At 51.3% G+C, this 139,851-nt stretch overlaps 3 protein-coding genes and 4 long non-coding RNA genes across 17 annotated transcripts; 2 read left to right on the top strand and 5 right to left on the bottom strand.

Annotated features, from left to right (window-relative positions):
• Positions 1-21,510: 21,510 nt before the first annotated feature.
• Positions 21,511-57,751, top strand: Csnk1e (casein kinase 1 epsilon). Of its 5 annotated transcripts, none has more exons than XM_076911629.1 (12): positions 21,511-21,616; positions 36,905-36,992; positions 45,824-45,934; positions 46,078-46,226; positions 49,319-49,547; positions 50,137-50,307; positions 50,835-50,983; positions 54,051-54,111; positions 54,835-55,027; positions 55,121-55,260; positions 55,770-55,833; positions 56,482-57,751. In XM_076911629.1, exons 2-11 carry the CDS (start codon positions 36,917-36,919, stop codon positions 55,784-55,786), a joined length of 1,296 nt encoding a protein of 431 aa, XP_076767744.1. In that variant the 5' UTR covers positions 21,511-21,616; positions 36,905-36,916; the 3' UTR covers positions 55,787-55,833; positions 56,482-57,751. The 5 variants fall into 5 exon arrangements, with proteins under 5 accessions (XP_076767744.1, XP_076767743.1, XP_034372330.1 ...); XM_076911628.1 differs by lacking the exon at positions 21,511-21,616 and adding an exon at positions 34,031-34,181; XM_076911630.1 differs by lacking the exon at positions 21,511-21,616 and adding an exon at positions 34,498-34,522.
• A 3,877-nt stretch (positions 57,752-61,628) lies between these two features.
• LOC143434117 (uncharacterized) lies at positions 61,629-66,599 on the bottom strand. Its single transcript, XR_013103370.1, has 3 exons — positions 66,496-66,599; positions 65,587-65,638; positions 61,629-63,089 (listed from the first exon to the last, which is right to left on the bottom strand). It is a non-coding gene; the product is annotated as an uncharacterized LOC143434117 (long non-coding RNA).
• Positions 66,600-71,789: 5,190 nt separating this feature from the next.
• Tmem184b (transmembrane protein 184B) lies at positions 71,790-116,033 on the top strand. Of its 6 annotated transcripts, none has more exons than XM_076911626.1 (10): positions 71,790-71,810; positions 97,633-97,885; positions 99,580-99,745; positions 106,422-106,512; positions 106,775-106,850; positions 109,868-109,959; positions 110,724-110,893; positions 111,228-111,422; positions 113,028-113,048; positions 113,844-116,033. In XM_076911626.1, the coding sequence occupies exons 2-10, from the start codon at positions 97,694-97,696 to the stop codon at positions 114,083-114,085; spliced, it is 1,245 nt and encodes a 414-aa protein (XP_076767741.1). In that variant the 5' UTR covers positions 71,790-71,810; positions 97,633-97,693; the 3' UTR covers positions 114,086-116,033. The 6 variants fall into 6 exon arrangements, with proteins under 6 accessions (XP_076767741.1, XP_034372565.2, XP_034372564.1 ...); XM_034516674.2 differs by lacking the exon at positions 71,790-71,810 and adding an exon at positions 72,309-72,426; XM_034516675.2 differs by lacking the exon at positions 71,790-71,810 and adding an exon at positions 79,081-79,242.
• On the bottom strand, positions 83,610-84,235 carry LOC143434115 (uncharacterized). The gene is made up of 2 exons (XR_013103368.1): positions 84,103-84,235; positions 83,610-83,911 (listed from the first exon to the last, which is right to left on the bottom strand). It is a non-coding gene; the product is annotated as an uncharacterized LOC143434115 (long non-coding RNA).
• On the bottom strand, positions 84,292-85,522 carry LOC143434114 (uncharacterized). Its single transcript, XR_013103367.1, has 2 exons — positions 85,386-85,522; positions 84,292-84,711 (listed from the first exon to the last, which is right to left on the bottom strand). It is a non-coding gene; the product is annotated as an uncharacterized LOC143434114 (long non-coding RNA).
• Positions 86,191-87,164, bottom strand: LOC143434116 (uncharacterized). The gene is made up of 3 exons (XR_013103369.1): positions 87,045-87,164; positions 86,691-86,855; positions 86,191-86,322 (listed from the first exon to the last, which is right to left on the bottom strand). It is a non-coding gene; the product is annotated as an uncharacterized LOC143434116 (long non-coding RNA).
• A 1,360-nt stretch (positions 116,034-117,393) lies between the features above and the next one.
• Positions 117,394-128,263, bottom strand: Maff (MAF bZIP transcription factor F). 2 transcript variants are annotated; one of them, XM_034515940.2, is made up of 3 exons: positions 128,011-128,263; positions 119,464-119,530; positions 117,394-119,080 (listed from the first exon to the last, which is right to left on the bottom strand). In XM_034515940.2, exons 2-3 carry the CDS (start codon positions 119,497-119,499, stop codon positions 118,646-118,648), a joined length of 471 nt encoding a protein of 156 aa, XP_034371831.1. In that variant the 5' UTR covers positions 119,500-119,530; positions 128,011-128,263; the 3' UTR covers positions 117,394-118,645. The 2 variants fall into 2 exon arrangements, with proteins under 2 accessions (XP_034371831.1, XP_034371834.1); XM_034515943.2 differs by lacking the exon at positions 128,011-128,263 and adding an exon at positions 127,522-127,724.
• Between the last annotated feature and the right edge of the window lie 11,588 nt (positions 128,264-139,851).

The following is a 139,851-nucleotide window of genomic DNA, read 5'->3' as shown; positions in this document are numbered from 1 at the left end:
ACAGGCAGTCAAGGACCGAGGTCTTATGTGATAGATGAAGACAAAACAAGCCTGGGAACTAAGTACTGGATTTCACTATATGCTGATTCAGAGGCCTGCTTCTCCTTTCCCATGCTCTGAGGCCAGAGCTGGACAGGGGACGATGCCTGCCATGCTTCCCCGCCCTGGGATCCCAAGTGTACCGTAACCTTGAGCAGCCTCCAAGGGCTGGAGGTGAGGATGAGAGGTAGCACTCAGCAAAAGAAAAGTCTCGATTGCCTAGCCACCCATGCTCACCCCAGACCCAGGTAGCTTCTCAGGGATGCCCTACCGTCCAGCCCCAGAAGGACACCGGGGAGACCCTCCTCTCCTGCTCGCCTCAAGTGATGGGAAGCAACTGATTCAGCTCGGGTCTCCTGCTGGGCCCAGAATGTGGAACAGGTATCAAGCTGTCCACTCCAGTGAGAGGCCGAGCTTAGAGGGCCACCTGGGGACAAGCCTTTCAGGCCCCTCTGGAAACCTTGTTACCAGTTAGCCACTTGCTCAGACTCTCGGGGTTGGGGGGGGGCAACTGTGCCTTTTCAGATAACCCTATTCAGTTCTCAGGAACCACCACCACCACCACCAACCACCACCACCACCACCACCACCACCACCACCACCACCACCACCACCACCACGCCAGACCCAGGGTGCAAGAGAGCTCAACTGCACGGCTCCAGGCAGGCTGCAAGCTGGGCTGCTGGCTCAGCTCTGCTGACTCACCTTCTCTCTCCCACCTGTTCCCCTTTCGCAGCCCTCCCACCCGCTTCCCAGCTCCGTGTGCAGCTCCTCTGATCTCTCTCTCCTTCCCTGCTCTCCTGGTGGCTGCATCTGGGGGCGGCAAGCAGCTTAGATACCTTGGTGCTCAGTCATGCAAACCGGTTAGCAGCTGCAAGGACCTTTGGAGGTGCCACCACGCCCTTTTCTGCTCAGCCCAGGGAAGACGGGCCAGCCTTGTCTAGCCTAGCGCCTGCTCTTGAGTCTGGAAGAGAGGTCGAGAAGGACTTGAAGGGAGCATAGGTGTGGGAGGGGACAGGACGGCAGGAGGGTGTGGTCTTGCTGAGGCTCCGCCCCCGCACCTGCCGGCTGCCTGGAAAAACCACCATTCAAGAGTAATCTTGGCTCACCGTGGCTTCCCCAGAGATGGCTTCTGGAGTTTTCCTTAGGAACTTAAAACAGCTTAGAGAGATCTAGAGAGGAGCCCAGGTGTCTTTCGGCTACGAATTGTCGCTATAAGGCCTTTCTTGGATCACGCAGGATTCTTTCTGCGCTCAGCTTCTCTCATCTTTTCTGAATATGGGCTGTTCTGGGCAGTATTGTATGTTTTGCTAGTTTTGTTTGTTTGTTTTAAAGACTAGGTCTCATGTAGCCCAGGCTGGCCTCAAACTCAATACGTTGCTGAAGATGAGCGTGGCTAATGTTAAAGGTGTGTACCACCGCTCCCAGGCAAATCTTCCATCTTTGAAGTTTGACAGAAGCAGATGGATCTCTGTGAGTTCCAGGACAGCCTGGTCTACCTGGCAAGTTCCAGGACAGCCTGGACAGCCACATAAGAAGACTTTATCTCAAAAAGCAAACAAACCAACCCCAAAGATGGAAAACCAAGCACCCACATCCTTCCATGAAAACAAACTACACCTTTTAAGGATTGGGAAGGTTTCAACACCCCGGCTTCCTTCCTGGTGTGAGGAGGAAGGATAGCTACCAAGGAGCAGTGAAGTCAAGACCCTTGGCACCCCATATCCCCCACTGAGAGGGAAGGTCATGGATGTGAGAGGCAAAGTCGCCTAGGTTGGAATTTTGCCCTTGGGACTGAGCAGCTGTGTGACCATGGCCAGGTAAATTTGTCTCTGAGTCTGTGTGTGTGTGTGTGTGTGTGTGTGTGTGTGTGTGTGTGTGTGAGTGATTCATGAATCTATCCTACATTTTGTATGGATTACATGAGATCCTGTGTGAGACTGGGTATGGTGGGAATGGGGTCTGGTGTTAATTAATGATCTAAATAATGGTCTAAATAAATGTGAGTGGCCTTTGGAAAAGGTGTGATCAACTTAACAATAAATGGCACAGTTAGTCTGAGAGCAGACCTGGAGTTTCCTGGCAACGGTGGGGAAAAGAGAAACCAGACTCGTTGCTTTAGCACCAGGCGTATACAATCCCTGAGGCAGGAGTGAGGGAGCATTTGTTTCTGAACCACTGTGCAGCCCTGGGCCATCTCATCCCTTCTCTGGGCTCCATTCCCTCATCTTCAAGGTTAGGAGTTGGATTTCATGGCTCCTGGGGTTCTGCTGTGTTGCACAAGCGTGGGTTCTATTCCTGGCTCTTTCTGAAGATGGTGGGAAGCCTTGGGAAGAGAGCAGGTCAGGACAGAACGGGTACTTGATAAAGTCAGCCAAGCCTCTTTGCAACCTCCCTCAGGCCCTGGGGACCTGCAGGGCCTATGCTCTCACTGTCTACTGACTCCCTCAAGTCTGGCATAAAATCATGGATCAGGCAGGAACCCGCCAGTCCAAAGCGCTGCCTAGGTCCCTGTGGTGAGCACAGGCACCGACACCAGGTACCCCACATTCTACCCTTGACCTCAGCACATGGCCCAGAAGTGACCATGAGTGACTCTAAAGAACTCATTCACCTAACAAATAATTTATGAGCCCCTGCCTTAAGCCGTGGAGGCCCTGTCTCAGCCAACAACGCTGTGGCACTAAATCAACAACGCTGTGCCTGGAACCTGGCACACTGCCCTTCAACACTGGGGTGTAGTGTTCAAAAAGACCTCGAGCCAGTCTCTAGCCTGGGACCACAAATTCCTACCCTGCTGGATGGGAGTGGATGTCAGATTTTCCAGTGGCATGATGGGAGGAAAGATACTGTGGGACCCTATGTATGAGGAGGGGCCGAGTCTGGGACAGTGGGCTGACAAACACCTGGCCTTTCTTCAGCCAAAGCCAGAGCCAGCATAGGGGTGATTAAACCACCCTGTGTGGTATAGGGACAACAGGACTGGAGGCTTGAATGTCAGACGGAAGAACTGGTGCCTTTTCTTGCAGGCAGCAGGAGCTGGGCAGGCTGTCTGGGAGCTGCAGAGAGGAGGGTGGAATCCAGGAAGCTTTGCTCTGCCTGGCGGCTGAGTGGGCTGAAGTGGGGTGGGCGATGAGAGCTTACAGACCCTTGTCAATCCTCAAGTCTCAAAGCCCCTGAAGGAAGCTGGAGGAGACATCGAGAAAGGGAGGAGGCAGCCTGGGGCTCAGGACCTGCCAAGCCTGTGATACGTCTCTGGGTGGGCAGTGGGGAGGCGCAGACAGGTTAATGACAGGGAGTGGAAGGGATGGACGGCTTCCAGTTCCTTCTGACAGGAGAGGGGAGACAGGGCATAAGCAACAGAGCTCACAGAGGAGAAAAGGAAAGAGGTTATTTATGGCCTGGCCCCTGTGGGGAAGGCATGGGGAAGGAGGCTTTCCCTTCCTCAGTGGGCTTTGCCACACACTACTGGCTGGTAGAGAATTCAGGCTGAGGGACAAAAATGCTAGGCCTCCTGAGGGACACTGGGAGAAGGGGGTGGGGTGGGCAGTGAGTGACAGGGCAGGTGGGGAAGTAGAGAGATGGAGATGAAGCAGGACTATTGTCATAGCTCCAAGCTCTGGGCTCACAGCATCTCAGCCTATGGGCGCGACATGATTTGCAGCCAGAACATTCCTCCAAAGGGCGCTTTTGTTAAAGGCTTTGTTACCAGTATGTGACAGCGTTGAGAGAGGCGGTGGGACCTTCGGGAGGTGGGTCATCCAGAGGTCCTCGGGGGTGTGGCCTTGAAAGCCGCCCCGAGGTAGCACATTTGCTGAGTATGTACATATCCTCTGATGTCCAGAGACCTAACAGGAATCCACTACCAGGGAAAACCAAGAGCCACAATACATCTTTCAGGCCGAGGCTGTGGCTTAGTTGGCAGAGTGCTTGCCTGAGACACAAAGGTCTTGGGGTCCATTCCTAGTGCCACACTGGGTGGGGTGGTACCCACCTGTAATCCCAGCACTTGAGAGGTGGAGGCAGGAGGACCAAGAGTTCAAGGTTATTTTTAACTACAGAAGTCGTTTGGGGATGACTTGAACTGCATGAAGCCCTGTTTCCAGCCCCCTCTCCCCCCAAAAAAACCCACCTCAAAATACACCTCTCCCCCTATTTGGTTGATTTTAAAAGGAATTCTGTCACAGAGATAGAACACTGAAGGCCATTTCAGACCCAGACATATTGCCAAGCATGAGTTGACCATCTTTGGGGCCGTTCTGAATAGTGGCGTGAGCCACAGGCAGGAAGAACCACCAGTTTGATTCAGAGTCCTGAAGGGTCTAGCTGAGGACTGTAGCAACCTGGGGAAATGGGGGGAGCAGAGAGACAGTAAACTCGGGAGGGGGCCAAGGAAGGGAGAGTTCAAGGGGACACACAAAGGTCCATTCTGTGTGACCTTGCCAGAGGTCTCATAGAACCTGGAAGCTGGGGACAGCTCTGCTGGGCTGTGTGGAGTCAGGCAAACCTCTCCACAGCTGGCCAAGGCACTGCTTGCTCGTATGCAGGAGGAGGACATGAGGACCGCCACCTTGGGGCTGCTCTGAGTGGCCAGATGAAGCACTCAGCCCAGCTAATAGCTGTTATTTTTAACCCCGGCCTTCAAAACTCACCTCTCAATTGAGGTACAGGGTCGACTCTGGCAGACTACCAGACAACCGCAAAGGCCCTTTCTAGTCCTTTGCTGCAGTGGCTGGCTCCTGCCCGGAGAGTCTGGTACTCAGGCTTCTGGGTGAAGAGCAGCCCCAGCCACCTCAGGGGCATCTGGAGACCCTCAGCTGCCAGACCTCCACACCGAAGCCACAACAGCTCAACTTCAGGGGTGGTTTGCCTCAGTTTCCTCTCCTGCCTCAGAGGGCCACAGAATGATACCTTGTTCTCCTTCCAGGGAAATTTCACCCACCAAAGTGTTTAGTAATCAGAATAGTACGGCAGGCTGAGGGTGGGTAGGAAGGGAGAAGGAAAATATTGGGGGTATCCCTTCCCATAGCCTAGCTCAGTGGTGGTCTCTGGGACTTGGGGCTGCCTGCCTACTCTCTGAGAAGGTAGAGAAGGGGCTTGGGCAGCAAAGAGGCTGGATTTTAGCAAAGCTGTGATTATGTCCCTCTTGGGAATGCCTGCGTTTGCAAATTGCATTCGTCCCTGCATTGATCCCATGCTGCCTCATGAGAGGTGAGGTCCCGAAACCACAACCCTAACCCAGTTCATAGCTGTTCTCACTGGGAGGTGCCATGCATGGAAGATACCTACTGATTTTAAAGATTTAGCATTAAAAACAAATGTAAAACACACACACACACACACACACACACACACACACGAGCTGGGGATATATCTCAATGGTGGAATGCTTGCAGGATATTGGTGAAGTCTTGTGTTCTCATTTGCTTCCTGTCACTGTGATAAATTGCTCTGACCAAGCTGGGCAGTGGTGGTGAATGCCTTTAATCCCCGAAGAGGCAGGTGCATCTCTGTGAGTTCAAGGCCAGCCTAGTCTACAGAGCAAGCTCCAGGACAGCCAAAGTTACACGAGGAAACCCTATCTCAAAAAACAAAACAAAGCAAGCAAACAAGCAAGCAAAAACAATACTTTCACTAACAACAAGTAGGAGAGGAAAGGCTCTATTTCACCTTACCATTCTGGCAGGAACCTAAGCACAGGAACTGAAGCAGAGACTGGAAGATGCTGCTTACTGCTGGCCCCTCGGCTCACTCAGCCATAAGCTGCCTAGGAATAATACCACCCACAGTGGACTGGACCTTCCCATGGCAACCACTAATCAAGAAAATGCCCCCACAGACCAAGCTGATGAAGTTTTCTGTTTCTGAGGGACTCCAGTTTGTGTCAAGTTGACTCGACAAAACTAACCAGCACACCTGGGTTTGATTCCCAATGCCCTTCCCCACCCCCATAAGATCCTATCTGCTCCTAAAGATGGCCAGGTGTCCGATTTCCTTAAAGGACACATTTTCATATATAAAGCACAAAGAACAAAGAACGTAGTTTCAACAAACAAATCACAAGGAAAAAAAGAGGTGGAGTGGGGCGCCGTGGGGCTGGAAGGGATTTGGTCATCTTCGCCACTGTCCTCTCTCATTGCCATCCTCCTGTGGAGGCCCTTCCTCCTACAAATAGGTCCCCATTCTACCTTAATGTCTGTGTGTGCTCCACCACATTTAACCAGACTGCTTGCTTGGTGCAGTTTATTTACCTGAGAAAGGCAGTGGTTTCACCACCCAGGGATACAGTGTAGTCAGTAGGACATGATAATAACCAGCCACAGTCTCTGGGCTTCTTCTACATTCCAAAGTGAACAGTGCTTACTAAAAGATGACATCCGATGTCGCTAGGGGACTCTTCTAGATGGCAGTGGTGGAGTTTGGGTTTGTTTGTTTGTTTGTTTTTACAGAAGCATCCTGCTGAGCATGGTTAGCACGCCAGGAGGCAGAGGCAGGCAGATTTTTATGAGTTCGGAGCCAGCCTGGTCTACAGAGTGAGTTCCTGGCCAGCCACAGCTAATAGTGTGACCCTCATCTTCAAAAATAAATAATAATCTACTTCTTGAGGTTAATACTCAAAAATTTAGAGTTGGTCTACATGACATGAGATTTTCTTGAAGTCCACATGGGAGCTAGAGGTGTCGGGTCTAAGTTGCAGAGTTACTTAGGGTCTCCATCCACACTATTCTCTTTTGTATATGCTTGAAATTTTCTAAGCTAAAAAATATTTTTAAATAAGAAACTGAGTCACCTCTTAGTAAGGCCACCTGGCAACTTGGAAGAGATTTGACTCAGACGAGAAGGGGAGGCGGCGATGAATTGCCCTTCTTTGTTTGGAGAAAGATCAAAAGAATTGTCATTATCATGATGTCAGATGAACTAGACTTCAAGGCAAAGACATTTTTAGAATACATAAAGGAAGACCACGCCAGGAAGATGTAACAATTCTAAACTCTTACACACTTCCTAACATTAGCATGGGGCTGGAGAGACGGCCCAGGGCTGAAGAGTGTGCACCCTCCTTTTCAGAAGACTGGTATGCAGTTTCCAGCATTCATGCTGGACAACTCACAATTACCTTTAACTCTAGTGACACGGGACCTGACATCCCCTTTTGGCCTCTACAGGAACTGCATACATAACATGAAAAGTAAAATCTGTTTTTAAGTGGAGGAGACAAGGCGACATAAACAAACCCAGCACAAATTACAGACTTTCGTTACAGCCTTTCAGTGACTGACAGATGAAAAATATGAAAAAAAAAATCACTAAGGATATAGAAGATATCAACAAACCAGAAACTCAGTATCATTAGTAATCAGGGAAATGCAAATCAGGGCCACAACGAGTTAGAATCTTACTCCCACCAGCTTGGCAGAACTCATGAAGTTAAAGAGTGCCAGATTTGGTGAGGACGGAGAGCCTCAGGGGTGCTCATCCACTCTGAGTGGGAGTGTAGGCTGCTTCATCCTCCCTTGGAAAATAGTTCAGTCTTGCCTAATAAAGTTGAACATGTTGCATGCATGCTAATTTAGCAATTCTCATCTCAAATTTATTATTTAGGGAAATATATTCTATGGTCCATCTGTAAGGAAAAACTAACAGGAGAAGGGAGGAGGCACTTCTGTAGCGCCTCAGGGCTGTGCTTCCAAGATCAGAATTTCAAGAACCACAAGCACATAGGTGAGTATCTTTATTCTTTTTCCTTAAAAAAATTTTTTTTAATCATATATATTTTTTTAATGTATATGGAGGTGGATAATGTGCACATGAGTGCAGTACCCAAATAGGCCAGAAGAGGGCATCAGATACCCCCTGAGCTGAGGTTACAGGCAGTTGTGGGCTGCCTGACATGGGTGCTGGGAACTGAGCCTGGGTTCTCTGAAAAAGACACATGGTCTTAGTGCTAAGTTGTCTCTCCAGCCCCTGTATTGTCTTCATATGTCTTTTGCATGTATATCCTATTATAAAATGCTATGTTTACATACCCTTGCATGCATCACATCTCTATAGAAATTCAAATGTGGTGTGGTAGGAGACCCAAGACTGTTCATCCTAGAGAGTGTGGCTGGGGGAGAATGGGGAAGAGAAGGGAGTCTATTTTCCCCCCAGCTATTTCAGGGTTGGAATATTTTTACTTAAGTGTGAATGACTTGGTAATTTTAGACCTAATTAAATCAAGTAGAGCAAAACAAATCCAAATGACATTGACTCGGGGCTAGAAATGCAGCTTGCTTCACACACACAGAGCCTCAGGTTCAAGCCCAGCACTCCAAAACACACAAGCCAAATGAGGAAAATGGGGTGGGGGTGGGGCGCTGGGCGGTGGCTCAGTCAGCAAAGTACCTGCCAGGCAAGCGAAGGACCCGAGTTCAGATCCTACATATAAAAACCTGGGCGAGCCTGTAACCCCAAAGCTGGGGTGAAGCAGAAACAGTCCCTGCAGCTTAGATTGAGAGACCCTGTCTTAACAAATACATCAAAAATAAAGCAAGAAGGCAATTGAGAGAAACACACACACACACACACACACACACATGCATACACACACATACATACAAACACATACACTGTACACCCCATGGATAAATAAAAATAATAGTTAAAACAAGATGACTCAGCAGGTAAAAACACGTGATGCCAAGCCTGACCCTGTGAGTTTGATCCTGAGTACTCTGTATGGAAGAAGGAAAGAACTGATCCCCGAAGATTGTTTTCTGACTTGTGACCCCCCCACACACCATGCACTGTCACACACGTGAGCACCCCAAAAGGAAATAGGTTGATTCCAAAAAGAGAAGAATGCAGGGGTGCTGTGAGAGCCCCGTTTATGGAGATGGCTTAGGTGACCTCACCAAACTGTTTCCAGTTCTTCAGAATGAGTCTAAGGGACACATTGGTCCCTGCCAGCCTAAGTGGATGAAGTGTGCAAACATAGCAAGGTGGGAGGAGCGAGCATTCAGGCAGATCATGGGAAGGCTAAATACACTTGGCAGAGGGTCCGAGAGGCTTCAGAGGAGGTGACATCTGTGCTGGGCCTTAGGGAACCAGGACATAGAGTGTAGATGACATCTTGCACTGGGATCTCTAGGGTAAGGAGAGTTGGTCCAGGTCAGCCAGGTCTTAGGGAGGAAAAAGGAGGGAAGTGTTTCTTAGGCTGGCAAAAGTAAGGATAAAGGATAATAAAGGCTTTATTTGGAACTAGGGAAGTCATGCAAATATATGCAAAAACCATGCAAATGAGCCTGGCTGAGTGGCCAGCAGGAAGAGGACCCAGCTGGTGATTTTGTTCCTCAAGTGTAGTCCAGGGCCACCTGTGACAAGCATCACCTGGAGCGCTCATCCTGATTGCCTGCCACCCCCAGACCTGCTGGGGCTGCAGCCAGTGTTTAGGGAGCTCGCCAGGTGAGTGTTTATTTCTGCATCCATTTATTAAACATGCACATGGAAATGCATTATAATTATAACACATTAGGATCTACGCACATTACAATATATAATATAAACATTCAAACAGAAAAGCAAGCCTTCCTCCTCTGCGTTCTCCTCCCCCGGGCCCCAGAGGCAACAACCAGTACCAGTTCCAGAAGGTGTATCCTTCTGGAAGCTTCTCTGCAGGCTCCCACGTAATCCAGCCTCTGGTCTCTGAAACCCACAGCTTCTCAGGAGTGTTAGAGCGAAGTCTCTGTGTCACTCTGAAGCCAAACTGTTACTCATTTGTATCTTTGGCCATTCATTCAGAATTCCCCAGGGGCTTGCGGAATGCCACATTTTTGCTGGGCAAGAGAGAATGCTGGAGTCCTTTTCCCAGGGAGTCCAGTTGGAGAAGGAGCCAAGTAGACACTTGCACGGGCAATGCCTTCTGACGGTTATAGCCCTGCAGCCCAGATGCTCGGCTCCGGCTGTCACTCCACCTCAGGGAGTGCTGTGCTTTGGGTGAGATCTCCCTTGTGGCCTCCAGCATCTGATACTTGGTTTCCAGTCAGTGCTGCTGCTGCTAGGGGGAGGCCTAGGAGGCGTGGCCATGTCAGAGGAGGTGCTCACTCTCTGACTTTGAGAGTTTAAAAGGCAGCTACCACTCTCAGTGTAAGCCCAGATACACCCTTCCTTCTCCAAGGTGTCTTGGTCATGCTGTTTTACCAGAGCGATAAAAACAATAAGATGGCTAATATCCCTGTCTCCCAGGTCGGCTAGGCTGCGGGTCAAGATCTCCTGCAGTCCACTACTGCAGAGTAGGTTCTCCTGTCAGTCAATGCTCAATTCCTTCTCCAAGAGAAGCAAGCCTTGGCTTAGGGCAGTGGCCATGGATGTGGGGGAGGGGAGTATAGATGGAAGGAGGGAGGGACGCTTCCTGACTGTAAGCCACTGAGCCTGGTATCTCCCTGCTTTAAAAAGTCTAACCTGGGTTGGAGCAATGGCTCCGCATTTAAGAACGTGTACCTGTTCATGCTGAGGACAGCTCTGTCCCCAGGACCCACTTCAGGCCACTCACAACCACCTGTAACTCCTATCCGATGCCCTCTTCTGATCTCCAACAGCACTTGCTCTCATGCACACAAGAACATGCACATATATACGGTTAAAAATAAAACCAACCTTTTAGTGATATGGCGTGGTTTATAGACTTTGCTCAGCACACCCAAAGCCCTGTTCTTTCCCCAAGACCACATAAGCCAGATGAAATCCTGCATATCTATAGTTATGTTGCTCAGAAGGGGGATCTGGAGGAATCAAAGTTCAAGGTCATTCTCTACTATATAAAAAGTTGGTGATCAGCCTTCAATTCATGAAATCCTGCCTTGAAAAACAGGATGTGGGGAGGAGGCTGGAGAGGTGGCTCAGCTTGCTGTTCTTGCACAGAACAGGAGTGGAGTTTGATTCTGAGTGCTGGTGTTAGGCAGTTCACAACTGACAGTAACTGCAGCTCTAGGACATCTGAGGCCATCTTCTGGCCTTTGGGTACCCGCACACACGTGTGCATAATGCATGCATACACATAGACATAGACATAAATAAAATAAATCTTTAAAAAAAAAAAAAAAAAAAAAAAAAAAAAAAAAAAAAACCGGCCGGGCAGTGGTGGCACACGCCTTTAATCCCAGCACTTGGGAGCCAGAGGCAGGTGGATTTCTGAGTTCGAGGCCAGCCTGGTCTACAGAGTGAGTTCCAGGACAGCCAGGGCTACACAGAGAAACCCTGTCTCGAAAAAACAAAACAAACAAACAAACAAATAAATAAAAATAAAAATCTACTGCCAGATGTAATGGTGTACGTCTTTAATCCCAGGATTCAGGAGGCAGAGACAGAGGATGGCAGATCTCTGTGAGTTTGAGGCCATCCTGGTCTACATGGTGAGTTCTGGGATATCCTGGGCTATATACAGAGAGACCCTGTCTCAAAAAAATGGAAGTTAAGTAATTAGTTAATTATTTAAAACACCACCATAAATAATTCTAAGTCTCCCAACCCAACGATTGGGAGCATGGTTCAGCACTGACTCGTATGCAAAAGGTCCCAGCATAGCACAGACAAACTTAGATTCTCCCCCAGTCTCTTTAGAGAGAGGCATTTCTTTAAAAAACAACTTTTTATTGGTTCTTTGTGAATTTCACACCATGCACCGCAATCCCACTCATCTCCCTGTCCCCTCACACCCGCTCTCTACCCTTGCAACCCCCCCAAAAAAGAAAAAAACTCAACGAAGAATCTGTAGTGTGTCACAGTGTGTCCCACAGTGTACCCTTTTGTCCACACTTCTTTGCTTGCAAAAGTTCACTCAGAAATCTCACTGGGACGCCTCTTAGACATCCTGCTGTTGCCTTGTGTCATGGAGATCCTATAGTTTTATATCTGCAGGGCTGCTCCTTCTTCACTCCAGTAGTTCATTGGTGGGGCTGACATTGGGGTGGGCCAACTCCAAGCCCTGGATCTGGGCCTGGGAGGTATCTGAGCTGCTCTGCTTGCCAGCTCTCCAGAACCCACACCATCAGGGTGAGCTTTTCAGCTCTGCCCCGGCTAGCTCACCCAATGCCAAAGCCAGCAAGAGGGAGAGCCACCTCTCCCACTGTCATGTCCTCAGGGCTGGCTCACCTGTGCCCATGCCATGAGGGCCAAATCCACTGTGTTGCCCAGGTAAGGTGCAGGGTCTGTTTTCCTGAGTGCTGCAGCAGGTGAGGGGCTGGGCCAGCTTTCCCGCTGAGAGGGACATTTCTTATCATTTTAGAACTGAGCCTTCAAGAGGTGAGGTAACAACATGACCACCAATGGAATTGTCTCTGGGTACTCTGAATCTTCCCTGTCCGCTCCATGGGTTCCTGCCTCAGTGCTGGGCGTCCCCAGCAGCTATGCCATAGGGCGAGACCTTGGGTGTCACTGGTGGCCTCGGGTGCCTGGCCTGGCTCGCTCTCCCCTAGAGTTGTGGACCTTGATCTCATGCCAGTGGAACATGGCCAGGCCTAGGGTTATAAGGATACCAATACCTCTTACCCTTCCTCTGGGCTCACCTCTTCCCCTCAGGGCCAGTCCCACAGTCCTGAACACACTCTTGGAGCTATCTTCTCCTGGTCTCATTCCCAGACCCCAAATGCTGGAGTTTCTCCCAGAAAAAGTCCCAGGTTGTCCTCTGTCTCACTGCTGCCTGGTCCCTGCATGGACTGGTTCAGTTCCAAGCATAGCAACTCTGTAAAAGGAAGACTGGAGGCGATTGTGGATGGTGGGGTGTGTGTGGCATCTTCATAACAGATGCAGGCTCTCCTGGTTAGCGCTGGCTGGGATACCAAGGTGACGCTTTGCACATCAGGATTCTGGAGGAGCAGGGTGTGCTGGCTTCAGGCCTTTCTATCCGGCACCGCTTGACCACCTCTCGGACAACTTAATTTCTGTCACACTCATCCAGAATGGACACATTTAGCTGCAACCTGCATGGACTGGGGCTTTCCTTTCCGCAAAAAGAGATAGCAGTGGGTGTTTCTCCATCATATAACTGGCTCAGAATACATCTGCCAGCATGAAAACGAACTTGCTCAGACCAGGATCAACTGGCTTCGTGACTTGCCTGTAGTTCCCAAGGTGACCACACGGGGGCAGCAGCCGAGCGCAGCCTGAATGCTCCAGCTTGGGCCGGCCATAAAGGGCATACAATATGGGGAGCAAAGGACATCTTGGCGCTAAAACCTTTGAGTGGTCTCACCGCAAGAGCCTCAGTTTCCCTATGTATCAAATGAACTATGCTGTGTGCGAGGTTGTTTTGGATCTGTCGATCCCCGAGGATTTGATCTAGTGTCTGCTCACAAAGCAAGATTCTCACAAACTTGACACTCCCTATTGCTGGGCCTGTCCACATTGAGCTTCACACAGAAAAAAAACTAAGGGGTTCTAAACTAAGGTACTCTGGGTACCTCAGCTCCACCCACGGAGGGGAGTGGCCATCTTGAATCCTATTTATAGTTGAGGCTTAGCCACTACCTGGAAAGAAGACTGACTGACTGACTGGTCTAGTCTCTGCTTAGCTTTCGGTAGCATCACCTTGTTCAGGGACCCTACCGATTGCTTCCGTATGTGTCTCCTGAGCCCAGAGCCTGTCAAGGAGAGTGAATTTATCAAAGCTGACCTAGAGCTCACTCTGCTCCGTGCCTCAGTGTTCCTAGCCCTCCCCAGTGGCCCAGGTATCAGGTGATGATTACAGGCTGGGTCAGTTGGGGCTTCAGGAAAGGCTGTCTGTGAGCAGCTTCCTCTGCTATGTGACCAAGTCAAGTCTGTGAAGGCCCTTCAGCCACAGGAACTCAGAGCCAGAAAGGGGGAGGGGCAGCTGGGAGCATCCGATGATTCCAGGGCCTCCAGGTGGAGATGAGAAGACAGAGAGAGAGAGAGAGAGCGAGAGAGAGAGAGAGAGAGAGAGAGCGCGAGCGAGGCAGGGACCACAGGGTGTCTGTGGGTGGGGTGGGGGGCAGAGATGAGCTGGTATCTTTGAACTGAGGCCTGCATCTCCCACCACTTCACATCCAACTTGGGTGGGCTCAGTCTTGCCAGAGGGTGGGAAAGACACAATGCTGGTTTCTGGAGCCCACCCTGGCCAAGAAGGATGTCAGTTCCAGAGGGGGTGTCAATGAAAGCCTGAGATTCCTCCTGTTCTTTGTCATCATCAACAGCAGCAGTGTCACCACCACCACCACCATCATCATCACCACCACCATCATCATCATCATGGAATTCAAAACAATGGGAGGAATTTTCATCTGCAAGCAGAGAGTTGAGGGTCAAAGGCCTGAGCCAGAGTTGAGGTCGGTACAGGGTTGGGTGAGACCTAACACTTCTTGCTTGAACACCTGGTCTTATTCCTAGAGGAGGCACCTGTCCCAGAGTTTAAGAAACGAATAGGTTCCAGCTGGTTGTGTAGCTCAGTGGCAAAGCCTTAGGATCGAACCCCAACCCAGTCCCCTCACTCCCCCGCCCCAACAAAACAAAGAAAGGGAGAGGTTGTGTATCTGGGCCCATTTGTTGATGGACCTAGAGTGGAGATGCTCACAGAGACAGAGAGAGGAAGGGTGGGTTCTGGGGGTTGGGAGTGGCTGTGGCACTGGCATTTTAAGGGTGCAGTCTCAGTTTTCGGTGATGGAAAGTTCCAGAGACAGATGGTGGTGATGCTCACACGGCATCGTGAGAGTGCGTGGCATCGTTAGACCTTGGAAATAGCAAGCCTCACGTGGCATCTGCTTCACCACTATTTTAATAGTTACTTTCATTAAAAAAAACTAACAAGAAGTAAACAGAAGCCATTTGTGATGGCTCATACCCATGAACTCAGCACATAGGAGGTGGAGGCAGGAGGATCGGGAGTTCAAGGCCAGCCTGGGCTACAGGAGATCCTGTCTCAGAAGAAAAGTTGAGCTTCGTGTGGTAGCACATGCCTTCAATTACAGCACTTGGGTGACAGAAGCAGCTGGATTTCTGTGAGTTCCAGCCTAACCCCCTCTATGGGTCTACATAGTGACCTTGCTTTCTTTCTGAGTGCTGCCCACCCACATGGACACCTGGTGCTTTCCAGCCCCAAATCCAGATCCTACCCAGCATGCACTAAATATACAGGCAGGGTCAGGAGAATCCTCTGTGTCCCAGCCCTGTCCCACATTTACTGTGTGACCTCAGGTAAGTGTCTCCCCTTCTCTGGGCTCCAATTACAATCTTCTGAAAAAAATGTGACCTACCAAGCAGTCATTCCCATAGAATGTGCTTAGTCAGCTGGAGAAGATGTCATCCAGACTCAAAGCCTGTGGGTGGGGCATGCCAGGGGACAGTGCCAAGGTCATCATCCCTGCAGCAGTTGGCTGGGCACTTAGGACTCACTGAGCCAGTCCCAGCTTCTGGAATGTCAAGGCGTGGCCAGAGCTGTGACATTACCACCTCCATCCTCATCCCATTCCTAAGAAGTTCAGAGAATTTCCTTCTTTGGAGAGCAACGCCAGTCGGGCATCTGCAGGTCCATCTCTGGACAGGGCAGGCTAAATGGACCTAGATTTCTCAGACTGCTCTGGCCCTCCTCAGGTGGGAGGGAGAGGGTCCTGCTGGATGCCTGCACTGGGCCTCACGTCTGAGAAGTCCTCAAGGTGGGATTCTTAACCCCAATTTACAGGTGGGAAAACTGAGACCTGGAACCCTGGTGGGGAGGGTAGGTCTTACTTTTAACCTGCCCTGCAGCCTGCACTTTCCTCAACCTCTCTAGGCAGGAAGTAACCAAGGACAGGCGTGCGGAGGGGCAGGCAGCTGATGAGACAGAAGTCCGCCTTTCCTGTAAACAAAAGTCATAGTCCTGTTTCGGGAGAGCCAGAAAACACCCTGGGAAAAGACTAGACCCTACCCAAGGTCTGAAGCCTGGGTCACTGCTATTTTATCATAAAGTATCTGTATATTAAAGGAAATAGGAAACACTTGCTTTATGTCCTGAGCATGCTACTTCAGAAACAGAGGAACACACTGTTTGTTTTTTTGTTTTTTTTTTTTTTTTTTTCGAGACAGGGTTTCTCTGAGTAGCCCTGGCTGTCCTGGAACTCACTCTGTAAACCAGGCTGGCCTCGAACTCAGAAATCCGCCTGCCTCTACCTCCCAAGTGCTGGGATTAAAGGCGTGCGCCACCACTGCCTGGCAAGGAACACACTCTGAAGAAGAATAAATTCACAAAGCTTAGAGGTTTGAATGACAGCATCTTGTCATATATTCTGCCCACCTTGGTACTCTGGCAGGAGGCAGGTATATATTCTTTTATTTCAATTTTTAAAAATAATTTACTTATCTTTATTTGATGTGCATTGGTGTGAGGCTGGCATCGGAGGTACAGACAGTTGGGAGCTGCCGTGTAGGTGCTGGGAATTGAACCTGGGTCCTTTGGAAGAGCAGATGGTGCTCTTAACCACTGAGCCATCTCTCCAGCCCCCTTTTATTCCAATCTTAATGACCAATATTAACTCTCATGTCATACAGCACACGATAAATACACCCATGTGTCTCCATGCATGTATGTGGGTTACAGAATGACTCCGAGCTGAAGAGTCCTAGAGACTTCACACTGGCCTCAGAGTCTGGGAGGGAGCCACTGCTGCTGCTGGAGACTGCCCAAGAACAAGCTGCAGGAGTCAGATGCAAGGTAAAAGGCTGAATGGTTCAGAGCAGGAAGGAGAAGACTGGAGTCCAGGTCTAGCCTAGGATACAGTTACAAAGACATCACCAACAGTAGGGATCAAGTCCTCTGTATTCAACACACACCCCAGGTATCAGACGGTTGGTGTGGGGCCGTGCCATACATCACTGTATGTGGTCCAGGTGAGTCCAGACCACTCTATCCATGGTCTGGATTCCCAGTCCTGGTTTCCCTAATATGAATTTAATAGGTCCATGTAACCCCATAGTTTCAATTTTTCTCAATAAAGTTGTAGGGAGGCCCCCCTCTCTGTTCCCAGAAGCAGGCCATTTGTCAGTCTGTGCTGGGTGGGTGGTGCCTCACAGAGGCTGCTGTTTCTGGGTCTACCAGGGGCTGCCACCTTCCTTCCACCCCAAAAGCTGCTTTCGGCCGGCTGGTGGCACACACCTTTGGGCCCCAGTACTCAGGGGCCAGAGGTAGATAGTTCCAGGCATAAGAAATTGTTTTGCCCAGGAAGGAATCATATTTCTGGAGCCTTCTTGTGCCAATCATGGCAGATTGTGATGTTGAGCTTCTGCCTGGGGAGGAAACTGATCGGCCACCTAAGTTAGAGATAAAAGGCAGAAGCCATGTTGGTCTTGGTGTGCTGCTAGCCCCACGGGAGTTCTGGAAGCCACGTTTTGCGAATTGCCGTGTGGAGCTTCTGCTTTGTTTGTGTGTTCCTTTGTGGGACACTGAGATTATTCGTCCTTCGAATGTTTGTAACACGGGCCAGCCTGGTCTACACAGAGAGTTCTAGAACAGCTAAGGCTACCCAGCTAGGACCTTGTCTAAAGAAAAAAGAAAGGCTGCTTATAAAATGGCATCGCCTAGGGCAATTCACAGCCTGAAACATCAGCGGTTTTATACATTAGGGAGTGACTTGGAGCAGGGGACAGCCTGGTCTCCCTGGGTGGACTCCTGTCCCTCACGAACCCCAGGGCTTTCCTTGACTTTCTAGACCTCAGTGCTGGGGAAGAGACAAGATGCCAGGTGGGGCAGCTCAGGGAGGTCATCGGGGCTTGACTTCTGTAGGGATAGCCTCCAGAACCAACCAAGGAAATGTTGGGAACTCCTCGGAAAGATCTAGAAAGGTTCCAGAGAAGGGAAAAACCCAAACCTTGAGAGGAGGAGGCTATGATCCAATCAAAATAGCAATCCTGATGATTTCCTTAAGAAAAAATTAGTTAATTATATTTCCTGGTAAATCTTGTCTTATGCAGAAAGCTGGAACAGGCTGACTTGATCTGATGTAAACTCTAGATCACTGCCACTGGATGAAGTTCCTGGTGAGCCAGGGCCAGCCAGCCATGCCAGCCCTGTTGACAGTCTGTTTAGCCCTTCAAACATGCAGTGTGAATTAGGCAAATGATGACCCACTTGGGGCGAATGGCCAGAAACCTAGGTTGAACTTCTGATCCTCTTGTCTTTGCCGGGGCTCAATAGGATGCCCAGGCCAGCTCTTACTCCTGGCTCTGGGAGACTCCCATGCTACCCCAGCGGATAAGCTGGCTTGGTCATCTTCATGGCTGGTGCCTGTTTTCTTCAGTCTGAATTCCTCTCCTTCCATCATTTGGGTCTAGGTATCAAATTCATGTGGCCAGGCTCACCAGCGAGGGCCTTTACCTGCTGAGCCATCTCAGAAGGGGCAGAAAGAAGCAGAAGCAGGCCATGCTCTTTAAACCAGTTCCCAACAGGGAGGGAAGCTTTGTTGCTCCCCACTTGGGGCTGGGTGCCTAACACAAACTGACTTATTGGTCAAATTTACTTCACAGCTCTGGTGGCTGGCTTTGTACCAGGATAGCCCTTTTCAAATGAGGAAATCGAGGCCTGGAGCACAAAGGTTGGGGGTTGGGGGGCTTGATGAGTCATTTGGTAATTCACCTTAGGAGTTATTGCTTCGGTGTGTCCAGAGATGGAGGGGCTCCCCCCCTCTGTCAGAGATCAAAGAGGAAGACAGCAAAGTCTTCCCAGAGGAAGGAGAACCCCAGCTGGCCTTCAAGATATGTGTAGGAGTTTTCGGAGATGGAGTAGAGGCAGAGGAATTGGCCTGCCACCTGAGTAAGGCCTGAGGTGTGCTTTGAGCTGTGGCCAAGGACAACTTACAGCAGATGTCTGCCCTTGGGCAGAGGAAGCAGGAGAGACAGGACCTTGGCATGCTTACGGTGAGTACACATTGTTATGGGGTGAGCAGCACACATGGTCCCGGCCAGGTGTCAGAGGATGGATGAGGGTGATGTCTGAGTGTTCTCCCAGTGTGGGCTGTCTATGTGATGGGTACCGAACAGCCACAGGGAGATAACCACAGTGCTCGGGGCTGAGACGGCCCAGCCTGGCCTCCTGTCTAAAACCAAACCAAACCAAACCAAACCAAACCAAACCAAACCAAACCAAACCAAGAAGCACTGGGAATAGAGCTGGGAGCATCGGTAGCTCTACCCCAGATAAGGAAAAGGCCCAAAGCCAGAACCTCAACCATGACTCAAAACCCAGATCCCTGCACAACTGATCTGAAAAGAAGCCCGCAATTCCAATGGGAACACCCACTGCCAAAATCTTTTCAGCAGTCCCGAAGAAAACAGAAGGGGACACGTCATACTTTCTTTAATATGTAAAGAATCCCTAGGGGGAAAAAATAAGAAAAACAATGTAATATAAGTATGACTAAGAATAGTAGCCAGTCACAAGAAAAATAAGAAAAAAAAATGCAGACTGGAGCTGGGGACTGTTTATGTAGGGGTGGGGGGGGGCTGAGCCTGGGGATGATACCCCAACTCTTTGATACATTTTATAAAGTCATTACTGACAAAACATGGTCACTTCCTGCAGGAGAGTACAGGTGGTGGGAGTCAGGGAGGGAGGAGTGTTATTTATTTTATTTTTAATGTAAAAATTATTAAAATTATTTTGTTGTAGTTGTTTCGGTTCTTTGACTGTATGTACACATGCATGCCGTGTCCACGGAAGTCAGAAAAGGGTGTCAGATCCCCTGGGTCTGGAGTTATAGATGGTTGTGAGCCATGTGGGTGCTGGGAATTGAACCTGGGGCTCTGCATGGGCAGCCAGTACTATTAACTGCTGAGCCACTTCTCCTGCCCCTAAGGGGCACTTGGTGGTGGTGATGGTGATGATGGTGGTGATGGTGATGATGGTGGTGATGGTGATGATGGTGATGGTGACGGTGACGGTGACGGTGACGGTGACGGTGGAGGGGTGTGGATATTAAAGAGACACATCAGTGGTACTTGATGTGGAGCATGGAATGATGGGATATGATCTCAGAGTTGGGGTCATAGAGAACCAGCTGTTTGTCAAAGATATTCACCAAAGCGTGTCTAAAATGTCCCCCTTTCCTTCTGGATGTCCCCAAACTCAATCCTCCTGCCTCTGCCCCTCCAAGTGTTGAGCTTACTACCACACCTAGTCAGAAAGCCTATGGAAGCTATTAAATGAGCCGGGAGCAGTCCTCTACAGGAGCTTCAGGCCATACCTTCCCCCGGGAGCTTCTAGTGGTCACCTCAGGGTCTCCTGGGTCCTGAGAGGCTTGCCTGTCTGCTACAGGAGGGCAGGCTGGACTGCCTCACACGAGGTGGTTCCCCAAGAATCATGGACCTCCTTTGAGGCTACTGCAGAGGGCGACCACCTCCCAATTCCTTTAGCCCAACTGAGGCCGGTGGCACTCTTGGCCTGGGGACTTTTTAAAAGTTGGTTTAAGCGGTGCGGTTGGCCTTGGGACAGAGTGGCCCTTCTCTGACCCCTTCTAGTCATGTGACTGGAGAAGAGGCCTCTCAGGCCTTCATTTCCTCCTCTGACCTCAGGGAAGTGTAGTTCTTCCTCCCCCTGGCCTGTGCCAGGGCAGTGAGGGGCTGTGGGGACAGAGCTAAGGGGACTTTTCAGGAAGTGAAGGCTTGGTGGAAGAGCGCTTGCCTAAGGTCCACAAAGTCCCCAGCACAAAAGCAAAGTAAAAGAACTCCATGCAGTGGAACAAGCCTCATCATGCCTCCACCCACCGAGGGCACAGCGAGCATTTTCTTCCCTGTGCACAAATTGTGTTTTGTTTTCAACTGTGACTGTGTCTACATCCTGCTTTTAATTCTCTTAATATTATAACATTTCCTCATATTAGCGTAAGCTGTTTGTAAACATACCTTTTGATGCTTGCATGACATTCCATTGTGTATCAATACCCCACTTTGTTGAACATTTAGATTCACACACACACCCCACACACACACATTTACACGCACTTACACGTATCGCAGATAACTTTGTTAGGACAGAATTTGAAAAACTGACTTGCTAGTCCAAGGCAAACACATCTTTTGAAGCTTTGGGGTAGCTAACACCTTTCCAAAGAGAGCTCTACCTGAGCTACCTGTGTAGTGATGTGACTGGAGAAGCATCCTCAACCAGGCGACCTTTACCTAACCCACAGGGTCCCATCAGCCTGTCTCTCAGAACCCTTAGCAGGGGGAGGCGGGATAGGGGTAAGTTGGGGGGTAGGGAGCTTGCACAAAGAGAAGAACACACGCTGGGAATCAGATCCCTGCTCCCTGTCCCAGCTAGCTTCAACCTAGAACCGGGGAGTGGGTGGAGGGAGGAGGCAGGGCAGACGGCCAGGAGCCCAGGCACGCAGGGCGTGAGTGTGGACAGAAGTGTCCAGCACCTCACCCAACAAGCATGAGAACCATGAACCCCCAGGGCTGGGAAGCAGGGGCGGGACAGGGAAGTTGGGGCGGAGCTTGGGTGACGTCGCGCCACGCCCCCTCCGACTCCCTCCTCCAGGGCTCCGGGCTGGCCAGGGAGTCCTCACCTAGAGTGACAGGTGTGCGCGTCTTCAAGCCGCGGAGGCTGACCTCCCTGCATCAGGTAAGTAAGCCCCAAAGGAGAAGCTCAGAGGCCAGGCTTGGCCAAGCATGGAAGGAGCTGGGTGCCGGTGGCTAGAGGAACTCTGCTTCCAAACTTCTTTCTGGTCTCTTAGACACACTTACCTGAACTTGAAAACGTAGGCTTTGGGGGTATTTGAGGCTCGGGAAGTTAAGCCGGAAGGAGCTGTTCGGAAATACTTAAACCACAGATACATTATTACTGTTTTATAGGATGTTGTCTTTAGAAGTGTGCACTGAATGACTATTTGTTAAACCGAGGACACTAGGGACGACGTCCTCAGTGTTACTGAGACCCAAACTGAACTGCCGCGGGATTTGAGTCTTTCTGTGCTCAGGGGGTTTGGGCGTCGTTTCCTCATACTGTATTTACAGTTTCTATGCCTTGCTTTTCTCTCAACATTGTATAAGCACTTCTGCTATTACTCATCCCGGTATGTGTGTGTAATCATTCTTATTAATGGCTGGATAGTGTTACAAGTGAGGGATGGTCAGCGATTGGGCACCGTTCTGAACCCCAAGAGGAAGGAAGTGAGGGACAGGAAGGTAATATAGAAGCTGCATTTGGAAAGCAGAGGTCAGGAGCCCTACCCCTGGACAGTGGGATCTTGGGAAAAGCCACTTTGCTCTGAGGAGTGAGACAGAGAGCCACTTTCCCAGGTGTGTGAGGCTTAAAGGAACCATGTGAGCAGAATGGACCAAGAGAAGGTGCAGAGGAGGGAGGTCTCCCAGAATGGAGGTCTCTGGTCTGGAACAGATGGACAAGCTCCAGGGGGGACAGTATAGCCCCACACTCTGTGGGGCAGACTCAGTGTCCCAGTGGCAGGGTCAGTGACCACCAGGCATGTAGAGTCAGCCTCTTGGTGTGAGCTTAAGGAAGAGATTCAGAGTGGAAGAAAAGAAGGAGAGGGTGCAGGAGGGCTGTGTGATCAACTCCAGAGCAGCCGGCACTGGAGGATAAGAGTTGTTGGGGAGTCACATGGGCAGGGTGGTCCAGGTTGTAATCCCCGCCCTGGGGGAGTAAGGGCAGGAGGATCTGCAGTTCAAGGGGAGTCTCTGCCACAGCATGGGCTGCAGGAGTTCTTGTCTTTGAAATATCCGAAAGCAGGGGTGAGGTGAGGTGGGCGGCTGGAAGCGGCTAAGATGGTAGAGTACTAGCCGAGCTCGTACAAAGCCCTGGGCCCCTCACACTACTCCAGCCTCTAGTGGTGGCTTCGCTCTGAAATCCTAGCACTCCAGAAGTGGATGCAGAACTGGATCAAAAGTTCAAGTCAACTTCAGCTACCTTTTGAGTTTGAAGCCAGACTAAGATACATGAGACCTTGTCTTAAAAACAGATCCCAGGGGTGGGGCCGGAGAGGGGGCTCAGTGGTTAAGAGCACTGGCTGTTCTTCCAGAGGACCTGGGTTCAATTCCCAGCACTTACCTGGCAGCTTAGGACTGTCTGTAACTCCAGTTCCAGGGGATCTGACGCCCTCATACAGACATATGTGCAAGCCAAATACCAATGCACATAAAATAAGAATAAATAAATCATTAAAAATGTGTTTTTAAAAACCAAAATAAAAATAAAATTCCACATGGGGTGGGGCCAGTTGGGGCAGGGCAGAGGGTTGCCAGTGAGATGGCCCTGGAAGGTAAATGGCTTGTTGTCAAGGCTGAAGATCCCAGAATCCACTTGGCAGGAGAAGAGAGCCAACTCCTGAAGACCATCCTCTGACTTCCACGCATGCACACGGGAGCATCTCAGAGCCTGACAGGAATAGGAGAGCAGGTCAAGGGTGAGTCAAACAGGAGTCTCTCTGTTCAGCCTCCACTTCCTCCTCTGTGAAATGGGTCTGACAGCTCCCAAATGCACTCACTATCTGTGCATAAGAAGCCAGGCCTCCCTGTAGCCAGTCTTTGTTACTTTGTGGGTTCTTCCTTTTCCCACCCTCCCCCCCCCATTACCCCTTATCACTAGATAGAAGAGAAAGAAGGAGAGAGGTGAGAAAGAGCTAGAGGTCTCTGGATCTAATTTCTTTTTTGTTTCTTCTTTGAGTATGACTACTAACAAACCGCACACACACCTTGAATGACCAACAACCACCCACCATGCCTGTCAGGGCCCTGGCATTAATATACCCTCTGAAAAGTTCCCAGAATTCCAAGTGTCATGCCATGGTAGAAACTATCTGCAGCTGGCAAAACCACGCCTCTGCTAGAGCACGAGGCAAATCACAGTCAGCTGCTGTGGACAAAGCAGCCCCACATCCCACACCAGGGATTAAAACAAAAGCACATTCTTATACTATTTCTGTGTTTTTAAAAGAAATAAAAACTCCGGGCTTCTCACCTACACCTCCTACTTTGGGTCAACTTCTAGTCATGCACCCCACCCTGCCTCTCCACTTCTGAGCTTCCTAACCATCTTCAGATGTTAAGTGGTAGAGGACTCAGGGGTAGGGGTGGGGCTGTAGCTTCCTGTTAGGCTGGGCAGTTACATCCCTCTGCTACCCACCCTGCAGCTGCCCCCTGAGACTTTGAGCTTTCCTGTGGTCTGTGCCATCGTGCTTCTGCAGATGAGAAGCAAAGGCTGAGAGCCCTGGGGTAGCACCTAAGTGTTGGAAGCTGCAGTTAGGGCTCACAGTCCATCAGGTGTCCCTTCCACCTGGTTTGATGTGGTAGGTCACCAGGCCCCTTATACCTGGAAATCGAAAAGGAAGCATGTTCTGCTATTGTGAGAGTTAGGACAGCCGCCTCTCCATCCACAGACGGTAGGTTTTCTTTTGTAGCCACAATTATTTATTTATTTATTTATTTATTTATTTATTTATTTATTTTTGAGGCAGGATTTCTCTGTGTACTCCTGGCTGTCCTGGAACTCCCTCCCCCTCCCCCTGTAGGCCAGGCTGGTCTCAAACTCACCGAGATCTACCCACTTCTGCCTGTGGAGTGCTAAGAATAAAAAGATGCCCCCCACCACTCAGTAATAGCCACATTTATTTTTTTAACATCTGGAGGGCCTATGAGGTCCAGAACTCAGAATCAAGTCCCTGCCTCAGGCCTGGGACCCATTTACTTCTCTTCCACTGATCTGGTCAAGAACCAGACCTCTAGTCAAGCTTGGAGGTACCGGTCTGTGATGCCGGCAGCACTTAGGAGCTTGGGAGGTGGAGGCAAGAGGAAGATTTGAACTTTCCACACTGACACTGCCTTTAGCTGTGCTGCCTGTCAAAAAAAAAAAAAAAAGAAAGAAAGAAAGAAAATAAAAACAAACAAAAGCAACAGAGCACCAACCTCATGCCTGGCCATCTCTCGGCATCTTTTACAGCAATGCCAAGTTTGCTTTTTAATTTTGGAGATGTAGTCCAGGCTTGACCTGAGCCTGTGACGTAGCCGAGGATGGCATTGAACTTCTGATCCTCTTATGTGGGCACACGGACCTATGCTACCTTCCTGGTATATGTAGTATTGGGGCTTGAGCTTCCTGCATGCTGGTATGCTCCCTACCTACCAAGCGAACTCCATTCCCAGTCTAAACTTTACTCTTGTGCTAGGAATTGAACCCAGGGACTTGTGTTGCTAAACAGGCACCTTAACATGGAGAATATCCAGCTTTCAAAGCAATGCCATGAAATAGGAACGTTGTCATCTTGCAGATAGAAAACTGAGGCACAGAGTAGAGCCAGGATCCAAAGCCAGCCCATGTAGTACCCCGTGTTCCTCTTTCTATGCTGGTTGCCTTTCTTTTGGGAGAGTGTTTTACCGGCATGTATGTTTGTGCACTATTGAAAGAGGCCACAAGAGGGCATCAGATCCCCTAGAACTGGAGTTACAGGTGGTGGCGAATTGCCTCATGTAGATGCTGGGAACCAAACTTCTGTCAGAGCAGTCTTTTAACCACTGAGCCATCTCTCTAGCCCCACAATTTTGGAGACTTTTGTTTGTCTGGTGTGTGTGTGTGTGTGTGTGTGTGTGTGTGTGTGTGTGTGTGTGTATGACAACATACATATGGAGCTCAGAAGACAACTTGTAGAGTTAGTTCATTCCTTCCATTATGAGTTCCAGAGCTGAGACTCAGAATCAGGCTTTTTACCCCCCGGGTCATCTCACCACCAGGCCATTTCTGAAACAGGAAACTAAGGTTAGAATGATCCTTGACTCCCAGCCTCCCAGCATGACCTTGGACTAGCCAGTGAAGAATTTGTATCCACACATACATGCGGCTGACTTGTCTACCTGGTGAAAGTACTTTGATCATGAATTTTATATTTTTACATACGTGTTCACAGCATATAAGTTATGCCAGGTTGGCGAATGTATTGTAAATATTACAATAGAATACATACGGACTGGGGAGATGGCTTTGTTGGTGACGTGATTACCATGTAAACTGGAGGTCTGAGTTTAAGCCCCAGCACCCACGTGGAAAAGGCAGGCACCACTGTCATGTCTGTGCCCAGTGCTGGGGAGGCAGATTCTTAGGGCTTGCTGGCTAGTGGGTCTAGACAAACAGGAGAATTCTAGGTTCACTGACAGACCCCATGTCAAAATTAAGGTGGCCCCCCTATCAGCAGAGGCAATAAGACCAGCCTGGAAAAGAAAAGAAGAGAAAAGAGAGGAGCGGAGAGAAGAGGAGGGGAGAGGAGACAAGAGATACTAAAACTAACAAGGTGCACAGTGGTGGAGGAAGAGCAGTGTCAACCCCTGGCCTCCCCTTGAACGCACACTTACGGGAACGTGTCTGGGCACTGGGGTGTAGCACAGTGACAGCACTAACCTGGTGGGGCAGTGGGTGTCATGGAATGCCCCATGACAGAGCAAGAGAGCAACTCCTTACTGTTCTAGAATGTTCTCTCACTACTGTTTGCCCATCTTATGTGTGACAAGCCCTGTGGTTGATCTTCAAGTCTGGGTAGGCAGGTTGGAGTGGACCTCTCAGGCTCCTCAAAGGAGCTGGGATCAGGAAGTGTTTGTGGACAGGCATGTGACACGGGCAGAACACAAGTCAATGAGTCACCAAGCTGAGGAAGAGGAGACATCATCTTTATCCTCATCCCAAGTCCCAGATAATAAGTGGTTGTGAGTCCCTGGGAAGGAGGTCCTCACTTCCCAGAGAGTGGAGGAAGCATGTGCTTGGAGACTCTTGACAGCCTTACAAGCAAAGGACATCATCACTCTGCATGGGTTAGAGGGTTAGGGAGGGGAGGAGGTGGGGCTGAGCAGAGGGTAGGGTGAAGGGTCTTTGGGGTATATGGGACATGTTAGAGTGTCTTGTGGTGAGTACTCCTGGTCTCTCTAGAAACTGATGTCCTGAAGGAGACCCACAGCTGCTTGGGAAGGTTTGCTCACCTCTGGCCCAGTGCAGCAGGATGACAGAGAGCCACCAGAAGAAGGAAAGAGCCACTGGGCAGTGTACACACAAGCATGCACACACACACACACTCACACGTACTTATATGCATATAAGCACAGGTGCTCTCCAGGAGCTAGAGTTAGAGACGGTTGCGAGCCACCCAAAAGGGATGCTGGGAGCTAAGCTCCAGACTTGTGGAGAAGCTGTGGTATGCTCTTAACTGCCGAGCCATCTCTCCAGCCCCAAGCTTTCTCTCTCTTGCAGTTTTTCTTCAAGGACATGGAAAACATGTCTTTCAGCTGCCTCAGTAGTGTGAAGTCAATAAAGCAGGCTGTCTCCTCAAGGACAGAGAAGAAGCCCACTTGAGGCCATGTGGCTGGGGGTTGGAGAGATAGGTTAGCAGTCGAGAGCACTCACTGTCCATGCAGAGGACTTGTGTTCAGTTCTCAGTATCCACACAGTGGTTCACAACCATCGACAGGCACATGCATGCATGCAGGCAAGACACGCATACACATAGAAAAACAAATCTTAAAGAAAAGAAAAGTCCCTATTGCTGCAGGCCTGGATTCCCAGGTACTCAAGAGACAAAGAGGATTGCAAATTCAAGGCCAGCCTGGGCAACTTAGTGAGCCTCTACCTCAAGAGAAACGGTAAAAGAGGCTCAGACTATAGCTTTGCGAGGCCCTAAGGTTCAACTCCAGGGTGCCAGAGTTGGGTTCTGTGTGGTCAAGGAAAGTCTTTAAGAAGGGACTTGAGTCATGCTTGGCTACAGGCAGACGTTGAAGTGTCTGCCGCAGGTCACTCTAAGCAGAGGCTGTGAGGTACAAACAGACCAGGATGTGAGGTGTGAAATGGGGCCTAAGGCACTTAGGAGGCAGATCACCATGGCCCTAAGCAACTGTGGATGGATTTCTCTTTGGGGGTGGGGGTGGTTTGAGACATGGTTTCTCTGGCTGTCCTGGAATTTACTCTGTAGACCAGGCTGGCCACAAGCTCAGAGATTCCCTCTGCCTCTACCTCCTTGAGTGCTGGGATTAAAGGCGTGCACCACCCCTGCTCAACTGCGGCTGTGTGAGTGGATTTCATCCATAGGTATATTGGTAGCTGGGGACAAGGTGTTAGCGTCTATCTGGCTACTGGAGTGTCTGGGTGAAAAGCAGAGAGTGGTGGCGGGACTCAGTAGAATGGGGATAGAGAGAAGAGCTCTGTTTTGAGTAGGGGGTGGCAAGAGGCAAGCCCTTCCCACTGAGTCCAGGCTTATGTATCCCCAGGGAATTCCCCAACATGGAATCCTGGGTGTTGAACACAGACACGGTTTCTATCCAGCCCCACCCCAGGGCACAGGGCGGGGAGGCTGGAAACCTATGCAGGTCATCTCAGCCTCCAGAGAGAGACTTGAACTCTGCAAGATTCCAGCCCAGTCCAGAGACTAGATGAGACTCATACCTAGACCTCCTGCAGCCAGGCCTCCTGGCTCTGAAGGAGGAACCACTGCCAGGGGCCTGACCTGGACAGCTTATTATGGGATTATCAGCAGCCTACTAGAAGAAAAACCCAACCTGTGGCTGGAAGACCACACACACACACACACACACACACACACACACACACACACACAGAGGGGGGAGGGGGAGGGGGAGAGAGAAAGGAAGGGAGAGGGAGGGGGAGAAGAGCGTGAACCTCATGGAATATCTAGCCATCTAGGGACTGGGAGCTGGGGCCCCAGTGAACAGTGAGGCAGCATGTATAGGCTGGCAAGTCCCTTGGAACATTCTTCAGATACACCTCAGGGGTCTCAGGAAGGACTCCCAGGAGCTGCCTGCTGGTGCCTCAGAAGCTCAGAGCAGGATGTGCAAGACTAGTGGTCCAAGTGAGTAAGTACAGTTAGGCCTGTAGCCTTCCAGTCTGGTCCACCCTGAAGGGGCTGGTGGTTACCCCTCAGCGGCGGACTAAAGGAGGCAGGAAGTGACCAGGTATAGCTTGCACTACTAAAAGGAATCCCAGTTAAGATCCTGGTTTAAATCAACTCTCCTGAGAGCAGGAAAATGACCTACAACTGCTTCCCACTCAGGCCTTCTCCTGAACAAAGTTGTTTTTGTGGATTCGTTTGTATTTGAGACAGGGTTTCTCTGTGTAGCCCTGGCTGTCCTGGCACTCACACTGTCGACCAGGCTGGCCTTGAACTCAGAGATCTGCCTGCCTCTGCCTCCTGGTGCTAGGCTCAAAGGTGTGTTCCACACATAGCCAATTTGTGGATTTTTAATCTGCATCATCCTACACTTTATGAATGGCGCCTGGAGGCTTTAAGGAAGTTGCCCAGTATTGTCCGGTTAGAAAGCAGAAGAGTCAGCGTTTGAACACAGCTTCCTTCTTCCTTTTGTTGCTGTTGTTTTACATCCTTATTTTTAATTTTGAGTTGTGTGTGTGTGTGTGTGTGTGTGTGTGTGTGTGTGTGTGTAGGGTAGTTATGTACCCATGAAGGCCAGAAGAGGTGTTGGATCCCCTGGCTGAAGTTACAGGTGACTGTGGGCTGGTTGACTTGGGCTTCTTACAGGAGTAGTTGGTATGAGCTCTTAACTGCTGACCCATCTCTTCAGTCTCTTGGTTTTGTGGGTGTTGTTGTTGTTGTTTGAGACAGGGTCTCCGCATGTAGCCCTGGCTGTTCTGGAGCTTGCTGTGTAGATCTGGAGCTTGCTGTGTAGCTTGCTGGCCTCAAACTCACTCCTGCCTCTGCTTCTGGAGTGCTGGGGAAGCATGCTTTACAACACCCACGCCCAGAAGCCAGCCTCTTAAAATCACAAGGACTCCTGTTTCCACCTCCGCAGGCTCCTTGGACACCAGTCTGTAGGGATGGAAGTCAGTGAATGGGAGTAAGGGAGCCTCTGGCGCTCTATGGTTCTCTGACTGGGAGACCAGAGTTTTAAAATAGTTATTATTACTGTTGTTGTTACTTGTTTTTTTGGAGAGAAATTTTTTTCTGTGTACCCCTGGATATCCTGATCTCCCTCTGTAGACCAGGCTGGCTTTAAAGTCAGAGATTCATGTACTTTTGTCTCCAGAGTGCTGGGATTAAAGGTATTTATTCACCACCACAACTGGCTAAAATACTTATTTTTTTCTTTAAAAATGTTTATGCCGGGCGGTGTGGCGCACGCCTTTAATCCCAGCACTTGGGAGACAGAGGCAGGTGGATTTCTGAGTTCAAGGCCAGCCTGGTCTACAGAGTGAGTTCCAGGACAGCCAGGGCTACACAGAGAAACCCTGTCTCGAAAAACAAAATAAATAAATAAATAAATAGATAAATAAATAAGTTTATGTTTATGAGGGCTGGAGACATGGCTTTGGTGGTCCTTAACTGCTGAGGCACATTGGTGCTTTAAATGTACATTTATTTATTGTGTGTGTGTGTGCCATGGCATGGCAGGAGTCAGCTCTCTCCACCAATCAGGTCCCAAGAAAAAGATGCAGGTTGTCAGGCTAGGGGGCAAGTGCCTGTACCACCCCCATAAGTCTGGAGTTCCTTCTTTATGGGATAGTTTGGAGCAGGAGCCAGAACAAGGGTGCCAAGGGTTTAGTCCCTCACAAGCTTGGATGAAGAAGCTTTCTGGTAGGTCACTGTCTCCTCTGGAGATGGATGCATTTCAGGAGTTGAGGCTGGCAATTTGGTCTGTTGCTAGGACCTGATAACATGTTTGAGTGAAAGGGGGATGTGGTGGGGGTGGAGGACAGAAGCCTCTTCACTGTTCATTTTACATCAGCAGTTTATTAAACGCATCCTAGGTGCCAGACACTATTATAGATAGTCACAGCACAGTGGAGGCCAAAATAGCATCAACTCCCTGCTTTCATGGACCAAAGTCCTCTCGGTGGGAGACGGAAGATAAACAACAACAAAAACACCCCCAGAGTGTGTGATAGCACTGAGTGTTCCTGGGTGACAGAACGCAGGAGTCTGGACTCCGGGATGGATTTTATACAACTGATTTTAAATTTTGTTTGATGATATGTGGGTGGGGCTACATAGGTACCCTGGAGCCCATGTAGAGGTCAGAGGACAACCCTGTGAAATTAGTCTTCTCCCATCTTAACATGGATTCTGAGAATCTAACTCAGCTCCTGAGGATTTCTGTGGGGGTGAGCATTTTACTGGACCAGCCTAGCTGTCTTGTCTTGGTAGGCCAGCAGTAGAGTTGTAAATCAGGAGACAGGGAAGCCTTCTCTTGAAAGGTCTGAGCATGGAGCCCCAGAGAAGTGCACGGTGAGCGTATGGCTCTGAGGAAAGCCTACCAGGCAGCTGAATGGCCAGGGCCTGGACCGGGGCAGGAGGTCGTAGCAAGAAGCACCCAGATCAACAAGAGAATCACTGCTGGGGACATGTAAGGGAAGGTCATTTTTAGGACCAACCTGAACACCTGGTAAGTCAGAATGTCCACAGTCAAGAGTCCAGTGCCTCGGCTGGATCCTGCCTGGAGTCATCCGCTCTGTGCTGCATGTCTAAGGTGGTGTCTAAGGCGGTGCCTGAGTCCCGAGGCCAGCACTCTTGAGTGCCCAGTGATCAGGAGGGGTATTAAAGTAAGAAACAGTACAAATGTCCAGTCAGAAAGGAGCAGGGTGTGTGTGTGTGTGGGGGGGGGGGAATCTGTTGCTCCTGACCACACAGAGTTGTCAAAAGTTGGTGTGGCCCTGGTGAGCTGGGTCGGTCTGCTTGCATCTTGTGGGTGAGTGGCTGGGGGCTGCCATCCAGCTACACCTTGGGGCTTGAAAGATGAAAGTTGAGGAGGGAGCATCCTTGAGAGGTAAGGCACAGTGAGCTGAAGGCGGGCCCTTGGCTCTTAGAATGAGGCAGGATTTCTGCTTGGGAGAAGTCCCCTGCTTCCTCCCTCTCCTCCTGGGTTTTACGTCATAGCTGTTTCCCCTTGCAGCTCTGCTGCAAAGCTCTGTGGAGGACTCACAGCTTGGACTTGGACGTATGGCGGTGTAGGAGGGAAAAGGATCAGGCAACAGGCAACTGTGTGAGGAGCCTCCTTCCAAGGGGGGTAGATCTGGGAGAGGGAGTCTGTGAGGGTCTCCAGCTACCCTGTACCCCTCAGCAGGTCTGGTGTGCGTGTGTGTGTGTGTGTGTGTGTGTGTGTGTGTGTGTGTGTGTGTTGGAACTAGGGACTTTTAAGATCAGTTACCCCTGGATACCCAGCAGAGATTCTATGGCTGGAGGGTGTGGGCTGGGGAGAGGCTACGAGCCCTGAAATGGAGGGCAGGTGACAGGATGAGGAAGGGAAGCTGGGACAGTGAACTCCAGACAGAAGATTTGTTCCCAAGGACCTGTGATGACCAAGAAGGGGAGGAGAGTGGCTTTAGGCAGAGCTGGCTGGGTTCCATCTCCAGACAGGCTCACCTTTGATCCATACCTGTGAGTGAGGGCTAAGGTACCTCCAACTCCCTTTCTGGAAAACCAGAGTGAACATCGGCTCTGTTTGCTGTCCTCCCTGGAAAGGGTTAAATGAGATGGATGCCTCTCCTGGCACTGCAGAAGAGCAGGCCCACATTTGGAATGCTGGGCCCAGGTTGGAAGGTTTGGGTGGTGACACTGATAGGAGGACTTTGGAGCTTGCTGTGTTCTGCTCAGTCTTGCCAGGGCCCCACTGCCTGTGCTCTGACCACAGAGGCTGACTGCTGTCCAGACCAGCTGCCTCTGGTGAGGATCTGTGCCCTGTGTGGCCAAGGCTTCATGAGAGAACGTGGGCCTGTCATACAAAATCTGCCAATTGTGAATCAATTGACAAACCCAAAGCCAAAAAGCACCAAGAAGCCAACTTCAGCCCTCCATCTGGCTGGTGGCCCCTGCCTGGGCAAAGGTGGTACAGAGAGCCAGGGCCCTGTTTACCATCACAGATGCCTCTGGAGGCATCTCCTCTTCATTCTGCTGTTCTTCTGGTCAGCATTCCCAGGACCACCAGAAGAACATGGCCATCTTGCTGGGCTGTGTGGGCCTGGGCAGACCTTTTGCCCTCTCTGGGCCACAGTATCCTGTCCTGTAATAGGACCTGGTCTATAGGTCTCTCAGCAATTTGGAGAGCATCTGATTCAGTCCCTCAGCCTTGGGGAGAAGATGCAGTTATTATGAAGCGACTCTTTCCAAGACTTGCTTCTGGGGTGATCAGAGGTACTGTGTCCACAGTAACAGTTCTCTTCTCTCTCCCTCCCCTGCCCCCGTGTGTGTGTGTGTGTGTGTGTGTGTGTGTGTGTGTGTGTGTGTGTGTGAGAGAGAGAGAGAGAGAGAGAGAGAGAGAGAGAGAAAGAGAAAGAGAGAGAGAGAGAGAGAGAGAGAATATGAATATGTAGGTGTGTCATAAGTTGGAGCTTTGCATGACCCAGTGTAAATATCATCATCTTAATAGCCTTGTGCTGGGACCTTTCATGGCTGTGCTGGAAGCTGGTGGGAAGCCTTCATTAACTCTCCCGTGACCTGGGAAGGCTATGGTCCTTCTTCCTCGTTTACAGTTAAGGAAACCCAGGCCTGGTCTGGGGGATGACTTGGTTGAATGAGCAACTCTGAGCCTCTTACTCACGTGTGAGTTCTTGGTGGGGGGCAGGGGGCTCAATGGGTGAAACTACATTGGGATCTGAGGGACTGTCACAGTGGAGCTGAGCGGCTGAGAGGACAGAGCAAAGAAAAAGATCTGCCTGGAGTTTTCTCTGGCTACATCCTTGGTCCTTGTCCGGGCCCCTCTGTCCCTAGCCCCAACGTGCCTGGCTAGTGCACTCTACAGCCTTCAGGGCATCGAGCCCTAAATCTCTTTTTGCAGTGCCAGGAGTCTCAACTGATTCTCTCGGGGAACCCTCAGCTTTGGCTGGAGATAGGGCAAGAAGGCCGGAGTATAGGAAATCTTAGTTCTGTGTGCCCCTTCACCCCGGGTGGCAGCGTCAGAGCACGCTCCCGGGGGCTGCGGGCCCTTTAAATCCTCCGGGGCGGCGGCGGAGGGCGGGGGATGACATCAGCGGGCGGGCCCGGGGCTCAATGGGAACCGCGGGGACGCGCGCGCGGCCAGGGAGCGCGCGAGCCGGCGGCGGGGGCGGGCGGCGGGAGGCGGCGGAGCGCGGAGCCTGAGCCCGGCCGGGCCGAGCGCAGCGCAGCGGGCCGGGGAGAGGCTGGCGCGCCCGCGGCCCGGCGAATCCTCTGGCATCCGCCCCGGCGGGCCGCCCCGGCGCGGTGAGCATCGGGGGCCGGGGAAGCGGGGTTCCCTCCGCCTCTTTGTGTTTTCTTTTTGCGCGAGCGCGGGGCGGACACGCGCGTCCGCGCAGGGCTGGGGGCGCCGCCCGTGAGGACAAAGGCGCGGCCGGGGACGCGGAGGGGACGGGCGCTTCGCAGGCCGCCGGGTGCACCGAGGCGGCCCCGGGTTGGGGCGGGGGACCTGCGGCAAGGGCCTGGCTGGGGTCCCGGGGGCGCTCGGATTCCCGGCCGGCCGCGGCCCCTCCTCTGTGCCCTGGGCTTCGGGTCACCGAGGCCGTTCTCGTGTAGGGTGGAGGCGCACGGGGGTCCTAAGTGATGGGGTGCGTGGTCACCCGGGCCACCGGCTTTGTTTTCCTTTGTGGCGAGAAGAAGGGAGGGGGTTATTTATCGCTTGGATTCTCATTGCGGTGTGCGAGACAGCCTTGTGCTTCCAGCCTCTGAAAGCTGGGTGCCTGGGCGCCTCAGAGGCAGGGCTGCGACTTAGGCCACCCCCTCCCCCTACTTTGTCCAGAGTTTTCCCACATATTTCTTAGCATAACCTCCCCCTGGAACGGGGGTCTGGAGAGAGAGAAAGGGGTGCAGTTCCAATGAATACTTGCGTTTGGGACGCCTTTCTTAGGTTTAGGGTATTCCTTCAGTTTTTATTCCACTGATTCATTGACCAGGGTCTTGGCCCTGCGGAAGGTGGGTGGTGTGTGTGTGTATGAGTGTGTGTGTGTGTGTGTGTGTGTGACACCGGACTGCCCATGTGCCCTGCCCAGCTGGTTGTAGTTGTAATTTTTCTAACCAGCTGAGAAGTCTTGACTCCTCATGGCCACCGTTTTTTTTTTTTTTTTTTTTAACTTTGTTTATTCCCTTCCCCCACCCCTCCCGTAAAGGGACGGAGTGAAGAATTGGAAAGCCACTCTGATTCCCTGAAGAAGCCCCCAACCCGAAGTCGATTTCTTTGGGTGGGGGGCTTTTAAGTGGAGTAGGGCTGGAACAGACTAGACTCCCTCCAGGGCTCTGGTCTCCAGGGTGGGAAGACCCTGGCATTGGCGGGGTCCTGCGGGGTTGATCCGTGTAGCTCTCTCCCCTTTTGTGCAAAGTGGAGAGGGGCTTGGGGGTCATGTGCAGTGTATTTATGTAAGGCTCCCAGACAGAGGGCACTGGTATTTATATAACCTGGCGTGGGTATTTATGTAATATAGGATGCAGTATATTTATCTTCCTCTCCTAACCTGTGGCTTTCCCAGATGCCATGTATGGTCTCTGAGTTGTCGTTAGTGGAAACCCAGCTTTTGGGGGGTGGTGTTTGTGAGTACACAGCCAGCCCCCCCCTTTCCTGTAGGGAGCATAAGTGTGAGCCTCTACTCCCATCTTCCCCTTAGCGTGTGCACTTAGCAAGCTGGACCATGTGTGAACCTGTGGTGCCAGGCTGGTGGGTTTTCTGCAGATATGCGGTACTGCTGTTGGCAACCAGGGCAACTCAGCTGGGCCAGGCCAGCCATGTGGACAAAGACCCATGATGTAGAGCCCAGCGTTTGGCTGGCACCCAGTGGCAGCCACTTCCTTGTGGCTGGTGGCAGGACTGTGGTGGCTCTCCGGGAGCTGGTACTAGGCTAGGGTGTCTCTGCTGGCTTGGATCGCTTGGCTCTTGGGCTGACCAAGGAGCTCTAGTGAATCTCTTCCAGCTTCCTTCCAGGCCTGGCAGCTGGGGCAGGCTTAGCACAGGGGAGGGGCAGCACCCCCCTCCCCCCCACCCCCACTCCCATCAAGCCAGCTAGTCACCGCCTCACCTTCGGTTTTACTTCTCAAGCCTGGAGTGAAATAAGTTCTGGGTAGGAGGCCACCAGGTGGGCCAGCCAGACCCCTCCCTATTTGGTCCTAGGTGAGATTTCTGCTATTGGCTTGCTGCTGGGCTGCTGGGGATGGTAGCAAGCCCACTCCAGGCTTGGGTTCCCATCTGCAAAAGGAGTGCCCTCCTGTTTGCTCACATTAGCTCATGTGTAACCAGGATATGTCAAGGACCCTGTCTCCCTGTCTCCTAGTTTACTGTTCCCTGCCTCTGATCCCCCGGCAGCCCAAACTGCTCCCATTCATTGAGTCTTCTTTTTTATTGGCCTGGAACACAGATACCCAGACCTCTACCAGGCCAGTACAGAGGGGTCCCTGCTATGGTGGTCCAGTCCTTGTTATCCATGGTCTTGAGGCCTCCACCTCATCTGAGGAAGGAGTGGAGCAGGCTATTCAGCTGAGCCCACAGGGACCGGACCATCTCAGGAAACCCTTCCTCCTGGTCTTCAAGGTTGTCTACCTGAGAGTCCACCCAAAGATGTGTGTGCAGACAGGCCTGAGAAATGGTTCTCTATGGCCTGAGGAGAGCCTGGGAGGCATTGTGAGGTACCTTGCCTTTCCTTTCTGTAGCCAGCCTTCCTCTGAGGAGGCTCACGCTGGAGGGTCTGCTTGGCCTTCTCTTCCTAGGCCTTGGCTCAGAGCCCATCTTTTCTGAACTAAGTGAAACTTGTTCCAAACCTGCCTCGGCCTTGCCCAGGTGTGTGGGCATGAGGACTACCTGATACCTGGCTGCCCTTGAGCAAAGTGAACCCAGATTGCTTCCCAGACAGTGGGAGGAAGGAGACTGCCAGGCTCCGGTGCAAGAAGGGCCCAGGCCCTGTGGTGCTGGAGGTCCTATCTATGACCTGTCTCTGCTTCTCCCACAGCAAGGTTGAAGCATGGAGCTGCGTGTGGGGAATAAGTATCGCCTGGGCCGTAAGATCGGCAGTGGGTCCTTTGGAGACATCTACCTGGGTAAGTAACTGGGGCTCCAGCTGTGGCCCTTGGGACAGCTCTGGGATGAGGAGGAAGGGAGAACCTGAAATCTGGGAGCAGGACTTTGCTCTGGTCGTGTGGCATGGTCTGCAAGCCTCCAGGGTCATCCCAGATCCAGAAGGAAGCTCAGGTGGTCTGGGGATGTCTTTCACAGCTGGGCAGGCAGGGCCTCAGTAGGCTGCAAGAGCAGAGGAGATATATTTAGCAGACTGTTTAGCAGACTTCCAGCTGCCGCTGACCTGGGTCTCTGCGGGGCATGGGAAAGCCCTGGCTGGGTTGGTACCCCCAACCCTTGGGCCCTGGCAGAAGGATACTGATAGAAAATGCTTTGGCTATCCTGGACCCCCTGATGACGCTCCCAGGAAGTCCAGGCTTCTCCCTTAGATGTGGCTTTCTGGAATGCAGCCTGGGCCTCCTTTGGAATGACAGAGGGAGGATCTCATCCCTCTGGGGAGCTCCCTGTCCCTGGATGTGTGCTGCCTTTTGGAAATCCGAGTTTGCTCTGATGTCATTTTAAGCAGATTGCTGGCATCTCCCCCTCCAGTGCCTTCCTAGCCCCTCCATGTGCCATTTTGAGTGTTGTTGGCCTGGAGGGGAGAGTTTGCTTAGTAACCGCACAGATGGAGTTGAGAGTCTTGGAGTTGCTAGTGTGGTGGCAAGCCTCCTAGGTCATCCGTGGTGCTGCCCTGTGCCCTCAGGAGCAGGGCCCAGCTGCCTCTTGTTTTCCTCCTTAGAGAACGAAGATGAATCATTCTGTCCTGGACAGAGAAAAGGGACATATCAGGACACTGTTGTCTTTAATCAGTTTGGTCAAGGGTTTCTTTTCCTTGGTGCTCCAAGTCCCTGTCCACTTCAAGAATGAATTCTGCCATCCAGCAAGCCTCAGGGCAGTGGGCAGGGCATGCAGAGGCCTTTCAGTTCTTAACCAATAGGCCCCTTTCTGAACATTGTCACTCTCAAGACAGCCCCAGTTTCTGGTTCTCAGTGCTTCCCATTTCCTGTGTGACCCAGGCTGTCCCTTTTCTTCTGATGACAGAAGGCTAAGGTAACTGCCAGGCATTGCTCCAGAAAACCAGCTGGGGCGGCCTGGGCACCACAGCCCCACAGAGGGCAAGGGTAGAAGAGAGAATGGGAGACAGACATCCCTAGATTCTAGACCTTATCTTGGGCAGCTGCCCTAGGACCTCAGTGTCCCCCATCTGTGTCCCCAGATGACCAAGCATGTTGTAGGACACAAATGAAACAGCCATGAAGTAGTTTTGTGCCTGGCGTCAGGTGGATCCCTGTACGCTGTAAACAGCTCGCTGTTTCTCTTTGGGGTATGGAGTGTGGGTGCCTGTAGACACAGCTGCTCTGGAGGCTGAGGCAGGAAGATTGCTTGAGCCCAGGAGTCTAAGTGTCAAGTCATTGTAAAGTAGTGAGATAACTGAAGAATAAGTAACGAGAAATCAAGGTGTTTCTGGGTCCTGTCATTCCTTTCAGAAGGAGCTAGTGTAAGCTTGGATCTGCTCCCCAACCCCACCCCAGCGCCCAGAATGTGGCCCGTCCTCAGTGGATATCCAGTGAAGGCCTGAGAAACAAAGAGTGAAGAAAAGAGAGAGCAGAGATTTGGGAAGTGGGTGGGCCAGTTTCTGGTTCTCAGTGTTCCCCATTTACTGTACGACCTAGGCTGTCCCTTTCCCTGAGACTGGTATAAGCGTGAAGAACCTGTGTGTGTGGTGTGTGCGTGCGTGCGTGCGTGCGTGCGTGCGAGCGAGCGAGCATGCGACACAGTCAGTTACTTGCTATTAAAGAACACCCTGTGGTTCTTTATGAACAACAATATGAAAGCTTTCAGATGGAGAGGCACAGCCCAAGGTCACTCAGAAAGGCCAGTGTCCCCTGTCCCTGATGTCTGCATCCCTGGGGGAGGACTTCCTGTTTTTCTGTGGTGTTGCCTCGATGATGCTAACTGCCAGGTCCAGATTTACTCCTGTTTGTGTCCTCTCTGGAATGAATTGGCCCTGGGTCTTTCCTTCTGCTGGCAGTAAGCTCTGATTCCCTGCCAGCCTTGACTTCCCCATCAGAGACAGTATTGAGAAGTAGGGCCGCTCTGGATGAACCCCTTGCCTTTGTGGGGACAGTGGTGACGGAAGGTCCCTCTTTGACTGGCCTTGCTGGCACGCTTTGTCCCAAGAGCCAGCTACATTCTCATCATGGTGTTGGGCCAGGGCCTGACTCCAGATGGCCTCTACAGGTGGGGCCAGGCTAGGCTTCCACATTAAGCTTTCCAGGATTGACCTCGAGGGAGTCTTGGAATGAGAACCTTGTGGAGTGGTTGTGAGCCCCTCAGCCTACTTTCCTGTCCGTCTGTCTCCCTCCCTTTAGGGTCTAAGGTTGATTGTGCATCCAGCGGGAGCACCGAAGGTCTGTTAAAATGAGCCTCTGAGAGTCAGCCCTCCCAGGGGAAGGGAGCAGGTGGTTACGGTGGTGATCTGGAAGTTTGTTTGAGACAGGGTCTCAGTAGCCTAGCTGGCCTGGAACTCTCTATATAGACCAGGATGGCCTTGAATTCAGAGAGCCAGCTGTATCTCCTCCCCGTTCTGGGATTGAAGGTGTGTTGCCACGTACAGACTCAGCCTCTCGATATGGATGTCAAAGTTGCTGCTGCTGTCGTGCTAGGGCAGTGCTCACCACACCCCTCCCCAAGTCTGTGTCTGCAGAGGTGGCCACTCACCCCTCCCTCTCTCCCTGTAGCTTCACTCCAGGTCCATGTGGAGCCAATCAGGCTCACTCTTTCTCTATGTCCAAGATTGTTTTTGGGACCAATCAGCTCCCCCATTTTGGTGCAGTGTGCGAACTGTGGGCCAGGAAACAGGTCATTTCTTCTGGCGTCCAAGTCCCTCAGCGAGGTACCCATACCTGCCATTTTGCCTCTGTGGTTGCCCTGCTCTCTGTCACCGCCACGGAAGGTGGACAGAGCTTCAGGACAACACCAGCAGACCCAGTGCAGCCTGCAGCTTACATGAACAGTGTGCTTGGGAACTGGCCTAGAGAAATCCTGGCCCTGCTCCAGCCAGTTCTGTCTGGCCTAGGCCAGCCACTTAGCCTCACTGAACCTTTTCTTAGTGGTTGGCAGGGTTAAGGGAAGTCAGAGAAAAGCCTGGCTGCCTCCTGATAGGAATCAGACTGCCAAAGGCCTATCAGTGTGGCAGTGGCTGGGGGGAGGGAGCAGTGGCCCTTGTCTAGGGGTCAGAAAGCTTTGCCCTAATCACTTAGGTCCCAGGCTGCTGCCTTGGGGAGCTGTGTGGCATATGGTCATCCCACCTTTGATGCGTTGGGTTTTCCCTGTGTCAAATAGAGACTGAAGTAGCACTGGCTGGGTGGCCTCAGAGTTCAAAGGGATGAAGGGCCCCGCCCCTGCTCTCCCTGTCTGCCTAGTCATCAGTGACCCCAGGGGTCATCTCTGAACTCTGCCTGGGCATGGCACCCTGCTGTGGCCTCCCAGACTTTCCTTTACTCTGCAAGTCCCCTCCGCCCCTTTCTTATACACCGTCCATTCTTAGCGAGGGGTGCCTTTTGTCTCTTGGAGGGCATTTGGCAAGTTCTGAAGACATTTCTGGTTATGACAACACAAGGTGGCTGGGTGCAACCATGGCGTCTAGTGGGTAGATGCCAAGGATGTTGCCAAACTCGGGACAGTTCAGAAAGAGTTGTTGAACTTCAAATGTCAGGACTGTGAAGACTGAGAACTCTGTCACATCACCCATGCTTGTGCTGGTTGGGACCCTCAGCTGGGTGAGCAGGATCTTAGCCCTCAGGTCTCAGCCCTCACCCTGCCTACCTCTGCCACTCCCCTCTTTGGCTCCCCCTGGTCCCCACTGCACCAAACCTCTCAGTGGCACCCTTCCTGCCTTTGCCGGTCTGTGACCCCATTCTGTGACCCCGGTGTATCACAGGATCTCAGCAAGCGCCTGCCAGGCGGTCAGTTCTTACCCCTCACCACCTCATTTCATTCCATCTCTGGCTAGGGTGGGTCTCTCATAGGCCCTCACCGTGGACTGCTAACTGTGTGCTGGGGTTCTGATGAGCTCCTCTGTCATGAACAGCTCCAGAAGCTAAGCTCAGCTAGCAGTTTGCAGCAGGCACCTGGGCTCAGAAGTAGATCAGAGGCATCCCTAATGGAGAGGGATTGAGGAAAACGCCCAGCATCAACTCTGGCTTCTGTATAGATGTATACATAAGTGCACACACATATACACACACGATGATGGTGATGGTGGTGGTAATAATGATGATGATGTCATTGTCCCATGGCCAGGAGGTAGCAGGATTAGGACCTAGGATCCAGCATCTTGGCTCTATAGCAGAAAGGCTCATGGTATACAGCCAGATTGGCTTCAAACTCAGCATCCTCCTGTCTCAGCCTCCCAAGTGCTGGGATTACAAGTATCACACATCTGCTGCATTCTCCTGCTTTTGATGTCCATGGAAAGATGGGGTACCACATGAGTCCAGGTCATTCCAGGTCCCTTTTCAGACCATATCCTATGAGCCCCCAGAAAGCTGTACTCTGTGGAACAATGGTTGTTGATGTGTCAAAAGTACTTAACAGGGAGCTGGGAAGAAAATGAAGTGCTTGCCCCACAAGCCTGAGTGCCTGGGCAAGTCTGTGCCCTGCTCACACTCGGCTTTAAAAAAAAGCTGGGCTTGGTGGCTCAAACTTGCAGTCCCAGACTGGGGATGCAGAGGCAGAGGATCCCTGGGGCCTGCTGGCCAGCCAGTGTGCTGATTGGACAGGCTCCAAGTCTCCAACGATCTCTTTATTTTGTGTGTGGGGATGTTTTGGCTGCTCGTGTGTCACACACCCTGTGTAAGCTGCGCTTGTTGGGTCCCCTGGAGCTGGGGTTTACGATGGTTGTGAGCTGCCACATGGGTGCTGGAAACCAAACCAGGGTCCTCTGGAAGAGCAGCAAGCGCTCTTAACTGCTGAGCCATCTCTCCGGCCTCTGTCTCCAAAAATAAGGCAGAGAGTGATTGAGGAAAACTTCCAACACCTCTGGCATGTACACACACACACACACACACACACACACTAATAGTAACATAACAATAATAATAATAACTTAAACTTTTTTTTCTGATACAGGGTTTTTCTGTGTAGCTCTCACTGACCTGGAACTCACTGTGTAGACCAGGCTGGCCTTAAACTCAGAAATCCACCTGCCTCTGCCTCCCAAGTGCCAGGATTGAAGGCATGGGCCATTACTGCCTGACAAAGTTTGAAATTTTTAAAGTAGTTTGCAAACCAGTCCCCAGTTGTTCCCCGGATTTCATCATCTAATCTGATTTTCTTCTATGTAGCTCAGAAATCAAGGCACACATGCAAAAGTTAAGTGAAAGAACGCAGACCGTCATTAACAAGAGCTTTTATTTCATTGAAATGTCTGGACATTGCCAGACTAGGCAAGACCATAGCAGAAAGTAGTTGTGGTCACTAGCGGACAGGGAAGGAAGGAGATGATGGCTAAAGAGCATGGGCCTTTGAGGCTGAGGTGGACGCTTTCTCAGATTGTCTGTGAGCTGGGTTGTACAACCCCGTGGAGATCTAAACAATAAACAGTTTCACAGTGCCCGTGACTGTAGCTCATAGTTTACATGTGACGTTTCAACAAGAGCACGCCAGTAAAAAGCGACTCGTGATAAGGTGTGCGATGTCCGCAGAGTGCCTCCCCAGTCAGTTCCTGTTCTTCACTCGGCTGCAGCAGACTCTTCCTGTCTGAGAGAGCAGAGTCCGGGCCTGTGCTTTCTCTGTGCTTTCTCGTTTTCACTTCTTGTGCCTTGGAGATCTATTGCTACACAGAGCGAGCTCCCCCCCCCCCCATTGTGCTCTGTTACGGATCAGCTAGCCTTTATTTAGAAAGTCCTGAATGATGGGCATGTGGGTGGCTCCCAGGCTTCCACTCACTGTGAACACTCTACAGTGGACAGCCTTGGGCTGCTGGGTAGTGGGGCTGGAGAGATGGCAGATGTGGGTGAATCTCTGAGTTCCAGGTCAGGCAGGCTATATAGTGAGGCCCTGCTTTAAAAAAAAAAAAAAAAAAAAAAAAAAAAAAGATGTGCTAGGTGCTGGTGCTGCATGTCTTTAAGCCCAGCAGTTGGATCTCTGGGTTCGAGGCCAGCTTGGTCTACAGAGAGTTCCAGAACAGCCAGGGCTGCACAGAGAAACTGTGTCTGTACAGAAAGAAAAACAACAACAAAAATAAATAAAAAAGAAAATGAGTTTAGGCTGCTCTTGCTGAGGACCTGAGTTTGACTCTTGGTTTCCAGCACCTGTGGTAGGTGGCTCACCCTGCCTGTGACTCAGAGAAATCCAGTGTGGCTCTCTGGCTTCTGTGACACCTGTGATCAAATCTGTATGCCCCCTCCCAACACTTACATAAAATAAAAGTTTCCTCTTTTGAGACAAAGACTCTGTACATGGTATTGGCTGGCCTGGAACTTGCTAAGTGGACCAGGTCAAGCTGGACAGAGATCTGCCCGCTTCTGCTGGGGTTGGAGGTGTGTAACCACCACACCCGGCAAAAATTAAAATCTTTTTTAAAAAAAAAATTAAGAAATGTCAACCAATCTCCTAAGTAGAGGTGCTGGTCACAGCTGGACCATGGAAAGTCACCAGTTGGCCGTGCAGGGAGGAGAGCCCAGTGGCCTTAGCCAGGCCTGTGAGAAGCATAAGCAGTGCGGGACTTGTGGCTGTGCTTGGCAAAACCATCTTCAGGGTCTGTCTTTTGTGTCTGGAGGGGGCAGCTCTCTCCCCATGGGTGCTGTCAGCTCACATCCTCCGTCCTGTCCCTGGCGGAGCTTTCCTGTCCACTAGCTGTTAGCCTGTGATAAGAATTGTGTGGTTTTCTTTCTGCCTTATTTTGTGTGCTTTGGCTGGTATGAAGGGGTTCAGAATGTTTTTGAAGGAGAGGGAACCTTTGATGTGTTCCCCCTTATCTTTATTAGTATGTGTGTATGCTTGTGTGTGGAGGTCAGGGAACAACTTTTTGAGGTAGTTGTTTCCTTCTGCATAGGCTCCAGGGATTGAACTCGGGTCATCAGGATTGGCAGAAATCACCTTTACCTTCTGAGCCAGCTTGCCATCTCCTTGAGGAACACCTCCCCTCCCCCACCACACCACACACACACACACACACACACACACACACACACACACACACACACACACACCAGACACCCTTATACCCTCCCCTACCACTCCTCTCTTTCTCTCTCTCTGAGAAAATTTTAACATAGGTGTTTAGAGGGTTAGTTTGTTTCTACATTTTAATTAGTTTTGTATGCAAGTGGGTGGGCTCGTGCATGTCCTGGCCTATGAGTGGAGGCCAGTTATCTCCATCTGAGACAGGATGTTAGCGAGTTCCGGGCCAGCCTGAGCTACGAGGTAAGAAATCTGCAAGTGTGCAGTTGTGTGGCCCTTACTGCAGCATTGTCTTTAGCTAAGTCTCTGATCTGACTTCCATCACTTCCAAGAGCAGCTACGGCCTCTGGCTCCCTGCCTGTTGCAACTACAGACCTGCTTCCAGCCTCTGACTTGCCTTTCTTCCCTCTCCTCCCCCACCCTGGCTTCTCCTCCACATAGCCGCTAGTAACTACAGGTCTCAACTTCTACAGTGGATCAGCAGTTAAGAGCACTGGCTGATCTTCCAAAGGACCGGGGTTCCATTCCCAGCACCCACATGGCAGCTCACACCTGTCTGTGACTTCAGTTCCAGGATATTTGACACCCTCACACACAGGAACAAGCAGGCAGAACACTAACACCATAATAAATGATAATAATAAATAAAGCATAAAAAAAAAATCTACTCTGACCCATTCTCTCCCTCCCTTCCAAACAGTGTCACACTCTATAGCCTAGGCCAGAAATCACTGTGTAGCCCAGGCTGGCCTGAAATTCATGTGTAAACCTAGCTGACCTTGAACTCAGGAAGTTCTCTTGCTTCAGCCCCCTCCATGTCAGGACTGCAGGTGTGAGCACTGTGTCCAAGTTGTTCGTGTGACTTCCGGAGTCACAGCCCCAGGGCTGAGAGCTAGGCCTTAGAGTGTATCATTTCCTAGTTAGAGCATCTTGCTTCCATCTGTGAGAAACCAGGAGCAGGTTGAGGAAAGCAGAGGTGCAGACAGGCCCCTCACGCCCAGACTCAGAAGCCCAGAGACCTGGGTCCACACTCCATTTCTCCATCGACCCTTGTGGCCTTGGCCGAGCCTGTTTCCCCTGTGTGTAACGGGGTCGAGAACCAGATGGGAGTGAGTGAGCATGCTGGCGTGGATTGCAGTGAGGGATTGGTTGTTAGGCCCATACCTTACTGAGCTACCTTATACTTGCAGTTGTTGTGGGATATCCCTGGCCCCTGCAGCCCCCGCTGGGCCCCTGGCCCCTCTTCTCTGACCCTTCAGAGCCAACACCCACTGACCTGCCAGTTTCCAGGATTAAGTTCTGTGTGTCACTGTCCATTCCTCAACCCCTACAGGTGTCAGTCTGTCTGGGTGCACCTGACCTGTGGCCTCTAAGCAGCATAGGGCATGTCATCTCCTTCCCTTCCCAAGTCTTCCCATAGGCTGCTCAGGGAGCCTCTGGGGTGCCCACCCCCACACTCCTGGTTCCTCTGACCAGCAACTCCAGCTTCTGTTCAGTCTCAGTGAGTGTTACTGGTCCCCAGACAGCCTCTGGCCTGAGTTAACAGCAGCCTCAAATGCTGAATGGGGAGGCACCCTGAGGTCCCTGGAGATTGACGCTGGCCCTTTTCCTCCTCTGACATGGGCAGGTGCCAACATTGCCTCTGGTGAGGAAGTAGCCATCAAGCTCGAATGTGTGAAGACGAAGCATCCACAGCTCCACATCGAGAGCAAGTTCTACAAGATGATGCAGGGAGGAGGTGAGGCAGGGATGGATGGGGCTGGGGTGGGGGTGGTGCTGAAGGACAGGAGGGAGCACGAGGCTGGGGTGGGGCTGGTGGTCCTGGAGGAGAGGACATGCGCGGGAGTAACCACCGCTGACGAGTCTCTCTCCCGGACCCAGTGGGGATCCCGTCCATCAAGTGGTGCGGGGCTGAGGGAGACTATAATGTGATGGTCATGGAGCTGCTGGGGCCCAGCCTGGAGGACCTCTTCAACTTCTGCTCCCGGAAGTTTAGCCTCAAGACGGTGCTGTTGCTGGCCGACCAGATGGTGAGTCCCCACCCCTCTCCTTGTTCAGGTGACTCTCCTGCTCAGTGAACCACTGGTCTCAACCGTGATGGCGCTGGGCCCTGCATACCAACCCTGAGTCCCACTTCCCGAGGTCGGGCCTGTTCCAGGGACCAGGGGACACTGGCGACCCATTGTGGATCCCAGAGGGTGCCCCCTTAACATTCAGATTCTGGGCTTTTCTCTTTTCTCTTACTGTGATAAAACAGAAGCAACTTATGGAGGAAGGTATTGACTTGGGCTTAGGGTTCCAGAGAGAGAGCCCATAATGGTGGGGAAGGTCTGGTGGAGGGGCAGGAAGCAGAGGTCATATCAAATCACAGGCACGGAGCTGAGTAAGCTGGAAGTCGGGGCAGACATTCAATTCTCAAAGCCGCCTCCCCCTCACAGACTTCCTCCGCCAAGGCTGCCTCTCTCCATAACCTCTCCAAACAGTGTCACCCAGTAGAAACCCAGTGTTTAAGTATCTGAGCCGTAGGAAGACATTGCTCATTTAAACTACCTAACCTGGCGAGTCACCCTCCTGGTAAGCTGGCAGCTGCAGCCCCTCACGGTTATCACTGCCTGACCCGAGGGGAATGACTGAGTTCCCTGAGCTTGAGCCATCTGGTTTGCATCATGGGGATTGGCTGGGGTACCTGGGCCAGAGCAGGTGTCAGGTCCTATGGCCCTTGATGGTGCACAGAGGAAAGCTCTCTTAGAAAGGCAAAAGCAGGCCACTCTCCCTCGGGGAGTTCACACCTACTCTTTGTGTGTCCACCCCAGTCTTACTTAGGGTTACTGGTGCTGTGAGGAAACACCATGACCAAAAGCAATCTGGGGAGGAGAGAGTTTATCTCCCTTACTTCCATCCCTGTTCTTCAAAGGAAGACAGATCAGGAACCTGGAGGAGCTGCTGCAGAGGCCATGGAGGGGTGCTGCCTACTGGCTTGCTCTTCATGGCTTGCTTGCTCAGCTGTTTCTTATAGAACCCAGGACATGAGCCCAGGGGTGGCTGCACACACAATGGCCCAGGCCCTTTCCCACTGAATCATTAATTAAGAAAATGCCCTACAGGGCTCCCTATAGCCTGATCTTATGAAAGCATTTTCTCAGTTGAGGCTCCCTCCTCTCAGACGACTTGAGCTTGTGTCAAGCTGCTGTAAAGCCAGCCAGTGTACCCCCTTTCCCTAGGCCTCCCTATTTCTGTTAGAATCTTGCTTAAATTTGTGTTAAAATAGCTTCTTTGGTGCATGTGTGTGGCTGTATGTGCGTATGTGTGTATGTGTTCATGTATACAGGAGGGTGCATGCATATGGAGGGATGGGGTACAAAGTTCGACACTGGGTTTTTCTCACTTTATTTTTAAGATTTTTTTTTTTTTTTTTTTAAATGGGTGTGATGGCTCAGACTTTTAATCCCAGCCCTTGGGCAACCAAATCAGGTGGATCTGTTGAGTTTGAGACCATCCTTCCAGGACAGCCAGAGCTACACAGGGAAATCCTGTATTGAAAGGCCAAAGGTGGGGGGAATGTAATTATGTATAAGTGTGTGTATGTGTGTGCTGATGCTTCTTAAGGCTAGAGGTGTCAGATCTCCTGGAACAACAGTTCCAGGCAGTTGTGAGCTACCGGGTGGGTGCTGGGAACTGAGCTTCAGGTCGTCTGGAAGAGAAGTGTGCTCTTAATTGCTGGGCCATCTCTCCAACTCCCTAAAACCTCTTTCTAATGGACTTGGTTCACTTAAAAAAGAAAAAGATAAAACTAGAATCCGGATGTGGCTCACGCCTATAATTCCAGCACTCAGGGAACTGAGGCAGGAGAATTACAGTAAGCTCAAGGCCAGGTTGGAGTACAGTGTAAGACCCTATCTTAAAAAAAAAAAAAAAAAAAGCAACAACAAAGAAAATCCAGATTCACAACTAGGTCGTAGTAGCTTGTGTCAGTAGTTCCAGTGCTCAGGAGGCCAGAGCTGGAGGCTTGCCAGGAGTTTGGAGCCAGCCTGTGATATATAGCTAAGACTCTATCTTAAAGATCAAAACCAGAGCTGGGGATGTAACTCAGTGATGGAGCACTCACCTGGTCCTCAAGAGGCTCTGCCTTCAATTGGCAGTGCTATTAAAAAAAAAAAAAATCACCCAGACTTACACAGACATGTAAACTTGTACACACATATGCAAAACCTATATATAAAACCTTGGGGCTGACAGGATGGCTCAGTGGCGAGGTTGCTTCTTGCCAGGCCTAATGGCCTGAGACTGATTCCCCAGGCCTACTGTGGTAGAAGGAGAGAGCTGACTTACTTCACACACATGTCCACAGGCAGATATGAGCACAAATAAATAATTAGGAATCTTAGAATCTCGCACCTGCCATGGAAGGTACAGATCTTGCCACCGGTTTAGGTCTTGGTGTATAGCCGTCATGAATTTTTCATACACATACATTCATACAGAGAACAGTCAGATTCTCACGGGAGAGACCCAAAATTCTCCTTGAGATTTTCTAGCCATGCCAAGACACCAGGCCAGAAGATATGTCGCGTGCATGATGATTAATTTGAGTTTTAAAAAATTCTCTGTCTTCAACAGGGTTCTACTCTGTTTGTCACACTGGCCTTGAATATGTGGAGACCACATAATAATAATAATAATAATAATAATAATAATAATAATAATAATAATAATAATCACTATCATCATCATCATCATCATCATCATCATCATCATCATCATCTCAATCTCATAAAGCTGAGTGGCTGCCTGACTTTTGGTGGCATTTGGAAACTGCATGATAGCGATAGGCCCTATCTTGTGCCCCCTCTCTCATCATGCCCTACAAGTGGCTGCCTGAGTTCTGTGATGGTCAAGCCAGACAGGGGTTCTTAGGACCCAGCTGCCTTTCTTGGTCTTACTCCTTGCTGTCTGTCTCCCACCTTGTTTTGTGGACTCCCTTGAAGTCTGTCCTCATTGCTTGGGGAAGCCCAGCCAACACTCAGAACCCCCCTTCATACTGAGACTAGGTCTTTCTTCCTGGCCGGACGTGGGTGTGTGCATCTCTGTGTTGAGCGACCTGCTGTGTCCTTCCCTCCTTCAGATCAGCCGCATCGAGTACATCCACTCCAAGAATTTCATCCACCGGGACGTGAAGCCTGACAACTTCCTCATGGGCCTGGGGAAGAAGGGCAACCTGGTCTACATCATTGACTTCGGCCTGGCCAAGAAGTACCGCGATGCCCGCACACACCAGCATATCCCCTACCGGGAAAACAAGAACCTGACCGGCACTGCCCGCTATGCCTCTATCAACACCCACCTGGGCATCGGTGAGTGAGCTGAGCCCAAGCAAACATGCTGTGGCCGCTGGCCAGGATGGCCCTATGTTCCTACCGGGGTTCAAGACCCCAGGGACTCTGCTGGAGACCCTCATTGAGAAGATTCTCTACTCTATCTGGCCCAGGCCTGGACTTCTTTCATACGGACCCCTTCATAAGCAGAGCAGTGTATTTGGTCTGCTGGCCGTCTCCTTGAGTGGGTGGCAGTGTGTCTCGCTTGTATGTTTGGGAAGTTCCCCGGGGATTTAACATGGCCCTTTCAGTGCATGCAGCTTAATGAATTCTGGGAGCTGGTTTTGATTCCAGCTATCTGTCGTGTGAGCCCTAACTAAGCACGAGACAGGCCAGGCAAGGGGGTGGTGATGCCCACACACAGTTGTTGAGTGAAATATCACCTGGGCTGGAAAAACTGGCTAGAACAGACATGAGAAAGTCTGCCTGAGGCAATCTAGAGGAGGAAGAGGGTGGGCGCTAGTTATAACAGGGTGCCCGGGAGCCAGTGGGCACCGAGGAGGGGGAGGGCTGGATGTGTAGTGAGAAGCGCAGCCTGACCGGCCCCTTGACCTCCTGACCTGTGCAGAGCAAAGCCGTCGAGATGACCTGGAGAGCCTGGGCTATGTGCTCATGTACTTCAACCTGGGCTCCCTGCCCTGGCAGGGCCTCAAAGCAGCCACCAAGCGTCAGAAGTACGAACGGATCAGCGAGAAGAAGATGTCAACACCGATCGAGGTCCTCTGCAAAGGCTACCCCTGTGAGTAGCCGATGGGGCTGGCATTTCCTTCTAAGGGCAAGACCGGGCCGTGCCTAGATGGGGTTACCCCCCCCCCCCATCTTGATCCCAGAGTGTTTATGACAGTCTCTCAGTGGGATCTCTCTGCCTAGGGGCTAGATACCTGAAACCCTGCACCCATCTCTAACACACCAGGTGTCCCTGGCCCCATCTCCTCCTTATCCTGAACGTCCCCTCTCAGCCTGTATGGTTTGAGGAAGTGGAAGCTGTCCTTTGGCTTAGGTCATGATGGGGCTCTGCATCTCATCAGACTTTTGAATAGCCTTTGCGTTTATGGCCATTGTTGTCCTGGTGGCTGGGACCCCGGAGTGCTTGGTCAGACAGGTGGTGAGCACCTCTGCTTGGACTGAACACAGTGGGCCGGACTGTATTCATTTCTCACCCTGCCCTTAGATTGTACCATTGCAGGGTAGTGGGTACCTGGGACGGTGGTGGCTGCTGAGGTGGCTGCCCTCACAGCAGCCTCTTCTGTCCTTGTGACCCACCAGCCGAGTTCTCAACATACCTCAACTTCTGCCGCTCCCTGCGGTTCGATGACAAGCCTGACTACTCCTACCTGCGCCAGCTCTTCCGCAATCTCTTTCACCGGCAGGGTTTCTCCTACGACTACGTCTTCGACTGGAACATGCTCAAATTCGTGAGTCACCGGCAGGCCAAGGCGGGCTTGGGGGACTGGACAGGGCAGGCCCTGACTCATAAGGCCAGAGTGACCTGGTGGGGGGCGGGGCTCCCATTAAACGGGAGATATGAGCTGGTCTGTGTGAGTGACGTCACAGGGGTCCCAGAACCCCTCGTCTCCAGCCACCTCAGCATAGACAGGGCATGTCGCCATGGGGGGCAGGGCCCTGGGAAGGCACCACCTCCTGCCAGGTGGGAAAGGACCTGGCATGGCCTCCAGTCCCTCTTGTGTACCTGTGTCGAATGGATGGCCCTGGCTGGACCCTCTGCAGCTCTGATGGCTGTCTGTATTCTCCTGTTCCTCTTGTGTGTATCTCAGATGGTGTCCCTTTCCGAGGCCTCCTTGGCCAGCCTGGACCCTGTCAGAGTGGCTTCTTTGTTTCTGGTTATAGGACCCTGGGTCTTACTAGGCAGTTGTTCTGTCTCCCTCTTCTAAGGGTCCTGGGGTGGGGAGGTAGGGAGAAGCATTCATCAATCGTGCCTCAAGCGCTGGAATCCGTGAAATTGTATGTCTTGTTTCACATCTCTTCTGGAAAAGGGGGCTTCCTCGAGCCAGGCTCAGCCCCGAGACAACGAAGCTCTTACGTCGCCCTGTCCCCGCCCTTGGCCTTGCGCTGGGCCCACATACTCACCCACTTACTGGTAAGGATCTTCTAAGGCCTGGCCCTTCGTAGATGTGTGACTTAGCCAGCAAGCATGAAGGCTTAGCCTCAGCTGTGCCCTCTCTGTCCTTTCCAGGTGCCCGGCGCCCCTGGGCACCCAAGGACCCCCAGATAGGCCGGTGGAGGAGGTGGAGCAGCTGCCCCCTCAAAGATACTGGCCTGTGGTCTGGACTCCAGGGCCCCAGTTCTGACACCACCAGGGTGTCTCAGCCATCTCTGCCAAGCTTGAGGAAGCATCCTATGGGATGGCAGGGTGATACCCTGTTCCAAAGAGATGGCTGTCCAGTGGAAAGGGTATGACAGAAAGCCCTGCATGGGATTCTCAAGAGTAAACCAGCTGCCTGAGGGCTAGGACAAGCCTGAAGAAGGAATAGCGACTGCCTTGGAGGGGTTGGTGGCACATCAAGGACCCTGTTCCATCTAGACCCCAGTATCGGCCTATGTATTGATTCTGAGATCATTAAAACCCTTCCTTCTCTTCATCCACGTGTACCTCTCTTTTCACAGAGCGGCCCTTGGCCCGCTCCATCCAGTGTTAAGAACGAACATAGATAGGCCTTGTCTTCTAGACACCAAGATGGTACATTGATTTTGGGCTCTTCTCTTTGGGTCCAAACTGTGCCCTGGGCCTGTTCTCTAAGGAAGTCTCACAGGCTGGGGACCTTGGGGACAAACCTCTGTGGCTTTTATCTCTGGGACTGGAGTGAAAGGTGGGCAGTGAGGCTCTTTCCAGCTCAGAGCATGTTGGCAAGGGCCTGGTCGTGCAGCTAGCTCTTTATATTACCAGATGTGCAAGACCTGGGGCACCAGACATGTGCTACAGAAAATTACCCAAGTCTAATTTGGAGATGGGTTTGACCCTTCTCAGTGATGCTCAAAGGATAGACTTTGTATTCTCTAGACCTGGGCATCCCTCTGTCGTAGCCCCTGGCCACATAGTGCTGACTTTCATTCAGTAAAGTCATTGGAAATGGATGGCAGTTCCTTAGTCACCAGATTTCACTAAGAAGGGACAAGTGGCTGCTACATCCAGCATGACAAATGGGAACATTTGTCCTCCAAGAGGTCCTATGGACAGCTGCGGGACATGCTACCTTCACAGTGCCCCTTGTGTGAATGGCCAGTTGACAAAAATCTCAAACCAGGCCAGATATACCCTCCTGGCCCAGTCTCTAGTACTGTGATCCCCTTTCTGGAGTCTTCCTGAAGGAACTGGACTCCAGTTCAAAGCTGGACAGCCTTTGCCTCTGCCTTGTGTGACCCTGTCACACAATGACCCTGTCATTGCCAAGACCATCTGTGGAACACACAGCAGAAACAACCATCACCCCCAAGACCAGGCCTTCCCACCTGCCCTGCAATAAACAATTTGTCAGCTGTACTCTGCAGACAGGACTCCGTGAGCAACAGACCGGATGGATCCACTTGACCTTGGGATGACCTCCTGTGTTCCACCCCAGGGGACTAGAAGCCCCAGATGCTTCTCTCTGAGAACATAACCACCATTCTAGTCAGGAGGAGACTCCACATAGCCGAGGACTGAGGTCTGTAAGATGGAGCCAGACACTTGTATGACTTTGGCACTGACTTCTGTGTTTTCTTGTGGGCAAATAAAGGCCGTGAACACTCTCTGGTGTGCATTTCTTGAGGCATCTATCACATTGGGTGGATGCTCGTGGGGCCAGGTCTGTCCTGAGCCTGCTGGAACTGCTGAGACCCCCAGCCATCCACCTGGCTATTGCTGTGCCAAGCTTGAAGCATTGACAGACAGCAGGGTGACTTCTGTACCCCTAAGTGAAGCTCTTAGCTTAGTCTCACCAGCCTCCACTTCCCATTGCTACCACAGAAGGGGCAGTGAGGGCAACAGCCCTTGTTTCTCTCTGGCTGGGCTGTAGTTTGGCTGATCCTGGGCAGCAAGTGAGTGGGTGGAACCCTGGCAGTCCTGAGCCCTGGCTTCTGAGAGGGATGTCTAGGATACGGTATCTAGGATACGGTATCTGAACAGTGTCCTTTTGAAGGACAGATTAGGACTCAGTGATGGGACTAGGTTTATCCCCAGATCTGTATGAGTTTTGTGACTCTGGGCAGGTCACAAGGCTCTGGCCAGGCCAAATAAGAACAAAATCTGTCAGCGTTTCACCTCAGAGGGGGCCCCAGACAGGAGTTAAAAGTGCTGGCAATGGGGTGAATGGGGAAGTCCTTCCCATAGGACTCTGGGATCCTTCTGAATCAAGCCATTCCCTCCCCGTTTTCCAGAGCAGCAGGGCTTCTTAGCCAGGACTTGGAAAGATGAGGGTTTGCAGGGCCCATACTACCCCATGGCCCATGGCTGGCTCCCAACTCAGCCTGTAGCTCTCTCCACAGATGCGGCCCCCCTTCCACCAGCCCCCTGCCCTTCCCTGTGGACGGCCCCAGGACCAGCTAGGTAACTCAGCTAGGCACTGTTCCCATACTGTATTTCTTTCTGATCCTTCCTTCCTTCCTTCCTCTTGGACTTGGGGTGGCAGCTTAGAGGACAGGCCCCTGGGGGGTTCAAGGCACTTGCCTACTCTCTCCAGCTTTGCCTGAGGACCTCTTTTCTCTGTGGAGCATCTAAGCTGCTTTCTTTTCCCCTGGGCTTCCAGGCAACAGCATTAATGGGATCCCCTAGGTCCCCTACCTGTCACTCCATAATGGCCAGGTCTGGGAGCCCGGGGAAGGTGGCCCTGTGATTGGGCCCCAAGGGACCTTGGGACAGTGCTGGCTCTACCTTCATTGGAGTTTGAACCTGCTCTTTCTTCTCTGGTTATGGCCTGTCTGTCAGCTAGTTGGGCCTCTGAATGCCCTTCCTGCTTAGTTAAGAACAGAGGGGCCAGGTTGGAAGAGCCAAGAGTTATCCCTGGTCATCCTGGAGATAACAACCGGGACAGGCCGAGCTCTCTGCTCCTCTGCCATGGCAGCTCCCTCTTCTGGGCATTGGGTGGCTTGGTCCCTGTACACTGTGGTTGAAGGTAAGCACTGGCTGTCTTGGTATGGGGAGGAAGTTGGCTGGTTTTCTTGAGCTGTCCACAATCCTCTCCCTCCTGCTCTGTACTGTTAGGGTTCTGGGTTACAATGTAGCATCCTCTCTGAGCTGACTGGAATCCCATCTCATCTTGTGTCCCTGTAGGGTGCAGCCCGGAATCCGGAGGACGTAGACCGGGAGAGACGAGAGCACGAACGGGAAGAGAGGATGGGGCAGTTGCGAGGGTCCGCAACCAGAGCCCTGCCCCCTGGCCCACCTACAGGGGCTACCGCCAACCGACTCCGAAGTGCAGCAGAGCCTGTGGCTTCCACCCCAGCCTCCCGCATCCAACAAGCTGGTCAGTAGGGGCCTTGAGCCTTGGGCTGGGCCTATGGGGGTTAGGGGACTGCTTACGTCCATACTGAAGGCGGCTCCCCTCCCCTCCCTCCAGGCAATACTTCTCCCAGAGCGATCTCACGGGCCGACCGAGAGAGGAAGGTGAGCATGAGACTCCACAGAGGTGCGCCTGCCAATGTCTCCTCCTCAGACCTCACTGGGCGGCAAGACGTCTCCCGAATGGCAGCCTCACAGGTGAGTCAGCTCTTCCAAGCCTCTCTGGGCATAGCGGACTTAGATGTTCTCGGTGTCGGTCTGACCTTGTGGCATCTTTCCTCCCCTGTCTCTGATCACCCTGGAGCTAATTAGTACTCCTGTGTTGAGTAAAGTGAGAAACTGAGGCTCAAAGAAATAACAGCCCAGTAAGCCATAACCCTCACTGCCAGGAGGCAGTCTGGGTGGGTGACTCTTCAGCAGTGCCCGTCAGCACTGCTAACAGTAAGGGGTGGGAGAGGGAGAGGCCTGTGGGAGATGAACTTCTGTGGACCCAGACCTGGGATTGAGCCATCCTTGGCTCCAAGGAGAGTTCCAGCTATAGAGCCAGGGTTAGCCTCAGACTTTTGAGATCACACAGCCTGCTCTCAGACTGAGCAGTCTGCTGTGATGGGTGGAGCTCCAGGGGGAGAGATTTGGGGAATCATTGTGGCGACCTGCTTAAGGACTCATCTTGAGACTCCTCCCTGTTTCTCTGTCGCCTCTTGAAGACAAGCGTGCCATTTGACCATCTTGGGAAATGAGGAGAATGACCACAGACCAGTGTTTGCTTAGGTGAGTGCTGGTGTCTACTGAGGGCCCTGGGGGGAGGGGAACATGACATGGAAGCAGGAACCTCCCCTTCTACATCTCTGCAAGGAAGCTTTAAATGTTAGAGCCTGCCATCCAGGCTGTGGTTTCTCACAAGCAGTCCTGAGTTTGTACACAGTGACACTTCAAGGAAACCCTTTTTCTGTCCTTAGTTCTTCTGTCCTCTTGGTCCCTAGGAAAGACCAGGCTCTTGGCTACACGTGGGTTTCCAGGGCTTTAGCCTACCTCCTCCTTCTGGCTGTTATGTAAGATGGTTTGTGCAAAGGCAAAAAGGAACCAGAATGTAGAAGGGCCTTGGCCAAGGCGAGTTCGGGGTGACTGCCTGTGGCCGTCTCTGAGGCTTGGGAGGCAGTACCCAGTAGCCTGGGTTGGGAAAGGACCCACAGACTCTTCTGGTAGTATTGTCTGGGGATCTGAGCTCCCGGCAGAAAGTGGATGTCAGCAGGCAGTGTCCCACCCGTGTGTTAAGGGATGCAGCTTCACACTGCAGAAATTTTCCCACAAATGGCTAATCCATTCAGACAGACAGGGTTGGGATGATTGTTCAATCTGCCAGAGCTGAGTGAACTGAGGCAGCCAGGCACTTGACCGTCATCTTTTCTTCCCTCCTAGTGTCTTCACTGCATTTTCTTTTTAAAAAAATAAAAACAAATAAGAGAAAGGACAGAAAGAAAGAACCGCTCACATGAACACAAAAGAAAAAAACAAACCACAAAAACCACAACCCAGCACAAAGTCGACAGTGGATTTTGTTTCTTTGATTTATTTTGCCAATGGCAAAAAGACAAGACGTCCTTAGCACTGAGGATTTTTGTCCCCTTGCCTTGCCCACTGCTCCCAACCCGAAGAAGGCTGCCAACACTCCTCTGGTGACACTCCAGCCACCTGTTCTCACCACTGGCCATCACGTGCCGGGCCGCCATTGGAGGTGCCTGAAGAGCTCGAGTCAGGGAGTGGTTTGGCCAGTCAAAGACAAGTCCCAGGAGATTTCATGGAGCCTTGGATGACACACGCCATCAGCCCTTGGGTGATGACAGTGGCCAGCGTTGTATTGGGCTTTCCCAGAATCCCCTCCCTGAGCATCCTGGTTCCCGCCACACACCCACCTGTCACCTCTCTGCAGAGACCCTGAGGGTGCGGTGAGATGGTGGCCATGATGTTTGTGAGTCTGTGTGTGTGTGTGTGTGTGTGTGTGTATGTGTGTGTGTGAGAGAGAGAGAGAGAGAGAGAGAGAGAGAGAGAGAGAGAGAGAGAGAGAAACTGAGACTTGTATTTTTCAGAGCTGCAGGTAGCCTGCCATGCCTGCCTGGCCAAGTTTCTGTTTTCCTCCCCCTAAAGTCAAGGTGGGGTGGACAATGACCTCCACATCCCTCAGGGCATAGAGTCCTTGCCACCACCTGTCCCCAAATACCAGTGTGTGGCAGCCCCCCATCTTTCATTCCTGATCTTAGGCAAGTTCTTGGAGTCTGCTCCCAGATGGCATCGGCTCTGAGTTACCAGTTAGTTCCCTGGTCCTGAAAGTCACCTGTTGTCACCCCTCTTTTCAGGCCTGACTCCTGAGTAGGACCCTGGGTCAGGGCTAAGTGTTGAATTTTCCCTTCCTGGTTAACACCTGTTTTTTTTTTTGTTATTTTATTTTATTTTTGTTTGTTTTCTCGGTGTGTGTATTTCCTAATTTATTTACCTCTTTTTCCCTTTCTTTTTTTTTAATTAAAGAGCAAAACTTTTTATTACTTTGTAATTTAAAAAAACTGAAAAAAAATTACTGAAGAACTTTGGGGGGAATTTTGTACTTTTTTCCTGTGTAAATATTGGACTTTTTTGAGCTTTATTGTGGTTGTTAATTTGAAGTAATAAAGTAGAAAAGGAAAAGTGATGTAGACCACCCTCTGTCCGCCTCTTTGCTCTTGGGTTTCTCGTCAGCTGACTTACCAGGGACAGGAGGACATCACAAAGAAGCCGCCAGCCTCAGAGGCAGCAGTGGCTGGAGCCATTGGGATCAGTTACATGGTATATCCAGGGGCCTTTGGGAACTCGAGGGACACAGTGCAGCCTCTGTCTACTGGCCGCTGGGTGAGAACACTCTTTAGGTAGGGTGGGGTGAAGGTCTACACAGTAAAAGGTGAGGCTCTGAGGCTGCCCCAGGACACCATGTTATTTACAGGAGAGTAAGGCTCGGGGACACTGGCTTCCCATCCAGAAACTAGCCTTGAGTTACAGCCTTTGAGGCACAGCCCAGGCCATCTGACCTCACCTCCATTGACCATGGAGGTCTGAGCGATGATCTCTGCTCATCGTGTCCCTTGGCCATGTCCTGGTGTAGGAGTCTCCACCCTCACTCACTTTGTCTCATTGCTTATAAACCATGTGTTCAAGTCTCAACATGGACCACTGCGATACGTCTCATCCTGGAGAGAGCAAAACTTGTCTGGTGATAGGTGTCAACCCCAGGAGTTTCCCCCAGGTCTTTCACTATTTGAAGAATCTATGACCTCTACAACCTGACCTGGAAGATGCTGTCCTGCCAGCCCCTGTCACATGAGTGTCAGGGATGGGGATTGTTACTCAGACAACACAAGAGTTTAGAGTGTGTTACCCAAAGCCAGGGACTTATGGTTAGACTTATGGTTAGATTGAGTGGCAGGGAAGAGCTGGTAGAAGGGTTTGATTCCTGTGCCTTTGCTGGCTGGGGTGCTGGGGGCGGGGCGGGGCGGGGCAGGAATGCAGCCCCAGGAGGTATGAAGCCACAACAAAGCCCTGAAAAGCTGTGCTGTTGTCCTGTTTCCTTTGTCCTTCTTGCATCGTACAGTGGGAACTGTGGAGTGTATTTTCTTTTAGGGGAGAGGTGGTGCTCACGTAGCCCAGGCTGGTCCTTGACTCAGTAAGAGGCTGAGGATGGCCGTGAGCGCCTCACCTCCCATCTGTTTCCCATGTGCCACCATGCCTGGCTCAAAAATTATAGTTCTTAGTGACAGTAATGTCTCTATTTTTGCTATTTTCTTGAGCACAGTTAAGATTCAAAACAGGCTGCAGAGATGGTTCAGCGGTTAGGAGCACTGGCTGCTCTTCCAGAGGTCCTGAGTTCAATTCCCAGCAACCACATGGTGGCTCACAACCATCTGTAATGGGATCTGATGCCCTCTTCTGGTCTGAAGAGAGTGACTGTACTCACATGAAATAAATAAAAATGTTTTTTAAAAAAAATTCAAAACAGGTGGGTAGGGGCTCATTTAGTAAAGATACCTGTCACCAGGCTGGCAGCCTGGGTTCAATTCCCAGGACACCCTGCGGTGGTAGAAGGAGAGAACCCACTCTTGAGCTCTTGAAAGTTGTTTGTGCCATATCATGCGGTCACATTCTCTCTCTCTCTCTCTCTGATACAAACTTCACAAAATATAAGTTTATAAATTTATAAAGATCCAGATCAATTTTAATATTACTATTACCATAAAAACATAGACCTATAGCTAGGCACAGTGGTGGGTACCTTTGCTCTCAGCACTCAGGAGGCCAAGATAGATGGATCTCTGAGTTTGATGCCAGCCTGGTCTCCATAGTTCCAGGCTAACCAGGGCTTCATAGTGAGACCTTGATGATAAATAAATTAATCTAAAAATAGATGCATGGAGTAAATAATTAGAAAATTGTATTTCCTTGCCCTCGGGCTATATCAGGATGTGCTGTCAGAGTCGGACTTGACTTGACGTCATCCATCTTGTGGCCGGATCATCCATTTTAAATGAGTTAGTAGTGCTCTGCCCCCAGTTTGGCTTAATTTGTCTGGAGGTGATTAAACAAGCGTAATCAAAGCAAGGTGGGTTATGGTGGCAGGATATCGTGAGCCTGGGGTGCAGGAGAGGAGCCCATCTCCCCAAACCACAAAAGCTAAACCCCAAAAAGTTGCAATCAGAACCAACCCTGTTCCTCCCCCGCCTTGCTGTATGAGGGAAGGGCCGTGGCTGACGGGAGGTGAGGCGGGAGGACACATCAAACACAGTTCATTATTCAGACCAAATAAACAAACATCAGGAAGTTGCACTCAGATTGACGGCAGCCATGCCACCCAATGAGTCACTGTCACATAGCAAGCATGATGGCGGGGCTCAGAGGTATTTGCCATGTGTTGGCCAGAGGAGGAGCAGGATGCCCAGAGATAGATTCCAGAGAACTAAGTGGCCCCTCTGTGACCCCGGACGCCATCTGGGTTTCCTCATGTGCAAAGTGAGGATGATGGTGCCTGCTTCTGCTTCTAAGAATAGTCAGGACTAAACAAACGTAGATGGGACACAGGGCTAAATTCCCAGAGGGCACCAGTGCTGAGCCATGACAACCCAGCCTGGCCACTATCTCTAATCCCCATTGTGTGGATGCAGACACCAGAGAAACAAAACATAGTCCCCTGCTCCTCAGCCCAGTCTCTGAGCCTTCACCATATCCAGGCACCTGCATGTGCTAGTCAAGGGGACAGACTCAGGTAAGGAAATTGGCTTATCTCACGGTAGAACACACTGTGAGCTTGTTAGGGCATGTGTCTCTGTGATAAGAGCTCCTACCCAAAATATATGAGGAGACCCTGGGTTCCATCGACAGCATGAGAATTGTGTGGTAGCCTCTGATCAAGCAGGCCCAGAGGAAGAAGGAAAGGCGTGTGGTACAGAGGAGATGCTATGGAGATGCTTGGCCTGAGCCTTGGAATGGGAGTAAAAGTTCACTGGGGTTGAGTAGAACAGCATTGTTCCCAGCAGGGAAATCACATGGGAGAAAAAGCCTAGAGCTTTGGCCTTGCTGGACATTTGGGGGCGGAAGAATAGTTAGGCAATCCACAGCAGCCGAGGAGGCTGAGGTCACGTTATGCAGATGTGGATCTGGACCCGGAAGGCTCTCGAACTTCCTGTTCTTCAGTAGATCATCTTTAAAACCAAGACAAACAAAAACAAAACAAAGACACGTGAGTGTGGGCATGGTGTGTGTGTGTGTGTGTGTAAATGTGCGAGCAGTGAGCATGCAGGTATGTATGCCCTAGGGTCAAGTCAAGAGGTTAATGGTGTCTTCTCTTGTTCTCCCCTTTATATTCTAAGGGAGTCTGTCCCTCAGCTCGGACGTCTTCAAATGGCCACCTGACACCAGCCTGTCTCCACCTGCCCGGCACTGGTGTTACAGGTTTGTGTTGCCAGGCCTGCCCTGAAATGGGTGCTGGGCATGGAACTCAGGCCTTCAAGTTCAGGGAACAGACACTCTATTGACAGCTGTCTCCTCCAACCCTTTTTTCTCATGAAAAATTTCCCCCCAAGTTACGTCTACGTTGGTGTGTATGTACATGTTCATGGAGGCCAGAAGGACGATGTTGGGTCCCTTAGAGCTGACAGCTACAGTTGGGAGCCACTTGATGTGGATTCTGGGAACCAAACTCCTGCCTTCCGTAAGAGCAGCCCATGCTCCTAACCACCGAGCCATCTCTGCAGCCCACCTTTTCCTTTCCTCTTCTCTTCTCTCTTCTCCTTTTTCTTTCTTTCTTTCTTTCTTTCTTTCTTTCTTTCTTTCTTTCTCTCTCTCTCTCTCTCTCTCTCTCTCCCCCCCTCTCCCTTCCTTCCTTCCTTTCTTTCTTTCTTTCTTTCTTTCTTTCTTTCTCTCTCTCTCTCTCTCTCTCTCTCTCTCTCTCTCCCCCCTCTCTCCCTTCCTTTCTTTCTTTCTTTCTTTCTTTCTTTCTTTCTTTCTTTCTTTCTTTCTTTCTTTCTTTCTTGAGACAATGTCTCATTTTGTAGCCCAGGCTAGCCTCTTAAATATACAACTACCCTGGGGCTGGAGAAACTGTGTGGTGGTCAAGAGCACTGACTGCTCTTAACCAGAAGATGCTGGTCCAGACGACTCAGATTCAATTCCCAACACTCACATGGCCTCTCACGATGGTCTGCAACACCACTCCCAGAGCATCTGAGAAAACCCCATGCACGTAAAATAAAAATAAATACAATTTTAAAAATTGTATATCAATCTTGTGTTAAGGCATGACTGACCATCCCTGGACAGCTCATCTCCCCTGAGCCCAGCTTCTGCATCTGTAAAGTGAATACTAAAGCCCTTCAGGGGTCCCAGCTCCCTTTGCTGGGCCGTCTCAGTCTCCACTGGCCTCTGTGAGTTGGAACAGACATGATGGATGTTCACTGGAGGACAGCAGTGGGCAGGGAGACTGGAGGAAGGAATTATGGTCACCACCCAGGCAGAATGGAAAGATGCTTGAACTGCCAGCATCTGGGAGAGGGAGATCTGGTGGCTTTGGGGTTACATCTCTGGAAGCCATGAGAGCAGAGAGAGAAACCTAGGAGATGGGTAAGGGGGAGGACTCTGTTGGAGGGGCAGAGCGGCTAGGAGGGGATGGAATACGGGCTGAAAACAGGTCAGTGGGTTCAAATAACATCAAGCCTGGCAGAAAGGTAGTCTCTACTGACCGTTTTCCCTTTACCTCCTTTTAAAAACCACATTTTTAGCTGGGCAGTGGTGGCTGGTGGTTCATTCCTTTAATCCCAGCACTTGGGAGGCAGAGGCAGGCGGATTTCTGAGTTCGAGGCCAGCCTGGTCTACACAGAGAAACCCCACATTGTTATTTGAAGTGTGTGTGTCTGTGTGAGGGAATGTCACATGTGTAGGTAGGTACCCCCAGAGGCCAGAGGAAGGTGTCAGATCCCCTGAAGGTGCAGAGAATACTGAGGCTCAAGCTCAGGTCGGCTGGAAGAGCAGAAGGTACCCTTAAGCATGGAGCCATCTCTCCAGCTTCAGGACCACTTTATTCTATTGAAAGGGTCTCATACAGCTGGATGCCCATGTACCACAAGCTGGTGGGATTGACTGGCATTCCGGTTTTCTACATTGCTTTCCACACAGACAGGCCATACTCAACAAACAGCAGTCATGCCGATGTTAAAGATGCATCCTTTGGCTCTAGGGAGGAACACTGTTCCTTTAAGGAGGCATAACTGGAGACCCTTACCACAGGGCTGGTAGCTGGCAGCGGGGCTCCTCCCTGCCCTTTAGAGATGCTTCTCAGGTAATTATATCTCACGGGCTTTTCATCCTGCACCTTCAAAGCACCTGTGATTCTGGCAAGCCCCACCCCTGCCTTTGAAGTCAAATCATCCAGGTTTCCCTGGGCAGGCCTAGACTTGGTACACCCAGGCCTCCAGGACTAGTCCTTCAGCTCTCTGCGTGTCCTCTTGCTTTTCTTCCTGTTGTGACAAAACACCAGACAGAAGAAGCTTAAGGAAGGAAAATTTTACTTGGACTCATATTGTGGGGGTATAGCCTGTCATGGTTGGCATCAGGAGTATCACACAGCTGCGTCCACAGTCAGGAAGCAGAGAGAGATGTATGGTGGTGCTCAGCTCGCTCGCTCGCTCGCTCGCTGGCTCCCTCAGTTCAACCTCCAGGACAATGCTGCCCTCTTGAGTTAAACCTTTCTAGAGACACACCCAGAGGTGTCTAGAGTTGCACCCAGAAGTTCTAAATCCCTTCAAGCTGACAAGGATTAGCCATCAGCTTCCTTTCCTGAGGGCTGTGTTTCTGACTCTCAGACTGTTGCAGCCTGGGGATGTGCAAAGGATCTGACCCCAGACTTGTTTCTGTTAGCATGGTTTGTCTGTCAGTTTCTGGAGGGCTTCACCTCTCTAGCCCTGTAGAGACAGGGATGGCCGCAACTGGAAGACACAGAGAAAGCAAAGTTCTCTTGGGTCTCCACCTCAAGCCCCTATCACCGATTCATTCACACATACCCCAGATGGTTCCCTAGGACTGGCTTTGTTCTGCTTCCTGATGACCATCAGTGTCCTGAATGTCACACCTCCACAAGAAGCGTTGTTGCCTGGGTTCTTCCTTGCCGACTAGTCTCACCTCATGAGATAGGAAAGTATCCTAGATTCATTTCACAGTTAGCCATCAGACTTGCTGTGTGCAGGGCCACTTGGGGTGACCTGTGCCAAGTAACATTATGTCCTTGTGCTTCAGTTTCTTCATCTGCCAAATGGCAGCCACTGTTGCTTGCTAAGCTCTGTGTGAATCTGTAATTCCAGTTCCAAGGGATGTGATGCCCTCTTCTGAGTTCGGGTCCCAGCACTCCCCAAGGGCAGGTGGCTCACAGCTGCCTCTAACTATACAGTTGCAGAGGATCTGACTCCTGCTCTCTGCACTCAACTGCACATACCCACAGAGACACATGGGCACACAGCCACATAATGAATAAAAAAGGAAATACTTTTCTCTTTGTTTGAAACAGTGTCGCACTCGGTAGCTCTATGTAAACCTGGCTGATCTTGATCACAGGGATCCACCTGCCTCTGCCTCTGCCTCTGGAGTTCTGAGATTAAAGGATTGTCCTTAAACTATCTTAAAGAAATTACCTACATACTTTACATCATACATGCATTTGCACAAATAAGATGTCTAGTGTGTATTTTATAAGTAACATTTTTTCTTTTGTTAAAAATGATTCATTGAAATCCCAGCACTTGGCAGGCAGAGGCAGGCGGATTTCTAAGTTCAAGGCCAGCCTGGTCTACAGAGTGAGTTCCAGGACAGCCAAGAACACAGAGAAACCCTGTCTCGAAAAACCAAAAAAAAAAAAAAAAAAAAAAAAAAAGATTCATTGAGCCAGGTGGTGGTGGCCAGGCCAACACTTGGGAGGCAAAGACAGGTGGAGGTGAACTCATCTCTATGAGTTCAAGACCAGCCTGGTCTACAGAGCAAGTTCCAGAATAGCCCAGGACTACACAGAGAAACTCTGTCTCAAAAAAAGCATTAAAAATTTAAAGATGGCCAGGCAGTGATGGCTCACCCCTTTAATCCCAGCACTTGGGAGGCAAAGGCAGGTGGATTTCTGAGTTCGAGGCCAGCCTGGTCTACAGAGTGAGTTCCAGGACAGCCAGGGCTACACAGAGAAACCCTGTCTCGAAAAACCAAATAAATAAATAAATAAATAAATAAAATAACTTAAAGATGTATTTATATTATCTGTGTGTGTGTGTGTGTGTGTGTGTGTGTGTATGTGTATGACATGTACACAGGTGACTGAGGAGGCCAGAAGAGGGCATCAGATCCTCTGGAGCTGGAGTTACAGGTGGTTATGAGCTGCCTGTCCTGGGTGCTGGACACTCAACTCTGGTCCTCTGCAAGAGCAATAAGTGTTCTTAACCATTGAGCCATCTCTCCAACCCTTATCTTTTCTTTCTGTCCTGAGGATTGAACCTAAGACCTTGTACATGGTAAGCAAGTAAAAACCTTACCACTGAGTTATATCTCCAGATAGGACCTCATTAAGTTGCCCAAGCTAGCCTTGAACTCACTCTGTAGCCCAGGCTAGCCTTGAACTTTCAACTTCTTCCAAGCTCAGCTCTTTTTTCCCTTCCCTTATCTTCTTGCTCTCTCTCTCTCTCTCTCTCTCTCTCTCTCTCTCTCTCTCTCTCTTTCTCTCCTTCTCTTTCCCTCTTTCTCTCTCTTTCTCCTCTTGTCTCTTTCCTCACTTTTTATTACACTTATTTATTTTCTGTGCACACATGTGTCAAAGGACAACTTACAGGAGTCTTTTCTCTCCTTTTATGTGTAAGTTCTCAGGACTAAACTCAGGTCATCAGGCTTGGTCAGCAAGCATTCTTACTTACTGGGCCATCTCACCTGGCCCTCTCTCTTTTAAGACAGGATCTCACTCTGTAGCCCAGGGTAACCTGAACTCACCATGTAGTCTAGGCTGGCTTCCAACTTGTGGCAATCCTCCTGCTTCAGCCTCCTAAAAGTATTTGGATTACAAGTGTGAGCCGATGCATGCAGCGTTTCTCTTTTTATTTTATAGTTTTTTTTGAGACAGAGTCTCATGTGCTGAAGGCTAGCCTTGAACTTGCTATGTATCCACAACTGAATTTGGATTCTCAAGCTTCTTCTGTCTTTACTTCTCAAGAGCTTATGTTAGAGGCATGCTTTCATGCCTCTAACAAGCCTCCAACTAGCCTCCAACTAGCCTCCAACCAGCCTCCAACCTGCTTCTAACCAGCCTCCAACTAGCCTCCAACCAGCCAACCATCCTCTAACCAGCCTCCAACCAGCCTCTAACCAGCCTCCAACCAGCCTCCAACCAGACTCTAACCAGCCTCCAAACAGCCTCCAACCAGACTCTAACCAGCCTCTAACCAGCCTCCAAATAGCCTCCAAACAGTTTCCAACCTGCCTCTAACCAGCCTCCAAACAGCTTCCAACCAGCCTCCAACCAGCCTCCAACTAGTCTCCAACCAGCCTCCAACCATCCTCTAACCAGCCTCCAACTAGTCTCCAACCAGATTCTAACCAGCCTCCAACCAGCCTCCAACCAGCCTCCAACCAGACTGACACTGGCCCTGAAAGAGGGCTTATGGTATAGCCAAGGAAGCAGGTTTAGTGAGCCTTAAGCACTTGCCTATGATTGCTCCCTCTGCTTGTCAGTGCTAGAGCTGGGGTTCAAACCAGGCCATTTGGCTCAGCCTTACTTCTCTGCTCTGGGTAAGGTTGCTCTTCTTTTCTGGGTGACCTTGGGAGAGTCACCCCAACTTCCTGATCTGCTCCCCTCTGAGCTTTATCCCCCACACTCCTTCTACCTCTGGCTGTGATACCCACCTTCTTCGGGTACCCACCATATCCCTCCTGAGCACCCAGGGTTCAGAAGCACTCTCTCCATCTGTCCCTCAGGGCGGGATCTTCATCCAGGCCTGGCTCATCAAGCATGGCATTTCCTCTCTTCAATGATTGGCTCAGAGATGGAACCATACCACAAGCTGGGCCAATCAGGCAAATCCTGGGACAGACTGGAATTCTTGGGAAAGGGGAGCACTCTTAGTCAGTGAGGTGAAAGGGCAGCTGGGAATGCAGCCAAGACACACACACACACACACACACACACACACACACACACCACAGGAGCGGGTGTGTGTGTGAGAGAGTGAGCACACAGAAGGACTAAAAGAAAGGTACCCTGTTGAGCCTGCATGAGCCTTAAATCCTCCACGTTGAATTTCCTACTTAAGTGAGCCCATGGCTTCTGTATTTAGCATGCCTTGTGGTAGATGTCAGCCTGCTGCAGTCAGAAGGTCTGATTCTTACAGGGCTTGAACTGGGGTTTTCAGCAGCCACTGCTCTGGACACAGTGGCAAAATACTGGCAGGTGGGGAAACTGAGGCTCAGAGGAGCAAAGCTACACGCCTAAGGTCATTCCACAAAGGAGGCACTTTCTGCCTGCTACTCACAGGGACTCTGGGCCACATGACCGGATCTCCTACAGTGTACTTGGAGACAGGGATACCATGGAGGCTGTGGACGAGCTGGGTCCCTCATCACATGCACATCAGAGGCCTAAAGCTCCCTCCTCCACACTTTCCTACCAGAAGCTAGGAGTAGACCGGAAGACGGGTGACCTTACATTGGGCTTGGGTCTCCTTCCCAATATCCAGGGAAGTCTTTTTGTCTGTGGCTATTTACTGAGCCAGGCCTGGGAGGATGCAAAGATGAACTGACCCTGCATCCCCGCCCTGCAGAAAGCCCCTATCTTCCCCCAACAGACAGCTGGATGGTAATGTACAATGAGCAGAAAACACAGATGGGACAATACATCATTTCTTTAAATAACGCTTTGCTAAGTTTGAAAATATTACAGGCTTTTGAAAACAAATTTTGGAAAATTAAAAAAAAAAAAAAAAAAAAAAAAAAACCAACAACCCACTACTCATAACCCTGCCGCTTAGGAGGCGCCTGTGATAGCCCATCTGTTTGTGCTGCTGCCAATGTCTTCCTTTCAGCACTGCTTAAAAAATAGAGTTCAAGCCAGGCTGCCACGAAGACTTCTCCCCGCCTTCATTGTACACTATTGGTTCTAATAGTTTCCTCCATAGCAAGACTAATCATGTTGAGAAACCATGTTTTTAGATTGTACAATTACTTTTATTCTAGTTTTAAAAGAATCATTTATTTATTATATGTATGTGAGTACACTGTCGCTGTCTTCAGACACACCAGAAGAGGGCATCTGATCCCATTACAGATGGTTGTGAGCCACCATGTGGTTGCTGGGAATTGAACTCAGGACCTGTGGAAAACCAGTCAGTGCTCTTAACCACAGAGCCATGTCTCCAGCCTGTGTAATTGCGCGAGCACACACACACACACACACACAGGAGACTGTTTTAAGGGGTTTGGAGGAATGGCTACTCTATGAAGAGTATTGGCTGCTATTTTAGAAAACCTGGGATCAATTCCTAGCACCCACATGGCAGTTTATAACCATAACTCCAGTTCCAGGGTACCTGTACCTTCTGAGGGCACCAGGCATGTACATGCAGGTGAAACACCCATGCACATAATAAAAATAAGACCAAGAGAGGTTGTTTTATTATATATATTGAATGTCGTTGTGTGGATCACTCGTTTTCTTTAACTTCCTTCAGTGGCTGTGAGGTTGTTTCTAAGGTTTCCTTTGGGAAAAATAATTTAAGTGATCAGAATAGGGAAATGTCTGTGATCCTACGGTTTGGGAGGCTAAGGAAGTTTGAGGCCAGCGTGGGCTACTTAGTAAGTTCCAAGTTAAACCGAGCAACAGAAGAGAACAAGGGCCTGCCTCAAAACAAAAATACCAGTCTAGTAGTTGAGGCTTAGCTCAGTGGAACAGCTGCGTGCCCCAGCATGCAGAGGTCCCGGGTTCTAGTCACCGCAGCAAACGGATGAACAAGGAGGAAAAGGAGCAAGAATAGAAAGTGGGTGGAGCTATGGGTGGGGAAAGATGGGAGCAAGAATAGAAAGGGGGTGGAGCTGTGGGTGGGGAAAGACGTTCTTTCAGAATTGATTGGCAGGTGTAAGGTGGAGGCCACAGACTTGGGGAGAAGCCGGGTGAGAGATGAGAGATCTTTGAGTAGAAAGGGCAGGTAGAATGCTGAGAGTAAGTTTGCGTAGAGTGAGGGAGGAGATGTATTCTTCTTACCTCCATTTTTACATACATTTATTTGTGTGTGTATGATGTGACAGGGGGAGGGGCTCACATGGCAACAGTGCCCCATTTTCTGTCATGTGGGTCCACGGGATCTAACTCCAGTCCTCAAGTTTGGCAGCAAATGGCTTGACCACCAAGCTGCTGGCCCTCATCTTTTCAGAAGGCCTATTGCTGAGGGGAGCAACTAGCCCTGGCTCCTAGTGCCACCTGTCAAAATCTCTGTCACCAGGTCAGGTGACTTTCTGTTTTGAGACCCTTTTCTGGCATTGCATGCCTAAAAATACCCAGCACCTGCCTGTGCCCTGCCAGACAAGGCAGCTGTAACTTGAGAACCATGAGTACCTCTGGGGTGCAGGGACTAAGAATTTGGATTTGGGTATGATTTGGCCAACAGCTCTGGAGGGGGCAGGAGCTATCAGACTGGTCTGGTTTATAAGTTGTGTAGATATGGTGACAGTTGGGGCAAGGACTCTGCCTAGAGGGGTTAGCAACTCTGCAGGGGCAACTAGGAAGTTGTGAATTTCAAACCTGGGTTGGGAAGATGTACTGGCTGGTTTTGTGTGTCCACTTGACACAGGCTGGAGTTAATCACAGAGAAAGGAGCCTCCATTGAGGAAATACCTCCATGAGATCCAGCTGTAAGGCATTTTCTCAATTAGTGATCAAGGGTGGGAGGGCCCATTGTGGGTGGTGCCATCCCTGGGCTGATAGTCCTGGGTTCTATAAGAAAGCAAGCTGAGCAATCCAGGGGAAGCAAGCCAGTAAGTAACATCCCTCCATGGCTTCTGCATCAGCTCCCACCTCCAGGTTTCTAGCTTGTGTGAGTTCCAGTTCTGACTTCTTTTGGTGATGAACAGCCATGTGGAAGTGTAAGCTGAATAAACCCTTTCTTCCCCAACTTGTTTCTTGGTCATGATGTTTTGTGCAGGAATAGAAACCCTGACTAAGTCAGAAGAGGTCATCTCATCTATCTATGTATCTATGTATCTATCTATCTATCTATCTATCTATCCATCCATCCACCTATAGGATTTCTCTACATAGTCCTGGCTGTCCTGGGACTCATTCTGTAGACCAGGATGGCTTCAAACTCACAGAGATCCACTTGCCTCTGCCTCCCTACTGTTGGGAATAAAGGCGTGTGCCACTATCATTCAGCTTATTTATTTTTTTGAGTGACTGCCTCACTATGTAGCTATGGCTGGCCTAGAACTTGCTACATAGACCAGGCTGGCCTTGAACTCACAGAGATCTACTTGCTCCTGCTTCCCATATGATGCTCTTTGAAAAAAAAAAATCTATTTAGTGTGTGTGTGTGTGTGTGTGTGTGTGTGTATTCATGTCACTGTGTGTGCCTGTGGGTGAGAGAACAGCTGGTTTTCTCCTTCAGTCATGCAGCCATGGGGGTTGAGTACCATTACCCCAAGCTTCCCCTTAGGACCTAGTTATTACATTTGTCCATGTTACACATACTTTCTGTACATGCTTGCCAGGCCAGTGCCGAGTACTAGTTTTCACCAGGAAACAAAAAACTGTCAGATATCTTCATCCTTGCTGCATGCACTTTTCCTGGGGAGACACGAACAAACATCTACTCAACCCAGGTAAGGGACTAACCACAGAATAAAGGAATGGTTCTGCCCAATCAAGCTTGGAGAGTGAACATTCCATGAGTCTATTACAGCTGCTTATAGGAGCAAGAGTGAATGGTTGCTTAGGGGTAATTTAAAAAAATGAAAAAAGAAAAAGTCCCAGTCCGGCATGGGTCATGACCTCCCCACAACATCATAGGAGTGGCTCTCCCTTCTATAATTTTCTACCTCCCAAGAACTCTTAACTTCTCAAAGGCCATTCAGCTGGGGGTGGGGGTGGGGAGTTACATATTACAGCTGCCATAGTAACTTACGGGTTCATAGAGGAAGAGTTGTATAGAATGTTGGTTTGTTTGCATGCCTTCCTACTTGGGGTACAGATCTCCCCAGACAAAGTTAATTCAACAGTCTTTCTGGAACTTGTGTTCTCCTGGAAGATGAATAATAAGATAGAAAAACGATCCATACATGTTAAAAAATAAATTTTATTGAAAGAACAAGGCACGGTGAAGTGTTGCATATGGACTGCATGTGAGGGGCTCAGAAATCTTCCCCTGGAAGGAGATATTTGTCTCAGAACAATCCTGCCTCAGCTTCCCTAGTAAGGCCAGCAGAACAAGCCTTTGAAGGCTTTGTCGGGGAAACTGTAACCCCAGCAGAGGGGACAGCAGGTACAAAGGCATGGAAGCTGAATGCCTACACCTGGCTGGAGGGAAAGCAAGAGACCAGGAGAAGGAGATGAGGTCAGGCACGCCTGCGGAGGGAGATGCCACATCGAGGCTGTGCTGAGGATCTGCAGAGGTTGGCTTCATTTGGAATGTCGTGAGGAACTAGTTCAGGGTTTTGAACAAAGTGCCATATAGTTCATTTTGGGTGGGTTTGTTTGTTTGTCTGTTTGTTTTGGTGCAAAGAAACCTGTCTCAAAAAAACCAAAAAAAAAAAAAAAAAAAAAAAATAAAGCCCAGAGTCTGGTGATTCCTCCATCGATTTAAAATTTTAAAGGAATCCCTGATTCTCACATTGACACAGCCCTGCGGAGAATAAAGTTGGAAAATCCGGGCTGCCCACAATTCCTGGGCAGAGCCTGGACCACATGACAGCAGTACAGTAGGGAGGAGGTCAGAGTCTAGGCGTACAGGATGTCCTGCCCAAGCAGATGGGACGAGGGGCAGCGAGAGGGGGCCACTCAAGGATGATTCCAGACCTTGTGTCTTGGAGACTGGAAGCAGGGACTGGGGAATGCTGTGAAGAAACGTGTGTGGAAGGGAAAGCAGCTGAGCCGGCTAAGGAGGAGGCGTCGGTAGACAGTTGGAGCTGGAGATAAAAATAAACTTGGTTGCATATTACGCATTTCAGTCATCTGGGTAAGACGTGGGGACCTCGCAAATCAAAATGGGATAGGGGCTGGAATGACACCTCCAGAATCGGTTAGTTGGCTAGGAACCAGATGGAGCAGCTCCACGTGCAGTTTCATTTTGCACAACTATACAAAACGCTCCGTGGAAGTCCGTTTCATAGTCTCACACTCACCCTCCCCGCCTCAAGCGGCAACTAGATCTCGGTTCACCTTCAGCGTTGGCGCACACGAGGCATTCAGAGAAATGAAGCTCTAGCTAGCCCGCGAGTGTCCAGGACAATCTGTATCCCGCGGGTCAGACAGTGCATTCCAGGACTGTGGTGGGTGGGACTCGGAAATCTGGGCCCCGGGTCTCTCCCGGTGCGTTTGCGAATTGCGAGAGGACGGCACAGTCCTCCTGACCCGAGATTTGCGCGTGGTGCTTGGCAGCGCGCGGCCCCTTTAAGGCTCGGCGAGTGACCTCAGCCGCGCGCTCCGGCCCCGCCCCCGCCAGCGGCGTTCCGAGTGCGCATGCGCGTCGCGGCGGTACTCGGCGGGGCTCGGGACGCGCCAGCGGCGGCGGAGATACCTGGCTGCAGCGCCGCCTGCTCCGCCCGCAGGGTCCAGCGCCATGGGCTCCTGAGGTACCCGGGCGGCGGGATGCGCGGGATGAACCGGGACCAGGCGGGGTCTGCACCTTGGGGAGATCCTCACGCTGGGGACTTCCCGCGGGGAGGAAGGGACTCAGAGGCCCCCGAGCGGCCCGTGGGTGTGCCCGCTTCGCCAGCGTGGCGGGGCCCTGAGTGTAACCCGACCTGCTCGTGGGGGAGTCGGGGTGGGCGGCGCGGGGCCCAGCCTCTTACCGATGAGACTGTGCGCGCCGCGGTAGGTGTGCTGCAGCCTGGCACTACCGAACGGGTCGGGGAAGCGTCGGTCCCCAGTGCAGTGGCTTTGACCTGGTCGGGTGGTCGGCCCTTGAGGCGGTACATGCGTAATAAATAGGGATACGCGCGTGCTTTGCACACAGGTCAGTAGGTTTGGAGGGGGACAGATAGGAATCTGGGGCCCCCAGGATGTTGGGTGTTCAGAGGAACCCTAGAGATTGGTTTGGGTGTGTTGTGCCTGTTTTCCTGGGCACGCCCTTGGACACCTTGCTTGGATAGGGTTCCCGGAGTCTGGGGAATGGGCTCGGAGTTTTAGTTTGTATCCTTTCTGAAGGACTGTATGAGGCGGGACATCTCATCCCTCCCTCCCTTGGAGGCCTTGGTGGGGCAAAGCAGGTGTCTGCCTGCCTGATACCTGTGTGTGAGGTGAAGGTCCATGTATTATTCATCTGGCTGCCAGGTGCTTTATGTAAGGAGAGAAGTAGCAATCTGTGCCCTAGAGGCTAGTGCTGCAGACACACACACACACACACACACACCACACACACACACACCAAGTATCTCAGGAGCAGCAACAGCCGAGGTGCAGGTCTCAGAGGTCTGGCATTCTTGGCCGGCTGTTTGCAGCATCCCTCTCCCTGTCAACAAGTTTGGTGGACCCTTGGGCTCTGCACATCTGAGTATCTTGAGAGTTCTGTGCAATGCCAGAGTTGGAACCCTAGGATGGGGGAGCCCCCAAAAGCCAGGCTAGTGCTCACCTGCACACAGATGTGAGGATCCAGGAGCTCTCAGATGCTTGGGCAGAATCAGAATGGGAAATAACTACAGGGATTGCAGAAACAGAAGACAAAGACTGAAGAGTACGGAGGTGGATCCAGTGCTGGGTGGGGGGAGGGGGACAGGGGGGGGGAGCTTCAGCACAAAGGGACAGTTGAGCCAAAGCTGGGTGACTGACATTCCTCAGAGGCTTTCTGCTCTCCATTTTTATTTTCCGAGTTGGTTCTCATGGCAATTGTATGAATAAAGTATCAGGCATAGTTGTGTGTTAGGAAACTGAGGCAGAAGGTGGGTGGGCTGGGCTGGGGATTAGTGACTCACTTATCAGTGTGGTACTAGTAGGTTCTGGTAGCATCCTTCATCCCTGTGTCTTGCCAAGTTGCTTTGTAACTTACTGAGCATCTACTATGTGCCAGGCTTAGGGCTGCCTCCAGTCCCTGCTGCCTCATTGCTCTCCTTGGTGTCCCTGGAGTAGAAGATGGAGAAACAGGATCTAGTACCTGCTTCTAGAGGCTCCCAGTCTGCTGGGGAGTGGACATAGACGGGGTGACCCCCATTGGCCAGTGTGGGTGGTGTGGCTCTAAATTCTCTCCCAAGAGCCATAGGTGACCTGGTGTCCTTGTGCAGTTTGGGGGGGTGGCTTATAAGTTGTTCCCAGGGTGGTGGGGTTGTACTGGGTAAGGAGAAGAGAAGAGCTTCCGGGTGAGAGGGTAGCAGTGACCAGCTTGTCCTAGTTCTGTGGACCAGGCCTCCTGTCTGCCGGCTGCTTTTTCCCTTTTTTCCTCCTTTTGGTCCTGTGCACTGGGTGGGGACCTCAGGCACCCGTGGCAGGCAGTGTGCCACTGAGCCATGTCCTCAGCCCCCTCACACTCTCTGCTTTTGAGGTTTTGCTCCTGTCTGCCAGCTGGCCTGCCCAGGCCTCTCCCCAAGAGGGGCTCAGTGCTATTTCCAGTCCCCGCTGCGCTCACTTCTCTCAGCGTGTTCCCTGGAGTAGAAGCTGCTAGGCAAGGCAGGGCCCAGGCCTTGATTGTTTTGCAAGTGAGTAGCAGCAGATGAGACTGGGGATTTGGTTTGAGTGTTGGGAAACCTAGAGCTAGGCCCTCAGAGCTCCATGCGGGGTCTGCCCCAGGACCTTGAGGCTTTTGGGAACAGCAGGTGCTTGCTGAATACCTCCTGTGTGCCCCGAATTTGCTGGCCATCAGGGCAGAGAGGCCAGAGACCTGGGTTGTCCCCTGTCAAAGGTTGTGTGGTTGGCTGAGGTAGCCCAGCATGTAACTAGTACATTTGAGACCGTGTTCTATTTGGGGTAGGGAGAGGGCTCTGAAGGGGCCCAGAGGACAGTAGGAGCAGCGCATTTCCTGAGCACTTACTGTGTGCCAGGCACAGTTCAAAGTGCTTTCATGAGTTACTGGTCCATCCTCCACTGTCTGGTGAGGTCAGTTGGTCCAGTCTCCAAGCTTTTCCCCTCTGACCTTCGGTAGGCTCAGTGCCTTCCTGGTCCTGAAGTTAGAGGTGGGGTGCTGAGCAGGAGAGGAGGGTAGCAGGAAGCCCCAAGCCAACGTGGAGGCCTGTAATGTCTTCCTCTCGAAGGGTTTTGATTTGAGCCCCGTGTGGTCAACAAAAAGCCTTTGAAAGTCTGAGAGGAAGTGACACGCACACCCTGTGCTGTGAGGCTGTATCATCACCCTGCATCTTGCTTCCTTCGATCTGGTACATAACTCCAAGATGACCTGCATCCTTCCTGTTTGCTGCCCCTTTGGTCCCTGCTGTCTCTTTAGTCTCTGCTCTGTTTTTCTTTTGCATCTTCGGGGCTGAAGGTTACTGTGCCCCAGACTCTGCTATCCTGCTGGTTTCTTTGGCTCTCTGTCATTTGGCCCCATTGAACGAAACTTTTTTTGTTCTTTTTTTTTTTTTTTTTTTTTTCTTTTTAAATTTGAGACAGAGTCTCATGTATTCCAGGCAGAACTTGAATCCATCCACTGTGTGGCTGAGGATGACCTTGAACTTCTGACCCTTCTGCCTTTACCTCCCAATGCCTAGGATTATAGGCATGTACCCAGGTCACATGGTGCTGTCGTGAGAGGGCGGCACATCAGCTGCTGAGCCAGCCTTGAACTTGTTTTCTTAAGGATTGAACCCCTGATTCTCCCAGGGCTCCTGGGCTCGTAGCTTCTCTTGTCACCTTGGGAGGTATGGTCAGTCACCCACTGTCCATGCTTGGACCCCTCAGCTGTATGAACACAGGAGCAGGGGGTGAAGCCAGAACTGGAGCCAGGCAAGCTGGGTGTAGCTGCTGCGTCTTCCTTTGAGCTCCATGAAGACTTCTTGCTCTACTTTGCCAGGTGTCAGGCTGATTGGATGTAGTGCAGTGCCTTGCTAGCCTGCCTGTATGAGGAATTACAGCCATCCCTTCTCTGGACAGAGGCTGTGATTGCATGTGCTCCGCTAGAGGTCTTTGCAGAATCCTGCAGAAGCACAGCCATGCCAGGAGATGTGACTGATGGCCATAGGATGTGAGCATGGGAGTTGAGGGAAAGCCCAGTGGGTGCCTTAGCATAGCCATCTGAGGGTTCAGGAATCTGGGCCAGTGAGATGGCTCCGTGACTAAAAACGCTTTCTGCGTAAGGCTGAGCCTGTTGTGGAAGGAGAGAACCGACTCCTGGAAGCTGCCCTCTAACATCCTTATGTGTGCTGTGGCATGTATGTGTATACACACATACACACACACATATGCACATACTAACAATACTAGTAATCACTAAAATTTAAAGGGAGAGACTTTGCAAACACATTGAAATGTGGGAGCAGGAGAGGGAGCTAGTGAGCAGAGCAGTTCTGGTGACCTGGAAAGAGAATTAGGAATTGCACGTCAAGTCCTTGCTTTTATTAGCACTGTGTCCTTGAGTGGGCCACTTACCAGGTAGAATTCATGGTTCTTAAAATTAAGGTAGCCAGGCATGGTGGCTCATGCCTTTAATCCCAGCACCCTGGAGGCAGAGGCAGATGAAGCTTTGTGAGTTCTAGGCTAGCCTGGTTTACATAGTGAGTTCCGGTATGGCCAGGCTGCACAGTGAGACTTTGTCTCAAACAATAAAGCAATAAATAGATAAATAGATAAAATTAAGGTGGTGGTATTATTGCATATTATGTAATCCTGTTGCTTTGGAGGTTGAGGCTGGAAGATGGGTTCAAGGCCAGCTTGGGGAAAGGACAGGAGCTGCAGTTTGCCTCATCTGTAGAATGCAAGTGCCAGCAGCATAGGCATTATAGGGCTATCATGACCCAGCATTTGCGTTAGTGCACAGTATGTGCATGGGAGCTAGAGGGTTAGCCTTGGGTGTTGTTCTTCATCCACCTCATTTTTTGCAACAAGGTCTCTCACTAGGACCTGGGGCTCTCAGGCTAGGTAAGCTGGCAGGGAGCCCCGGGGACTTGTCTCTCTCTGCCTCTCCAGTCTGCAGCAACACACCAAGCCTTTTACATGGATGCTGGGAATGGAACTCAGATCCTCAGACTTGTGCAGCCAGCACTTTAAGGACCAAGCTCTTTCCTGTTCTCACCAGCTTTTGCTGTTTGTTTGCAGGCTGTTTAATTTCTTCAGGAGTCCAGTCTGTCGGGCCTGATGTGGGGAGCTGCATCCAGCTAGGGAGGGACATCAGCTGCAGGACAATTAGAGTTGTCATGGATGCTTTGAGGGGACGTTGTTGCCTGGGCAGGCACTTTTCTGATGCAATGACAGTTACAATGTCACCTTGTGGAAAGGTGGAGAAAATGGGTTTCAGGCAGAGGTGACAGCTTATACAGTGATCTGAATCGACATCACAAAACCAACCATGCAGCCCCTACAGATCAGTGCAGCCGTACAAACTGGTACCCAGAGGACTGTCATCCATGTTTACTGAATGTGATTTCTGCCTCATGGAGGCCAGAAAGGGAGGAAGCAGAGTGGGGGCTCCATGGCGGGAATCCAGAGGCCTCTGGCTTTAGGTTTTCTCCCTTCTCCTCATGGCTGGCCCTGCTCTCTCCCTTCTCCTCATGGCTGGCCCTGTTTTCTGAAATGTGAGGCAGATTCTGAAATGTGAGGCAGATGCGTGTGCAGCACACACTGAGAAATTGCTGACAGCATTTGTTCTTCTTCTTAAAGATTTATTTATTAACTTTTAAAGATTTATTAACTTTTATTTTGTATGTATGAGTGTTTGCCTCATGCGTGCATGTGTCCAGCATTCCCAGCAAGGCCAGAAGAGGGCATTGGTTCTCCTGGACCTGGAGTTAAAGGTGATCATGAGTGCCATGTGGCTGCTGGGAACTGAACCTGGGTCCTCTGCAAGAGCAGCCAGTGCTCTTAACCACTGAGCCACCTCCCTAGACCCCAGCCATCAGTATTTTCTCTCTCTCTCTCTCTCTTTCTCTCTGTCTTTTTTTTTTTTTTTTTTTTTTTTTTTTTTTTGGTTTTTCGAGACAAGGTTTCTCTGTGTAGTTCTGGCTGTCCTGGAACTCACTCTGTAGACCAGGCTGGCCTTGAACTCAGAAATCCGCCTGCCTCTGCCTCCTGAGTGCTGGGATTAAAGGCGTGCGTGCGCCACCACAGCCCGGCTAGCCGGCAGTATTCTCAACAGCCACTCCTGGAACTCTGCTCTTCAGAGCCCCAGTGTGGAGAAGCCACTGGCAGGGTGTGCTCAGGAGCTGGCCTGAGCCTGAGCAATCATGTTCCTAGATGCTGCTGTGATCTCTTGGCCCAGGCCGTGGCTTGAGAGCAGCATCCACACTGGAATTCTCCTGCCTTCAGTCAGCAGTGTCCCACTGCCTGGCGTGGAGCCGGCACTGAGTGCGGGTGTAGAGAGTTTCCAGTGGGCAGAGGGAGCAGTGGATGGGGAATGCACTGCCGCTCACAGTGAAGCTCAGATTATCCTTGAAGTACACGATGGCTCCTCCAGGGTGATCGGAACAGGGTTGTCCTGTTTTTTCCTTGATTTTATTCATGGCTTTTGTTTGCTTATTTTGTTTTTTGAGAAGGGGGTCTCTCTGCATAGTCCTGGCTATCCTAGAAAAAAATAGATCAGGCTGGGCTTGAACTCACAGAGATCATCTACCTCTGCCTCCAGAGTGCTGGGATTAAAGGCATGTGCCACCGTGCCCAGCAATTTACTTTTCATTTATTTGACAATTTTATTTATTTAATTTAGACAAGGTCTCCTTGTATATCCCTGGCTGGCCTGGAACCATCTACGTTGACTAGGCTGGCCTCGGACGCAAAGATCTACCTGTCTCTGTCTCCCAAGTACTGGGGTTAAAGGTGTATACCACCATGCCTGGTTTGATGTTTGTTTGAGGCAAGGTGTCGTGTCTCCAGCCTGGCTCGGAGCGCCTGATCTTCCTGCCTTCGGCTTTTGAGTGCTGGTGTGTACTGCCATGCTCAGCTTAGAACAGGATTATCTGTTAAGACTGAGGTGGTATCACTGGAGGCCAGCAGTGCCCAGTGACTGCCTGCAGAGGGTGAGAAGGCTTGTGTGAAAGCCGGAAGCCCAGCAGACACCTCCTTTTCCTTCTCTGAGTTGGAAACCAGAGGGGAAGATCCCACCCAGAAAGCCTTTGTGCCCGATCCGAGTCACTTCCGGCTCTTCTGTGTGTTGGAATCCGCTGGACAGCAACTGTGAGAACCTCTGCCTGAAGAGAACCTGTGCTGTAGCCTAGCGGAGTAGCTCCCGCTGATTAAAGCCACCCTGGGCTACACGGACTCCTCAGTTTCCCCACGCTTCCCCGTAGAAGGCTTTGCTGCTGAGTTGATGTTCGTTCTAGGTAGGAGCTCACGCTGTCTCGCTGCTCACTGAGTGTGGCTCACAAGTATTTGCCTAGGTTGGCCACAGGTTGAGAAGAGTGAAGTCCTGGTGCTTTGCTTGCAGGTCAGTGGGAGATGTGAGGTCCCCCGCCTCTATCCTGGCCACGGCAAAGCTGGAGCAATGGCCTCGGGCAGGCCACTTGCTGCTTCTAAGCTTAACAGTGGGGATATCTGCTCACCTTCCTGTGCTGGGTGGGTTCTAAGGTCAGAAAGGCCCGTCACCAGGGTGAGGGCCAGGTTGGCAGGTCTCATGGTTGTGAAGAAGGGTGTACACATACCCCTGTTTCCTTCTGAGCAGAGATCTTGTGAAGACTTTCTCTTGCTGAAACTGTCGGGTCTTTTACCTGGGTGTCATGGCCCATCCCAAGATCACTGTTCCCCTCTCTCCTCATCCCTCTTGAAGTAATTACATTTGTTGCCCCAAAAGGGATTTCAGGTCACCCAGAGGGACGTGCACCTCTGCTTCTCTTTTGCTGAGCTCCCCCATGGTCAAGCTACATTAAGAGAGGCTCAGTCCTGTGGCAGGTGGCGGAGGACCTCCACTCTGCAGAGTGCAGCTGTTCTCCAGGGCCCATGGTCATTTTTAGAAAAGCTCTGAAAGTGCTGCCGTAGCTGCCGTAGCTGCCATAGCCTCTGGTCTCCATCTCTGTTCCTCCTGAGAGCAGCAACGGGGATCCCACAGCACCCAGTGTGGGTGTCCACACTGCACAGTGATGAGTGTTGGCAAACCTGTGTGGTCGTTTTATATTATTAATATTGCCATGTAATTACTCTAATTCCATCCGAAATATGATCTGTGTAGGGCTTTACAGACTACACTTCCCAGTGGCCTTGGCCCTGAGAATCATTATTCTATAGATGGAGAGGCTGAGACTCAGAGGGTGAATTGCCTATGGTCCTCGGAAGAAAGCAGGCTTTCCGGCTCTTCCTGGCCTGAGTGACCAAGTGACCACCAATGTTCCTCTCCCTGAGAGAGATCGAAGCCTCTTGTCAAAACCTGCTATACCAAGTTGCTAGAGGTGGAAAATTGTAATGAAGGTCTTGGTTGATCTGTGGGGGCTCCTGCCTGGGGTGGGCCAATCTGTGGGGGCTCCTGCCTGGGGTGGGCTGATCTGTGGGGGCTCCTGCCTGGGGTGGGCTGATCTGTGGGGGCTCCTGCCTGGGGTGGGCTGATCTGTGGGGGCTCCTGCCTGGGGTGGGCTCTTCTGTGGGGGCTCCTGCTTGGGGTGGGCTGATCTGTGGGGCTCCTGCCTGGGGTGGGCCGATCTGTGGGGCTCCTGCCTGGGGTGGGCTGTTCTGTGGGGGCTTCTGCCTGGGGTGGGCTGACAGGCAGTCAAGACAGAACTGTGTGGATGTGGTTCATGGTAGTTGGAGAGGAAGGCAGAAGCTTCAGATAGTGGGTCCATGTGGAGCACACACAGAGGCCAAAAACACAAGCAGGTGACATAGCCCTGATGTAGACTGAGGCATTGTCTGATGCATGAGTATTCCGACGTATGTGGCTTAAGGTTGCAGGAATGTGACAATCTGGACGTGCTAAGGCTGAATTGTTGCCTTGTGAAGCAGCTGCTCTAGTGAAGTTAAAGGGACTTGATATTTTAAAGTCCCTGGACATTTCTGTGGAAGCAGAGCCCGGGTGTGGACTGTCTGGGTCCCTCTCACAGAGGTCTGTCCCACTCAGCTATGGCCAGGAGGCCTTTCATTTCATCCACACTTTCTAGTGGGCTGGGCTTGATTTGGGGAAGAGGAGGAAGCCCCGTCCCGCTGGTTACATGTCCTCAGCTGCCCTAATTTTCAGGGAGGACACTGAGATTCCTGCCTGAGACTGCCCCCATCCTCCATGACTGGCTGGCTAGAGGGTGATTTTTAGATCGGGTGGCTGTTGGGCACATGGGTTATGTAATGGACCAGGAGCAGGGAAGGTGAATGTCATGTAGTGTGAGTGTTTGCATGACTATGATGTCTCCACAGCTCTGGCAGGGAGTGTAGTGTGAGGTCTCTTCTTTCCCGTGGGAAGGCTAGACTGGAAGCTAGAGCCCCTCGGCTGGTTCGCTGTCCCAGTCTTCATTACCAGGCCCACCTGATACTCGTCTGCATACTGGTCCCTTCAGCCAAGGACATCCGTTATAGCTGGATATCTTGGTGACCCATTTATGTCCATTGGGGCGTCAGAGCTGGAGCTGGGAAGGAATGACAGTCTAGGTCTAGCCTTTTCATTCTTCCTTATGGCCGAGCTAGGGACAGACCCCTGAGCATGTATACTGCTAGGCAAGGGCTCTCCTACTGAGCTGCACCCCCAACCCTGAGTCTCCCCGTATGTGTAAGTAAGGAGAGCGAGTTCATGGACAGAGCATTGAGCAAGGTGGGTCTGGTGTAGGTCCAGTACCATCTCCTCACACACAGCCTTGTTTGTTGAAAACTCTGCCTTTCTCTGCCGTTTCTTCCCCCACCACCTCAAAGTGCCACCGTCAACACTAAGGTTCATTTCCTAGGTGAAAAACTTAAGTGTACTCCGCCTCTGTCTTGACTTGTGTGAAATGTACATTTCTGAACCAGCAGAAGCTGCATGAAGAATTAGCCTATAGACATGATCCTCCGTGAGCAGAGTGATGGGTTACATACATGGCTGGGCATTGATGCTGCTTTGAAATAGCCAAGAACTGGACTCCACCTCAATGTCTCTGTACAGAGAACCCAAAGAAATTATGGCCTGTCCAACCATGGAATATTGTGCAGTCATGGCAGAGGCCATAGAGGGTTCAGGGCTGTTGTAGATAAACCTCTGAATGAAAGCAGTGGGTGGAGGGTGTCGTGTCCAGAAGCCCCTCTGTGATGTGAAGGAAGTGTTACTGTATGTAGATGGTCCCTGGGCAGCCACAACAAGTGGGGACCATGACACCTCTGGGGTGGAGTGTGCTCGCGCCAGCCATTGCTTGTGGATTGTCCTTTGTGTCTTATTTCACCTGCGAAGAACAGGGGCTCTCAAACCTGCCTGGAGTGGCTCCAAACTTCTAGGTTCAGTGAGCTTCTGACCTCAGCTTCCCGAATGCCACCAGGTATGGCTCCCCCTTCCTTCTGATGGTTGAAACGTGAATATTACATCCTTGAAGAAAACCAAACAGGATTAACTGAACTCCTCGCTTGTCCAGTGCTAGGCCAGGCTACCCCTTCATAGGCAGCCAGCCTCACTTAGGCCCTGACCTCATCCAGTGAAAATAGACACTTGGTTTTCACCGAAGGGTCTGAGCAGAGTTGGGTTCCTTAGTAAACAGGACCTCCAGCTCCTCCCTGCTGTTGGCTGGCTTTGGCACTTTTAAATCCCTGCTGTGGTCAGTAAGCTTCCTCTGAAACTTCAGGGCTTTCCCCATGGGGAGCTAAAGCCCTGGGTGTCTCAGACCCCTCTAAAGCCATGGGTGTCACCACCCCTCTGTGGTGGCTCTTGACCCATGCTTTCTTGAGAAGCTGGGCTTTGCACTATTGGCGTCCCTGACGCTGCACCTCCACGCCTGTGCTCACCCAGCTACCTGGCTGCTGCCATCTCTCCACCGCAGATGGGTACCTGTTCAGTGTCTGCTCTATGCTGCCCTCTGCCATTCCCACAGCCATGGCTATTCCCTGCTGCTGTCACTTGGGACTTCCTGCATTGTCTCCCAGGTACTTGACTCTTCCCTGGGACTCCTTGTGACCACTCACCCTCTCAGGTAAGAATGCTCATAGCTCAGCACCTGGGATTAGTTCTGCCTGGTTTGAGCATCTGGCACATGGCCTCTCTGGCCTCTCTGGTGCCTGGCTTCTCCTCTCCATGTCAGTGAGGCCATCCAGCTTTGCAGAATAGGCCTTTGTTCTTTTTCACTGCTGCGGAGATGTCCACTGGCTGAATTTGACACTGTGTCACCCTCCCTGTGGGGACAGGCGTCTGCGCTGTGGCCTCTTCTGCTCTTGTCTAGAGCCCCTTGCACACTGTTGAGGGTGAGCACCTGGATGGACTGTCTGCTCACTACATATTTGTGAATGGAGTTTGTTGTTTGGGGTTGGCCACCCACTCACCCTGCACTGAGACTTGTGCTGACACCCCAGGGAGAGGCACCAGCAGTAGTCTTTGTTTAGAAAGCCTACTCCCAGAAGGCAGTGGGGAGGTTGGGGTTCAGGATTCTGCAGCCATGTGCCCAGTGCTAGATGCGATATTAACTAGTTAGAGCGGCTCCAGCACTCAGCCCTACAGGCTGCACACAGATCCGTTTGTACTCGGTGTGGAAGAGAACTGGGTGACCAGAATTCAGCCTGGTTCATTTGAAAACCAACACCCCAAAACACTGAACTCTGGGCCTGATAGTGCACACTTTTAATCCCGGCACTCTGGAGGCAGAGACAGACAGGTCAGAGACAGGCCTGCCTTGTCTACGTAGAGAGTTCAAAGTTAGTGAAGGCCACATAGTAAGACTCTTTAAAGAAACCAACAGACAAAACCAAAAGATTCTACTACAGGGCTGGAGAGATGGCTCAGTGGTTCAGAGCACTTGTTGATCTTGTAGAGGACCAGGTTCCACTTCCATCACACACATGGTAGCTGACAACCATCCTAACTCCAGTTCCAGGGAAGCCATTACCCTCTCGTGACCTCCGTGGGCACTAGGCATGCAAGTGGTGCACAGACATAGCATAAACATTCACACATACAATCACGAAAACCACAAGACAACAGCAAAGCTCCAAAGAAACCCAAAGCGAATCACCGAATTCAAGGGAGGTTACGTGATCCCCAGGAACCGAAGGGCTTGGATTCCCCTGTTGTTGCCCCTGCTTCTGATGTCCCTACCCACCAAGTGTAAACAGGCCGGGTTGGATAAGTTTTCCTCTCTGCATCAGGCTTCAGTGGGTTGTGAGCCTGGGAGAAGGGGGATGTGGAGCCTCCACAGTGGCCTTTCTGGTGGTGTCTTGATGGGAATAGTGTTGTGGCGGAAGTGGACCTCTGTCCTGTCGTGAGGCATGTGACCTTTTTCAGAAGGCTCACCAAGCAAAGCTGCCAGCTGCTGGCCAGCACTCTTTCCTCTAATCCTCTCTGGAGAAGGGCCAGCTTGTGGGCTGATGTCTGTCTCTGCTGTGGGCCAGCTTCCCTCCAAAGGCAGCCACTTGGAGGTTGGTCAAGCTGAGCAGCCCCTCCAGCCCCCAGGTCTAAGAGCTCCTCATTCCCAGGCTACAGGCCCAGAAACCAGGAGCCCAGATGCAATGTTCAAGTGAGGCCCTGTGGGGAGAGGCAAGTAAAACGGACTTTCCTCCAGGGGCTAAGACAAACAAGAACAGCATTCCTCTGGGGTGTATTCACATTCCAGAGAAGTGCCTGCCCACCCGTCTGTTGCCAGTGCAGCCTGGCCTGAGGGTGGCCGCCGTCTGAGTATGCACTCCATGGCTACAGCTTGGCAGGCTTAGATCTGAAATGAAATGAATGAAAATCTGGATGGGTATTGTGGCTCATGCTTGTAAACCCCAACACTCAGGCTGAAGCAGGGGGACCACCCTGACTTCAAGCTGGCTTCAGCTCCAGTGAGACCTTATCTCCAAATGGTAGGGGAAGGTTTGAGATGAAGTGAGGCTAGAGGGAGAGCTAGGTAGTTAGGAATGCTTTCTGCAGGCACAACCATGAGGACCTGAGTTCGGATCCTGTCCCCCACTTAACAAACTGGCTGTGGTCTCATATGCACAAGTCATCTCAGAGCTGGATGGATAGGGTGACAGTCAGAGCCAGGGGGATTGCTGGGGCTTGCTGGCTGCCAGCCCTAGCCCAAACATGAACTCAAGGTTCAGAGAGAGACCTTTCCTCAAAGGAATACCCCACATCCTCCTGGTCTTTGCTTGCACATGTGTAATGTGTATACACACACACACACACACACACACACACACACACACACACACAGTACCCACATGCATAGCATGCTTCACACACCAAGCATGCATGTACCATATTTACACACACATCACAAACACACATATGCATACATATACCATACATATACACCGTAGACACACCATACACATTACATATATACCACACACAAACATCATACACACATATACCATATAGAAACACTCACACTGTACATACCTACAAGATTTAAAGAGAATCAGAGACCAGAAGTAGGGCCAGCCTGGGCTCAGAGGCTGTTGGGAATGTGGTACCCCACCACACCCCTCTGTGATGGGATAATGCAGTGGCAGGAGACCAATAATAGTAATGGCAGCAGCATGCAGTACCTGAGTCTTGTTTCTTCCTGGAAGTGCCTCTGGCTTGGGTGTGGCTGCGTGCCCTTTGTGCCAAGCAGAGAGAGGTTGCATAATTTGTCTCTGACACACAGCTACAGTGGCAGAGCTTGGAGTCAGGTGTGGGTGACGTGGCTCCAGGGCTCAAGGTTGAAGAAAGGCCAGGGAGTGTGAGGAGGCTGTCCTCACAGAGGGACAGGAGTGGCCTGTTTTCTCAGAGGAGGCTACAGATGTGGCATGAGTTGGGGGAGGGGAAGTTTACTGAGTGGGTTCCTGGGTTTGACGTAGTTCATTACCCAGGGCCTGGTTGAAATGTATTCCAGACCCTCTTTCCCACTTCCTTCTGGTTCTCTGCTCTCGAGCCTTCTCTGAGCCACAGACCTGACCTCTGGTGTAAGGTGGAGGGGCTGTTGTATTGGCTACTCCTTTTTGAGAGCTGTTTTCCCCAAGCTTGCTTCCTTTTTCCCCATTAGCCAGAGGCCTGAGGCTCAACAAGAACCCTGTCCTTGTGTCCTTGTGTCCCCCCGCAGGGTCTCTGCCGGGGCACTCATCTGTCTGGGTGCTCTGACCAGATAAGTCTACTTTGCATGTGGCCAAGGGCCTTTGTGAGCTTCACAGTGCCATATGCGGCCTGTCCAGCTGCTCCTGAGTGAGGCCTTCTTGAGGGCACAGGCCAGCTCCACACCATTGTCCATGCTGTGTCCTCTGTCCCCAAATCAGTGTTCAGCAGATTCATTCCAGCTTTGTCGATGTCATCCAGCCAGTCATGATATTGGGAAAGGCTGTGAGAGAAAAGACTGTGGATATGACAGAAGGTGGCGATGTCCAGACAGTGGGGGACAGAGCTCAGAAATGAGAATGGTAGACCATTCCAGTCCCCAAAGCAGGGGCCCTGAAACATGAACTTTGACCTTTTTTACAGTGTTGTCATGGAGAAGGCAGGAGGGAGCCCACCTGTGGTCAATGTCTCTAACAGTGACTAGCCCTTTGCTTGAGTGTTCCAGCTGGTGACAGCATCTGTTTTCCTAGACTCGCCTTCATGGTGTCGTGCCCCCCACCCCTGTAATAGTCCTTTGTTCTCCTTGGTGTGGCCTTCTCAGGCGAGCGACACTGCATGTGGCCCAGCTTCCATCCTTTACCCTCTGCATACCTCCTTCCAGCCGAAGACTCCTGCTCAAGCCACGCTGCAGTGTCAGCAGTGGGGAGGGCCGAGGTGACAGAGCATGCTGGGTGGCTCCAAGGCCAGGCTCCACATTGCTCAGTAGCTCACAGTTGCCTCTTCCCATGTCCCTTCTGTGTGCCTGGTATCATGGACCTAGAGAATGTGGGAAACAGGAGTGCCGGCCTTAGCGCTGAGCAGTGAGCACAACCTGGTTCTGCTGGGGTGGGCGGGGCCCAACGTGCTGATGCTGGTGATGGTTTTGGTGAGGTGAGAGTTAGTGGTCTTGTTACCATGACAATCAGAGCCAAGGAGAAGCACCTGAGCACTCAGACATGCGCTCACCTCACACATGTAGGGCGACAGGGCTTCTGCTGCTGAGGCTCAAACAAGAGGCCGGGAAGGAGGCCAGAGGCCCTGGTCACTGGGGAGTCAAGACTAGAGCCCACTCCTGTCGGTGCTGAGTAGATTTCAGGTTTAGGGGAGGATGTTGTAGGTGCAAAGTCAGTCCTTGTGCCCAAAGGCCTCCTTAGCTAGGTCTCTTTTCTACCACGGCAGACTCTAGATCTTGCAGAAACCCCAGAGATTCCTCCTTAGTCAGCAGCAGACTCATTTTGCAGCCAAAATCTGACCTGAATTGATATGAAACTAATTATAACCTTTAAAGGTTTTACCGAGGCAAGCGAGCTACATTTTTCTCTATGAGAATGCTGTGCATGGGAGGTTGGGGGTGCCAGACCATATGCACTACTATAATCTATTTATTTACTTACTTATGTATTTAATTTTGTTGAAACAATCTTGTACACTCCAGGCTGGCCTCAGCTCACTGTGTAACCAACACTAGTCTTAAACTTCCAAGCCTTCTATTGGGATTACAGACATGAGCCACCACATCTGGTTTATATGGTACAGGGGATGAAACTTAGGGTGCTGTTCTAAGCAACAGCTCTACCCACCGAGCCATGTTTCTAGCCCTACATCCTTTTGAGAGTGTGGGCAGTTCTGGCTGCTAAGCTTACTGGCTCAAAGGCCATGGCAGCAGGACAGTACACACCTTTGCTCTGCTCCCAAGATAAAAGCCTGCTCACCTGTTCAGGTCCAGATCGATGAGGTTCAGATTCCACCTCTGCCATCTGACTCAGGATCTGGGACAAAGTACCAGCTTGAGACCTAGCCTCTTCAGAGTTGCAGGTGGGTGGTGGGGTGACAGCACTTACCACAGGTGGTCCACTGGGGAACCAAGCAAGTGCTTGGCTTTACTTTCTGTGTGATCTGAAGCCTGGGACTGGGAATGCTAAGGGACTGTGCTGGGAGCAGTTAGCACAGAGACTGCAGAAAGACATGGTGCCAGTGGCCCTTGACTTGCTGTATTGTTGATTACACACCTTTATCAGCAACAGAACCCCAAACTTACCATACTTTTAATCTCAGCACTAGGGAGGCAGAGACAGGTGGATCTCTGAGTTTCAGACCAACCTGGTCTACATAGTGAGACCTGGTCTAAAAACAAAACAAACAAAAACCAAACTTGGGTTGTAAGGTCTCAGTGGGTAGAGACCTTTCTGTTGGGATCATAAGGGCCTATGTTTGGCTCCCCAGCACCCATGTAAAAAGCCAGATGTGGCCAGGCATACTGCTGACTTAGCATAAGTAAGGTGAGCTTGTTAGGGCTTGGGCTTGCTGTCACTCCAGCCAGAAAATAGTGAGCTCCAGGTTCACGAGGGACCTGTTCTGAAGGAACGAGGCAGAGAGTAATAGAGGACACCTGACAGCCTCGTCTGGTCTGCCCATGTGCACATGGGTGCACACACACAGGGCACATTTACACAGATAAACAAACACCAGGCTTTCTGAGTGTGGGTTCTGATATACTGGCAAGTATTTGCAAACTCACCCTTCCTGTTACCCTTTGTCTGCAAGATCCGTTCCACATAGAGGTCAGAGGACAAGTTGATGTCATGAGCCTTAAACTTGGAGTCACTGATGACACAAACCTTCTGGCTTCCTGGGCTGGCATGATCAGGGTGGGTGAGCTTTGGTGCTGTGGAGGGAGCATCTGGAAGGCCTGACTGCCTTCCGAGTCCCTGGGCCCGGTTTTCGTTGCCGCCTTCCCTGACAAAGCTCCCTGCCCAGCCGGCCCTGGCCCATGCCACAGCGCTGGACAGTGCGTCTTCCTTGGCTCCCCTCACACTGATCCATCTCAGCCACTGACTGTACAAAGGAACTGTCAGAATTCAGCTGGTACATTTCCATTTCCTCTCTAGTCAGATGTTCTTATAAACCAAACAGGCATGTGCTTCAAAGTCTCTAACACGGGCATTCAAAACACACTCAGATTCACTGGGAAGTTTTTTTTTTTTTTTTTTAATCAACTAAAACATTCTGTTTCATAGTATCTTAGGAGTACAGATTTGAGTTTTTTTTGTTTTTTTTTTTTTTTTTTAAACAGTTGCCAGATAACACTGGTTTAGTCACAAAGCCCTGCATAGAGCCTTCTTTCCTTGATGTTTCTGATGGTGTCACAGGGAGGGCCTCTCAAACAACAGCTCTGTCCCGTGAAGAAATGTCACAAATATGTCTGAGGACATTTTGAAGGCAGTCCTAGGAAGCTTGCCTACAGGCAGTGTAGAACTAGTGTCTACATGGGACAGTTTGCTCCTTCCTTTTCTGAACTTAAGATAGACGCACCTGGCACTGAGGCCAGCCTCAGTTTCCCTCTTGCTCTGTTTGGCCTCTTGGATTGCTTTTCTGCAAGGTAGGGAGACAGTCTGTTCTTTGGGCCTTTCCTCAGTCACTGGGTCTGAGCTTTGGTGGGGTTTTGATGTTCTGTCTTCATTATGGAAGACTCCTTACGTGCTGACTTTGAGCTGGCTCTCCCCCACCCTTCACTGGGTTTCAGCAAGTCTATGTGACCGACTTGACTCATCTTTCTCTCTTCCTTAAAAAGGATGGATGCTGCGCTCATGCTCTGGAGGCTGCACAGGAGGATTCTTTCCTTCTTGAGACAGTCACATATAGCCCAGTCTGGCTTCGAACTTGCTTTGTAGCAGTTGACTTTGAACCCGGTTCCCTCTCCTCTGCCTCCCAAATGCTAGGCTTACCTTCGTGTACAAGCGTGCCCAGTTCTGTGTGGTGCTGAGCCGAACCTAGGGCTTCGGGCATGCTAGGTCTGCACTCAGCCAGCTGAGCTTCCCCCCAGCCCAAGAGGATCCCTGAACACAGGACACAGGAAGTTAAGGCTGACCTTGGGCAGTGGGGATGGGGTGTGGATATAGCACCATGCTGACTTTTTTTTACCCATAGAACAAGCCAGTATGCATCTCTACATGTGGTAGACTTTAAGAATCTATCTTGGGCTCGGGAGATGGCTCAGCAGTTAGCACTTGCTTCTCTTGCAGAAGACCCAGGTTCATTTCTCAGCACCCATAACCCTCTGGTGGCACACAACCATCTGTAACTGTACTTCCAGGGCATCTGACACTATGTGGCCTCTGAGGGCACCAGGTCCACGTGTGGTGCACCTAACATTAATGTAGGCAAAGTTCTCATACATATAAAATAGAATTTAAAAAAATCTAAATCCAGAAAACAAACAAAGCCAAATACAAAAACTTATCCTCTGTTTGAAACAAATTGAGATCCACAGGAGGCTCAGACCTAGTGTACCAGGGGCAGGCCCCTTCCATTGGTGTCATCCTTGGCTGTAGCTACATCAGAGTGGTTCCCTGCGGGCAGGCCATGGAGACTGGGCTGTGATGCTCACTCGGTTCTGTATTGTCACCTGTGGGAGGGCTTGTGTCTGTAGCTCTGTGTGGATCACTGGAAGGAACGTGCCTGCACCATGCTGCCTCTCAGTGTCCCTGGTCTCTGCCAACCGCGCTCACCTGAGCTGCACCTTTATAGGTCATGTTGAAAATGTTCTATAAATGGACTCAGACAGTTTCTAACATCATAGCTGGGTAAGACTATTGTTAGTCACGTCCCCCTCCCCCTTTTAAGATCTATTTATTTGGGCTGGAGAGATGGCTCAGCAGTTAAGAGCTCTTCCAGGGGTCTTGAATTCAAATCCCAGCAACCACATGGTGGCTCACAACCAACTGTAATAGGATCCAGTGCCCTCTTCTGGTGTGTCTGAAGATAGTGACAGTGTGCTCACATACATAAAATAAATGAATAAGTCTTTTAAAAAAACATTTATTCATTTATTTATTTATGTATTTATTTAACGTGAGTGCTCTGTCTGCATGTACACCTGTGTACCAGTAAAGGGCATCAGATCCCATTACAGATGGTTGTGAGCCACCATGTGGTTGTTGGGAATTGAACTCAGGACCTCTTCCTAACCTCTGAGTTATCTCTTCAGCCCCCATACTCTCTTTTGAAAGCCTGTATGAAGCCATCAGGAACTATGGAAGCTAGTTCTTGAGGAGGCATTCAGGCCAGTTCCAGCTCGGAACCTCTGGGTCCCATGTTTGATGTGTAAGGGCTTAACTTCCACTTCTGGAGGGCAATAGCAGTAAGGTGAATGTTTTAAGAGTCTCTTGAATAGCCCTGCCCAACAGCACTTTGCCTAATGTTGGGGCTGTTACTTTTCAAGACAGGGTTTGCCTGTCTTCTGTAGCTCTGACTGTCCTGGAACTCACCTAATAGACCAATCTGGCATCACATTCAGAGATCCACCTTCCATCTTCCTTCCAAACTCTGGGATTAAAGATGGTTATTACCACGACCTGGTAGACACTCTTTTTTATTGCTGAGAAGTAATCTAAAGGTCTGGATGTAGTGGTTTATTTGATCTTCACTTGTTGACAGGCATTTGGGCTATTCTCAGGCATTTTAAGGGAGAAAGTACTTATTATAGCTCAGAGTTTCTGGTTATAGTCCATCAGGGTAAAGTCAAGGCTAGGAGCTTGAAGCAGCTAGTCAACATTTTAGCAGTCAGAAGAAACCAGTGAATACATACAGTGAATACATGTATGTGTACTTGTGCACGTGTGCTTGTTTTCAGCTGCTTTCTCCAGTTAGACCATTCAGATCCCCTGCCTAGGGAATGGTGTAACCAGAGTGGACAGGTCTTCCCATATCAATGAATATAATCAAGATAATCTCCCTCAACCTGGCTTAAAATCTCATTGTCCTGGTGATTCCAGATTTGTCAAGTCGACAGTGAATTCTGACCTGCACATTGGTTATGAACTCCCAAGCTCAAGCCATCTTCCTGCCCCAGCCTCCTGGGGGCTGGGACTACCGGGCTGGGTTGCCATGCCTGGCTGAATGGTTGTGTAAGAAATGGCCAGATGGTGTTCTGCTTTATCTTCATGCCAGTGTGCGCTGCGTATGAGGTTCAGTTTCTCTGTCTCATGACCAGCATTTACATCAGCATTGTCTCTCATTGGGTAGTTCTAGGGGTACCTTTCTCTGGTTTTCATTTTCTTCTCTATTGTCTGATGATGTGCTCACTGACTGTGTGTCAACCTAGCCAGTGTTCTTTTCAGACGACGGTACAGTTGAGCTTTTGACTGTTCTGTTCTGCCGAAGACGCTGGCCATTCCCCAGGTGTGTGCTGTAGGCACACCCTGCCACTCTGAGGTGCAACTTTCACAGCCTTTTCACTCCTTTCTCAGTCAGAGCTGTGGTGGTGCACACCTTTAATCCCAGCACTTCAGAGAAGCAGATCTCTCAGTTTGAGGCCAGCCTCATTTACAGAGCGAGACAGCCAGGGCTACACAGAGAAACAAAACAAAAAGGGTATTTTGTTTGTTTGTTTAAGAGATTTCCCCCACCTCGGGTTTTTGAGGAATGTTTCCCTATATGCTTCTACATTTTATACAGTTAATTTTGTAAGTTTCCTTCTGTAGGACATGCTTCTGGTGTTAAGTCTTGCCTATCTCCTGGTTTCAATGGTTTTCCCTTTGGTTTTTGAGACAGGGTTTCTCTGTATAGCCCTGGCTGTGCTGGAATTGGCACTGTAGAGCAGGCTGGCCTCAAACTCAGATACACCTGCCTCTGCCTCTTGGGATTAAAGGCATGTGCTGCCACACCCAGCCTTCTCTTACAGTTTTACACTTTTTTATATATTAAAACTCAGGTCTGGGGCTGGAAAGATGGCACAGCAGTTACCAGCACTCATGGTGCTAGCAGAGAACCGAGGTTTGGTTTTCACCATCCATACAGATGGTGGTTTACAACCTGTAATTACAATTTATAATTCTAATTCAGGGGATCTGGTGCCCTTTTCTGACCTCCAAGGGTACCAGGTACACATGTGGTACCCATACATACATGCAAGCAAAATACTCTTGCAATTTATACATTTTTAAAATTAAAAATATGAAATGAAACCAAGGTCCAAGCGAACATGATGGGGAATGCCTATAATCTTGCACTGGAGAGGCTGAGGCAGGGAAGCATTGGTGCTAATCCAAGGCTAGCCTGGGCTACATGTTAAGTAAGACCTTGTCTCAAATAAAAAATTCACAGTCCACTCTGTATTAATTTTTTTCACATAAAGAAGTATTTATTTCCGGTCAGGCATAGTGGCACACACCTTTAATCTCAGCACTCAGGAAGCAGTGGCAGGTGGAGCTCTGAGTTGAGACTAGCCAGGGCCATCTAGTCATACATACTCTGTCAGCTGCAGCAGCACCACCAGAAAGTATATACTTGAGGTTTAGCATGAAGTGAGACAAATAATATTTATCTGAACACAAGTCCACATTGAGTCATAAGAATAGGACAGGACAAAGCAGAAACAAACTAATTGGTGGTTGTTTACATTTTAACACAATCATGTCGAGCACACCAGAGTCTTTTAAACAGTAGTCACTGGAGATCAGCAGAGGACAACTGGCCCTCAGTATTATCCTGCAAGGTGCTTTCTTTCTGTCTCCTGCTTTCTCCTCCCTTGTCCAGGCTGTAATTATTTTGACAGGTGCCACCCTTGAGGCTTTGCTGCAAGTGCGGTGTTGGTCACTGCAGTGCCCATGTTCTCGTCTGTCTCAGAGTTCCCACATTTACACCCAGATTCTTTTAAAGTGCTATCTTATTTATTGTAATAATTGCTATTATTACTCTGTGTGTGTGTGTGTGTGTGTGAGAGAGAGAGAGAGAGAGAGAGAGAGAGAGAGAGAGAGAGAGAGAGACAGATTGAAGAGAGATCAGGGGATAACGTCCACCTGAGCTCAGGTCGGCATGCTTCGCAGCCTTTACCCAAGCATCTTGCAAGTCCTAAAATAGTCACTTTAAATTATAAGCCTGTTTATCATTGGGACAGCTGTAGACTAGAACCCTCTCCTCACTTATGTAGTTGCCCTGAAATACTGTAGAACTCATCTGGCAGGAATCCCATCAGTGCCTTCAGAGCTTGAAGTTAGTTGAGGTATGTTCAGACTCCTCTGTTTAGGTGCTGCTGGTAAGTCCTTGCCCATTAGACCACTGAGCACACTGACCCCCAAGGCTGTCACCTCTCTGTAACATGGTGACATGTGACCTCCACATTGCAGTGTGGTGCTGCAGGAGCATGGAGCTTTGGGGAAGGTCAAAGCTGGCTTTTCGCAGGACCGTGAGGGTCCAGAGGCTTCAGGATGTCCTCAGAGAGGTGATTCTAGTGTATCCCCATAATCCTCCACCATACCCTTGGCAGAATTTTGACAGTTGCTCAACTAAGAATGGGAACCATGGGCTGGGGAAATGGCTCTTGGTTAAGGTGCTAACCACCAAGAATGAGGTTTGGAGTTTGCTCCCAGAACCCATGTAAAAAATAGAAGAGCTATCTGATTGGAAAGCCCCAAGCCAATGAGAGACCCCGTCTCAAAAACAGCTGCAGCGCACACAAGCACACCTACGCACAGATGAAACATCCCCCCACCCCCCAAAATAGAATTGGAACCTGCTAGAGTAGTTGGAATCCAAGCCTTGTCTTGTGTGTCTCTTCCCCACCCCCGCTGTGAGGACCATGGACTCTATGGAAAGGAAGCCACAGAGACCATGTAGATCAGAGGGAACCAGCTGCAGTTCCCCCCCTGCCACAGTCACTCTCACTTCTCCCAGGGCCAGGTGCTCCACCAAGCCAGGAGTGCTCCCTCCCAGGGAGACATCTGTTTGTCGTAGGTGTGGGACACTGGGACCCAGTGTCTCTCCTCTCCTAAACACACTGTAAACAGTGGGTCCCAGGATCTACTCCCTCCCCACCCTCTGCACGTTGTGAGCAGTCTGCAGAGCTTAGAGTGATGTAGACTGGATTGCAGATGTGGTCGGCAGCCTTCATGTGGGTCTTGGGTCTGGGTGGAGGAACTGCTACACCTGCCTTTTGAGGGGACCAGGGACCAAACATCTAAGAGTGAGGGCATTGCTTTAACTGTTATCCGAGAGACTATTCTAGAAACCTTCAAATCATTATTTGGTAGGGGGCTGAAAGCCAAGTTTCACACCTTTATTCTATTTCCAAGATGTAGATAATATCACTTCAAAGTTGCCAGGAGGGGAAAGAAAACAAACATGAGATAATATTTGGAGGAAATGCTGGAGATTTAGGGGTATCTTTGCCCACTCCATGTTTATCCTTTTAATCTGGGGTGACAGGCAAAGATGTTGATTCACAGTGCAAACCTTTCTAAAGAGACGTCTCAGGCGCTAGCTTTCTTCTTGGCAGCCGTGCCTACAGCAGCTATTACTAGGCTGCCACGGTGGCTCTCTTTCCAGAACTTGCCACCAGTCTTCACACACAGGCACCTTCTCCATTTTTCAGTTTCCCAATTTAGATGCCTTCTGTTTTTGAGTCTTGAATCTGTCTTTTAGTTGGTGGTTAGGGATTGTTTTTGTGGAAGATAGCAATCCAAGGGTTTGCTATCCAACCAACCCAGACCGCTGGGTCCCAGTGGTCTGACAGCTGGATGTGAGTGGGGACAAGCAGGACTGTAGGTGGACAGCAGGCAAGGCGGTGTCGACCCCACAGAGACAGGACGGAGAGGGGATTTCTTCATGTGTCACTACTTTGTGGCCTAGATGTCAGGTCTGGGATTTGCAGAGGACTGTGAGGTTGGTCACCTGGGCTGCTGCTGAAGCTGGGGGCTCTAGCTTCAGTCAGGCTTCTTCCCAGTGTCCATGAGGTGCACTGTCTCTCCACTGACCCCTCTCAGCCCTTCTGTGCACTGGTGCAGAGTGGGTCACGGCCAGTCTGTGGTTTGGGCGGTTGGCCTTCCAGGTCACCTGAAGGCTGGGTAGCACTGACTGCTGTCAGTAGGTGGCAGCACTGAGGAGGATGAAGCTCCTAGGGCACTGATGCCTGGGTAGAAGGCGCAGTTGGACTCCTCTGGCTGCCATAACAGAAAGCTGGAAACTGGCTTGTTTCTCACTGTTCTACAGGCTGGGCAGTTGAGATCCAGGCACTGACCACACTGTCCAGTGGGGCCCATTCCTGTTGTCTTCAAGTTGCCGAGAAGGGGTCTCACACCAGGGTACTATTTCTTTTCATGAGGGCACCACCCTCCTGACCTTCCAACCGCCAATGCTGCCACTATGGCTGTCACTCTGGGGCATCACTGTCCTAAGAGCACATTCTGATGATCCTGGAAGGCTTTGTTCTTTGAAAGTAGCTCCGGTCTCTGGCCCAGCCTTGTCCTAGTTGGCAAACATCTTGTGGGTACCTGTCAGCAGCTCTTCTCTGGGCTGTATGAGGATGACTTCTCCATGTCAAATGAGACCCCAGGTCTTATCTAGAAATAGAAAGGCTTTAATTCCACAGAGACACCATCTACCCTTTGTTTCACTTTCCTTCTGGAAATTTCCTTGATGTCCATTTCCTCAGTTCTGCCATGTTCCTTGAGTGAGGCTACCTCAGCCACATTCTCTGGAAATGTGATCAGAAGCCTGTAATGAGGTTGACCATTATAAATCGCCCGGGTGCCGGACTTGGTGCTGGAGATTCAAAGATGGGACTAGGGGACTTCCTGCCTCTGAGCATGCAGAAGAGAGACACGTGGACGGAATGCAGACCATGTGTTCCTTAGATGGATCGGAGTATTCGGTTAGGGAAATGTCTGGGCAGGGTTTAGGAACTACACTGAGTTAGATCATATTTAGGGGTTGTGTAGGGCAGCAATAGAGTACTTTCCTGGCATGTGTGAAGTCCTGGGTTCTATAGCTCGAAGCTTAAAGATGTACAAATTGGGAAGTGCCATAAAGTCTCCAAGATAGCTCAGCTGGGTCCCAAAGGGATAGGTGGCTGTTAGCCATTAGGGAAGTCAGAAAGAAATCACAAAAGCCAAACCCTTCAGGTAGATTCCCATAGCAATAAAACAATTTTGCCAAATTGGACAGTGGTGGCTCATACCTTTAATCCCAGCACTTGGGAGGCAGAGGCAGGTAGATCTTTGGGAGTTCGAGGCCAGCCTGGTCTACAGAGTGAGTTCCAGGACAGCCAGGGCTATACAGAGAATCCCTGTCTTAGAAAAAAAAACAAAAAAACAAAAAAACAAAAAAACAATTCTGCCACATCAGGAGGACACATGTCTTTCATCCTTGTACTCCGGAGCCTGAGGCAGAAGGATTTGAGTTCAAGGCCTGCCTAGGCTAAACATAGCAAGGCCCATGGGGTAGTTCTGTGTGCCATGTGAGGGCTCCAGCTCGCGCCAGCAGTAATAAGGGACTGCCAGGGCAGCAGGTGGACAAGCCATTGTTGAGTTGTAGGTCGGCGCTCTTCTGTGTGCCTGCATTCCTAGCTGTGTTTTAGCCTCCTGACTTCCTGGGGAATATTGAGGACGTTTGACAGATAAAGGTCTTGTCTGACTGAGGTCTCAGAACATCACAAAGCCATTGTGTATTGGCACAGAGACTCTAGGGCAATGGCTGAGCAGGGGCATGGCTAGGCCCGTGATGCAGACCTGGAAGGGTTGTTCACAACACAACGCCACTCACTCTGTTTCTTCTCTAGGCCAGCCCGCCACTCACTGCATGAGATTCTCTCAGGGAGCCTGCTGCTGCTGCTGGGAACCATGACAGTGAGGGGGGCTGCGCTGGCCCCAGACCCAGCGTCACCCTCAACCACAGCAGCTTCACCTAGTGTCTCTGCCACCCCCGAGGGCAGTCCCACAGCCATGGAGCACCCTGTGTTTCTGATGACCACTGCCGCCCAGGCCATCTCCGGCTTCTTTGTGTGGACAGCTCTACTCATCACCTGCCACCAGGTACCTAGGTGTGACAGGGGAGCATCCCTCATTGTCCCAAGTGGTTTCTGGTTCCATAGAGCATGCTTTAGGCAAGTCAAGGTATAGCAATGTAAGCTCTGCTTCCTAGGTTTCTCTCCCCAGCTCAGCTGCAGGCAGGTGGTGGCTCTGGAACATCAGGATTGTGAGGAAACACACAGATACTTGTCTGCTGTGATGTTCTGCTTAGAATCTGTTGGCCATGGGCATGTGCAGCTGAAGCCACAGAACTGTTACCGTTAGCCATGTCTAGGGAGGGTGAGGGAGGTGACAGAATTGCTGGTCGCTATTTGTGGGTGGCAGCTCAGGGAGAGAAGTCAGTTCTTTTTTTTTTTTTTTTGGTTTTTCGAGACAGGGTTTCTCTGTATAGCCCTGGCTGTCCTGGAACTCACTCTGTAGACCAGGCTGGCCTTGAACTCAGAAATCCGCCTGCCTCTGCCTCCCAAGTGCTGGGATTAAAGGCGTGAGCCACCACCGCCTGGCGAGAAGTCAGTTCTGTCTCCTGTGAAGGAGCTTTGCTGGATTCCCCATGTAGAGGGCTGGGTGAGTCTGCTCAGGCCCCTGGCAGCCCCTCCCCAGATGCTGTGTGTCTCAGACTCTTTTAGATCCATTAGTGTCCAAGGAAATTGGCTCACGGTGGATGGAAATGTTTTGTCCTTTTCCTTAGTCAGGGCTGGCCTGGGCTGGGCCAAGAGTGATGTCATGAGAGTCGGGCCCAGGCACTGAGACTGCGCTCTTAGCTCTGCTTCCCCAGAGCTGCACTGCCTTCTCCTGCCTCCCTGGGGACACTGCAGTCAGTGCTGCCTTAGTTCAGCGGATTGAGGAACTAGGCATAGTGTGAGCACACCACTGTGGCCACACAGCCCAGGAGTGTGTCCATGTCCTGCAGAGTGAGGCTCTTAGCTGCCCCACCCTCTATCATCTGTGAAGGGACAAGGCAGACTGGCCACAGCCAGATGGCTTCAACTCACCCTTAATCAGCCCTTCAGCTACCTCAGTGCTGCTGCTGTGAGACCTTGAGAATGTGGCCTTGGGGAGGCAGGATGATAGGAGCACACAGTGAGGACCACAACTTCAACAACACAGTGGCCTTACTGTCCTCTGTAGCTGAAGGTGGCCTGTAGATAGCACCACACCAGCTTTATGTGGTCCCTTTGAACTCTCATGATGGAAGGTTTATCATCTAATTTTACAGAACAGGACTGAGGCTCAGGGTAGGTAACTTTCATCAGGCCATAGAGCAAGGAAGGATAGAGACAGATGTTAGGAGCCATCCTCTTCCCATGGAGCAGGCAGGAGGCAGAAGGCAGGTGGGAGGCAGGTGTAGTAGGGCAGACAGGTGGATGGGAGGCAGGTGTAGTAGGGCAGATGGATGGGAGGCAGGTGTAGTAGGGCAGACAGGTGGATGGGAGGCAGGTGTAGTAGGGCAGATGGATGGGAGGCAGGTGTAGTAGGGCAGACAGGTGGATGGGAGGCAGGTGTAGTAGGGCAGACAGGTGGATGGGAGGCAGGTGTAGTAGGGCAGACAGGTGGATGGGAGGCAGGTGTAGTAGGGCAGATGGATGGGAGGCAGGTGTAGTAGGGCAGACAGGTGGATGGGAGGCAGGTGTAGTAGGGCAGACAGGTGGATGGGAGGCAGGCAGTGGGACTTGGCTGACTTGGTACCCTCCACCCAGATCTACATGCATCTGCGCTGCTACAGCCGCCCCAACGAGCAACGTCACATCGTGCGCATCCTCTTCATCGTGCCCATCTATGCCTTCGACTCCTGGCTCAGCCTCCTCTTCTTCACCAACGACCAGTACTATGTGTACTTCGGCACCGTCCGTGACTGCTATGAGGGTGAGCACACTGTGGAGCGGGGCTTGGGGGAAGGGTGGGAAGCAGGGGCCATGGGGCCAGGGGTGCAGGCCTCTCATTCATCTGTAGGACCTGAGGCTGGCATGTCTTTCCTCAGTCCCTCAGGAGCCTCAGGACCAACCTCACAAGGATGGATCTGGATTCCTTTTCCCCACCTGGCTATCCATCTATCCCTAATGGACGGGTAACCGTCCACGTGTAGCCAGGTCTCCGCTTACAGACATGGTTTGGTGTGGGGGATCCCAGGCCGCCCTCACAGATGCCCAGAGGCAGGAGCTCCACCCCCAATTCGTTTATTTCTCAGCTCTGGGTTCTCTAGCTGGGTTGGCAACTTCTAAATGGTTTATCTATGGATAGAAACCACAGGTACTGGGGAAGGAGTTACACAGTTGGGCCTGCAAGCCTACGTGTCTCCATGTGGTGCTCTGTGTGTCTCAAAGGAACTGGCACCCCCTCCTTAGCACCTTCTTCCACGTTCCCCCTTATTTCTGGGTCCCCCACCACACTCTCTTCAGGAGACACATCAGCCTCCACCGCAGCTCAGCAGTAGGTAGTTCCCTGGTGTTGGGAGCTGGCGTGGTCTGGTTTTCCAGCCATGTGTGGGACTGGCCCTCATCTGGTCTCTTCCTCAGTGTCATATTCCTTCTCCGTGCATGGTTGCAAGCATTGTCTATCCCTTCAGTGGATACAGCCCTGGGAGGAGGCTTCACTCTGTGGGAACAGAGCCAGGCACATGACAGCAGTGGACACTCTCCTCCCCCTTTGAGACAGGATCTCATGTAGCCTAGGCTGGCCTCAGACTTTTTTGGGGGAGAGGGCTGGGGGGACAGGTATCAGAGTCTCATTTTATATCTCTGGCTGGCCAGGAACTCACAGAGATCTTCCTATTTCTGGGATAAAGGTGTGCACCTTATATTCTTTGTCTGTCTATCTTCTATGTGTATGAATGTTTGCCTGCATGTATGTCTGTGCACCGTGTGTGTGTGTGTGTGTGTGTGTGTGTGTGTGTGTGTGTGTGGTGCCTGAGGAAGCCAGGAGAAGGTGCTGGGAGTTGAAACCCAGGATGATGCTCCGGAAGAACAGCCCATGCTCTGCACTGCTTAGCCATCTCTCCAGCCCCAGCCTCACACTCCCCCGCCCCAAGACAGGGTTTTTTTTCTATAGCCCTCCCTGGCTGCCCTGGAACTTGCTCTGTAGACTAGGTGACCTTGAACAGAGATCCTCCTGCCTCTGCCTCCCAAGTGCTGGGGTTATAGGGGCTGCATTGATTCCTAGGCACTGTCCTCCTGATTCTTTCAGAAGTTCCTTCCAGGAGAGAGTGTGCCTGATATTCCTGAAAGCAGAGAATCCCCCAGGGAGCCTCTGGCTGGGGAGGGAGGAGCTGAGTATGCTCCCTGCAGCTGCCAGCCTCATGTGGGCACATGGACCAGCTTCTGCTCCCCTGGTTCTTTTAGAAGCAAAAAATTGTTCCTTGCTGCCTATGTGTCTTTGTGTTTCTCCATGTGTGTTGGTGTCTGTGTATCCTGAGTAGTCTAAGAGCCCTAAAGATAGAACCTGTAGTACACAGTGGGGACACGGGAGGGGAGCTACCAGTGTGTCCTCACTGAACACCCCAGAGCAGCAGCAGAGGTCTGCGGCACCCCACTTAAGAAGCTCTTTTGTTCCTCCTACCTGCCTCAACCAGCCCCACTGCCAGCAGAAAGGTTGGCTCAAGAAGTCTGCCACCCATCTCCTAGCAACGCTGTTGTCTCTGGCCTGTCATCTCCCAGGGCGCTTACAAACAACACAGCACATAGCACCTGGACCGGCACTCTCACCTGTCCCTTCTGTACTTCCTTTCAGGTCTCTTTTGTCTCTAACATACCTAAAAAAGCAGACACACGTGCGTGCACACAGTGCACATGCACAAACACGTCTCTTAGCCTCAGCATGCTGGGGAAACTGGACTACAGTTTTTTCTAGGTGTGCATTCAGAATTTGTGTGCTTATGTGTAAATGCTGTCAAGAGCTGAGCCTTGCACTTCCCCCCACTCCTCTTCTTTTCCCTTCATTTCCTTTGTTTTGGGACCCGGTCCTTATGCAGCTGGGTGCTCCTGCCTCTACTCCTCAGTGCTGTGTTTGCAGCTGTCTCTCTGACCTTTCTGTATAGAAGCCTGGGCTTTGCTACTTGTCTTAATTTTGGGTTTGTCCGGTTTTTTATGCATATCACTTGTTTATCCCTGAACACTACAATGGTTTTAAATAACCAGTCCCGCTTTTCCTACGGCGGCCATGTGTGAATCTGTTAGCACTGGCTTTCCTTTGACCAGGCCTCTCTGAAGCCTGCACTGCCTGCTTTCAAGGCCTCATCTGCTGTCACCCAGGCTGCCAGTCACCATCATTCTTGGACCTGTGTTGGCTTCTCCTGTGCTGCATGGGTCACCTGTCCCCGTTTCTCCTTCATTTGTGGTTTGTTCTCTCTGTTGGTCAGGGTCCATCTTCCACCAGCCTTCTGAGAAAGCTGGCCCATGGGACACTGGTAGGAAATCTGAAGTGTCTTTAGTGGGTTGCTCTGTGATTGACATTTTTCGGAAGGGAGCACACCTCAAGGTTGGGAATTGTTCTCTGGATCCTGCAGGCTTCTTCTCACTGGTGTCAGCTGCTGCCGCCGCTTTAGGAAGTCTGCTGGACTCTGACCCTGCTAGCTGCTTGCATATTCTTCTAGGCTTTTAAGATCTTGCTTTCAACTTTGAAGTTCCAAAATCTCACTGAAGATGGAGTAGTTGTCACTGTGCTAGGGAGGCCTTATGGTTTGAACTCCCTGACTCAGGGCCTGAGACCTTTTCTTGTTTGTGTCTTTGATGTTTTTCTTTTCCTTTTAAAATTTATTTAAATTTTATTGTTTAGTTAGCAACCTGGCAAGGGCTGAGTTTCAGAGATACTGAGTACCTTTTCTAGGATGCCCTGGCTCCATATAGCACCCATCTGATGAGGACTGTAGTTCACACCAAGCTGGGATAGACTAGGGTCTGGGGTGTGAACTCATCGCCATGGGTTTGGTGTCTGATGGGATTGGGGTGAGCTAAGAGCCTGGGAGGCTCAGTGACTGGAAGTGAGATGCAGCTTCCTCTGCTCCCCACCGTATATTTTGTTACAAATGTTTGTGTGGCCTTCACAGTTTACCCCAGGTTCTTCCTCATTAGCACGTACTTCCCTCCCCCGGCACCAGGTGGAGTATGCATCACACAGTGTGCAGACAGGGCTGCAGGTCGCTGCAAAACTTGCCCAGTGGGACCTGATGGTGATGAAGCGCCAGGCACCTGCCTGGGTCTTTGCAGACAGGATTTGATGTATGCTGGGCTTGGTGAAGGGGAGGAAAAAGATTCACACCTAGGATGAACACAGTGTCCTTCACCTCATCTCAGAGTTCAGATTCTTGTTGTTGAGCTAGGTCTCACTGTGTAGCGCAGGCTGGCCTCAGGTCTGTGATCCCTGTGCACAGCATGGCAGATGTACAACATCACAGCTGGACCCAGAGTTTGTATTTCAGATACACTGAATCTTGACATATGGCCCAAACCATCTTTCTTGACAGAGAGGGTACAGTGAATGAACGAGAGCCTAGGTTGGGAGCAGGGAGGGAGCTCAGTGAGTAAAAATGTTTGCCGCCAAGGCTGATGCCCGGAGTGCCTCTGTAGCATCCATGTGGTGAAAGGCAAGCTCTTCTGATCGCCACACGTGTCCACACCCATATAAATAGATAAATGAATATAATTTAAAAAGAGAGCCATAGGCCAGTTTTCTGCCAGGAGGACACCCTGCTGGGTGACAGCAGCACTGGTCACAGCTCACCAACAAGAAATGCAAGCTCAGTGGATCTGAGCAGAGGGAGAGGGCTGAAGGAAGAGGAATCAGGAGCAGCCTGAGGGGTGCTGGGAGGATGTACAAAGGAGAGGAGCCACGAGAGAGGAGGGCTTAGGAGCACCTTAGAACTGGGCACACTTACATAGGGCAGGTCCCCTGTCCACCAGGGTTGGCCCATTGTACATTGATTGCCCACGTGCCCCTGGAAAATGGAAAGGATGTTCTGAGGCTTGGAGAACCAAGCAGAAAGTACTTTTAGTCCACAGCCGGCAGTTGTTTTCCAAACATATCCTCAGTTATCTGGAATGTCCAGATAGCTTGGTCTCTCCAATCAACTCAGAGCTTCTGTGCGGGAGAGGCAGAGATCAGCGGAAGGTGCTCAAGTGAAACAGAGGAGAGAGCTTGGAGCAGCCAGATACACTTGGGACCGTCAGTTCTGTACAGGGTACCTGCCGTGTGGTGGGTGGTAGTTGGTGGTGTATATTGAATAGTGTATAACTCCTGGCCTGGGTGCAGCTGCAGGGACACTTGTGAGCAGGTTCTCACTGAAGTCCTGAGCTCGCAGGCTGAGTTTGGCTCTTTGTTTGTAGGGACTACAGCTAAGACACTGAGTGGGCTGTAACTTCCTGTCTAGGTAGTTACTTGGCTAGAGAAGCTGCCACTGAGGGCTGGTGGGACCGCAGTCTCTGCTGAGAGGTCTGCATCTGATGCTTGGTTCTAATGACCAGCGGGAAGCTCAAGCCTCTCTCTCTGATGACGATGCTCACTAGAAATACTCTTTCCAGATCAGGTGTGGTGGCACGTGCCTGTAATCCCACACATTTGAGAGACAGAGGCCAAAGGATCTCTGCCAGTTTGGGGCCAGCCTCAGCTACATGATGAGCCCCTGTCCTGAAAAGCAGGAAGGGAGAAAGGTGTGTCCATTCTGTGAAGTGAAGTCCTAATGAGATTTGCCATGAGACCTATCTGCTGTGTGGACAAGCCTCCGTGTGTCATCCTGACCCTCATCCTCCCTTCCTGATGGCATACTCTGTCTGTAACTTGATATGTGGTATCTAGAAAGGAGCAGAAAGTTCTAGATATCCAGTAGTCCAGGGCAGGAGTAAGTAAAACCATCACTTCCCTCTGGACTGTGGGTCCCATGTTCGCTAATGTATCCCTGGGCCTAGCACACGGCCTGCATGCAGGCTGTGATAGGTATTGCTTTCCTAGAGACCAGGTCTGGAGCCACATTGAGAATGTGGCAGATTGGCAGCCCGCTGCCTGGATTATACTCACTCCTGGTCATGTGTCAGCCTCTCTGTTCTGTTTCTGACCTGTGTAGATGCCTCTTGTGTAAATGCCATTGTTGGGTCTGTTCTGGGTGAGCCTGTATTTTCCTAGGAAAGGTGTTGTAGAAATTACTTTAATCCTGGCCCAGGGTTTCTGCCCTGCCTTTAGTTATTGAGTTCCTGGATAAAACACATATACACAGCCTTCATATTTTTAATAAGCCTTAAGCAGTGCAGCAACTGGACAGCTGCTTGGCCTCCATGCTGCTAGAATCTACTTTCCTATGGATAGTCCGAGTTAGCACTTACTATGTTTCATCTGGGCTGATCTTAACTGCAGTCGGCCAGCCCTCAGGACCATGTTCTTATGGCTCACCTAACGTCTTCCTCCTGCCCCCCTCTTCTTCCCTCATGCTCCTCCTCTGACCCCAAGCCCGCAAAACCTAAACCCCACCTATGTCTCTTCTACCCAGCTATTGTACTGATTAAGGCTATTGTAAGTTTAAAGGCAGTGTGTGTCTTTCATCTAAGAACTTAAATCTCTAAGGCAGGGTAGAAACCTCGGGGGGGGGGGGGGGATTTAAGTATTTACTACTAAGGGGATGGATTTTTCCAGATGGTCAGGGGACCTGATTTGATCAGCCGAGTCATGTCTGAGGAGGTTGTTTCTCATCTCCTTTCTCTGAGAATTGATGAACTTATTAGTCACTCACTAGTGGTTGTTTGCAGTGAACCAGCACACAGGCTGCTCTGTGTACTTGTGTTAAGATAGACAGTCCTGAGCTGAGAGCAGTTCCCTCAGAGCTGGGTGTGGCTGTGGCTAACCAGCAGCCCGGCACACGCTCCCCGGAAAGAAAGGGTATAAGTTCGGGTGGCAGGTCCTCCGAAGGAAAGCAGGCACTGCTGGCTAGAGGGAGGTGGTGTTGGGCCCTGTGGCTTCTCTGGGGGACTCATTTCAAGAAAGGTTCCTTTCCTGTCCTTCCAGAGGGAGAGTCCTGTGAGATCCAGTCTGAGAGTAAGCAAGCCTACCTGGCCTGGCCTTTGCCATAGGTGATGCTGGAAAGCCAGAGGCCATATCCATCCCCTTGACTTGCATTCCTTCAGTGTTGGCACAGGTCCCAGGGCTTTGGCTTGGTATTGATGTAGGACTCAGTTCCTCCCTGCAGGGTGTTCTGGAATAAGCGTCACACCACTTACTGAGCACCTGGGAGCAGGGCCTCGTATAGTGGCTGCTCTTCTCCCCGAAGCAGGCTAAGGAAGTACTTGCTGCCAGTTCACAGATGAGGAAACAGCCACAGGGAGCTTGAGAATCGTGCCTGCAGCCACACAGCTCCTTAGTAGTAGAGCGTGGTCCACAGCTGGGCAGTCTGGCCCAGGGGTACATGGGTAGCTCTTTGTCCCATTTCTATGCTCTGTATCCTGAAGGGTCAGACGTCATCAGAAGACTGCAGGGCTGAGTGTTGCTGCGCTCAGCCCTTGGTTTGCTGCTCTGTTCTGAGCGAACGCTCTGCTGACCTGGATACTATGCTCTGGACTTTCCACAGCCTTTGTCATCTACAACTTCCTGAGCCTGTGCTATGAGTACCTTGGGGGAGAGAGTGCCATCATGTCTGAGATCAGAGGGAAGGCCATTGAGTGAGTATGACAGATTCCTGAGCCCCATGTGGACACCTCCCAGCCTAGAAGGGGGACACACAGACCTTGCCCCCCCGATGGACACACGGAACATGCCCACCCCCCTGAATGGACACACAGACCACCCCTACCCTCCCAAATGGACACACGGACCATGCCACCCCCCTGAATGGACACATAGATCATACCTACTGCCCCCCCCAATGGACACACAGACCACCACCCCCACCCCCTGGCCCCAGCCCGTACTTGTCATTCCCAGGTCCAGCTGCATGTATGGCACGTGCTGCCTCTGGGGAAAGACCTATTCCATCGGCTTCCTGCGGTTCTGTAAACAGGTATGCGTTCAGAGACAACCCAGCCTGGGGAGCGGGTGGGCCTGGTTCAGACCTTTGTCCTGGAGGGTGGTTTCTGTTACATGCTGACCTGTGCCATACCCGTGGAGGTCTCCAGGACCCCCAGCTGTCCCCAAGCTGTTCTGGAGACACTGTGTTAGTGTCATCTGCTGAGACTGGCAGTGAACATCCTGGTAGTATCAGGGGCAGCCTGGGGACAGAGAGGCTGGTCCAGAGTCTTGCTGTGTGTCCAAGAACCAGGAAGCACACGGCTTCTGGACCGTCAGTTTGAAAACCCATCCCTGTTTCTGGGCCAAGGGGGTTTCGGCATTAAAGACACACAGCAGCTCAGACTGTGCAGCCCCTGCCCTCTCCCACATCCCGCTCACAGCGCCGTGGCGGCTGTTCTCCTTCGTCACCACTTCCTGGCTAGTGTTGGACTTCCAGCTTTTCTGCCTGAGTGACCTCCTCATTTGCTTCACCTCTCTGAGCGTGTTTGTTCTATAAAATGGAGGTGGCAGTACGTACTTCAAGAGGTGACTGAAGGGAGCAGATGAGGCAGAGGATGTGGCACAACTCTGGCTCCTTCAGGGAGATAGTCTCTGCGGGTGCCACACCCAGACTTCATATGCCTGCCCTTGGCCTCTGCTGGGCCTCTGTCAGTCCCTCCAATATGGCCAAGTGGTCAGAGAGAAATGATTCCCACCCCCTATCCCCCGCCAGGGGCACTGCAGCCTGTCCCTGGTTTTGGCCTCTGTAGAGGGCTCAAGGCCCACAGCATGGCTGCCTGCACAGCGGTGTCAGTGGATATGCCCCAGCTTCAGTTCTGCTACCCCAGAGGAGGCCTCAGATTCTCTCCCACAGAGTGGTCCAGAAGGGGTTAACACTGTTCTGGTCCAGGGTGGGGCTTGCAGAGCCTTTGTTTATGTGGCTCTGCTACCCAATCCAGACCCAGCTGTGACTCATGGCTGCTTTTGATCATTACATTGTCCTCAAAGTTTTGCCCTCCAGAGCAGAACCGAGAGCACAGTTGGCCTCACCTTCACCAGGTGCAGACCATTCCCCTCCCGGGGTTCTGGGGCTTAACTGTTGAACCTCAACATGGCAGTGAAGGCAGCGAGTGAAAAGAACATGGGAAGGCTCCCAGCAGGCACCCCTGTGCTTACTTACAGTCTTGTCTTCATTCCAGCACCACTGGGTGGGCCAGGATGTCCTCGGGCCCAGAGCCCAGTGTCTGAGTCTTTTGGAGCATTTGTTAAAAGGGGAAATTCCTGGGCTGGGGTTACAATGTGGTGGAAAAGTACTTACCTCTTTTGTGTGTGTGTGTGTGTGTGTGTGTGTGTGTGTGTGTGTGTGTGTGTCCGCGCTTTCCTGGGTTCTGTCCCTATGGGGAGACATAAAGTGGGGGAGTGACAGAGGAAGAGAGGGGAGTAGGGATTCTCGGGTCAGTGACACCCCACTACCACCGCCACCACCCCAGCCCAACAGAACTCTAGCAAGGACTGCCCACTCTGGGACTGACACATGACTTTAACTTCTCACCTGGTCTCTGGACCACAGACCACGGTGTAGCTGGACAAAGGCTCTGGAGCCTGCTGGCTTGGGCTCCATTGCTGCATCTGCCAGTTCAGCTTTGTGCCTCAGTTTCCTTGTGTGTGACTGAGGTGATAAAAGTTCCTCACAAGGGAGCAGCCCTACCAGCTCACCAGGCACCTTGGTGTGAACCTCTGCTTTTCTCCCTTCCTCGCACTGCCTCTGGTGAAGGTGTGCAGCCCAGGGCTTCTGTGGGCTTTCTGATAGCAGTGTACAGCCCTGCCTACAGCATGCTCCTCTGCTGTGGCTCTCCCGCAGGCCAGGCTCTCAGTGGAGCAGAGATGGGTTCCCAGGCTGCCCTTCTGCTCCAGCCACTGGTCCTAGCCTGAGCCATACTGGCCACGCCATGTGCTGGAGCTCCATGTGCCCACTGCCTCCCCTCCACTCGACCTCTGACTGAGGCTGATGGCTTTAGGTCAGTGTGAGTCTGTGGGTGATACGGACACCCCACTGGATCACAGAAACTGCAGAGCCACCTCAGCACACCCTCCTGAATCTAACAGCTTTGAAAAAGCCTGACTATGCATAGAATAGGTGGTCTCAGGAGGATGCTGCATCTGGCTCTTCTGTCCTCACCTGCAGCTCTATGCTGTGGGCATGAGTTATTTAACATTTCCCCGACGGCTACCACTTACTACTACTACTTACTTACTACTACTACTGCAGGGAGCAGTCAACCAGGCCTGAATTTCCATGTACCTTTTGGGGCTCATATATATTAAAGGGTTGTCCTGGCCCCACTTGTTCTTCTTGAAGACTCTCTCCAGCCTACTCAGACCTCAACTCCACAGAAGTCCTGGCCCAGGCCAGAGCATGGGCAAGGAAGCAGATGGGAGGATGAAAAGATGGAGGCCCTTGTGCTCCCTGTGTGGCCAGGTCTTCCTTCCCTGCTGCTGCACCCTGACTACCTTTGTCTTTATTCACACTCTGCCCTGAGCAAGCCTCTTGTCTGTTCGTTTACTTACTTACATACTTATATACTTACTTATATACTGTGTGTGTGTGTGTGTGTGTGTGTGTGTGTGTACACATGCATGCATGTGTGCCTGTGTGACTTGCAGGAGTTTCTCTCCTTCCACTGTGTCCTGAGGATCAAACTTAGGTCAGCAGGCTTGGCAAACAAGTGCCATTACCTGAAGCTTCTCACTGGCTTTGAGCTGCTCTCTCTGGCTGGATCCTGTCCTTGCCATCTTCCTGAAGGCCTCTCATCCTCTGAGCTCTCTCTGAGATGTCTTCTGTTCCTGTTCCACTGGGTCCTATGGTTTTAGTCCTTGCGTCCCCAGCATCCTCTTGTCTCCTTACACATTCTGGCTCCCCTTGTAGGCAGTTCCTTCCTCCTTCTTAACAGCCAGCATAGGCCCAGCTGCCAGAAGAGGTGCTGAAACAGAACAGCTCTACTTATCCTGCCTCATCTGTCTCCCCAACAGGCCACCCTACAATTCTGTGTGGTGAAGCCACTCATGGCCGTCAGCACGGTTATACTCCAGGCCTTTGGCAAGTACCGGGACGGGGACTTTGAGTAAGCAGGGGTCCTCCCCTGGGATCTGTGGGTAGAATATTGGCATATGGATGGGTGCCCTACCTTGACAGAGCTCACTGTGGTCTCCCTAAATTGCATAGGGTTCAGACCTCCCTGAATCTGAGCCTGAGCATGGCAGTGGCCATCTTGCCCTTGGTCCAGATGCCAGCTCTTAGCCAGTCATGCTCATGTTCAGGATGTACAATGGTGACCATGGTGCATCTCAGAAGGTGGTGGCTGCTCGAAGGCAGGTTCTGGAAGGAGCCCTGGGAAGCAGTCCTCAGGCCCAGATGTAAAGGTCCCACTGTGTAAACCAGCCACACCTTTTCATTTGTGGGTTAGTGAAGGCACTTTACACCTGGCCCTGTGCTCTGAGTCCTCACCTGCAACCTGTACCATAGCCCGCCTAGGCAGATGAGTCTGCCAAGATCAGGAGGCAAGCAAACGTCAGGATGCCCACTGTGACACTTGTTACCTCCAGCATAGCCCCAGCTTCTCTCTAGTGTCCTCCATCAGGAGTGGGCTCAGAGCAGGGCCTCCATGTGAGTGAGTGAAGCGGTAATGGCAGGCTGGCCTGCTCGCTGGCACACCCCTGTACCCTATTCCCACTTTGTCCCCATCCCCTGTCCCTCCCTCCAGGGGGTCATTGTAACTTGCTGGAGGGCACAGCCGTGACCCATGGGGAGCAGGTTGTGGGCAGGGTGGAGGAGGGAGCAGCCTGTCCTCGCAGGGCTGGTCCCAGCCACAGCATGCCTGTCCCACAGTGTCACCAGTGGGTACCTCTACGTGACCATCATCTACAACATCTCCGTCAGCCTGGCTCTTTACGCTCTCTTCCTCTTCTACTTCGCCACACGGGAGCTGCTCAGCCCCTACAGCCCCGTCCTCAAGTTCTTCATGGTCAAGTCCGTCATCTTCCTCTCCTTCTGGCAAGGTCAGCCTCCTGTCAGCCTGGTGGTCGGTCACAGCCCCAGTGCCCACTTCCACCTCAGTCCCACCTCCCACTCTGTTCATGATTCCAGAACTAGGGATCCCAGGCCAAAGTGCTGTCCTTAAGATCCTGGCCTAGAACTCAGAGATGCCTTGGCCACTGGGCACTTGGGAAGGGTAAAGCTTGCAGGAAGCGCCTGTGCTGGGAGTCCTCATCCCTGCCTCCAGGAGCAACGAGCCCTTATGTTCTCTGGTGTGGCTGTTTGGGTTGCACTGCCTGACTGAAGGGCATGGGAAGGGATCCAGCGTGTGACCAGACAGTGCCTCTCCCTATCCAGGCATGCTACTGGCCATCTTAGAGAAGTGCGGGGCCATCCCCAAAATCAACTCAGCCCGTGTGTCGGTGGGTGAGGGCACTGTGGCTGCCGGCTACCAGGACTTCATCATCTGTGTTGAGATGTTCTTTGCGGCCTTGGCCCTGCGGCATGCCTTCACCTACAAGGTCTACGCTGACAAGAGACTGGATGCTCAAGGTATGAGCCAGGTTCCTACCCAGGGCGGGACCCCAGTCTCATGAGACCCCCCCCCCAGCATCTTGTAAGGGTTGATGGTACTGGAAAAGGAGCTAAAGAGGTCAGAGCACAGGGGCTGTCAGAGTCCAGAGGGACCCCCAGAGAGCGTCTAGAAGCTCAGTTCACCCATGTAGGTCCTAGTGTGGAGACCACAGCCAGTATAGAAGGGTATATACTTAGAATCCCAGCAGTCAGGAAGCTGAGGCAGGAGGTTGAGAAAAAGTCAGGATAGAGACTAGAGGACTCCACTGTGTGGCATCTGCTCTGACCTGTCTTCTGCCTGCTGAGGGTCTTCAAGGAACAAACCACAGAAACGCTGCTTCCCCATGAGAAGCAGGGTCAGAAGGCAGTTTCCACCACTGGTCTTCATACCTCTAATCCTTGTTGCTAAGGCTGTATTCCATAGCCCCTGGGGTATAGGAGAGCCCTAGAAAGATCATGGTGGGTAGGGTCCACCCTGGGCACCTCTTGGATAGTGCAGGTGTCTGGAGAAGCAGTGGGCCAGGGGGGCAGAAGTCTTGTTCCTGAGGGGAATGTCTGAGGCTGCCATCCAGTGAGAGACTGCAGGGGCAGGAAAAGAAGGCCTCCTGACTAAATCATCTGCCCTCCAGGTGCTGTCAGCTTTACCTCATGGCTAGAGACCAGAAAGCCTCCCCCCCCCCCCCCCCCCCCGAGCCTCAGTGCCTACCATGGGTCCCTGTGGTTAGCATAAGGAGTCTTACGGATCCACAGGCACAGGGCTCCCTCCCCAGTCCCTCTACTGTTCTTGGTTGGGAAGAGACCTTCAACTGCCTCTGCTGGGCTGTGCTCCTGACACACTGGTGCTTGGTGCTGTAGCTGCCACCCTGGTGTCTGAGGGCATCCCTACCCTGCTGAGCCACTTGCTGGTGGTTCCACCCCACCCCTACCACCCCTGCTTCCTGCTAGGCCCCAGTGGGAAAAATCTGATAACATTTATCCATGTCCCTTAAGCCTGGTTAGCCAAGCTGCTAGAAGCAAGCCAGGTCATCTTGCACAGAGGGTGTTGTGTCTCGGAGGCTCTGCAGGAGCGCTTTACTGGTGACTTGGGGGTCTTTCCATGTACTTCCGTCAGGCCAGACCCCCCTATAGATGTGCCCAGCCTAGAAGAAACAGCCCACCCAGGACAAGCTGCTGCTGCTGCTGCTGGGGGCTGTAGTCCATTCTCTTAACCGCGGCACCTCACATTAGACTGGGGTGAACATGCTCTGTGATCGTCCCTGAGCCTTGATTTCCAAAGCTATACATTACAGTGAGCTTTGCAAGACACGGGGCTCCCTGTAGGCATAGCTCCAGCAGATCTAGGAGAAGTGCACGGGAAGAGGGGCCCTCAGATGTGGGGTGCAACTTCCACTGCCATCAGGGTGACCCATGATAGCATGAGCACTGCCCTTTAGGGGCAGCCGGGGTGTCTCGGGATGGGTGGGGGTGTCACTGGGCCTGGGTGAGCAGGCAGTTTTCACTCAGCTGTCTCTTGTCTTCTCTATCCCTCCGGCTTCTCTCCCTGCCCCTTTACTGTGCATTTGCCCTGGGTTTGGCCTCGGGCAGTGCTGACATACGGCCCATACGGTAGGTCTGCTCTCTGCTCTGTCTGCACGTCTGTCCTGCACGTCAGTCTGCTCCTGTCACTGGCATGCCTTTTTTGTAGCCCCTCTGTGTACCCAAGTCCTCCAAGATGGCACTCCTGGGCGAGAGCCCTGACTAAGAGGACTGCCTTTGTAGAGCTTGGCTGCCCTCGTTGCATTCTCTAGTTCTGAAATACACCCTGCTAGGTTCTGGAGCACAGCGCCCCCACTAAAGTAATGGTAGGGGCATTTAGCAGTGTTTCCAAGACAGAACAGAGAGCGGAGAGACTATGAGTCCCATTCATGGCCTGGGACCAAGGTTGAGTTCATTGCTCCAGCTTGGCTTGGTGGCCTAGACTGTGCCTCACCCCTACCCAGATACTGTGGGGCACATATTCAGATGGATGAGTTAGAAGCATGTCAAGGTAGCGAGTTCCGGCCCTCTCAGAGGGATAGCCAACAGGCCAGCCTGCTACTGTGGGGCCTCTGGTACCTGATCCAGCAGCCGTCCCAGGTGGGGGCCATGGCTTGGCACTGGAGCTTGGTGAGCCAAGTGGCTGCCTGCAGCTTCCATCCTGACCTGTCCTCTCCCCTGTGAGTGTTGTGTGTTGCCCCTTTGTCCTAGCTTCCTTCACAGATCCCCAGGTCTCTCCTAGTCAGCAGCAGCCGCCTCTACCCTGTCATGTCCCAGTAGGAAGCAAGTGACCACTGGGGTGGGGTCTGTCCCGGGAACGGGCGCAGGGACTGACCAAGTCTTCCTTCTGCTCCGGCCCCCGTGGCCCACCTGCCCTCCCTGCAGGCCGCTGTGCCCCCATGAAGAGTATCTCCAGCAGCCTCAAGGAGACCATGAACCCGCATGACATCGTGCAGGATGCCATCCACAACTTCTCCCCTGCCTACCAGCAGTACACGCAGCAGTCCACTCTGGAGCCCGGGCCCACCTGGCGTGGTGGCACACACAGCCTTTCCCGGTCCCACAGCCTTAGTGGTGCACGTGACAATGAGAAGACTCTGTTACTCAGCTCTGATGACGAGTTCTAAGTGTGAGCCCTGGTGGGGAAGGAGAGGCGCCTCCTCCAGCCCCCAACCAGACTGGGGAGTGGCCAGCACAGCGTGGCTGCTGCCATTTTATTTATTGGACCAGAAACTCGCACATCACTTCCCGAGGAACAGGCCTCAGGAATATCTCTACCTGGCCGACCCGCACTATCTGGGGCGGGGCAGAGGACAGCGCTGTAGCTGTCACATCTCTGCGACCCATCCTGTACGTGTGTTGGCCAGAAGCTGCATCCTAAGCCCCCTCCCCAACAGGATATCTGCCGAGCTGTCAGGCCCAGCCCACCCTACACCGTGCAATACCCAGACCCAACCTGGTCTTTCCCCACCTGCCCGCTTCTCCCTGTTCACGCTTGTCCGGTGTGAGTCTTGTCACATTCTGGGCAGGTAGAGATGTGAATGCTCTGTGGACCCTCCCCCTCTCCCAACCTAGGCCTGTCTGGCTGCAAGGATCAGAGCCAGACCCCAGAAGCCTCAGGCCTGCCTAGGAAGGATGCCTTGTGCCTGTGGGCCCTTTGGTGACATGTGGGGCTCTGGATCCTTGGGTGTCCTCACCATGGCCACTCTGCCTGCTGAGGACAGCCAGCAGCCCACACTGCCCTCTCACTTGGGTCCAGTTCTTGATAGTTTGGGGCAGAGCCCCCACCCCACCCCCCATACTTCCTGACTGTGCCAGGGCTTGGGTTCCCCACCACCTCCTCAGTGGAGCAGTCAAGACTCCTGCTAGGTCCTGGTCTCCCTGGGGTTTATCCCTCCTGGGTCACAGGAAAAGTCTGAGTCTCCACAATGCAGATCATTTCCAGAGGGAGGCTAGAGGGATGGTTATGCAGTGGGGCCAAGGTAGAGGTGGTCTCAGACCCTCCTGGGTCCCCTGACCATACAGGGCCTGGTGTTCTGCTTCATCTGGCCCCTGGCCCATCTCTTCTGTGCCTTAGTCACATATGAAAGCCTCTCCCCAGTTCCTGTCTGCTCCAGGCACTCCTTGCTGAGCTGCTGGCACTCAGGGTTCTGCAGTGCTGGGTCGGGCACCCTTGTCTGGGACCACCCACTCTCCCTGGCTCCCTCTACGGGCACATCCCAGAGCTGCCTCCCAGGGCTGGGACCTCAGAGGTAGGGTGGCAGGGGGCCTGGTGAGCAGAATTCAAGCAGCACTTGGGTTTGATCTAGTGGGCAGAGTGGTGATGAGCAATACCTTATAGCCTTCACTGGATGCTCTCCCCTTGGCCATCTCTGGAACAAACAGGTTCCTTCCCTGGGGTCCATGGGGAGGGACCTCATGGGGCTGTTGCATCCTAGCAACCTTCTTAGCCTCCTCCTTCCTCATGGCCCAGAGGCTAGCTCTTGGCCACACCAGACGGCCTGGCCAGCTGGTTCCAAGCTGCCCAGGATGGCAGCAGACAGGTGGGACCTTCTTGGGGCATGGCCTTGGTTCCCTCCTGGGATTGCTTCCACCAGTGTGTTTCTTGAGACTTCTTATCTTCCAGGCCAAAGTATGTTGCTGGTTCCTGTCCCCACTGGTCCCCACCCACCCTGGCACGTGCCTGCTGACATGATGGGTGAGGCTGTGGGGGAGCACAGTGGCAGGAAGCTAGTGGTCCTTGGGAACAGGGGACAGGAATCTGTACCCAACTGCCCCATTCTTTCTTCCCATTCTTTCTTCCTAGGATGCATAAATTATCTTGTGTCTCATTTATTTTTTAATTTTTTTTCAGATAGAGTAGCTCTTTGTACATAAAAAAAAAATACTTGAAAATTGTATGATGTATGAGAAGACAGAGCCCCCTAGTTTTGTATTTTGTCGTGTGACTGCCGTGCGTTCCACCAGAAAGCCGCTCTATTTTGGTCTCTGTGATATTTTAAATGCGTGACAGAAGCAAGCAAATAAAGTCAGGAAGAAATATATATGAGATAATATAGATTGTATTGAAATCTCTTCTGCCTGCCAGTGAGGTTTTATTTTTCCCTTCCCCTTCTTGTCCGGGAGAAGTGTAGTGGCCGTGGGCAGAGGCGTCCATCCTCTTCCTGTGTGTGAAGTGGATGTAGGTCATGGGGGATGGTTATATTGTCTGGGACTAAAATCAGGTTCCACATTCCTATTAGACAGTTTCTCCTTTCTTCACAGACAGCCTAACACAAGGACTTTCCTCTCCCCATCCCCGAGAAGGTTGGGCCTCAGCCCTTGTTTTTTTCCAGGGACAGGTGGTGACCATTTTTGTAGGTATCTCCCAGAAGATCAAAGATTTGCCCACCCACCTTGGCTTCTCTGAGCCCATCCTCCATCCTTAGGAACCAGGAGCCTAGGGCAGGAGTACCTGGTCATGGGTACCTTCCTTGCCTTTCAAAGAGCCTGGCCTATGGGTGACAGGCATGGCTGGAATGCCTGTGGGTGGGGGAACTTCCTAAGAAGCCTATAACCTGAAGGTAAACAGCCTACGTCATCTGCGCACACGCCTACCCACTACCCGCTACCCCTTCCTGCTGCCAGGCCAGAGCATAGCCTCTCAGGAAGGAGTCTTGGCACAACCCCAATCTGAGGGGGAGAAAGTTCTATGGGTCCAGCCAAGCCACATGATCTGGCTCTTCCCCTCTGCCCCTTTCCTTGGCCTCTCTCTCCCTCCTGACTAGCCACAGAGAAGATTCTAGGCCTCTGGACTAGCATTTGTTGTGCTTTTAGGGTTTGCAGCCCTTCTGGCTTTTCTAGACTATTCCTCTTTAGCGCCTTTATTTTAAAGCAGTGGTTCTCAACCTCTGGGTCACGACCCCTCTCATGGGGGTTCATAACAGTTACAAAGTTACAGTACTGAAGTAGCAACAAATTAAGGTCGGTGGTCACTACAACATTTCAAAGTAAGCTACAAGAAACCAGGAAGTACCACTCAGAAAAAGTCCACTTGGGTTTAAACCCTGCTCCCCTGGCTGAAGACCAGAGGATTCCACTCTTCACCCAGGATGGCAGTCAGTGAGTATGCACACACCCCTCTCCTGACTGACACTGAAGCCTGTCGCCTAGAATTCACTTCTCTCTCTGGATCCTCAAGTACACTGGGACGCAGTTCTCACGGGGTTGTAAAAAACCAGACCTATGTGAAAGCAGCAGGAAGATAGTTTTTAAAACTTACCACCTCTCTCTGCCTGGCACCGTACAGTGTGAGCACCACTTTTCTGGCCTGTCTCCATCCACACCTGCTTGCAAAAGCTAACAATGGGCTATAACCTCCCTGACCCAGAAGTCCCTGCCCACCCATCTGAAGCCACTCATTTAGAGCACACACAAAATAGTCCAAGATAAGCACTTTTCTTGTGGAAAAAGAGAACTTGACTTTATTCAGAAAGTCTACAAAATACTCAAGGCAGATAACTGGCTCACTTGAAGTCAGAAAATAAATAAACTCTGGGGAGCTGGGCAATTTTTTTTTAAAACTATTGTTGCCACCCAGCTTTCCCTAAATATAAGATTAAATGTGATTTATTTGTAGATACAAAATATAAGTCCAGCTCAGGGCCCACGTATTTCCCAGGGAAGAGGAGCTGGACTCTGGCTGGTGAGAATAACTTAGATTCGTGCAATAAATAAGAGTAGAAGAGTCAGCTGTATACAGCGTTGGGAAGGTGCTAGGGCTGGACTTCCCAGGGGAACAGTGGTCAGCCCCCAGACCACCACAGATACTCCAGACCAAGGTGGAAGCCTTAATTCCAAGTCACCCCACCCCCACCCCATTCCCCGCATCAGGACTGTAGTATGTCTGTCTACCACAGTGGTCATCTCCATCGGCCCTTCTTTGGCTGGCCAGCTCCTCGCCTCATCCCTCTGTGTCACCTCCTCTCTCCTTCACCTTCTTTCCCCACCACACAGACAGCCGTCTCCCAGGCCAGGGAGGCTCTCCTACTACGTTGTTCAGTCCTCCCCCCGCCCCCCCCCCCCCCCCGTGTACTGTTCCCCCTGTGGAAGTCACGCTTGGAATGTTCACTAAGGCAGCTGTAAGAAGGCCCCACTTGGGTTTGCAGCTCAACTATTCAGTACTCAGTGGCCTTAGGTCGGTTTGCTTCCCCATGTATGCACTGAGCTTCATTGATCCGTTCCAAAGACTCTTAGCTTGGGAAAGCCTGACCTTCCCAAGTCCCAAGCACAGTTGGGAGATCTCTTGAGTCCTGCTTCCCGGCAGGGCAGCCTCACAAGGCCACACCTAGTCCTGAGTCCTGGCAGGGTCGGAAGGGCATACTGGCACAATCCAAAGCCTCTCCCACTAGCTCTCTCTTCTCCAGGCCATTTCCACCTCTCTTTCAATCTGAGATGGACTTCCAGCCCAGGGAAACCTAGAACCCCAACGCCTCCCCCCCCCCCCCAACTTAGCAAAGTTGCCCCTCCCCAGGGCCATCAGGTCCCAGTCTGGGGACCTGCAAGAGTTAGAGCCCAGGAAAGGAATGTGAAGTCACTACAACGGGTAGCCGTGGCAGGGAAAAGGGACAGGGAGCAGAAGGCACTCAGACTCTTTAGGACGGGAGTGGGTCCGAGGGGAGTTGGTGGGGGCGGGGTGGGGGCGGGTACTAGGAGCAGGGGGCGGGGTCAGGAGCAGGGGAGGGGCCTGGCGCCGACTTGACGATGGTGATGACGCTGGCGGGTGCCACCAGTGCCGCGGGCCCGCGGGCGGCGGCCACCGAGCGCGCGAAGCCCTGCAGCGCCTCACACTTGCCGCGCAGCGCGTCGAGCTCCAGGCGCATGGCGGCGTTCTCGCGCGCCAGCTTGTCCACCTCGCGCTCCAGCTCGGACTTCTGCTTCTGCAGCTCCTCCTTCTGGCACACGCGCTTCACGCGGCAGCTGGCCGCGTAGCCGCGGTTCTTGAGTGTGCGGCGCCGCTGCTTCAGCCGCGTCACCTCCTCGGCCGACAGCCCGCGCAGGTTGCGGTTCAGCTCGCGCACCGACAGCCCCATCAGCGCCTCATCCGACAGGTGCGGCGTGTTCTCGCTCAGCTCGCGCTTTACCTGACGGGCCGTGGGGAAACAGAGGCACGGGCCCGTGCTTGGGGATGCCGCCCCACTTCCCATTGCGCCCCACTCCCCACTCTCCGTTACAGCGGTTACTGGACTTGAGCCAAGACCTTGAAGGTGAGCAGGACCAGCATTAGCATACAGGAGGTCACCCAGAGCTCAAACTAACCACGCGTCAAGTCCTGGACCCAGCTGAGAAACCTAGCCTGGAAAGCACCTTGCAATGGGGGAAGCGCACTTAGCAGGAAGTAACCTGCCCCTGTAGCCCCGTCTCTTCTGAGTCCCCTTTGGGGCTTCTAGGAAGGAAAGGGGTATTGGGATGTCGCTGCTCCACCAGGAGCAGCAGCAGAGAGACCACAAGGAGCTAGAAGCCTCACCTTCAGGGCCTTGCTAGATAAGGGATCCACGGACATTTTCGCAGAAGGTATCCTCTGGGCTGGAGACCTGGGAAAGAAAGAAGTTCAGGGTCACCTTGATTGGTTTGTTCATGTTTTACTTTGAGTAAAATCCAATTTCCGTACCTCGAATTCAAAACGTCTATCTCAGAATTGCAACCTCCTCTGGCCCCAACAGTCCAGCCTTTGCGCTTGCTCTCCCTGTACTGGCTGGCCCTGCTTCCCACAGTGACTCCTCATTATCTAGGTCTTTGCCCAGTGCCACCTTTTCAGAGATATCCTCTCTGACTACATCCCATCCCAATGGATGGTTTGTCCTTCCCCGCCCCCTTCTCCACCGAAGTGCCAGATTCACCACAGCCGTGCCACACCAAGGTCCGTGCCTGTATACACTAGGTGCTCAACAAATATGAACTGGGGGAGTGGGCCATCCTTCCACTCACCTTTCCCACATGGAGCCAGGGCATGCAAATTTGGGATTTGTTTCAACTTATTACATGTATGTGTACCTCAGTCAGGTACACCAGAGTTGTGACAGTTGTTTGGAGCTCAGAGGGTAATATGCAAGGAGTCAGTTCTTTCCTTCCACCTGTGGATTCTAGGGGATCCATCTCAGAGCCTTAGGCTTGGCCGCAAGCCCCTTTACCCGCAGAGCCATCTCACCTGCCCATTCTTTGTTTTGAAGACATGGTCTTACCATGTAATCCAGGCTGGGCTTAAACTCACTATCCTCCTGTCCCTGTTTCTTGAGTGCTGGGATTACAGGCCATCTACAGAAATATGCCCAGAATGTATGGGTACAGGTCCGTGAGCACCCCATCAAACCCAAAGTATGTGTGCAGGTCCGTGAGCACCCCATCAAACCCAAAGCCCATCCAGCACTCTGCCAAGATACAGCACCCCCGCTTCCTATTTCTAGCAGGATTTGTGCAAGGTCATGTTTTGGAAAGGTTTCCCAGACTGCCTAGGTCTGCCCATCAGGAAGTCAGTGTGGTCCTAGAGCAGTGGATCTGAACCGTTCTAATGCTGCCACCTTTTCACAGCACCTCATGGTGTAGCGACTCCAACCAGGCAATTGTTTTCAGTGCTACTTCATAACTGTAATTTTGCTACTGTTAGGAATTGTAGTATAAATATCAGATATGCAGGGTATCTGATATATGACCCCTGTGAAAGCGTCATTCAACCCCTCAAAGGGGTCAAGACCCACCCAGGCTAAGAACAACTGCTCTAGAGGGAACAGCAGCTATCCTCTAGCCTAAAGCCACCCCACTGGTCCCCAGAGCCTCACATAATCTTCAGTGACCGATTCCTGCTTAGTTGAAGTTTGCCATGTACAGGACACTGGGGAGGCAGGTGGATAAAAACTCATGGAGGGAAGATCACCCGTGTCGTGGTGCACACCTGTATCCCACACCCTGGAGGTAGAGGATCAAGAAGGACTTCAAGGCCAGTGTTGGCTACGTAGCAAGTTTGAGGCCAGCCTGGGTTACAGCCTGAGCCATCTCTCCAGTCCTTTTCCTTTCTTTCTGCACTGGGATAGAACGCACAGTGCACAGACATGCATATAGACAAAATACTCATACAAATGAAATAAAAATAAATATTCAAAATTTAAAAGGGCAAGTGGGAGGCTCAGCGTTTGGATCCCCAAAACTCATGCAAATACAGGGAAAGTGTGGGCCCCACTTGTAATTCCAGCATGGACGGGGTTTGGACATGGGATTCCCCAGAACAAGCTAGCTTGCTAGGCTAGCTGAACCAGGGGCTCCGGATTCATTAAAGGTCACAAGCAATCATGGACTGCAAGCACCAACCTCTGGCCTCCACGCACACTTGCACCCTGCGTGCTAACACACATCTTAGAGTCTTTAGCGCATGCGTGCAGCACTACCTCAGTGTCTGCCCTGTGCTAAAGATGTCCCCTCTTCAATGGTAGAGACCTTGTTAAATCCTCTATGGTTTCCCCAGGGCTGAGAACAGTGTCTGGCTAGAGAAGACACTCATGTGACAACTGTGGGATTCTTAGGGTGACTCAGGCCGAGGTGGGGACAGTCTGGGGCTTCTGAGGAAGAACTCCTACCAGGTCAGGGGTCTAGCAGCTCAGTCAGAAGGAAGGAGCTGGTCAGGAAAGGGAAGTTGGCCATACTGTTTTGACTGAAACGGCTGCTGTGGCCCCAGGGCTAGCAGGGTCTTATGGGGCCTGATGGAGAGTTGAGGCACAAAGCAGTGATCCCAAAACTCAGGAGGGTCAAGGGTTCATCAAATAGATCGTAAATTCAAAGCCAGCCTGGGCTACGGGAGACCCTGTCTCAAACAATCAAACCAAACCAAAAACTAAACAAGAGCCACCGGGCCAGGCATGCCCCACATCCTGTAATCCCCAGGGTTGGGGAGGCCAACCTGAGGAGCAGGCTGAAGCAGGAAGACCACATTTTACTTCACCCTTGGCTACATATCAAGTTCAAGGCCAGACTGGGCTATGCAGCAAGACCCTATCTCTACAGAACAGAAAGCCTCCAGGCCTCTAATGATGGATGTAGCTGGAAGAAGCGGCACCTGGTGCTGAGACTTGGGCAGGTCTAGGCTCAGGTGCTGATTCTGGGTAAAGGATTCCACTTGGCTTTACAGGAGTGCCTAGAACTTCTGCTCACCCTGCCTCAGACATCTGAGTAATAGGATTACAGGTGTGGGCCACTATGCCTGCATTGGCCTTCCTTTTAAACAGTCCCCTGCCTGAGCCACACACGTGGGAGTTGGGTGGGGTGGTACCTGCCCACTGAGAAAATCTGACATGACACAGCCCACATGGACACCTCCCACGGGTCCCATGGAGCCCTACTAGCCAGAAGACAGAACCCAGGCACCCATGCTGGGCTCCAGGCAGGCCCTGTGCCCAACCCTACCCTGCTAAGCCCCACTAAGCTGCCTCCCTCTATTTTAACTCCTGCCTCTGAGAATCTCTTTCACAGGTGCCAGGAGAATTGGAGCAAGCATCAGGACCCCACCCATGTGACCTTTGGCCCAGATCAGAGCACTGCAAACAGGGAAAGGGGCACAGTCTGGGAGGCAAGCCCAGAGTCCTGTCTGAGCTTTCTCCTGGCTGTGCAACCTGGGAAGAGCTTCTCTCTCCAGTAGATAGTAGATGGGTCTCTATTATCCTTATCTGTAGAGTGGGATGATCTCTTCTACAGTTTTAGTGAGAACTTGTCATATAAATAGAGGGGCAGGCAACAGCTGGGAACTTAGTAAAATTGCTAAGCCTTACCAGCCGTCAGGGCTGTAGCCAGCTCCGGGGGCTTGCTCTGAGCCAGCATAGCCAGTAAGGATCACCTACAGAACTGCATGTAGGAAAGGCCCAGGTAGTGACCCAGAGAGGGACATTACTTGCTAGAAGCCACATAGCTGCCTATCTGCAATGGGGGTAGAATCATGACACTGGGAAAATCTCAGGACTGGTTGGGTTTTTCCCTCCTCAAGACAATGTTTCTCTGGGTTAGCCGTGGCTGTCTTAGAACTCTCTCTGTAGACCAGACTGGCTTCAAACTCAAGAGATCCATCTGTCTCTGCCTCTCAAGTGCTGGGATTAAAGGCGTGGGCCACCATTGTCTGGCTTCGGGACTGACTCTTGACCTACCATCATCTTCATGGTCTTCCTGATAACATTGTCAAGTGATGCCCAGAGAGGGTGACAGAGGGGACACAGCCACTCAGGGCAGAGCCCAGGACTGAAGCTCCACTGAGCCAGACAAGTCCTCACAGCACATCCTCTGTACAGCCTCACCTCTGTGAAGAGGAAGCCATTTTGCCTGTGCTGCCTGAACCTGGGCTAGGCTGGCACAGCAAATGACAACGCATATCCAGGCCTTCTTGCCAGTTGGGTGGAGCTGGGTGGGGGTGGGGTATGGATAACTACTTTGTCAAGAGACTTGGTGGAAGAAGGGGGTCTCTCCCACATAAGTTAACTGAAGACCTACTGGCTGCGGATTACTGGGGTGCAGTGCCTGTTCCAGAATCTTGGCAGCATAGCCTGGCTCCTTACCAGTCAGCTGTTCTTCCTGAGCCTGGTCTCCCCACTCCCACCCCCACCTCCGCTTGTAGAGTGGGGTCAGTGTGTAAAATGCATGAGTCTTAGGTCAACTCAGAGTCCGACTTGGGTGGCTGGGCACAGACAGTTCTAACCAGACACCTGTTTCCAGTGAGATGAAACAGCCCCAGTCTTTCAAAACCTCCCTGTTTTCTTCGAATGGCCTCAGAATCCCTCTCTACCCAGCCAGTCCCCTGCCCCCCTCCCAAGAGATGGATGGGACTGAAGCCATGCTCTTTAGAGACAAATGAGTGCTTGGCCCCAGGAAAGCTGGGGGACCTGCCCATCCTCCTCTGTCCCGCCGACCCCCATTCTAGCCTCAGGCCCCTCAGTGGCATACTAGACGTCACAGAGGCCCACATTTGCCCAGGAATGTCCTAGCTCAGCGACCAGCCAGTCTCAGAGGGAATGTCCAGCATGAGAAGAGGGATTTTCCCATCACCTTTGGCTTTTGGCTTCCAGCAGCAGGCCCCAGTTTCCAGGACACAAGGCAAGGACAGCCCACTGCCACCAGCCTGCCTGACCCAGGGACGCCACCCTCAAGGCTTCTCTTTTTCCTGGGGAAGGCAGCAGGGCCAACTGCAGGTCTGAGGTTCCTAGTATTCTTTGGAGACCCAGGAGTGAGCTCATTCTCAGGGACATGACGGCTGTCCCGCCAGGGGCCATGGCCTTCCTGTCCCTGTCTCTGGCCCCTTGCTGTACACCCCAGACATCCTGCAGACGGCCCACCCACTGGCATGGGCTCCTCTCTGACTGCTGAGCCATAGTGCTTACTGGCTGAGGACAGAGGGAAAAAATGTGTTTGCCTGGGTCTTGGCAGCAAGTGTGGAGCGCCTCCTCCCTGCTGGAAGGGCCCAAGGCTGAGAGCTGAGCGGCAGCACAGGGGAGCAGCAGCCTGGGTCTCAGCCCCATTCAGCCACCCACACTCTTACCGCATGACTTCAGGTTGTCAACTCCCTTTCTCTGGGCCTGGATTTCCCAACATGCCCAACCTCCCCTGAGCCTAAGGTACCACCCAGTAATGGCAATGTCGGAGTTTACAGTGGTAGAGTCTGGCCCAGAATAAAGCTTCAGAGCCCCTAGCAGGGTGGAGGCATAGGAGGAAAGGAAAGGAAACCAGGGAGGGCCTCCTGGAGGCAGAGGCATGAGAGCACAAGCAGCCAATCTATGAGCCCTGACTGCCTTTCTCCCTCCACCTGCACAGTTAGGGGCCACTTCCTCTTCCAGCCAGGCCAAGACCACAGTGACCTCACCACTGCTGAACAATGCCCCCCACACCTCCACCTCCAATAGTATCAAAGGAGTCACTAGAAACACAAACCTACAAACTTGACCGTGTTTGGCACGTTCTAAGACCTTGTACTAGTCGGGTGTGGTCATGACATATACCACGATCAAAGCCCTCAGGAGGCAGAGGTGGGGACACCATTAGTTCAAAGCCAGCTCAGCTACATAAGACCCTATATTAAAAAAAAATAATAATAAAATAAAATACAAACAAAAATCAGGCTAAATCGATCGCTCAGTGGTCAAGAACCCTTGCGGCTCATGCAGACGACCTACATTCCATCCCCGGTACCACTTCAAGCGGACCATACCTGCCTGCAGCTACAGTTTCAGGGACCTGACATGCTCTGGCCTCCACAGGCATCTGCACACGTGGTACACACACATTCACTAAAGCACAAACATCTATGTAAATAGCAAATGAGTTTTAAAGAATCTTCAGGGAAAAAAAAAATCAAAACCGCAGAGCCCATGCTACCAGTGGCCCCAGGCCACAGAGGAGCCTCCGGCTGCTAAGATGTCCCCTCCCTTCTCCCAGCATCTTTCTCACTAATAACTAACAAATGAGCAAATAGGATTTTCTGACTATTGGCCAAAAGAAACACAGGCTCTGTGAGTGTGAAGGAGGGACTCCCCTGCACCCTGTAGTACCTGCTCATCTGGGGGAAAATTCCTTAAAGCCTCCAATAGCCCACAGTCTTGCTTTCTGCTTCCCTGGACCCGAGATCCTCTTTCTACCTGTGTCATGGAGCTCAAGGACATGGACCCATTGCTCATTGCTTCAACTAGCCACAGATCCAGGAAGCACCTACTGTCCGCCAAGTCCCGTGCTGAGCCTTGAAGGCCCAAAGAAGAATCACAGCCCTTGTCCTCAGGGTTCCAGAGTCACCACCAGCCACCTAGACCCTAGCCACATCCCCAGGGAAACCTTCCATGATTGACCCCCAGCTAAGTAGGATCCCCTGGTTGCTACTTAGACAATCCTGGCTTTTCCTCCATCCCACCTATCTTAGCAGCTACACTGTATCAGCTGCTTTGGTTCTTTAACTTTGTTTCCTAGAAGGCAATCTCTGGATCTGCAGGTTAGTCTCACCCCCAACATCTGGCCCCACCCCCAACATCTGGCCCAGCAGCTTCCAGGTGCATTGATGGGAGCAGTACCACAACCTCAGATGAACTGGTCTAACCACCACGCCTTCCTGCCCCAGTGAGTGTATATCCCCTCACACCATGAGCCCAAGTAAATCTGTCCTCCCTTCCAAAATAAATAGGGTGGAGAGATGGCTCAGTGGTTAAGAGCACTTGTTGCTCCTACAGAGGACCCATATTTACTTCCCAGCAACCACATGTGGACTGGTAACTACAATTCCAAGGGACCCAAGACTCTCTTCTGACCTCTGCTGGCACCAGGCAGACACACAAACACACAGACACACACACAGACACACACACAGACACACACACAGACACACACACACACACACACACACACACACGGTGCAAACATATGTAGACAAAATGTTCATTAAACAAACAAACAAAAAAAAGTGCATGATCTAGGACTCCTGGGTCCTATCTGACCTCTGGGGACTGAAGGAAAACAGAATCTTTCAGTGCTAAGTTTCCATCTGTCAGTGAGCCAGTTAGCCACTTCCCCTCACCTCTGACCCCTAGCTCTACTGGGAGATGTTTCCTGATGAGGTTTGAGGATTGACACACATGATTTCTGTGGTCCTAGCTGCGAACACCCAACCCCCTCAACTCTACAGACACCACCAGCTCCAGGCCTTGCGGTTGATTCTGCTTTCCTAGTTTCCCCTGGAAAACAGGCTGTGTACCTCAGCTTCCAGAGCTCTCCTGCCATCGTGCTGTAGATGGGGACCCTGGACTCCTCACAGTGGGAGCAGAACTCACTGGGCTCAAAGTTAAAATATCATGGATCCCACCCTCTAACAAGCTCCATTCCCACCTCCTCGGATTCGAGCACCCTCAGGTTGGGGAGGGGGCAAGAGGGAAGGTCGAAGTGGGATCGTGGGGTTTCCAGAACAGGTGTTTTCTTGCGGCACTTTCTCCCACATTAACCTTTCCCTCAGGAAGACCAGGGACTGGTACTGGCTGTTGCTCTTGCTGGGGCTGGGTGGACTCCAGGTGTGCCAGCTGACCCAGTCTTAAATTAGCCTTGGGGTCCAGCGGTCCACACAGACTCTAAGGAGTCCAATCTGAGGAGTGTGACAGTCGGCCTCGTGCCATCCTTCCTGGATCCAGCAGGTGCAGCCTCAGACACCCAAACCAGCCACCAGAATAGTCCGGGAGGCTTGTCTTCCCCAATCTGTCACAGGCTTTCTGGCTTTCCCTGTTTCTCCTGAAACTGGAGGAATGGGGCAATCCAGGGATGAACAGTCCATACTGAGCCAGAAAAACCTGGGGCCAAGGAAGGACTTCCATGTACTAAGTTACCAGATCTGCCAGGTGGCCAGGAGAAGGCTGGCTCGCTAACCTTTGCTCTATTCTAAGCTGCAGGCACCCGCGCTGGGCGAGGAACAAACACTGATGTCACATGGCTCCAGCCAGGGGAAACTCCAGAGACAACAGGGGCCGGGCAGTCCCGGCTGGTGGAAAAGGGGAGGATGACGGAGGGTGGAAAGGGAGGGGAAAAAATTCCAAACCTGGTGTGACCACCGACCGGGCCACTTCCTTCACTTGGGTCCTTATTCCGCATTTGCTCCAGTGGACACCAATGCGCACCCACTTCAAGATACACTGGGCTAGTGTCAGTCTCCAGGGAGCGCGTGCGGCCACACACACATACACACACACAGAGGTACACCGTGTCCACGCAGTCCGCAGAACCCAGGGCACTCCCCAGAGAACACACGCGCACGCAAGCCACCGGGAGACGTAAACAAACGGCGCGCACAAGGTGCTGGGCGCGGCTCCAGAGACTGTTCTCACCGAGTCACGTACGTGCACGCCCCGCCCCCGCCCCCGGCCGGGCTTCCTCCCGGGCCCGCGCACCGCCTCCCAGCCAGCCCCTCCGAGGCCCCTCGTGGAGCTGATGTTCGGGGGGCGCCGAAGGGGCAGGACCATGCGCGGCCCAGGCAGGACCGGGAGCGCACACTCCTGGCGCTCGGTCCCAGACCCTGACGCGTCCTTACCGCTCTCCGCCAGGCCCCGCGCTCAGTGCGCGCTGGTCGCTGCTGTCCCGGTGGAGGTCCCAGGCCGCTCTCGAGCCCTACTCCTCTGCGATCGGGACCGCAGTTCACTAGGAACCCCGCTCCGCGCAGCGCCGCTCGGAGTTTTGTTATGGGGCAGGCGGCGCAGGGGGCTGGAGCCGCGCGCAGTTGTAAAGCGAGCTTCCCGGAATTACTCACGCACAGGATTCCTTTCATTCATAAAAACCCAGTCATGCAGTGACGTCACCGCCCCAGCCGCCAGCAAGCCCCAGAGCAGCCTCCCGGAGCCGAGGCTCCGCCCACACCCGCGTGAGGCGCCGCCCCCAGTAGGCCCCGCTCTAGGGGCGGACAGCCAGAGCCGCCAGGGTTCTCAGTGCTGGGACTGTGTCCTCTGGATGTATTCATGTGACACCTCTGGAGAGCCGCGTGGGTGGAGGTGTCGTTTGCTTTACAGTTCACTGTCTGGCCTTTTCTCCCGTCCATCTACATCCTTTGCCCGGATGACCTCATCCAGTTTTAAGTGGTTTTAAGTGCATCGCTGTACCTGTGAGCCCTAGGTTTGTATTTCTGGAGCTACAGCAATTGCCTACCCCTGGCCTTCACATGGTGTCAGCTCCAGATCTTCAACCCGACCTTCACTCGCCCCAGGGACTCTCTCCATGTGGATAGATGTGTTTGTCACTAAACTCTGATGCCTAGCATTCATTCCCCACAACTTACACGATGGAAGGAGACAATGACTCCTGAAAGCTGACCTCTGACCTCCACATATTAGGGCAGCATGTGTCTCCTCACTCAGAGACACATAACAAATAGGTGAATTTAAGGCGAACACAAAAGTTATAAATAAGAAAAAGACGTTTCAAAAAATTTACCTCTGAGCTCAAGTTCTCTGTTCTAGAAAATACACAATCCTGTTAACCTTCTACCTTCTAAAGAGGCCATGCCTGGCACATAGTAGGGGCTCAACTAATGAAGAAATCCAGTAGCCCTGTATGACAGTGGGGACCCCCTGTGGCTAGATCCATTGCCCTCATTCTCAGCCTAGGAGGACAAGGGAGTCAGGCTTTAAGCATCCACACCCTGCTGCCCACAGAGTCCATCTTCTGGTAATGGCCAAGCAATGTTGTGCAATGCTGCATTTAACCGCGGGGTTGGCCTTCTCTTACTCTCTTTCCAGTGGCAGAGTCACCAGACGACCCGCAAAAATGGAATCCTGGAAGAACAGGTTCTGGGCTTCAGAGCGCAGGTGGCTGGAGGAGAGAATGATTTGGGACCTGTCACCTCTTTTTATCTTTCAGTGAGACCGTGGTCCATGTCACTGATCTTTCTGGTAAGAGGGACTGGTGGAATGAAGGTGAGAGCTGAGGCCTCACCATCTGCTGTCCTGCCAGACTGCACACTGTCACCCCATCTACCAAACTCTGAGTCACAGGATGAAACAAGGCTACCAAACCCAGGATCCGTGAAACCTTGGAGTTCTTGCTCACTTGGGATGAAAGGGGAGACCGATTGAGGGTGTCACCTCCATCCCCTCTGACAGCCTGCACAGGAAGGAAGGTCGTTGTGGTCACTGTCTGGGCACAGGCCTGCTCAGGTTACTTTCTGTTGATAAGCTGCCTTCCTGTAAGATCTGGCCTGAGGCCACTCCCACTGCCTGAGCTGGGGCACCTTCAGCATTTAAACAAGCCTGGAGTGTTCATCCTTTCTTTTTCTTTTTCTTCCGTGTGTGTGTGTGTGTGTGTGTGTGTGTGTGTGTGTGTGTGTGTGTGTGTGTGTAGAGAGAGAGAAAGAGAGAGAACAATGGCCCTAGAAAATGACCATCGAGCCACCCATTGTAATAAGACATTTCGGCAGGGATCATTAGCAGGTGTGTGTGTTCAACAAGAATCAAGATATTCACATACTTGGAGCCAGCAAGATGGCTCAGCATGTAAAGGCACTTGTCACTCAAGAATGCAAGTTTGGCCGGGCGGTGGTGGCGCACGCCTTTAATCCCAGCACTTGGGAGGCAGAGGCAGGCGGATTTCTGAGTTTGAGGCCAGCCTGGTCTACAGAGTGAGTTCCAGGACAGCCAGGACTACACAGAGAAACCCTGTCTCGAAAAAGCCAAAAAAAAAAAAAAAAAAAAATGCAAGTTTGACAACGAGAGTTCAATTTTCCAGAATCCATATAATGTCAGCAAAGTACTAACACCACAGAGTTGCCTTCTGACCTTGACATGTCACACACAGACACACACATATACACACATACACTTATACACACACACAGACATACACATATACTTATACACACACAGAGACACACATACATACACTTATATACACACACAGACACTTATATATACACACAGACATACACATACACTTATACACACACAGAGACACACACACATATACACATGCACTTATATACACACACACACATACACTTATATACACACACAGACACACACAGACACTTATATATACACACAGACATACACATACACTTATACACACACAGACACACACATACACATGCACTTATATACACACACAGAGACACACATACACTTATACATACACAGAGACACACATATACACACATACACTTACACACAGAGAGACACACATATACACACATACATACACACATACACTTATACACACACAGATACACACATATACACACATACACTTATACACACACAGGCACACACAGACACTTATACACACACAGATACACACATATACACACATACACTTATACACACACAGACACACATATACATTCACACACACAGACACAGACACACATATACACACATACATATGCACATACACTTATATACACACACAGATACACACATATACACACATACACTTATACACACACACATATACATTCACACACAGAGACACAGACACAAAGAGAGGGAGGGAGGGAGCAGTAAGGGGAGAGGAAGAGAAAGATGATGATGAGTAAAAAATATGAATAAAAAATAAAGGGGATTTAGGGCCGGCGAGTGGGCTCAACAGTTAAGGGCACCTACTGCTCTTGCAGAAGACCTGAGCTAGGTTCTCACCACCCACATCAGGTGGCTCACAACCTCCTGTGACTGCAGCTTCACGGGTATCCTCCCTCCAGCTGGCCACCTGTACTCACATGTCCATACCCCCCCACATACACACATATATACACATAATCAAAGATATTAAAAATAGGTCTTAAAAAGGAGACTCTCATAGTTTCAAGGTGATTTCCCACAAGAGAACTATTAACTATTATTTTTATGTTTTTATTTTATTACTATTGTGTATATGTGTATGTGTGTGCGTGTGTGTGTGTGTATGTGTGTGTGTGTGTGTGTGAGAAAGAGACAGACAGACAGACAGACAGACAGACAGACAGACACCCGGCTGCTGCAGCAAGCAGTTTTCCATGCAGAGCTCTCACTGGCTTGAAAGAGTTAATTATTAACTATGGAAAGAACACAGTAACTCTACAATGGAGAAACATGGCAGACTCAGCCTTCCCTAAGCTATCCAAGATAATATACCAGCAGTGGGGCAAACAGATGGACTGGAGGGCATGATAGCTCCAGCAGACAAGACCACGGCCTCATAGTATAGCCTCATCTGTTTCCCCATTGTGATGGTAGTTCCGTGATGCTGTAGGAGACTGTTCCGAGACTGTTCGTGATTTTAGGAAACACTCAGGACATATTTAGGTAAAGGGAACTCGTGTCTTCAGTTACTCTGACAGCGCCAAGATACAAACATAAATAGTCTGTTAGTCTGTGCTAGATAGTTTTATGTCAACTTGACACAAGCTAGAGTCAGTTGGAAAGAGAGAACCTCAGGGAAATGCCTTCACCAGGCTGGCCTGTGGGCAGGCTTGTGGTGCATTTTCTTGTTCAATGTTGGGGATGCAGTTCACCGTGTGCAGTGCCACCTCTGGGCTGGGCTGGTGGTCCTAGAAAGCAGGCTGAGCAAACTACGAGGAGCAAGCCAGTAAGGAGTGTATTGGGTTGTAGTGTACTTGATGTGTGGGTCCCGCCTCTGTCTTGCCACGTGGCTAGGGCTTCTTGTGGGGACAGAGGCATGGGAATTTGACTGTGTTCACTCCACACTGATGCCGGGCGGACATCGGGCTATGTGAAGCCAGGGGACTGCACTTGGGCATGAGGAGTACAGTCTGAGGTCCCAAAGGGAGCCAGAGCTCTTGGCTTGGGGGTCCCTGGGCCAAAAGGCGCCCGGGAACTGGCTGGTTCTCAGACCCTTGGGCCCCTAGGCACCACTGGGGATCTGCAGAAGGGCCGAGACCAAAGTGGGGACATACGTCCTAGACTGGCCTGCAGCTGAAGAGGAGAGTGGAAGGGATGAGCTCGGGCTGTGTCCAGCAGGGATGAGAGTTCTTGGTCACGGCTTGGTCGGTGGCAGCTGGCTCAGCTTGCTTGCTTGGGTTGGGAACAAAGAGAGTTCTTCTATGGGAGATTAGACAGTGGCTCTGTGGATGAAGACCTGCTCCACTGTTCCCCACGGCGAGTTCCAAAGAAGAGAAATAGTCCATGGTCTTAAGATATTTATTGTTGCCGGGCAGTGGTGGCACAGGCCTTTAATCCCAGCACTTGGAAGGCAGAGGCAGGCGGATTTCTGAGTTCGAGGCCAGCCTGGTCTACAGAGTGAGTTCCAGGACAGCCAGGGCTACACAGAGAAACCCTGTCTCGGAAAACAAAACAAAAAACCAAAAACAAACGAACAAAAAACCCAAAGATATTTATTGTCATGGGAGAAAATAGATGAAAACTCTGCCCTGGTGTTTCCTCAGGGTGGACCTGAGTTAAATACCTTTTGCAGGGAGGAGGGTCTGGGAAGGAGTGTTTAATGGTCACGCCCCTCTGGCCTTTAGGCATCTCATTAATATGGAGATCTGTCTTGAGGCTCTGTGGCCTGTAGTCACACCTCTACTTGTGGAGGGGCTAGTGGGCATTGTCCTGTGTGACTGGAGGACCCCAGTCTATGGAAGTCTTCTGCCTCATGTCAGGAGCCTGGAGTCTGGGAGCGTGGTGAAATGCATGCCGTCCCTTAGGATCAGCTGGGGTCTCTGGCAATTTCCAGTTGGTGCTTGACCGGAAACCATGCTGTCCTTTCATGGTTCTATAGCAGTGTTCCTCATGGCCTTTGTCAGCTCCTGCCTTGAGTTCCTGCCTTGAGTTCTCTGGATGATGAACTACAAGCTGTAAGATAAGATAACCCTCTCCTCCCCACGTTGCTTTTGCTCATGGCGTTTATCAAAGCAATAGGAATCCTAAGACATCAGACTGTGGGCTAAATTGTGTTATCAAATTGTGGATATTGAAGCCCCATACCTAACATCTCAGAACATGGCTGTACTTGGAAGAAAGACTTTTTTTTAAAAGAATACATTTATTTTCTTTTCTTGTGTGTGCACAAATGTTTGCTTGAGTATGCTTATTTGCACTACATGTATACAGGGTCCTCAGACACCAGACAAGGCATCAGATTCCCCAGAAGTGGTTGTGAGCTGCTCTGTGGGTACTACTATGTCCTCTGAAATATCAATAAAGTGCCATCTCTCCAGGCCCTCGATAAGAGATTTAAAGACTCATAAGTTAAAATGAGGTCTTTAGTGTAGACCCTGACTTCATCTGATTTCAGTCCTTAGAAGAATATCGATACACAGAGAGAGCCAGTGGTTCCACACAGAGAAACATCTGGGAGATCACCAGTCCAGTAGTGAGGCCTCTGGAGAAACCGACCCCGTGGTGGCTTTGTCCTCCATTTCCTGTGTGAGGTGCGAGGACATGGGTTTCAGCTCTGAAGCCACTGAAGCCGTGACCTTCTGCTGTGAGAACCCTATCATAAAAGGCAGAGAAAAGGAAAGGGAGTGTGATACAACAAGCTTTGCTCAAAAATATCAACATCTGAGGACTCTTGTTGCCAATCATAAGAATAATTAAGCTTGTAATTTTTCTTTAAATTTGAATTATATCAAAATGAAAGCATGTAGACTATCAAGACAGGTGTAGAGTCGGGTTCTGGGCTGCCCCCGCTCAGCTGCCCTCCTCTGCTCTGCATGCTGGCCTAGTAACAGTGCCTGCTCCGTGGGCTGGGGAATAGTTTCATGCACTCACACCTATAAGCCTTTCTATCATGCTTATTATGTAATAGAAGATCAATAATATTGGGTGAGAAGCAGATGAGGTTTCCTAGGACACTCCCTCTGAGAAACCTACTTATCCCACGGTGAGTGACTTTAGTCACACAAGGTTGGGTGTGGTCTCACCCTGCCAGGGCACCTCATCATGCAGGGAGGTAACTTGTTGCCAGTTTCTAGAGAGAGAGAGAGAGTCACCCTCTGCTTACACAGCCCTTCGGAACTGTCCCTGGCCCAGCGGTCCCCCCATTTGTCTGTTAGCGTCCGCATGGCTACCTGGCTTTGTACCCATGAGACTGGCTCACAGCAGAGGAAGTGGCTTCTAGCTGACCTCAGTCCAGGTCAGGGGTGCTGTTCATTTTTTCTAGGTCTCAGTTTACTCCCACAGACTGGGAGTGTAGGGCCTGGTCTCTGGTTTGATTCCCAGTCCCCCTGAGCTGATGTCACTTGGACATCCTGGTCCAGTTCAGCTTTAGGACATCCATTCAGTACTAGGCCAGCATGCACATTTCCATGGGTCCTTCTGCGTCCGGTGGAAGTGACACCAAAAGGAATTCCTTCTAGTGTCTTCTAGTGACACCTGGTAGTGTTTCCAATGCTCCCACCGACCACCAGTTTCTCGTGTTTCTTACTGCTGGTAACTGATGACAATTAATGACGATGATTCTGCCCTTAATGGGACACTTCCCTTTCTCCAGCACAGTGCTGTGCCCGAAGCCTATTCTCATGGTTTCTGTAACTAACCCTTTATTTTATTTCAAGTCAGAATCTCATGTAGCCCAGGCTAGTCTCAAACATTTTTATGTCTGAGGATGATCAACTTCTAATTCTCTGGCCTCTACCTCCTCAGTGTTGGGATTACAAGTGTGTGCCCCAGCAAGCCAGCAGTGGCACATGCCTTAATCGTCTGCCCACCAGAGGGCCTCCTTTTTCGAGTTCAAATCCCCCTGTCTCTATCTCCCATGTGACTCTCTGGCTGAATCTCATGGGAAAAAAAAAAAAAAAAAAAAAAAAAGTTTGCCAGGCGGTGGTGGATCAGGCCTTTAATCCCAGCACTTGGGAGGCAGAGGCAGGTGGATTTCTGAGTTCGAGGCCAGCCTGGTCTACAGAGTGAGGATAGCCAGGGCTACAGAGAAACCCTGTCTCAAAAAACAAACAAACAAACAAACAAACAAAAAAAGTGTGTGCTCCTACACTCTGCTGGGGATCAAACCAGGGCTTTATGCAGGCTAGGCAAGCATTCTACCAACCAAGCTACTCTTCCTCTGCATGTCAATGTATGTAAAGCTCTGTTTTCCCTTCTTACAAAGCCTCCCTAGTGAGAAGGAGGGACAAAAACTCAGCCTCTCAGAGGCATGGGCACACTAGCAAAGCCAGGAAGTGGGGACCTCTGGTTCCCAATATGTAGTGAGTTCCTAGTCCCCTTTCAGCCAGCTCTCTGTTGTTGCAGTTATGTATCAGCAGCTTGTAGAAACTTACCAGCTGGTTCTTGCTCCAGGGGACCTGATCTTCCGGCTAAGTCAAGAGCTGAACTGTCTCCTGTGGGGCTCTGCTAAGGAGGTGTCAGCCAGTGAATGCCTGGAATTGTGGACACTATTGAACCTCAAATCTGTTTCTTCTTATACATAGCAAGCTGTGATGAAATTTAATTTATAAAATAGGCATAGTAAAAAAAAAAAAAAAGCAGCCGGGGCTAGAGAGATGGCTCAGTGGTTGAGTGTGCTTTTGCAGAGGAGCTGAACTTGATTCTTGCCACCCCATCAGTTGCCTGTAACTCTGGCTCCAGGAGATCTGACGCCCTCTTCTGGTCTTTAAACACACTGCACTCATGTGCACATACCCACACTGACAGGTAATTAAAAATAAAATGAATCTTTAAAGAAAGAGATTAGTGACAGTAGATAGTGATTAAATTGAACAGTTGTCACAGGGATTATAAGAATAATACAAATGTGGCTTCTCCATTCTGTTTCTCCTGAGTCTAGACAAACATTATTGTTTTCAGGCCACAGCTGAGGACATAGAAGTGAGGCTGTGGGAAAGGCATCATGGGTAAGGGGCTCTACCATGCCTATACATTCTTCTTTGTCTCCCTCTTACCCTCTCTCTTCCTCTCTAAAAGCTTTTCCCCTCTGACAGTGGCAATGAACATCCCTATTTAACATGCTGGAGACAGGAAGCATTTTCAATTTCAAGTCTGGGAATAAAGATACTTGGGACATAGTGCCCAAGATTGAAGGCAACACTCATTTGTAATTCACGTACATCTACACACACCTTAAAGCCAACTGTACCATATTTTTAATGCATCTGTTTTCCCCTCCTCTCTCTCTCTCTCTCTCTCTCTCTCTCTCTCTCTCTCTCTCTCTCTCTCTGTTCTCTTTTGAACTGGGTCTTTTGTATCCCAGGCTCCCTGGATACAGAAACTCCCCCTGTAGCTAAGAATGACCTTGAATTTCTGATCCTCCAACCTCCACCTTCTGAGTGCTAGGATCACAGGCATATGTCATCTTGCTTGGTTATGCAGTACTAGGGATGGAACCCAGGGCATGCTAGACAAGCCATATCCCAGCTGAACTATAGCTCTAGCCTGCCTAAGTGTCACCTAAGATCAGGTGCAAGTGGTGGCAGGCACCATGATGGCAATCAAAAGGTTTCAGATGTGAGAACATTTCAGGCTTGAGACTGTGGTTCTAGAACTGCCAGCCTGCACTAGGCAAGCTGCTCCCTTGTCTAGTTCTCATTGGGTTGGAATATGGCAAACCATGACCCAGATATCATTAGCTGGTGTCCTCTGACTGCCACATCACTGGGCTCAAAAGAGAAGCCACCATCACTGTCACAGCTGCTCCAGCAGCAGTTGGGACTACACAGCGTCATCCCCTGAAGTATCACAGTTCTCTCCGATGACAGGCAGCTTCTTGCAGGTCCCAGCCCCTTAGGGTACTCCATCTCTTCTTATTCCACATTTTCAACAGCCCCACTTTCAGTCTTCAGGCTGGCCCTACCCTCTCCCTGCCATTCATCCATCCAGGCCCTTGCAGAAGGCACTCTCATCATACCCTGTCATAGGGTTTCCCTTATGGTGAGGAAACACCATAACCAAGGCAACTCTTATAAAGGAAGACATTTAATTGAGGCTGGCTACAGTTTCAGAGGTTCAGTCCATTATCAAGGCAGGAAGCATGGCAGCCTGCAGGCAGACATTGGGCTGGGCTGCAGTCCCTTTCTGTGCTTTTAGTTCCCCATCTGTCCTCCTGGCCCCTTTGCCTCTCACTCACTAGCTCAGATGTTGCTTTTCTCTGCAGCTTCCCAGATCCCAGTCGGAAGGGGGCTCAGATCTGAAGCCTCAACTCCCTCCAGGTGGGACCTTTCTCACGTCCATGTTCCCATGGCTGTCTCGTGGGCAGTTTGGGGTTGCAGCTTCCTCTCCCTTTTCAAACACATTTTATTTAGTAACTACATGTGTGTGCACAGGTGGGGGTCTGCCGGTGCTACGATCAGTGTCTGGAGATGCCTGTGTGTGCAAAGTACATGGTTGGGGAGCTAAGCTGCCGTAAGTGTTACACCACAGCAGTGTGTGAAACTAACTAGGGTCCTGCATTACTACACTGTCGCGATTACTGCACTGTCCCAGGTTACCTCATTGTCCCAGGTTACCCAACTGTGGCAGGTTATGCACTGTCCCCAGTTACTGTCGTAGGTTACTGTGTCATCACAGGGTTACTAGGCTGTTGCCTGTACAACCTTCTCACTCCTTTCTCCTTGGATTCTGGAAGATTCTCTGGTTACTTGGTGGCAATTTCCTTATACTAATTCAAGGTGGATTTTTGTAGCATATAATCAGAAGTTCTGACTCATTCTGAGCTCTCTTTCTTTCTTGCTCCCCTCCCTCTCCCTCCTTTCCCTTCCTCTGTCTTAACTATTTCCTTCCCCTCTTTCCTTTCCTTCCCCCTTCCTTTCTTTGTCCCCCTTTCCCTGGCTCCAAGGTCTTACTATATAGCTTAGTTGGCTTACTACATAGCCCCAGTTGGCCTTGAACTCGCCACCTTCCTGCATCCACCTGAATGCTGAGACCTCAGGCGTGTGTCACCACACCCAGCATTTGCTTTTTTCTGTCTAATCGGCTTGCCCATCTTTTCTCCTCGTTCTCTGATGGAAATAGTTATAAATGATGTATTGTTGTATCAAGTTCATTTGCATATGGTTTGAGAAACCTGTCCAAAGACTGACTAAACCGTGACTAACAGTTGATCAAGAACAGAGGTCTTTGTCAGCATAAACCAAGCGTAACCTGCTGCCATGTTGATCACCGCACGATCTGGTGAGAGAGTCACAGATATTCTAGGTTCTTTCTGCTTTATTTCCAGGCTCCTTACAATTTCGATGTGGCTACATAACTTGCATAAGCCCTTAATTTCAAGAACCTCGTCACTTCTGAGCTGTAGCTTTAAGAACTAGGCTTGGATGTGCTAGCTGCTCATCCCTTGCCATGGTGACCCTGAGTGCCTCTCAGCCTGAACTCTAAGTGGTAGCAATAAACAAGAGGTGCCATCCATCCTCACCGTGAATAGAGAAGCAACTTTATGGTGAGCCAATGAAATTGAGGGACTGTTTAGAACAACAGTATCTATCCCTGCCTGTCCTGCCTGATATCACCTAAAACTCGATCCATTATCATTTTATGGTGTGTGTGCCTGTGTGTGTGTATGTGTGTATGTGTGTGTGTGTGCATTGTGCATGTGTTTTCATGTGTGTGGATGTGTGTCCACCTGTGTGTATCCATATGTGTATGTTGGGGTGTGTGTTTATATGTGTATTGTGTGTGTGCATGTGTGTGTGTGTGTGTGTGTGTGTGTGTGTTTGTGTGTGTAGTGTACCTGCAAGCATGTGGAGGCCAGAGGAAGATGCCAGGCATGCTGCTCTATCACTCTTCACCCTATTCCCTTGAGACTGAGCCTGAACCTGGAACTAGGCTGGCGACCTGCAGTCCCCTAGTCTCTGCCATGCCCAGTGCTTAGGTTGTAGGTGCACATGGCTACTACAGGCTTTTCCCATGGCTCCTGGGTCCCTGCTCCTGTTCATCAACTGCTTCTGCCCACTGAGTCCTCTCCCCAGTCCATCAGCTCGGGCTTTTGACCAAGTTTCCACAAGCATCATCCGAGTCCTTTCAAGCCACTGTAGCAAAATGCCTTACACTGGGTAATTTACAAACAGAACAGTCACTGCTGGGAGTGCTGAAGGCGGGAAGTCAGGACCAACAAATTCCATCTAGAGTGGGCCTGCCAGCTTTAATCAATGTCTTGTTGCTAAGACATACAGTGGAGATGCCAAAGTGGACCTCAAACCTCTTTGTAATGATAGTATTACCATAACCTCAGTTATTAGAAGCAGAAAGCCTGTGATTGCTCTAAATACAATCCTTCTTTTGCATGAAGTATGCTGGAATCCACGAAAGCACCTCACACACTCATACTTCTCTGTAACCAAACTATTGGCTTTTGTTTTTATTTTGAAGATAACTTAGAGCAATTCTCCTGCCTCAACCTCCCAAGTGCTAGGCTTACAGAAATGCGTCACCATATCTAGTTCCACTTGCTTTTCCAGCCAGCTGGGAGACAGTGTGCTGCCCACTAAAAGGCTTCTGGTGTGTGAGGA

Source organism: Arvicanthis niloticus, chromosome 13 (assembly GCF_011762505.2).
Source record: "Arvicanthis niloticus isolate mArvNil1 chromosome 13, mArvNil1.pat.X, whole genome shotgun sequence".
Taxonomy (NCBI): Eukaryota; Metazoa; Chordata; class Mammalia; order Rodentia; family Muridae; genus Arvicanthis; species Arvicanthis niloticus.
This window is presented reverse-complemented; position numbering and strand designations above follow the sequence as displayed.

What these genes read in the sequence shown, in the direction of transcription:
- Csnk1e (XM_076911629.1), top strand. Translation starts at nt 36,917, where the DNA reads ATGGAGCTGCGTGTGGGGAATAAGTATCGCCTGGGCCGTAAGATCGGC. An exon ending in CAAGATGATGCAGGGAGGAG is followed by an intron (nt 45,935 to 46,077) that starts GTGAGGCAGGGA and finishes TCCCGGACCCAG; the next exon opens with TGGGGATCCCGTCCATCAAG. An exon ending in CAACACCCACCTGGGCATCG is followed by an intron (nt 49,548 to 50,136) that starts GTGAGTGAGCTG and finishes TGACCTGTGCAG; the next exon opens with AGCAAAGCCGTCGAGATGAC.
- Tmem184b (XM_034516674.2), top strand. Translation starts at nt 72,314, where the DNA reads ATGCGCGTCGCGGCGGTACTCGGCGGGGCTCGGGACGCGCCAGCGGCG. An exon ending in TCCTGCGGTTCTGTAAACAG is followed by an intron (nt 106,851 to 109,867) that starts GTATGCGTTCAG and finishes TCTCCCCAACAG; the next exon opens with GCCACCCTACAATTCTGTGT. An exon ending in GCTGACATACGGCCCATACG is followed by an intron (nt 113,049 to 113,843) that starts GTAGGTCTGCTC and finishes CCCTCCCTGCAG; the next exon opens with GCCGCTGTGCCCCCATGAAG.
- Maff (XM_034515943.2), bottom strand. Translation starts at nt 127,574, where the DNA reads ATGCGGAATAAGGACCCAAGTGAAGGAAGTGGCCCGGTCGGTGGTCAC. An exon ending in CCGGTCGGTGGTCACACCAG is followed by an intron (nt 119,531 to 127,521) that starts GTTTGGAATTTT and finishes TTTCTTTCCCAG; the next exon opens with GTCTCCAGCCCAGAGGATAC. An exon ending in TATCTAGCAAGGCCCTGAAG is followed by an intron (nt 119,081 to 119,463) that starts GTGAGGCTTCTA and finishes ACGGCCCGTCAG; the next exon opens with GTAAAGCGCGAGCTGAGCGA.